The sequence below is a fragment of the Somniosus microcephalus genome, chromosome 4, assembly GCF_052327205.1.
Source record: "Somniosus microcephalus isolate GS21.2 chromosome 4, FLI_Smic_1.0, whole genome shotgun sequence".
Classification (NCBI taxonomy): Eukaryota; Metazoa; Chordata; class Chondrichthyes; order Squaliformes; family Somniosidae; genus Somniosus; species Somniosus microcephalus.
The window spans coordinates 52,287,107-52,431,285 of NC_140990.1; the positions used below are offsets into that span (position 1 = coordinate 52,287,107).

At 49.0% G+C, this 144,179-nt stretch overlaps 3 pseudogenes; 2 read left to right on the forward strand and 1 right to left on the reverse strand.

Moving 5' to 3' along the window:
• Positions 1-20,565: 20,565 nt before the first annotated feature.
• LOC147118873 (uncharacterized) lies at positions 20,566-23,558 on the reverse strand (annotated as a pseudogene).
• A 77-nt stretch (positions 23,559-23,635) lies between these two features.
• Positions 23,636-94,797, forward strand: LOC147118874 (uncharacterized; annotated as a pseudogene).
• A 430-nt stretch (positions 94,798-95,227) lies between these two features.
• On the forward strand, positions 95,228-102,636 carry LOC147118875 (uncharacterized; annotated as a pseudogene).
• The last annotated feature ends 41,543 nt before the right edge of the window (positions 102,637-144,179 follow it).

The following is a 144,179-nucleotide window of genomic DNA, read 5'->3' on the forward strand; positions in this document are numbered from 1 at the left end:
CCGTGCACCCAGCACCTCTACTGAAGAGCGATACAATGAGAGCCATCAAGCAACCAGGAACATCATTGAGCACACAATCGGTGTGCTCAAGCAATGGTTCCGCTGTCTGGATCGTTCCGGGGGAGCCCTACAGCACTCGCCTGAGTGAGTCTCCCATTTCGTTGTCGTGTGCTGCATGCTGCACAACCTGGCTATCCGCAGGACTCAGCCACTGCCAGCAGCAAACATTGGAGGACCACCAGAGGAGGAGGAGGAGGAGCACCAGGACGGGAGGGAGGCACAAAGTGCAAGGGCCGTCCGTCGGCGGCTTATTGCAAATCGGTTCTAGGCCCCCTCTCAGGGAATGGCTTGTGCCAATGAAAGAAGATGAATGTAGCCGCTCCGCAAGCCCTCAGCCGATCAAGGCAACAAATACTTCCAAAAGCAAACATGGACAGTGTGATTAAAGAGAATTTTTTACTCTGTTAACTCTGTGCCCTTCCCGCATGACAAACTAATTCAGAGAAACCCCCCCAAAAAAAACACAACAGTCTCGGCCTTTATATAAAAAACACAAACACCAGTCTCGGCCTTTATATAGAAAACAAATACACCAGTCTCCGCCTTTATATAAAAAACAAATACACCAGTCTCGGCCTTTATATAAAAAAAAACACCAGTCTCGGCCTTTATATAGAAAACAAATACACCAGCCTCGGCCTTTATATAAAAAACAAATACACCAGTCTCGGCCTTTATATAAAAAACAACATATTTGGCCACACCTTCTACTTTTTTCCCTGCGAGGGTGATCCGTCTCACTTCCGTGACTGCCCCCTACCCGCCCTGCAGCTCCTCCTCAATGGGACCCCAGTGGCTGGGGGAAGGCTGCAGAGGGTCAATTGGTGAGACGGCAGATGCCCTTGGGGGTCAGCCTGGACCAGCTCTGGGCCTGGAGGGCCCGGCTGCTGACTGCTCCAACTCTGCTTGGGCGGCAGCAGTCTGTCCGACGGGTGGTGGCAGCTGCAGTGGAGGAGTGACAGTGTTGGCTGCAGGAATGCTGCCAACCTGACAGAGCACAGGCACTCCCTGGTCGGCTGATTAACTGGCACTCGCACGGGCCAGCACTGCAGCATGCGCAGCAATCTGCTGAAGCACAGACTGCTGGGCTGCAGCAGCGTCGCGAGTGCCCCGGCAATGCCTGGCCGATCCAGCGAGGGTGGCAGCAGTTAGTGCCCATGTGGCCCTGGTCTGTGTCTGGATGACACCAGCCAGTGAATGCACGGCACAACTGAGCACTTGGCTGGAGGCTGCCTGTGCTGCTGCAAAGTCCTGCAGACTCCTAGCCGGTGCTGCCGCAAAGTCCTGCAGACTCCTTGCCAGTGCTGCACTGAATTCTTGCAGACTCCTGGCCTGTGCTGCCCTGAATTCCTGCACACTCCTTGCCAGTGACTCTATGGAGTCAGGCATCCTTGCCACTGCAGCCATGAGCTCAGTGTGCCTGCGCTCAGCCTGGGTGCCCATTTGCACAAGGAGCCGCACCTCCTCTGCGCTCACCGTAGCAGGACTGGAGGCCACACTCTCCCTCCAGGGAGAAGGCCGCCGAGCTTCCCCACCCCTCCCGCATTGCTGCAGCCCGCTGGGCCCCGGAGCTTCACTCTGCTCCGACCCTTCCCCCCTGCTCCCCTCCAGGGAAGACGTGTCTCCATCATTGCCATGGGCTGCCTCGGCTGAGGGTGTCCCTGATGGGCCGGCTTCCTCTTCCTCCTCCTCCATCTCTGACTCCGAGACAGTGCCTGCTTGAGGGGCCGCCTCCTCACCTGGCGAGTCACCATCTGAAAGCAGGGAGGCACAAGAGTTGCTTTAGAGTGAGGACAGGGCGGCAGCGAGGGAGGCATGAGTGCTGCTATGCACTGCATTGGTTCGATGGTGGCAAAGGATGCTGATGTGAGGCGGAAGTGGAAAGAGAGAGGTCAAAAAGGTGATGACCTTACCATTGGTGCCCAGAACAGGGTCGGCATCTCCAGTGGTGACGGGGCCAATCAGCCGGCCTGCCATGATCCACTCCACTCGCTCCTCTAGGTCGCTGAGCTGTTTCAGATCAGGACGGCCTCCCCCAGTCTGTCGCTGCTGTCTCCGGTTATGAGCCAGCTTGCCCTGCAAGAGAAAGGATGGCCTCTAAGTACAGTGTGAAGCCCTCATCTTGCCTGCACAGCCTCCCATGGTGGAATAGCCCTGACAGTGTGAGGCCCTCATCTTGCCTGCACAGCCTCCCATGGTGGAATAGCCCTGACAGTGTGAGGCCCTCATCTTGCCTGCACAGACTCCCATGGTGGAATAGCCCTGACAGTGTGAGGCCCTCATCTTGCCTGCACAGACTCCCATGGTGGAATAGCCCTGACTGTGTATAAACTCCTGAATGTCCAAGTGCTTTTCATGACAGTCCCATAGCTGCTGGATGAGGGCTGGGCTTTAGGGCTTTCAGGTCCCTTTGGCCATCAACTGAGGTGCACATGCAGGGATGAGGAGGATACTGGAAACGGTACTCACCCTGACAACCCGAGTGAGGTCGTTGAATTTTTTCCGGCATTGGAGAGGAGTCCTGGCACCCACGCTGTTGGAGGTGACCCTGTTGGCCACCTCCCTCCAGGCTCTCCGATATTCGGAGGGCAGCGGCCTCCTGCCACCTTCAGGGTACAGAACATGGCGCCTGCGCTCCACTGCGCCAACCAGCACCCTCAGGTCACCCTCGCCGAAGCACTGCGCTCTCTCCCTTGGCTTCTCCATTCTCCTGGGTGTGGAGCAGTTGAAATAGCACTGGCCAGGCCTTCCCTCAGGGCTGCAGTGAGCAGGGCATGGCAGCCAAACAATTCCACCCTCCCCCTTTAAGTGCTGACCGGCGCCTGACTGTCTGCCTTCAATCAGCAACTCGCCGCACCTGTGCTGCGCCCGCCCTTGGTGGTAGCACCCCAGCTCGCCGGCTTAGCGCCTTATGATACTCGTGCATCGCCTGCTTTAGCGCAGCTCCAACCTCTTGGGGCGATGCAACTGAATATCGGCAAAGGTGGCGCTAAGTTGCGCCGGGCGCAAAATTTAGCGAACGCCCGGCCGTAGCACCCCAAACGTGGCTTTACTGAATTTCTAGGCCTATGACTCTACTAAACGGAGTGGCTTGCTAAACAGGGTGGTAAGGGGAATTTGGTGAGAATGGGAATTGGATGCTGAGGGGGAAGGAGGTGCTCAGTAATTAAAACCACGGAGCAACAGTAAATAATAAATAATCACACCGGAGGACACAGAAAATGTGACATCATAATCAACACACAGCAGAGCAAATTAACATAAGTATATTGGTAAGGATATCGATATCCCTTTGTGTGTTTCGTCTCTTTAGTGGTTAGTGTTAAGCTTGACTTAGTAAGAATTTATTAATGCAAGTAAGTGTAAGTCAAAGGAAAACGAGGTAATTGATTAAATTCTAACTGCTTTTAAAGATGCTCATAACTGATAAATAGCGAAGTAATTAATCACAGTTCAAGAAATAAACTACAGATAACAAAAATGAATTAATTAATTCATTAATAAAGACCAGGCAGTGTGTGGGGATTGTAGTATAAGAACATAAGAACATAAGAAATAGGAGCAGGAGTAGGCCAATCGGCCCCTCGAGCCTGCTCCGCCATTCAATAAGATCGTGGCTGATCTGATCCTAACTGCCAATCCACTATCACTGAACCATCTCCTGAATCTAACAGAATTAGACACATGAAATAGGAGCAGGATCAGGCTACACGGCCCCTGGGCCCGCTCCGCTACCCACAGGGCCATGACCGATCCAAACCTAGACTCATGTCCAAATTCCTGCCCGCTCCCCATAACCCTTTATTCCCTTTACTTCTAGGAAACTGTCTATTTCTGTTTTAAATTTATGTAATGATGTAGCTCCTACAGCTTTTTGGGGCAGCATATTCCATGGACCTACCACCCTCTGAGTGAAGTAGTTCCTCCTCATCTCAGTTTTGAAAGAGCAGCCCCTTATTCTAAGACTATGCCCCCTAGTTCTAGTTTCACCCATCATCGGGAACATCCTCCCCGCATCCACCCGATCCAACCCCTTCACAATCTTATATGTTTCAATAAGATCGCCTCTCATTCTTCTGAACTGCAATGAGTAGAGTCCCAATCTACTCAACCTCTCCTCATATGTCCACCCCCTCATCCCCGGGATTAACCGAGTGAACCTTCTTTGTACTGACTCGAGAGCAAGTATGTCTTTTCTTAAGTATGGACACCAAAACTGTATGCAGTATTCCAGTTGCGGTCTCACCAATACCTTGTACAACTGAAGCAATACCTCCCTATTTTTATATTCTATCCCCCTAGCAATGAAAGCCAACATTCCATTGGCCTTCTTAATCACTTGCTGCACCTGCATACTAACCTTTTGAGTTTCGTGCACCAGGACCCCCAGATCCCTTTGTACTTCAGTACTTTCCAGTTTCTTGCCATTAAGATAATAACTTGCTCTACGATTTTTCCTGCCAAAGTGCATAACCTCACACTTTCCAGTATTGTATTCCATCTGCCAAATCTCTGCCCACTTACTTAGCCTGTCTATGTCCCCTTGCAGGTTTTTTATGTCCTCCTCACTCACGACTTTCCCTCCCATCTTAGTATCATCTGCAAACTTTGATATGTTACACTCGGTCTCCTCCTCCAAATCGTTAATATAGATTGTAAAGAGTTGGGGACCCAGCACTGACCCCTGTGGAACACCACAAGTTACTGATTGCCAGTCCGCGAATGAACCATTTATCCCAACTCTCTGCTTTCTGTTAGATAGCCAATCCTCTATCCATGCCAGAATATTACCCCCAATCCCGTGATTTTTTATCTTAAGCAATAATCTTTTGTGTGGCACCTTGTCAAATGCCTTTTGGAAGTCTAAATACACTACGTCCACTGGTTCCCCTTTATCCACCCTATATGTTACTTCCTCAAAGAACTCCAGCAAATTTGTCAAACATGACTTCCCCTTCATAAAACCATGCTGACTTTGTCCTATTAAATTATGATTATCCAAATGCCCTGTTACTGTCTCCTTAATAATGGACTCCAATATTTTACCTACCACAGATGTTAGGCTAACCGGTCTATAGTTTCCAGCCTTCTGTCTACTGCCCTTTTTAAATAAGGGCGTTACATTAGCAGTTTTCCAGTCTGCTGGGATCTTTGCTGATTCCAGGGAGTTTTGGAAAATTATTACCAATGCATCCACAATCCCTACCGCCACTTCCCTCAAGACCCTAGGATGTAAGCCATCAGGTCCAGGCGATTTATCCGCCTTGAGTCCCATTATTTTACCGAGTACCACTTCCTCAGTGATTTTGATCGTGTTTAGCTCCTCCCCCCCTATAGCCCCCTGTTTGTCCAGTGTTGGGATATTCTTAGTGTCTTCTACTGTAAAGACTGATACAAAATATTCATTCAGTGTTTTTGCCATCTCCATATTTCCCACCATTAATTTCCCGGTCTCATCCTCTAAGGGACCAACATTTACTTTAGCCACCCTTTATCTTTTTATATAACTATAAAAACTCTTACTATCTGTTTTTATATTTTTTGCTAATTTACTTTCATAATCTATCTTCCCTTTCTTAAAAAATCTTTTTGTTACTTTTTGCTGTCTTTTAAAGTTTTCCCAATCCTCTATCCTCCCACTAGATTTGGCTACCTTATATGCCCTTGTTTTTCATCAAATACTATCCTTAATTTCTTTACTTAGCCACGGATGGCTGTCTTTTCTTTTACACCCTTTTCTTCTCAGTGGAATATATTTTTTTTGGAAGTTATAAAATAACTCCTTAAATGTACACCACTGATCATGTATCGTCTTACCCTTTAATCTATTTTCCCAATCCACTCTACTCAATTCTGCTCTCATACCTTCATAGTCTCCTTTATTCAAGCTTAGCACGCTTGTTTGAGATCCAACCTTCTCACCCTCTAATTGAATATGGATTTCAACCATGTTATGGTCACTCATTCCAAGGGGATCCTTTACTAGGACATTTTTAATTAATCCTGTCTCGTTACACAGGACCAGATCTAAGGTTGCTTGCCCCCTGGTCGGTTCAGTTACATACTGCTCAAGAAACCTATCCCTAATACACTCAAGGAACTCATCCTCAAGGCAGCCCTGCCCAATTTGATTTGTCCAATTAATATGGTAGTTAAAATCCCCCATAATTATAGATGTTCCCTTATTACAAGCCTCAACTATTTCCTGATTGATACTCCGTCCAACAGAGTTGCAACTGTTCGGAGGCCTATCGACTACGCCCACTAATGTTTTTTTCCCCTTATTATTCCTTACCTCCACCCAAACTGTTTCATTATCCTGATCTTTTGACCCAATATCATTTCTCTGTATTACAGTGATTCCTTCCTTTATTAACATAGCCACCCCACCTCCCCTTCCTTCCTGCCTGTCCTTCCTGATCGTTAAATAACCTGTTATGTTTAATTCCCAGGCATTGTCACCCTGCAGCTATGTTTCTGTAATGGCCACAAGATCATACCCATATGTAGTTATTTGTGCCATTAACTCGTCTATTTTGTTACGAATGCTACGTGCATTCAGATAGAGAACTTTCAAATATGTTTTGTGACACTTAGTTCCTGCTTTTGCCCTTTTTATTACTTTACCTTTTACGCCATACCTTCTGCCCCTTCCTGACACACTCTGGTTTTTAATTTCCCCACTGCTACCTAAGTCTATGACCTTCTCTGTTGTCATTTTTATTATTTGCTCTCTAGGAACCTCCCCCCCACTAGTTAGTTTAAAGCCCTCTCTACAGCCCTAGTTATATGATCCGCCAGGACTCTAGTCCCAGCACTGGCCAAGTGAAGCCCGTCCCAACGGAACAGCTCCCTCCTGCCCCAGTACTGGTGCCAGTGTCCCAGGAAGCAAAACCCATTTCTCCCACACCAGTCTTTGAGCCACGCATTTAACTCTCTAATTTTATTTGTCCTAGCCAAATTTGCTCATGGCTCAGGTAATAATCCAGAGATTATTACCCTTGAGGTTCTGTTTTTTAATTTGACCCCTAGCTGCTCATACTCCTTTAACAGAACCGGCTTCCTAGTCCTATCTACGTCGTTTGTACCAACATGGACCACGACAATTGGATCCACCCCCTCCCACTGCAAGTTTCTTTCCAGCCCAGAGGAGATGTCCTTAACCCTGGCACCGGGAAGGCAACACAGCCTTCGGGACTCTCGCTCTCGGCTGCAGAGAACTCTAGCTATCCCCCTAATAATACTATCCCCTACCACTGCAACATTTCTATTTACTCCCCCCTCTTGAATGGCCCCCCATTCCACGGTGCTGTGGCCAGGTTGCTCATCCTCCCTGCAGTCCCTGCTCCTGTCCCCACAGGGAGTAAGAACCTCGAACCTGTTGGTCAAGAGCAAGGGCTGCAGCTCCTCCAGCTCTACCTCCTGGATCCCTGTACCTGCCTCACTCATAGTCACACCGTCCTGTCCCTGACCATGGGCTACATCTGAATTACTTAACTTCATAGGTGTGACCACCTCCTGATACACAGAGTCCAGGTACTTCTCCCCCTCCCTGATGTGTCGCAGTGTCTGAAGCTCAGACTCCAGCTCATCAACACGGAGCTGGAGTTCCTGTAGCAGCAGACACTTGTCACAGACGTAATCACCGTGAGCCTCATTGGGGTTCACCGGCTCCCACATCTTGCAACAGTAACACATCACCTGCTCCATTCTATTTCATTAATTAAATTTTTTATTGTTAGTTATGGACACCCTCTGCCCGATTTTAAATGCTAGTATCCCCTTTAATTAATTGGATTTAAATTAAATCAATCCCTCTAGTTACACCAGTTAAATGGTTTACCAACAGTCACTCTGCACCAGAAAGGCCTTGGTACACCACAGCAACCTTAAAAACTATAAACCACAGACTTAAAGTTTTAAAATGAGAGAAATGCTCCAACCAATCACCTACCTGTTTTGTGGTGACGTCACACTTTGAATACTTTTTATCTCTCTCCTTGCCTGAGATTGGAGATTGGTGAGGCCTACCTGAGCCTCTGGGGCCTCTTGTAGTCGCTCTGCCACGCTGCTCCGCCTCCACCCGCTGCCGATGCCGCACTGAGGCCTACCTGAGCCTCTGGGGCCTCTTGTAGTCACTCTGCCACGCTGCTCCGCCTCCACCCGCTGCCGATGCCGCAGAGGCCTACCTGAGCCTCTGGGGCCTCTTGTAGTCGCTCTGCCGCACTGCTCCGCCTCCACCCGCTGCCGATGCTGCACTGAGGCCTACCTGAGCCTCTGGGGTCTCTTGTAGTCGCTCTGCCGCGCTGCTCCGCCTCCACCCACTGCCGATGCCGCACGGATGTGGGAGTTTGTGAACAACGAGACTGTCCCAGACGGCCACATCTGCAGCAAATGTCTCTGCCTCATGACATTCCAGCTCTGAGTCAGTGAGCTGGAGTCTGAGCTAGAGACACTCTGACATGGTCCAGATTGGACCAGGAGAGCACCGAGGCGGCAGATAAAAGCAGGAGAGAGGCGAGGCCCGACCAGATCGGACCAGGAGAGCACCGAGGCGGCAGTACAAAAGGAGGAGCGAGGCGAGGCCCGACCAGATCGGACCAGGAGAGCACCGAGGTGGCAGTATAAAAGGCGGAGCGAGGTGAGGCCCGACCAGATCGGACCAGGAGAGCACCGAGGCGGCAGTATAAAAGGCGGAGCGAGGCGAGGCCCGACCAGATCGGACCAGGAGAGCACCGAGACGGCAGTGTAAAAGGAGGAGCGAGGCGAGGCCCGACCAGATCGGACCAGGAGAGCGCCGAGGCAGCAGTATAAAAGGCGGAGCGAGGCGAGGCCCGACCAGACCGGACCAGGAGAGCACCGAGGCCGGGTACAAAAGCAGGAGAGAGGCGAGGCCCGACCAGATCGGACCAGAAGAGCACCGAGGCGGCAGATAAAAGGAGGAGCAACGCGAGGCCCGACCAGATCGGACCAGGAGAGCACCGAGGCGGCAGTATAAAAGGAGGAGCGAGGCGAGGCCCGACCAACTGAGCAGCGGGAAGAGAGGTAAAAAGTAATCAGAGTGTGACGTCACCAGGGAGCAGGTAAGTGATTGGTTGGTGAGTATTTCTCTTTTTTAAACTTTAATTCTGTAGTTTATAGTTACTAAGGTCTTTTCTGGTGTAGCAGGGACTGTTGGTAAACCATACAAGCGCCTTAGAGTTATCTTTAATTGGTGATAGTGAATTAATTTAAATTAATTAAAGGGTAAGTCATGCCAGGAGAGCCCAGCCCCATTTTATGCTCCTCTTGCTCTATGTGGGAATTCAGGGACACTGCCGGTGTCCCGGATGACCACGTGTGCCAGAAATGCATCCAGCTGCAGCTACTAGCAGACCGCATTGCGGCGCTGGAGCTGCGGATGGATGGGCTTTGGAGCATTCACGATGCTGAGAGGGTCGTGGATAACACGTTTAGTGAGTTGGTCACACCGCAGGTAAGGGCTGCACAGGCAGCAGGGAAATGGGTGACCATCAGGCAGAGCAGTAGAGGCAGGCAGGGAGTGCAGGGAACCCCTGTGGCCATCCCCCTCTCAAACAGGTATACCGATTTGGATACTGTTGAGGGGGATGACTTACCAGAGGAAGGCAGCAGCAGCCAACTTCCTGGCACCAGGGGTGCTTCTGCTGCTCAGGAAGGGAGGAAAAAGAGTGGGAGAGCAATAGTGGTAGGGGATTCTATCGTAAGGGGTACAGATAGGCGTTTCTGTGGCCGTAGACGTGACTCCAGGATGGTTTGTTGCCTCCCTGGTGCCAGGGTCAAGGATGTCACTGAACGGCTGCAGGGCATTCTGAAGGGGGAGGGTGAACAGTCAGAGGTCGTGGTTCACATTGGGACCAATGACATGGGTAGGAAGAGGGATGAGGTCCTGCAGCAAGAATTTAGGGAGCTAGGTAGCAGATTAAAGAGCAGGACCTCAAAGGTTGTAATCTCTGGGTTACTCCCGGTGCCACGTGCTAGTGAGTATAGGAATAGGAGGATAGAGCAGATGAATGCGTGGCTAAAGTGTTGGTGCAGGAGGGAGGGCTTTAGTTTCCTGGATCACTGGGCCTGCTTCTGGGAAAGGTGGGACTTGTACAAGTCGGACGGGTTGCACCTGAACCAGAGCGGGACAAATATCCTTGCGGGGAGGTTTGCTAGCACTGTTCGGGGGGGGTTTAAACTAAAATGGCAGGGGGTTGGGAACCTGAGCAGGGAGACAGAGGAAAGGGAAACAGGGATAAAAGCAAAAGATAGGAAGGAGAAAAACAAAAGTGGCAGTCAGAGAAATCAACGGTTTAAATCAAACGTGGCCACAGTAAAAAATAACTCTAATAGGTCTAAGAGCGTTAAAAAAACAAGCCTGAAGGCTTTGTGTCTTAATGCGAGGAGCATTTGTAATAAGGTGGATGAATTGGCTGCGCAAATAGAGGTAAACGAATATGATTTGGTTGGGATTACGGAAACGTGGCTCAAGGATGGCCAAGACTGGGAACTCAACATCCAGGGGTATTCGATATTCAGGAAAGATAGGCAAAAAGGAAAGGGAGGTGAGGTAGCATTACTGGTTAAAGAAGGGATTAATACAATTGTAATGAAGGATGTTAGCTCTGATGATGTGGAATCTGTATGGGTAGAATTGAGAAATACTAAGGGGAAAAAAACATTAGTGGGAGTGGTATATAGACCTCCCAACGGTAAGGCGGAGGTTGGGGATGGCATTAAAAGGGAAATTAAAGAAGCGTGCAATAAGGGCACAGCAGTCATCATGGGTGATTTTAATCTACATATAGATTGGGCCAACCAAATCAGTAACAATACTGTGGAGGAGGAATTCCTGGAGTGTTTACGGGATGGTTTCCTGGACCAATATGTCGAGGAACCAACCAGAGATCAGGCCATCTTAGACTGGGTATTATGTAACGACAAAGGATTAATTAGCAAGCTTGTTGTACGAGGCCCCTTGGGTCTGAGCGATCATAATATGATCGAATTCTTCATTAAGATGGAGAATGAAGTAGTTGACTCAGAGACTAGGGTCCTCAATTTAAATAAAGGAAACTACGATGGTCTGAGGAGCGAGTTGGGTAGGATTGATTGGGGAATGGCACTCAAAGGGTTGACGGTGGATAGGCAATGGCAAACATTCAAAGACCGAATGGATGAGCTACAGAATTTGTTCATCCCAGTTTGGCATAAAAATAAAACAAAAAAGGTGACTCAACCGTGGCTAACAAGGGAAATTAGGGATAGCATAAGATCCAAGGAGACGACATATAAATTGGCCAGAAAAAGCAATAATCCTGAGGATTGGGAGCAGTTTAGGATTCAACAAAGGAGGACAAAGGGATTAATTAAGAAAGGGAAAATAGAATATGAGAGTAAGCTTGCAGGGAACATAAAAACTGACTGTAAAAGGTTTTCTAGATATGTGAAGAGAAAAAGATTGGTGAAGTCAAGCGTAGGTCGCTTACAGTCAGAATCAGGGGAATTTATAATGGGAAACAAAGAAATGGCAGACCAACTAAATTCATACTTTGGTTCTGTCTTCACAAAGGACGACACAAATAACCTCCCAGAGGTGCCGGGGAACATAGGGCCTGATGAAAGGGTGGAACTGAAAGAAATCAGTATTTGTAGGGAAATGGTGTTAGGAAAATTGATGGGACTAAAGGCCGATAAATCCCCAGGGCCTGATAATCTACATCCCAGGGTACTTAAGGAAGTGGCCCTGGAAATAATAGATGCATTGCTGGTCATCTTCCAGAACTTGATAGACTCTGGAACAGTACCCATGGATTGGAGGGTAGCTAATGTTACCCCACTATTCAAAAAAGGTGGTCGAGAAAAAGCGGGGAATTATAGACCGGTAAGCCTAACATCGGTAGTGGGGAAAATGCTAGAATCTATTATAAAAGATGTAATAGCAGAGCACTTGGTAAGCAGTGACAGGATCGGACAAAGTCAACATGGATTTACAAAAGGCAAATCATGCTTGACTAATCTACTGGAATTTTTTGAGGATGTAACTGGTAAAATAGATAAGGGAGAACCAGTGGATGTGGTGTATTTGGACTTTCAGAAGGCTTTCGATAAGGTCCCACATAAGAGATTAGCGTGCAAAATTAAGGCACATGGGATTGGGGGCAAGGTATTGACTTGGATAGAGAACTGTTTGGCGGACAGAAAGCAAAGAGTTGGAATAAACGGGTCGTTTTCCGAGTGGCAGGTAGTGACTAGTGGGGTACTGCAAGGATCGGTCCTAGGACCCCAGCTGTTCACAATATATATTAATGATCTGGACGAGGGAATTGGATGTAATATCTCCAAATTTGCAGACGACACAAAGCTGGGTGGGAGGGTAAGCTGTGAGGAGGATGTCGTGAAACTCCAGTACGATTTGGACAGATTGGGTGATTGGGCAGAAACATGGCAAATGCACTATAATGTGGATAAATGTGAGGTTATCCACTTTGGTGGCAAAAACAGGAAGGCAGATTATTATTTGAATGGCAATAGATTGGGAGAAGGGGAAGTGGAAAGAGACCTGGGTGTTCTTGCGCACCAGTCGCTGAAGGTAAGTATGCAGGTGCAGCAGGCGGTTAAGAAGGCAAATGGTATGTTGGCCTTCGTAGCAAGAGGGTTCGAGTACAGGAACAAGGATGTCTTGCTACAGTTGTACAGGGCCTTGGTGAGACCGCACCTTGAGTATTGTGTGCAGTTTTGGTCGCCTTACCTGAGGAAGGACGTTCGTGCCATGGAAGGAGTGCAGCGAAGATTCACCAGGCTGATACCTGGGATGGCAGGAATGACGTATGAGGAGAGATTGTGTCGATTGGGCTTATACTCACTGGAGTTTAGAAGATTGAGAGGGGATCTCATCGAAACTTATAAAATTCTGTCAGGCCTGGACAGACTAGATGCAGGAAGGATGTTCCCGATGGCTGGGGAGTCCAGAACCAGGGGTCATAGTCTAAGAATAAGGGGTAAGACATTTAGGACTGAAATGAGGAGGAATTTCTTCACCCAGAGAGTGGTGAACCTGTGGAATTCTCTGCCACAGAGGGGGTTGGAGGCCAGTTCATTAAATATATTCAAAAAAGAGTTGGATATATTTCTTAAGGCTAAAGGGATCAAGGGATATGGGGAGAAGCCAGGGACAGGGTACTGAATTTGGATGATCAGCCATGATCTCATTGAATGGTGGAGCAGGCTCGAAGGGCCAAATGGCCTACTCCTGCTCCTATCTTCTATGTTTCTATGTTTCTATGTTTCTATAAGGGAGGAGCAGGAATTACTGAATAATTTACTCGAGTACAGTCACACACCAGAAGAAAGCACAGGTGCAGGAACGGGAGAGTGTGACTTTCAGTCAGCTGAAAGGGGAATGTAGGAGAAGTAGTGAAGGAAGTCCTGCAGACACTGCTCCTGTCCAACAGGTACAAAGTACTCAATACCTGTGAGGATAAGGAGAAAGACCGGGAAGGAAAGCTAGAATGCTGCCCAAGGCACCGTGGAACAGGAGGCTGTCCAAGGGGTGGAGGAGCAGAGTGGAAACATTGTCGTATAGGGGATTCTATAATTAGAAGGATAGATAGTAGTCTTTACAGTCAGGATCGAGAGTCCCGAAGGGTGTGTTGCCTTTCTGGTGTCAGGGTAAGGGACATCACAAAATGGCTGGAAAAGAATCTGGAAAGGGAGCGGAAGGCTCCAGTTATTGTGCTCCATGTCAGAACCAATGACGTAGGAAAGATTAGGGAAGAGGTCCTTCTGAGGGAGTATCAGGAGTTAGGAGCCAACTCCTAGGTTAGGATCACATGGATAATAATCTCAGGATTATTACCCGAGCCATGTGCAAATTGGCATAGGTAGAAACAGATTAGGAAAGTCAACACGTGGCTAAAGGAGTGGTGTGGGAAAGAGGGGTTCCATTTCATGGGACAGTGGCAGTAGTACTGGAACAGGAGGGAGCTGTACCACCGGGACCCGAACTGGGCTGGGACCAAGGTCTGAGCGGAAAGGATAACCAGGGCTGTAAATAAGACTAATAACATGGGGGGAGACAACTGCTCGAAATTAAAGAAACGAAACAATAAAAGAATCAGGAAAAGAGTGTAAAGGACAAACTAAAGGAAGGAATAAGGAGAACACAAATGACCAGAGATCAGATGAAGTCAAACAGCACAAAGGTAAAATAACTACTAAAAACAAAGCGAGGAATAATAAATAAAAACAATTAAAATTGTTGGTCCAGCAATGCACCTGGTATTCAAAACAGAATGGATGACCTGGAGGTAACAATTTGTAGAGAGGATTCGGATACAGTTGGATGGCTGAATCATGGCTACATGGAGAATAGGATTGACAACTAAGTAATGCCAGATATAACACATTTAGGAAGGAGGGAGGGGAGGTGGAGTAGCTGTACTTGTTAAAGCTGTCAGAAATAAAAGATGCAACCAGCAGTAGGGTAGTTACAGAATCTCTATGGATTGAGTTAAAAGATAAGAAGGGATCTATCACCCTAATAGGGGTAAACTATAGACCACCACATAGTGGAAGGGAATTGGAGGAAGAAATATGTAGGCAAATCTATGAGGTGAGTACCAGGCATAGAATAATAATCATGGGAGATTTCAACCCCCAAATAAACTGACCACCATTTAAAACATATTCTGCTTTTCTATTTTTCCTACCAAAGTGGACAACTTCACACTTCTCCACATTATAGTCCATCTGCCATGTTCTTGTCTATATCCCTTTTGCAGCCTCTTTGCGTCCTCCTCACAGCTTACTTTCCCACCTGACATTGTATCATCAGTAAACGTGGATACATTACACTCGGGCCCCTCATCCAAGTCACTGATATAGATTGTGAATAGCTGAGGCCCAAGCACTGATTCTTGCGGTACCCCACTAGTTACAGCCTGCCAACACGAAAATGACTCGGTTATTCCTGCTCTCTGTTTTCTGTCCATTAACCAATCCTCAATCCATTCTAATATATTACCCCCAACCCCATGAGCCCTAACTTTGTGTAATAACCTTTTGTGTGGCACTTTATCGAATGCCTTTTGGAAATCCAAATACACTACATCCACTGGTTCCCCCTTATCTACCCTGCTGGTTACATCCTCAAAAAACTCTTCAATTTGTCAAATATGATTTCCCTTTCATAAATCCGTGTTGACTCTGCCCAATCATATTCTGATTTTCTAAGTGCCCTGTTACCGTGTCCCTAATAATAGATTCTAGCATTTTCCCTTACATTAATGATTTGGACTTGGGATTAACAAACTCAATTTGCAGATGGTACCAAACTAGGGGGTATAGCTAACACTGAGGAGGAATGCAACAAAATACAAGAAGATATTAAAAAACTTGCAGACTGGGCAGTTAAGTGGCAAATGAACTTTAACATCGATAAATGTGAGGTGATGCACTTTGGTTGGAAAAACAGAAAGATCACCGACACCTTAGAAAATAACAAACTGAATGGGATAAAAGAGCAAAGGGATTGAGGGATACAGGTGAACAAATCATTTAAAAGCCGCATCGCAGGTCAGAAAAGCAATTAACAATGTTAACAAAGCAGTGGGATTTATTTCTAGGTGTATAGAATTCAAAAGTAGTGAAGTTATGTTAAACTTGTATAGGACCTGGTCAGGCCACACTTCCCACAGGCGTACTGTGCACAGTTCTGGTCTCCATACTATAAAAAAGAGATCGAGGGACGGGAGAAAGTGCAAAATGATTTACAAGGATGGTACCAGAGTTGAAAGATTACAGCTATCGGGAAAGATTAAACACGTTGGGACTTCCTGAGAAAACTGAAGACTTAGAGGTGACCTGATAGAAGTCTTTAAAATGATGAATGGGTTGGACAGGGTAGATGTGGAAAGAATATTTCCACTTGTGGGAGAATCTAAAATTATGGGCCATAAATACAAGAGAGTTACTAATAAATCCAACAGGGAAAGAAGGTGAAATGTCTTTACTCAGAGAGTGGTTAGAATGTGGAACTCGCTGCCGCAGGAAGTGGTAAATAGCTCAGATGCTTTCAAAAAGAAACGAGACGAGTCCAGGAGAGGAAAGGGAATAGAAAGATATGCTGCAAGGCTGAGATGAGGCAGACAGAATGGGAGGAGACTCGTGTGGAGGATAAACAGCAGCACCAGAGACGAGTGGGGCCGAATGGCCTGTATCTGGGCTGTATATTCCATGTCATTCGATCATTAAAGTCAATGAAACTTCAACCCTGTGATTCCAGGCCCCAGACAGCTGGAGCCGCGCACGCTGGGATCGTCAGGAGCAACACTTGGATATACTCACAGCGCAGGCCCACCACTCCAACTATACACAGCTTCAGAAAATCAATACTCACAGCACAGACCCACCATTACAATTATACACAGCTTCAGAAAATCAATACACTCACAGCGCAGGGCCACCATTACAATTATACACAGCTTCAGAAAATCAATACACTCACAGCACAGACCCACCATTACAATTATACACAGCTTCAGAAAATCAATACTCAAAGCGCAGGCCCACCATTACAATTATACACAGCTTCAGAAAATCAATACACTCACAGTGCAGGCCCACCACTACAATTATACACAGCTTCAGAAAATAAACACACAGCGCAGGGCCAGCATTAAAATTATACACAGCTTCAGAAAATCAATACATTCACAGCGCAGGCCCACCATTACAATTATACACAGCTTCAGAAAATCAGTACACTCACAGTGCAGGCCCACCATTACAATTATACACAGCTTCAGAAAATCAATACACTCACAGTGCAGGCCCACCATTACAATTATACACAGCTTCAGAAAATCAATACACTCACAGCGCAGGCCCACCATTACAATTATACACAGCTTCAGAAAATCAGTACACTCACAGCGCAGGCCCACCATTACAATTATACACAGCTTCAGAAAATAAATACACTCACAGCGCAGGCCCACCATTACAATTATACACAGCTTCAGAAAATCAGTACACTCACAGCACAGGCCCACCATTACAATTATACACAGCTTCAGAAAATCAATACACTCACAGCACAGGCCCACCATTACAATTATACACAGCTTCAGAAAATCAGTACACTCACAGCGCAGGCCCACCATTACAATTATACACAGCTTCAGAAAATCAATACACTCACAGCACAGGCCCACCATTACAATTATACACAGCTTCAGAAAATCAATACACTCACAGCGCAGGCCCACCATTACAATTATACACAGCTTCAGAAAATCAGTACACTCACAGTGCAGGCCCACCATTACAATTATACACAGCTTCAGAAAATCAATACACTCACAGCGCAGGCCCACCATTACAATTATACACAGCTTCAGAAAATCAATACTGAACTGAAATAGTTTATTATTCAGTTCAACAAACTGAGTGGCTGATTAGCACAGGTTAGATACAGAGTAAAGCATCCTCTACACTGTCCCATCAAACACTCCCAGGGCAGGTACAGCGCAGGTTAGATACAGAGTAAAGCTCCCTCTACACTGTCCCATCAAACACGCCCAGAGCAGGAACAGCACCTCATCTTCCGATTAGGCACTCTGCAGCCTTCCGGTCTCAATATCGAGTTCAACAATTTCAGATCATAACCTCGGCCCCTATTTCATTTTTACTTATATTTTTCCACTCCTTTCCTCCCCCCCCCTTTCCTTTTGTTTCTCTCTCCTCACACCTGGCAGCTATCTTTTGCCCTGCCAGTACACTTTACACCTAATCCCAGCCTATTACCATCTCGTCTAGCTTCTAATCTCTTTTACTTCTTTTGGTTCTTTTATTCTTTTGTCCGATCGCAGCCCTGCCTTCGATCTAGTTCCTTTTCTCTCCAGTTTTGAAGAAGGGTCAAACCCGAAACGTCAACTCAAATTTCTCTCCACGGATGTTGCCTGACCTGCTGAGTTTTTCCAGCATTTTCTGTTGTTATTTCGGATTTCCAACATCTGCAGTATTTTGCTATCGTACAGGTACAGCATGGGTTGGATACAGAGTAAAGCACCCTCTACACTGTCACATCTAACACTCCCAGCATAGGTACAGCACGGGTTAGATACAGAGTAAAGCTCCCTCTACACTGTCCCATCAAACACTCCCAGGGCAGGTACAGCATGGGTTAGATACAGAGTAAAGCGCCCTCCACACTGTCCCATCAAAAACTCCCAGAGCAGGTACAGCACGGGTTGGATACAGAGTAAAGCTCCCTCTACACTGTCCCAGCAAACACTCCCAGGGCAGGTACAGCACGGGTTAGATACAGAGTAAAGCTTGATCCACAGGGTACCTCTCCTCCCCTGAAGGTGCTGACTCTGGCTGGGTTCAGTTCTACACTCACTGGTTCCCCTCCCTCTCCTCCCCTGAAGGTGCTGACTCTGGCTGGGTTCAGTTCTACACTCACTGGTTCCCCTCCCTCTCCTCTGCTGAAGGTGCTGACTGTGGCTGGGTTCAGTTCTACACTCACTGGTTCCCCTCCCTCTCCTCCCCTGAAGGTGCTGACTGGCTGGGTTCAGTTCTACACTCACTGGTTCCCCTCCCTCTCCTCCCCTGAAGGGGCTGACTCTGGCTGGGTTCTTTTTTTAAAATTCATTGATGGGATGCGGGCGTCGCTGGCTGGCTAGGCCTGCATTTAGTGCCCATCCCTAATTGCCCTTGAGAAGATGGTGGTGAGCCACCTTCTTGAACCGCTGCAGTCCATATGGTGTTGGTACACCCACAATGCTGTTAGGAAGGGAGTTCCAGGATTTTGGCCCAGCGACAGTGAAGGAACGGCGATACAGGTCCAAGTCAGGATGGTGTGTGGCTTGGAGGGGAACTTGTAGGTGGTGATGTTCCCATGCGTCTGCTGCCCTTGTCCTTCTAAGTGGTAGAGGTCGCGGGTTTGGAAGGTGCTGTTGAAGGAGCTTTGGCGAGTTGCTGCAGTGCATCTTGTAGATGGTACACACTGCAGCCACAGTGCGCCGGTGGTGGAGGGAGTGAATGTTGAAGGTGGTGGATGGAGTGCCAATCAAGCGGGCTGCTTTATCCTGAATGGTGTCGAGCTTCTTGAGTGTTGTTGGAGCTGCACTCATCCAGGCAAGTGGAGAGTATTCCATCACACTCCTGACTTGTGCCTTGTAGATGGTGGAAAGGCTTTGGGGAGTCAGGAGGTGAGACACTCGCCGCAGAATTCCCAGCCTCTGGCCTGCTCTTGTAGCCACAGTATTTATATGGCTGGTCCAGTTCAGTTTCTGATCAATAGTAACCCCCAGGATGTTGATAGTGGGGTATTCAGCGATGGTAATGCCACTGAATGTCAAGGGGAGATGGTTAGAGTCTCGCTTTTTGGAGATGGTCATTGCCTGGCACTTGTGTGGTGCGAATGTTACTTGCCACTTGTCAGCCCAAGTCTGAATGTTGTCCAGGTCTTGCTGCATATGGACACAGACTGCGTCAGTATCTGATGAGTCTCGAATGGTGCTGAACAGTGTGCAATCATCAGCAAACATCCCCACTTCTGACCTTATGATGGAGGGAAGGTCATTGATGAAACAGCTGAAGATGGTTGGGCCTAGGACACTGCCCTGAGGAACTCCTGCAGTGATGTCATGTGATTGAGATGAATGACCTCCAACAACCAGTTCTACATTCACTGGTTGCCCTCCCTCTCCTGCCCTGAAGGTGCTGACTCTGGCTGGGTTCAGGTCTACACTCACTGGTTCCCCTCCCTTTCCTCTCCTGAAGGTGCTGACTCTGGCTGTGTTCAGTTCTACAATCATTGGTTCCCCTCCCTCTCCTCCCCTGAAGGTGCTGACTCTGGATGTGTTCAGTTCTACACTCACTGGTTCCCCTCCCTCTCCTCCCCTGAAGGTGCTGACTCTGGCTGGGTTCAGTTCTACACTCACTGGTTCCCCTCCCCCTCCTCCCCTGAAGGTGCTGACTCTGGCTGGGTTCAGTTCTACAGTCACTGGTTGCCCTTCCTCTCCTCCCCTGAAGGTGCTGACTCTGGCTGGGTTCAGTTCTACACTCACTGGTTCCCCTCCCTCTCCTCCCCTGAAGGTGCTGACTCTGGCTGGGTTCAGTTCTACACTCACTGGTTCCCCTCCCTCTCCTCCCCTGAAGGTGCTGACTCTGGCTGGGTTCAGTTCTACACTCACTGGTTCCTCTCCCTCTCCTGAATATTCACTGTTTTAGATTCGGGCCTGGGGCCGTACTCAGTCTTTGTAAAGCCTGTGTCCTCCCTGGGTCCCAGGGCTCAGTGAAATGTAATAACCGATATGGGGCAAAGGCAGTTATGTGGAGTTCACTCACAGATCAGCCATGATCTCATTGAATGGTGGAACAGACTCAAGGGGCTAAATGACCTCCTCCTGTTCCTATAACTGACAGAATGATCATGGCTCTGTCCTGGATGTGATTAACAGCAGCAATAACAGCAGAATCCAACCCCTGCAGTCACTTGTGAACTTGCTGGTGTTTCAGCAGGTTGGATGACTGATTGAATCCCTTCCCACACACGGAGCAGGTGAATGGCCTCTCCCCAGTGTGAACTCGCTGGTGTGTCAGCAGTGTGGATAATCGAGTGAATCCCTTCCCACGCACGGAGCAGGTGAATGGCCTCTCCCCAGTGTGAACTCGCTGGTGTATCAGAAGCTCGGATGAACGAGTGAATCCCTTCCCACACATGGCACAGGTGAACCGTCTCTCTCCAGTGTGAACTCGCTGGTGTCTCAGCAGGTGGGATGGCCAAGTGAATCCCTTCCCACACTCAGAGCAGGAGAACGGCCTCTCCCCAGTGTGAACACGCTGGTGTGACAGCAGGTTGAATGACTGAGTGAATCCCTTCCCACATGTGTAGCAGGTGAATGGCCTCTCCCCAATGTGAATACGTTGGTGTGTCAGCAGTTTGTTTCTGTTTTTAAAACTCTTCTCACAGTCAGAACATTTAAAAGGCCCCTTATCTGTGTGAATACCCTGGTGTTTCAGCAGGCTGGATAAAGTAGTGAATCCCTTCCCACATTCAATGCAGGTGAACGGCCTCTCCCCCATGTGAACTCTCAGGTGTATCTGGAGGTTGGATGACTGAGTGAATCCCTTCCCACACACGGAGCAGGTGAACGGCCTCTCCCCGGTGTGACTGCGTCGATGAGTTTCCAGCTCAGACGGGTAATTGAATCCCTTCCCACAGTCCCCACATTTCCAGGGTTTCTCCGTGGTGCGGGTGTCATTGTGTCTCTCCAGGTTGGACGATCAGTTGAAGCCTCGTCCACACACAGAACACGTGTACGGTTTCGCCTCACTGTGAACGGTGCGATGTTTTTTCAGGCTGTGTAACTGGTTAAAGCTCTTTCCACAGTCAGTGCACTGGAACACTCTCACTCGGGTGTGTGTGTCTCGGTGCTTTTCCAGTCACACTGATGTTTGAAATCTTTTCCCACAGACAGAACAGGCAAACATTTCTCCTTCCACATTCAAAGGCTGATGATATTCAGGCCCTGATAAAGTGAGTGACTCAGTCAGATCTTGATGTGATGTCTGGTTTGAGCTTCCCACCTGCAAATCCTCCCATTCTAATATCCTGTAAAAGGAGTTTATATAGAATTATATAAATATACAGCACAGGCCATTCGGCCCAACTAGTCTGTGCTGTGTGTTCATACACCACACAAGCGTCCTCCCACTCCATCGACCTCATCTCAGCCTTTCAGCATATTCCGTTCTCTCATGTATGCATCTCGTTTCCTTTGAAAGCATCGAAGCTATTTGCTTCAACCACTTCCTGTATTAGTGATCCCACCACCAAACACATCTTCCCCTCATCTCCCCTTTCAGCATTTCGAAGGGACCGCTCACACTGCATCACCCTGGTCCACTCCGCTATCACCACAACACCCCTTCTCCTTCGCCTGGCACCTTCCCGTGCAAGTGCTGGATGTGGAACACCTGCCCTTTTACCCTTCCCATTGTCCAGGGCCCCAAACACCCCTTCCAGGTGAAACAGCGATTTACTTGTACTTCTTGGAATCTAGTATACTGTATTCACTGCTCACGATGTGGTCTCCTCTACATTGGGGAAACCAAACACAGATTGGGTGACTGCTTTGCGGAACACCTCCATTCAGTCCGTAAGGGTGACCCTGAGCTTCCGGTCACCTGTCACTTTAATTCTCCGCTCCACTCCCACTCTGACCTCTCCGTCCTCGGCCTCTTGCATTGTTCCAGTGAAGCTCAACGTGAGCTCGAGGAACAGCACCTCATCTTCCGATCAGGCACTTTACAGCCTTCCGGACTCAACATCGAGTTCAACAATTTCAGACTATAACCTCGGCCCCTATCATATTTTCTCTCTCTCACATGACAGCTGTTGACCATCCTGCCATTGCCATTTACACTTCATCTAGAGTCATCTTTTGTTTCTTAACTTGTCCCATTACCATCTCTTCTTGCTTTGCACCATCATCCCCTTTGTCTCTTAATCACTCCTGCCTTCCATCCTATCACAGACCTTCCCTTTTGTTCTTTCCTCGCACCCCCCCCCCTTTCCCTGCCCCTACACTTGCTTTAAAACCTGTTACATCTCCAACTTTTTTCCACTTCTGACGAAGGGTCATTGACCTGAAACGTTAACTCTGTTTCTCTCTCTACAGATGCTGCCTGACCTGCTGAGTATTTCCAGCATTTTCTGTTTTTATTCCTGTATTAGTGAGTTCCACATTCTAACCACTCTCTGAGTAAAGACATTTCTACTCATTTCCCTGTTGGATTTATTAGTAACTATCTTGTATTTATGGCCCCCTAGTTTTGGATTCTCTCCACATCTATCCTGTCCAAGCCATTTATAATTTTAAAGACCTCTATCAGGTCTCCTCTAAGTCTTCCCTTTTCTGAAGAAAAAATCCCCAACCTGTTCAATCTTTCCCGATAGCTGCACACTCTCAGTTTACAAAAGCCATCACTGTGAGTCCAGGATAGAAATTGAGAGTATTCTGTCTTCCTGGTTCCTGTCCTAAGGTGGCCGCGCATGCGCCCTGCTGTGACTTTAAACCCCTGGGTAACCCGGGCGAGTAACTGACCAATCAAACCCGCAGCTGGACACACACGTGACACACAATCCACCAATGGTTTTCACCCCCGGGGCACTTGGATCAGGTGCCCTGCTGCCTCCCCCACTCATTGTCCCTGCACCAAGATGGCCGCACAGTGAAGCTTCCCACTCTCCTTTACCAGGATGGCGGCCGTTAACCTGGGCCTATTACCGGGAAAAAGCCCCGCAGCAGCAATCGCGGGACCATTAGGTTATTAATCGGGGCTTGCGGCCTACTCCAGGTGTTTATGAAGCCTATCCGCCCACATGCCATGTTCATTACGCCCCCGAGCCCCGCCATCCATTACCCGCTGCCGATGCGACTCTCCAGCCTTTGTCCTTTTCCTCTACTCGCACTGCGCATGCTCCATCTCTGTCCGGTGCAGCGCCTGCGCACTGGGCTCCTGTAGTGTGGATAGGGCACATTCACCCTCGCGGGGAATGTTGGGTAAAAGCCTCGCCATTGAAAGACTCTATTAGCATATAGAAAATTATTATCTGTGATAGGTGTGAGATTGGAGCCGGAGGGCCAAGCCATAAAATTAGGAAGCAAATTATACAGAAACCCAAGTGCATGGGCCATCCGCTATAGTTCTGTCCTGGATGTGATTAACATCAGCAACAGTAGAATCCAACCCCTGCAGTCACTTGTGAACTCGCTGGTGTTTCAGCAGGTGGGTAAACGAGTGAATTTCTTCCCACACACATTTAAACATCCTTTCTTCAGCATTGTGTCTCAAATCCTTTGACCTTTTAACACTGGAGTGTTAATAGGTGGGAAAACTGAGTAAATTCCTTCCCACACTTGAAGTATCTAACCGATCTCTCTCTGGTGTGACTGTGCTGGCGTGTCAGTAACTGGGGTGACCGAGTGAATCCCTTTCCACACACACAGCTGCTGAACGGCCTCCCCCCTGTGTGAACATGCTATTGTGTCAGTAGGTGAGATGAGCAAGTGAATCTCTTTTTACACTCAGCTGGTGTGCAGCCTCTCCCTGGTGTGACTGAGTTTCCACCTCAGACGGGCAACTGAATCAGTTCCCACTGTCAACAACAACAACTTGCATTTATATAGCGCCTATAATGTAGAAAAAACGTCCCAAGGCCTTCGGAGTTATCCCCGGTATCCTGGCCAATATTTATCCCTGAATCAACATCACAAAAAAACAGATCATCTGGTCATTATCACATTGCTATTTGCGGGAGCTTGCTGTGCGCAATTTGGCTGCTGTGTTTCCTACATTACAACAGTGACTACACTTCAAAAGTACTTCATTGGCTGTAAAGCGCTTTGGGACATCCTGAGGTTGTGAAAGGTGCTATATAAATGCAAGCCTTTCTTCCTTTCACAGGAGCGTTAACAGTCCCCATATTAACACTGTAGATTCTCGGCACGTCTGTGCTTCTGTCTCGATTCTCCCAATCACTGCTATAATTTCCATGCAATAAACATGGAAATACATATATTTTGCCAATTTACTCAGTGGCTCTGATAAATGGTTCATTACATCGCGTAACACCCCTATGGTTGTAAAACAGCAGATCCTCTGGCCCAGGATGAGCCGTGCCTTGAGTGATCTGCTGGTGATACAATACAAACGGTCATTGTTTGTGTATTCCATGTTTGTTGCATCACACCAATTTATTTCAGTCAATTTTCTCACAGCTGATTGTCTCATAGGTAAACTTATTCCAACAATCTTAATAACTCGTGTTCCTTTTACCAAGGTGTTCACCGAGGAAGATGACTTCGCCAAAGTCACGGTAAATGAGGAGGTTGCTGGGATACTGGATGATATAAAAGTAGATATAGAGGAGGTACGAGAAAGGCTGGCAGTACTTAAAAGTGAATAACTCACCCGGTCCGGATGGGATGCATCCGAGGTTGCTGAGGTAAGTAAGGGTAGAAATTGCAGAGGTGCTAGCCACAATTTTCCAATCCTCCTTAGATACAGGGGTGATGCCAGAGGACTGGAGGATTGCAAATGCTGCACACTTGCAGTCGCTGAAGGTAAGCATGCAGGTGCAGCAGGCGGTTAAGAAGGCAAATGGTATGTTGGCCTTCGTAGCAAGAGGATTCAAGTACAGGAACAAGGATGTCTTGCTACAGTTGTACAGGGCCTTGGTGAGACCACACCTGGAGTATTGTGTGCAGTTTTGGTCGCCTTATCTGAGGAAGGATGTTCTTGCCATGGAGGGAGTGCAGCGAAGATTCACCAGACTGATACCTGGGATGGCAGGAATGAAGGATGAGGAGAGATTGGGTCGATTGGGCTTATACTCGCTGGAGTTTAGAAGAATGAGAGGGGATCTCATTGAAACTTATAAAATTCTAACAGGACTAGACAGACTAGATGCAGAAAGGATGTTCCCGATGGTCGGGGAGTCCAGAACCAGGGGTCACAGTCTAAGGATAAGGGGTAAGCCATTTAGGACAGAGATGAGGAGGAATTTCTTCACCCAGAGAGTGGTGAACCTGTGGAATTCTCTACCACAGAAGGCTGTTGAGGCCAATTCATTAAATATATTCAAGAAGGAGTTAGATATATTTCTTAAGGCTAAAGGGATCAAGGGATATGGGGAGCAGGCAGGGACAGGGTACTGAATTTGAATGATCAGCCATGATCTCATTAAATGGCGGAACAGGCTCGAGGGGCCGAATGGCCTACTCCTACTCCTGCTCCTATCTTCTATGTTTCTATGTTGCTATATTTGAAAAAGGGGAGAAGGATAAATCTGGCAATTACAGGGCAGTCAGTTTAACGTCGGTGGTGGGGAAGCTTTTAGAGACAATAATCCGGGAGAAAGTTAACAGCCACTTGGACAAGCATGGACTAATAAAGGAGAGCCAGCATGGATTTGTTAAGGGCAAGTCGTGTGTGACTAACTGGATTGAGTTTTTTGATGCGATAACAGTGCGGGTGGATGAGGGCGGAGCAAATGATGCTGTGTATATGAACTTTCAAAAGGCATTTGATAAAGTACCACATAATGGGCTTGTTAGCAAAACTGAAGCCCATGGGAGAAAAGGGGCAGTGACAGCATGGATACAAAGGTGGCTAAGGGATAGAGAACAGAGAGTTGTGGTGAATGGGTATTTTTCGAGGGAGGTATAGAGTGGTGTTCCCCAGGGGTTCAGTACTAGGACCACTGCTTTTGATAGACATTAATGACTTGGACTTGGGGGTACAGGGCACAATTTTGACATTTTTAGATGACACAAAACTTGGAACTGTAGTAAACAGTGAGGAAGATAGTAATAGATTTCAAGAGGACATAGACAGGCTGGTGGAATGGGTGGACACACGGCACATGAAATTCAACACAGTAAAGTGTGAGGTGATACATTTTGTTGGGAAGAATGAGGAGAGACCGTACACACAAAATGGACAATTTTAAAGGGGTGCAAGAACAGAGAGACCTGGGGGTGTTTGTGCACAAATCTTCGAAGGTGGCAGGACAGGTTAACAAGGCAGTTAATAAAGCATTTGGAATCCTGGGCTTTATAAATAGAGGCATTGAGTACAAAAGCCAGGAGGTTTATGCTAAACCTTTATAAAACACTAGTTCGGCCTCAGCTGGAGTATTGTGTCCAATTCTGGGCCCCACACTTTAGGAAGGATGTGACGGCTTTGGAGAGGGTGCAGAAGAGATTTACTGGAATGGTACCAGGGATGAGGGATTACAGTTACGTGCGGAGACTGGAGAAGTTGGGGTTGTTCTCCTTGAAGCAGAGAAGGTTAAGAGGAGATTTGATAGAGGTGTTTTAATAGAGTAAATAAGCAGAAACTGTTTTGAGTGGCAGAAGGGTCGGTAACCAGAGAACACAGGTTAAAGTTCTGACGAAGGGCCATCGACCTGAAACATTAACTCTGTTTCTCTCTCCACAGGTGCTGCCTGACCTGCTGAGTATTTCCAGCATTTTCTGTTTTTATTTCAGATTTCCAGCATCCGCAGTATTTTGCTTTTGTAACACAGATTAAACGATCAGAGGCGACTTGAGGAAACATTTTTTTTTACCCAGTGAGTTGTTGTGATCGGGACTGCACTGCCTGAAAGGGTGCTGGAGGCAGATTCAATAGTAACATTCGAAAGAGAATTGGATAAATACTTGATGGGAAAAACATTACAGGGCTGTGGGGAAAGAGCAGGGAATGGGATTAATTGGAGAGCTCTTTCAAAGAGCCGGGATCAGCACGATGCGCCGAATGGTCTCCTCCTGTGCTGTAACAGTCTATGAAATGGTGACTGGTCAGGGAGCATCTGTAAATGTACCGTTCCAGTAAATCTCTCCTGCACTCTGTCAAAGGCCTTCACATCCTTCCTAAAGAGTGGTGCCCAGAATTGTACACAATACTCCAGCTGAGGCCGAACAAATGTTCTATAAAGGTTTAGCCTAACTTCCTTGTTTTTGCCCTCTATCACTCTATTAATAAAGCCAAGGATCCCATACACTCTTTTAACAGCCTTCTCACGTTGTCCTGCTACCTTCAAAGATGTGTGTACATACACCCTCAGGTCTCTCTGTTCCTGCACTCTATTTAAAATTGTACCATCTACATAGAAACATAGAAACATAGAAGGCAGGAGCAGGAGTAGGCCATTCAGCCCCTCGAGCCTGCTCCACCATTTAATGAGATCATGGCTGATCATCCAAATTCAGTACCCTGTCCCTGCTTTCTCCCAATATCCCTTGATCCCTTTAACCTTAAGAAATATATCTAACACCTTCTTGAATATATTTAATGAATTGGCCTCAACTGCCTTCTGTGGTAGAGAATTCCACAGGTTCACCACTCTCTGGGTGAAGAAATTCCTCCTCATCTCTTTCCAAAATGGCTTACCCCTTATCCTTAGACTGTGACCCCTGGTTCTGGACTCCCCCACCATCGGGAACATCCTTTCTGCATTTAGTCTGTCTAGTCCTGTTAGAATTTTATAAGTTTCAATGAGATCCCCTCTCATTCCTCTGAACTCCAGTGAATATAAGCCCAATCGACCCAATCTCTCCTCATACGTCATTCCTGCCATCCCAGGTATCAGTCTGGTGAATCTTCGCTGCACTCCCTCCATGGCAAGAACATCCTTCCTCAGATAAGGCGACCAAAACTGCACACAATACTCAAGGTGTGGTCTCACCAAGGCCCTGTACAACTGCAGCAAGACATCCTTGCTCCTGTACTCGAATCCTCTCGCTATGAAGGCCAACATACCATTTGCCTTCTTAACCACCTGCTGCACCTGCATGCTTACCTTCAGCGACTGGTGCACAAGGACACCCAGGTCTCGTTGCACTTCCCCTTCTCCCAATCTATTGCTGTTCAGATAATAATCTGCATTTATCCACATTGGGGCAGAAATTTCTCCCCAAACGCGTGAGTACGGAAGGGGTACTCACGTGTCTGGCCGGAGGAAATGCCGGTTTTCAGCATGCACAGCGCATGCGCTGAAAACCGGCATTTCCTCTCCTCTAACCCAAGAGGTGAAGAGGCTAGCACGTGCGTTGTAGTGGGCAGTGCGTGCGTCTTGGATTTCCTCTGTTTTGGGGGATTTGCGCATGTCTAAAGGCCTCCGGTCTTTACGCTTGTAAAAAGCACACGTAAGTATTATATTTTTACAGGTAAGTGGTGTTTTAGTGTAATTTAGAATTTTTTTTCCCACAGGTTTATTATTTTAAAGAATCTACAATAAGGTAAGTTTAGTTTTAGACACTTTTTATTAAAAATTTATTTTAAAAAAATAAAAAATTATTGTTTAAATTATTTTTTAAAACTTATTTATACTTAATTTAATGATTGGGATGTTTTTTAATTTTTATTTAAAGTTTAAATAGTGTTTTGGGCCCCCGTAGTTTTCATGAGTTTGACAGTTCTTACTCTCAAACTCATGAATGAACCTTCCCCTCCCCTGATTGGTTGTACAGTGCTCACCTGATCCCAGCCAGCACATCGCACTAACTACGCCGCTGGATCAGGTAAGCACTGCGCGCTGACATCTGAACCGGGCCTGTGACAGGAAATGCAAGCAGGCCCGGGCTTCAGATGTCAGCGCGCAGGGTGAGTGCAGATCGGGGGCTTGCACGCGCGGCAAGCCCCCGACACCAAGTTCTGGGCCATTATACTGCATCTGCCATGCATCTGCCCAATCACCCAACCTGTCCAAATCATACTGGAGTTTCTCTGCATCCTCCTCACAGCACACACGCCCACCCAGCTTTGTGTCGTCTGCAAACTTGGAGATATTACATCTAGTTCCCTTGTCTAGATCATTAATATATATTGTGAATAGCTGGGGTCCTAGCACCGATCCCTGCATTACCCCACTAGTCACTGCCTGCCACTCGGAGAAAGAGATGTTTATTCCAACTCTTTGCTTCCTGTCTGCCAACCTGTTCTCTATCCAAGTCAGTACCTTACCCCCAATCCCATGTGCTTTAACTTTACACGCTAATCTGTTATGCGGGACCTTATCGAAAGACTTCTGAAAATCCAAATGCACCACATCCACTGGTTGTCCCTTATCTATTCTACCAGTTACATCCTCAAAAAATTCCAGTAGATTAGTCAAGCATGATTTACGTTTTGTAAATCCATGTTGACTTTGTCTGATCCTGTCACCAGCAATGCATTTATTATTTCTAGGGCCACTTCCTTAAGTACCCTAGGATTTAGATTATCAGGCCCTGGGGATTTATCGGCCTTCAATCCCATCAATTTCCCTAACACCATTTCCCTACAAATACTGATTTCATTCAGTTCCTCCCTCTCATTAGACCCTATGTTCCCCGATATCTCTGGGAGGTTATTTGTGTCCTTCTTTTTGAAGATAGGACCAAAGTATGTATTTAATTGGTCTGCCATTTCTTTGTTCCCCATTATAAATTCCCCTGATTCTGACTGCAAGGGACCTACGCTTGACTTCACCAATCTTCTTCTCTTCACATATCTATAGAAGCTTTTACATTCAGTTTTTATGTTCCCTACAAGCTTACTCTCATACTCTATTTTCCCCCTCTTTATTAATCCCTTTGTCTTCCTTTGCAGAATCCTAAACTGTTCCTAATCCTCAGGTTTGCTGCTTTTTCTGGCCAATTTATATGTCCTCTCCTTGGAACTTATGCTATCCCTAATTTCCCTTGTTAACCACGGTTGAGTCACCTTTTTTGTTTTATTTTTATGCCAAACAGGGATGAACAAATTCTGTAGTTAATCAATGCGATCTTTAAATGTTTGCCATTGCCTATCCACCATCAACCCTTTATGTAACATTCCCCAATCCATCCTACCCAACTTGCGCCTCATACCATTGTAGTTTCCTTTATTTAAATTCAGGACCCTAGTCTCTGAGTCAAATACTTCACTCTGCATCTTAATAAAGAATTCTATCATATTATGATCACTCTGCCCCAAGGGGCCTCACACAACAAGATTGCTAATTAATCCTTTCTCATTACATAATACCCAGTCTAAGATGGCCTGATCTCTAGTTGGTTCCTCGACATATTGGTCCAAGAAACCATCCCGTAAACACTCCAGGAATTCCTCCTCCACTGTATTGTTACTAATTTGGTTAGCCCAATCTATATGTAGATTAAAGTCACCCATGATAACTGATGTGCCCTTACTGCACACTTCTCTAATTTCCTGTTTAATGCCATCCACGACCTCAGCATTGTTTGGGGGTCTATATACAACTCCCATGAACGTTTTCTGCCCCTTGGTATTTCTCAGCTCTACCCATACAGATTCCACATCATCAGAGCTATTATCCTTCTTTACAATTGTGTTAATCCCCTCTTTAACCAGCAATGCTACCCCACCTCCTTTTCCTTTTTGCCTGTCTTTTCTGAATATTGAATACCACTGGATGTTGAGTTCCCAGCCTTGGTCACCCTGGAGCCATGTTTCCGTAATTCCAATCATATCATATCCGTTTACCTCTATTTGCACAGCTAATTCATCCACCTTATTACGAATGCTCCTCGCATTAAGACACAAAGCCTTCAGGCTTGTTTTTTTAACGCTCTTAGACCTTTTAGAATTATTATTTACTGTGGCCATGTTTGATTTAAACCCTTGATTTCTCTGACTGCCACTTTTGCTTTTCTCCTTCCTGTCTTTTGCTTCTATCCTTGTTTCCCTTTCCTCTGTCTCCCTGCTCAGGTTCCCAACACCCTGCCATTTTAATTTAAACCCTCCCCCAGAGCACGAGCAAACACTCCTCCTAGGACATCAGTCCCAGTTCTGCCCAGGTGCAAACCGTCCAGTTTGTACTGGTCCCACCTCCCCCAGAACCGGTTCCAATGTCCCAGGAATTTGAATCCCTCCCCCTTGCACCATTCCTCTAGCCACATATTCATCTGAAATATCCTTCTATTCCTACTCTGACTAGCATGTGGCACTGGTAGCAATCCTGAGATTACTACCTTTGAGATCCTATTTTTTAATTTACCTCCTAACTCCCTATATTCAGCTTTTAGGACCTCGTCCCGGTTTTTACCTATATCGTTGGTACCTATATGCACCATGACAACTGTTCACCCTCCCCTTCCAAAATGCTCTGCAGCTGCTCTGAGACATCCTTGACCCTTGCACCAGGGAGGCAACATACCCTCCTGGAGTCTCATTTGCGGCCGCAGAAACACCTATCTATTCCCCGTACAACAGAACCCCCTATTACTATAGCTCTCCAACTCTTTTTCCTCCTGTCCTGTGCAGCAGAACCACCCACGGTGCCAGGAAGTTGGCTGCTGCTGTCTTTCCCCGATAAGCCATCCCCCCCAACAATATCCAAAGCAGTATATCTGTTTGAGAGGGGGATGGCCACAGGGGACCCCTGCACTACCTGCCTGTGCCTACTACTCTGCCTGGCAGTCACCCATTCCCTTCCTGCCTGTGCAGCCTTTACCTGTGGTGTGACCAACTCCCTAAATGTGTTATCCACGACGTCCTCAGCATTGCGAATGCTCCAGTATGTATCCATTCGCAGCTCCAGTGCCACAATGTGGTCTGCCAGTAGCTGCAGCTGGATACACTTCCCGCACACATGGTCATCAGGGACACAGGAAGTGTCCTTGATTTCCCACATAGTGCAGGAGGAGCATATCATGCACCAAGCTGTACTGCCATGACTTACCCTTTAATTAATTCAAATTAAATTAATCAAATTAATCCCACCAATTACACTACAATTAAATGATATACTCAAGGGCCCTTGTTTAGGTGACAATAAGGTGGCAGATAGAGTATAATGTGAGGAAATGTGAGGTTATTCACTTTGATAGGAAGAATAGAGAAACAGAATATTTTTTAAATAATGAGAAACTATTAAATGTTGGTGTTCAGAGAGATTTAGTTGTCCTCGTACAGGAAACACAGAAAGTCATGAGGGGTCTCGACAGAGTAGATAGGGAGAAACTGTTCCCATTGGCCAGGGACCCGGGTTCAAATCTGGCCTCGGGCGACACTCTGTGTGGAGTTTGCACATTCTCCCTGTGTCTGCGTGGGTTTCCTCCGGGTGCTCCGGTTTCCTCCCACAGTCCAAAGATGTGCGGGTTAGGTTGATTTGGCTATGATAAATTGACCCTTAGTGTTAGGGGATTAAATACGTGGGGTTACGGGGATAGGGTGGGATATGTGTCGGTGCAGGCTCGATGGGCCGAAATAGCCTCTATCTGCACTGTGGGGATTCTGTGATTCTGTGATTCTGTGAAGGGTCGAGAACCAGAGGACACAGATTTAAGGTGATTGGCAAAAGAACCAAAGGCAACATGAGGAAAAACTTTTTTACGCAGCAACGGAAGTGGTGGAAGTGGAGAAACTCAATGTTTTCAAGGGGAGACTGGATAGGCACTTGAGGGAAATAAACTTGCAGAGCTATGGGGATAGAGCGGGGAATGGGACTGACTGGATTGCTCTACAGAGAGCTGGCATGGACTCGATGGGCTGAATGGCCTCCTTCTGTGCTGTTATGACTCCATGAGTGGTTAGGATCTGGAATGCACTGAATGAAAGGGTGGTGGAGGCAGATTCAATCATGGCTTTCAATCAGGAATTGGATAAGTACCTGAAAGAAAATATTTGCAGGGTTACGGGGAAAGGGCGGGGGAGTGGAACTAGCTGAGGTGTTCTTGCAGAGAGCTGGCATGGGCTCGATGGGCTGAATGGCCTCCTGTGCTGTAACCATTCTATGATTCTATAAAAGTTAGCATGCAGGTACAGCAAACAATTAGGACGGCAAATGGCATGTTGGCCATTATTGCAAGGGGGTTGGAGTATAAGAGTAAGGAAGTTTTATTACAATTGTACAGGGCTCTGGTGAGACCACACCTGGAGTACTGTGCACAGATTTGGTCTCCTTATCTGAGAAAGGACATACATGCCTTAGAGCTGGTGCAACGATTGTTCACTAGATTGATCTCTGGGATGTGAGGGCTGTCATATGAGGAGAGTTTGAGTAGATTGGGCTTATACTCTCTGGAGTTTAGAAGAATGAGAGGTGATCTCATTGAAATATATAATATGCTGAGGGGGATTGACAGGGTAGATGCTGAGAGGTTGTTTCCCCTCGCTGGAGAGTCTAGAACTAGGGGGCATAGTCTCAGAATAAGGGGTCGGCCATTTAAGACTGAGATGAGGAGAAATTTCTTCACTCAGAGGGTTGTGAATCTTTGTAATTCTCGATACCATAGGGCAGTGAATGCTGAGTCGTTGAGTATATTCACAGCTGAGACAGATAGATTTTTGGACTCTAGGGGAATCAAGGGTTATGAGGTTCGGGCGAGAAAGTGAAATTGAGGTTGATGATCAACCGTGATCTTATTAAATGGGGAGTGTGGTGAAATAAGTCTTATAAGTATATACCTTATTCTACCTGTGTATAGTTTCCTATTGTAACCCTGCTGTTTTCTTGGTTGGCCAGGAATGCTGATGTACTGTATACCACTCTGCTGTGCGATTGATTGTCCTGATCTGTTCCTTCACCCCTGGCTCCGCCTCCTAGTTCACTTCTGAGAAGCTGGTCAGAAGGCTAACATGTGTGTTCTGTTCTGTCCAGTTCTAAGTTATTAAAAGCCAACTGTTTGAGTTATAACTACCAGTCTCTGTAGCTATTTAAGGTATATCAATTTTAATAGCTTATTACTTCCAGGGATGGACAGACTCCTGAAGCCGGAGCGTCTAGACAGTGATCCACATTCGGCGGACGCATCGAAGAAATTCGCACATTGGCTCCGGTGTTTTGAACATTTCATTGCATCGCTCGATGATGGGGCCAACAAACTGGGCCTACTGACTAACCTAGTAAGTCATTGGACTTACTCGCTAATCGAGGACGCTTCTACATACGAGGATGCACTCACGACTCTCAAGGCCCAATACCTGAAGCCTGTTAACGAGGTGTATGCCAGGCATCTCTTGGCTACCCGCAGGCAACTACCGGAGGAATCGCTGGCTGATTTTCTACAGAATCTAAAGGCCCTGGCGAAGGACTGCAACTACAAGGCCGTGACGGCCATTTTGTAGCAGGAAGAAGCGGTTCGCAATTCATTTATATCGGGCCTTCGATCGAATTACATTAGGCAGAGGTTGCTTGAAAGGGACACTCTGGATCTAAAGACGGCCGTGGCTACAGCTCGATCACTAGATGTGGCGTAGAAGAACTCCGAGACCTATGCGTCAGGCCATGCGGCCCTCTCAGCCTCGTGCGCGCCGAGTGAGGAGGCGCCATCCTCTCCGCCTGGGCCTCGGACCAGCCCTACACCACGGGAGTCTCCACCCAGCCTCACCACTGCAGCGATGTCCCGCGGACCAAGATGCTACTTCTGTGGCCACCTCAAGCACCCCAGACACCGATGTCCTGCGAGAGACGCCACATGTTTCAAGTGCAAGAAATGGGGACATTTCAGCAAGGTATGTAAGGGGAATCCCATACCTGATACAGTCTCCGCGGCCCTACACGTGGTCCCAGAATTTGATACCGTCTCAGCGGCCGCCTACGGATCTACGATAGCCTCAGTCACGGTTGACCAGTCCAGACCGCATCCACTATCAAAGTCTATGATGGACGTTAAGGTAAACGGACACCCGACGAAGTGTTTAATCAATTGCGGGAGTACTGAGAGTTTTATTCACCCTAGCCTCATCAAACCGTACTCACTAAAAGTGTACCCTACCCGGAGCAAAGTCGCGATGGCATCTAAGTCCCTCACTTCGGAGGTAAGCGGTTTCTGTAAAGTAACACTGACTGTTAAGGGCACAGAGTATAAAGATTTTAAACTCCTTGTGTCGCCGCAGCTCTGCGTGAAACTAATTCTAGGCCTAGATTTCCAGTGCCACCACGAGAGCGTCACACTTGCATATGGCGGGTCCCAGCCCCCGCTCACAGTTTGCGGCCTCTCCACTTTAAAGATAAGCCCGCCATCTCTGTTTGCGAACCTCGCCCCAAACTGTAGACCTATCGCGACCAAAAGTCGACGGTACAGTTCGGAAGATAAAAAATTTATAAAAGAAGAAGTAGGAAGGCTACAGCGGGAGGGTATCATCGAAAATAGTAATAGCCCGTGGTGTGCTCAGGTAGTGGTGGTTAAAACTAACGAAAAGAAACGGCTCGTGGTCGACTACAGCCAGACCATCAACATATATACGCAACTAAATGCTTATCCCTTGCCTCGCATCTCCGAGATGGTGAACCAGATTGCCCAGTATCGTGTGTTTTCCACTATTGACTTAAAGTCTGCCTATCACCAGCTCCCCATAAAAGTAGACGACCGTCCTTATACGGCTTTTGAAGCAAATGGGCGCCTGTACCAATTCCTTAGGGTGCCCTTTGGGGTCACGAATGGAGTTTCCGTTTTCCAACGGGAAATGGACCGTATGGTAGATGAGAATGCATTGGAGGCAACATTTCCGTACCTGGACAATGTTACTATCTGTGGACACGACCAACACGAGCATGACCGGAATCTCGCTAAATTTCTAGAGACTGCCCAAAAGCTAAACCTGACCTATAACGAGCACAAATGTACTTTCAACACTACTCGTCTGTGTATTCTCGGCTGTGTGGTAGAGAATGGGGTAATCGGGCCAGGCCCTGAATGATTACGCCCGCTTAAAGAACTACCACTGCCACATAACCCTAAGGCCTTAAGAAGGTGTCTGGGATTCTTCTCTTATTATGCTCAGTGGGTGGCCAACTATTCGGACAAAGCCCGAGCCCTTATCAAGTCGACGTCCTTCCCTCTATCAGTAGAAGCGCAGGAGGCATTCACCAACATCAAACGGGACATTGAAAAGGCCGTGGTATGTGCTGTAGATGAGAGGATACCCTTCCAGGTAGAGAGCGATGCTTCTGATTTCGCGTTGGCTGCAACCCTCAACCAGGCCGGGAGACCGGTAGCCTTCTTTTCCCGTACACTACAGGGTCCTGAAGTCAGGCATTCTTCCATTGAGAAGGAAGCACAAGCAATTATCGAGGCGGTCAGACGCTGGAGACATTATCTCGCTGGCAAACGTTTCACACTCCTCACTGACCAGCGGTCTGTGGCCTTCATGTTTAACACGAAGCAGAGAGGCAAGATAAAAAATGACAAGATCCTAAGATGGCGGATAGAACTGTCCACTTACGACTACGATATTATGTACAGGCCAGGAGCACTCAATGAGCCACCTGATGCCTTATCAAGAGGGGTATGTGCCAGCCTTAGTACTGACAAGCTCCAAAGTCTCCACGATGCACTCTGCCACCCAGGAATCACCCGATTGAATCACTTCATCAAGTCTCGCAACTTACCCTACTCCATTGAGGAGGTCCGAACGATGACCAGAGCCTGCTACGTTTGTGCGGAATGCAAACCCCGCTTCTACAGGCCCGAACAAGCTCACCTCATCAAGGCAACTCGACCATTCGAGCGCCTAAGCCTTGATTTCAAAGGTCCTCTCCCATCGGTTGATCGTAATGTCTATTTCCTCAACGTTATAGACGAATACTCTCGTTTCCCCTTTGCCATTCCCTGCCCGGACATGACCAGTGCTACGGTAATCAAAAGCCTCTGCAACTTATTCAGTCTGTTCGGTATGCCCAACTATATCCATAGCGACAGAGGGACGTCGTTTATGAGTGATGAGTTACGCCAGTTCTTACTATCAAAAGGGATTGCTACTAGTAGAACCACTAGCTACAACCCCCGGGGCAATGGGCAGGTTGAGAGGGAGAATGCGACAGTGTGGAAGGCAGTCGTTCTGTCTTTAAAATCGAAAGGCCTACCGACCTCTCGCTGGCAGGAAGTTCTCCCCGATGTACTGCATTCCATAAGGTCTCTGCTGTGCACCGCAACAAATGCTACTCCTCATGAGAGGATGTTCGGTTTCCCCAGGAAATCTTCCTCAGGTATTTCACTACCCAGGTGGTTGATGTCCCCGGGCACTGTACTGCTACGAAAACATGTGAGAGGTCATAAGACTGATCCCCTAGTGGAGGAAGTACAGCTCCTCCACGCCAATCCTCAGTACGCATATATTAAATACCCTGATGGACGTGAGGATACTGTTTCAATAAAGGACCTGGCTCCGGCAGGAGAAGAGAGAGAGAGCGATGCTGCAAGCGAAGATGCGGGTGTGGAGCACCGTGATGCGCCGCCTGTGGGGGTGGGATGCCCGGAGGTACAAGACATACAAAACGTCGTTTTGGAAAACCCAGCAGACGCCGGGACGGCGGAGGAACCTGAGCAAGTCCCCCAAGAGGTTCCTCGGCCGACGCTACGTCGCTCACTACGAACTGTAAAACCCCCGGTCAGACTTAACTTATAGGAGGGGTGAATGTGGTGAAATAAGTCTTATAAGTATATACCTTATTCTACCTGTGTATAGTTTCCTATTGTAATCTATTGTAACCCTGCTGTTTTCTTGGTTGGCCAGGAATGCTGATGTACTGTATACCACTCTGCTGTGCGATTGATTGTCCTGATCTGTTACTTCGCCCCTGGCTCTGCCTCCTAGTTCACTTCTGAGAAGCTGGTCAGAAGGCTAACATGTGTGTTCTGTTCTGTCCAGTTCTAAGCTATTAAAAGCCAACTGTTTGAGTTATAACTACCAGTCTCTGTAGCTATTTAAGGTATATCAGGGAGCAGGCTTGAAGGGCTATATATCCTACTCCTGCTCCTAATTCTTACGTTCTATGACCTCATGGCCCAGCATACCCCTCACTCCGCTATCATCATCAAACCAGAGGACTAACCCTGATTCAAAGAGGAGTGCAGAAGTGCATGCTGGGAACAGCACCAGGTGTACCTGAAAAGAGAAACCAACTTGGTGAAGATATAAGACAGGACTACATGCATGCTAAACAGAGGAAGCAGCATGCCAAGCAATCCCACAATCAGAGCATCAGATCAAAGCTCTGCAGTCCTGCCACATCTAGTCACGAATGGTAGTGGACAAGTAAGCAACTAACAGGAGGAGGAGGCTCCATGAACATCCCCATCCTCAATGATGGCGGAGACCATCATATAAGTGCAAAAGGCAAGGCCGAATCATTTGTAACAATCTTCAGTCAGAAGTGTCGAGTGGATGATCCTTCTCTACCTGCTCATGAGTCAACAACAACAACTTGCATTTATATAGCGCCTTTACTGCAGTAAAATGTTCCCAGCCTCTTCACAAGAATGTTATCAGACAAAATATGGCACCAAACCACGTAAGGAGATATTAGGACAGGCAAAAATCTTGGTCAAAGAGATCGTTTTTAAGAATCATCTTCAAGAAGGAGAGAGGCAGGTAGGTTTTCTGAATCCCAGACCTGCGGCCTCGGCAGCTGAAGGCACGGCCACCAATAGTGGAGCAATAAAAATCGGGGATGCTCAAGAGGCCAGAATTAGAGGAGCACAGATAATTTGGAGGGTTGTAGGGCTGGAGGAGGTTTCAGAGATGGGGAGGAGCAAGGCCATGGAGGGAATTGAAAACAAGGATGAATGTTTTAAATTTGAGGTGTTGCCGGATAGGGAGCCAGTGCAGGTCGGTGAGCACAGGGGTGATGGGTGAACGAGACTTGGTGTGAGTCAGGAGAGGGGCAGCAGAGTTCTGGAGGAGCTGAAGCTTACGGAGGGCAAAAGATGGGAGGCTGACTGGGAGAGCATTGGTATAGTCGAGTCTGGAGGCAACAAAGGCAGGGATGAGGGTTTTAGCAGCAGATGGGTGGAGGCAGAGGCGGAGTTAGGTAATGTTACAGAGCTGGAAGGAGGAGGCGTTGGTAACAGAGAGAATATGTGGTCGGAAGCTCAGCTCAGGGTCAAATGGGATGTCGAGGTTGTGAACAGTCTGGTTCAGTCTCAGACAGTCGGCAGGAAAGGGATGGAGGTGGTCACTCGGGAATGAGAGAGTGGCGGGGGCCTCGTAGGCCCGAGCATTAATCCACCCCCCGGGGAAAGGGTTCCCTCGGCCCGAGCATTAATCCACTTCCTGGGTAAGGGCTCCCTCGGCCCGAGCATTAATCCACCGCCCCCGGGGAAAAGGCTCCCTAGGCCTGAGCATTAATCCACCCCCTGGGTAAGGGCTCCCTCGGCCCGAGCATTAATCCACTTCCTGGGTAAGGGCTCCCTAGGCCCTAGCATTAATCCACTTCCTGGGTAAGGGCTCCCTCGGCCCGAGCATTAATCCACTTCCTGGGTAAGGGCTCCCTAGGCCCTAGCATTAATCCACTTCCTGGGTAAGGGTTCCCTAGGCCCGAGCATTAACCCACTTCCTGGGTAAGGGTTCCCTAGGCCCGAGCATTAACCCACTTCCTGGGTAAGGGTTCCCTAGGCCCGAGCATTAACCCACCCACTGGGTAATGATCCTGTAGCCCCGAGCATTAATCCACCGCCCCCGGGGAAAGGCTCCCTCCGCCCAAGCATTAACCCACTTCCTGGGTAAGGATCATGTAGTCCTGAGCATTAACCCACCCCTGGATAAGTGTCTTGGAGGCCCGAGCATTAATCCACCGCCCCCGGGGAAAGGGCTCCCTCGGCCGAAGCATTAACCCACCCCTGGATAAGAGTCTTGGGGGCCCGAGCATTAATCCACCCCCCCCGGGGAAGGGCTCTCTCGGCCCGAGCATTAATCCACTTCCTGGGTAAGGATCCTGTAGCCCTGAGCATTAATCCATCCCTGGGGGAAGGCCCCATAGGCCCCAGCATTAATCCACACCCTTAAATCCTACCCTCTGAATTCTGGTTTGTAGCCGCCTTTCCATCCATTCTGTTACCTGACCGTTGACCCCACACAGCCTGACCTTGGTCATCTTGTAGACCGTACATACTGCAGACACAGTGCACCAGTGGTGGAGGGGATAGATATTGTGGCAGATGCGCTGATGAAGTGGATTTCTCTATCCCGTGTGTTTTGGTGGATCGCTCGTGGTGTTTTTCACCTCTTTCCGCCTTGAAAAAAATTGCTGCCAGCTTATTAAAGCCATTAACAGCTTCTTATGTAGGACACAAAAAATGGTGCCTCGAAAGTTTCCCTCTAAATAACAGGACTGCACTGAACTTAGAAAACACAGTTAGTAAATATTTAGCAATTAAAGCAGACTGGGCGGGGCCTGAGGTTCGAGTTAATAACTGAAAAGTGGCGGCCAGCGTACATCACACGATGATGGAGGGCCCGGACATGTGGGTTTCTGTATAATTTATTCATTGATTTTGTTTATTGCCTCTCCGGCCCCAATCTCGATGGAATGATTTTAAAAAGGTTCGCTCACCAATTGGGGCTTTCAATGGCACGGTAGTTCCCCAGAGAGAAAAGAATGTTCCCATGAAACTAGAATTGTCTGTTCTGAAATTCTATCCTGTACTTATAGTGATGACTTTTGTAAACTTTTACAGGTATTTGAAGGCAGGAATTGCGGTCAGGAAACTCAAACCAAACATCACGTCAAGATCTGACAGAGTCACTCCATTCATCAGGACCTGAATATCATCGGCCTGTGAATGTGAAAGGAGAAATGTTTGTCTGTTCTGTCTGTTGGAAAAAATTTCAAACATCAGTGTGACTGGAAAAGCACCGAAACACACACCCGAGTGAGAGTGTTCCAGTGCACTGACTGTGGAAAGAGCATTAACCAGTTACACAGCCAGAAAAAAAGCATTGCACCATTCACAGCGGGGAGAAACCGTACACGTGTTGTGTGTGGATGAGGCATCAACTGATCATCCAACCTGGAGAGACACAAGGATACCTGCACCACGGAGAAACCATGGAAATGTGGGGACTGTGGGAAGGGATTCAGTTCCCCGTCCCAGCTGAAAACTCATCAACGCAGTCACACTGGGGAGGGACTGTTCACCTGCTCCGTGTGTGGGAAGGGATTCACTTGGCCATGCCACCTGATAAGACACCAGAGAGTTCACACTGATGAGAAACCTTTTAAATGCTCTGTCTGTGAGAACAACTTTAAAAGCTCAGAGGGACTGATTAGACACCAGCAAGTTCACACTGAAGTGAGACTATTCAGTTGCTCTCACTGCGAAAAGAGATTCAAGCACTCATTCAATCTCACTGAACACCAGTGTGTTCACACTGACGAGAGGCCTTTTCAATGCTCTGTCTGTGGGAACAGCTTTAAAAGCGCTGGTGAGCTGAGTAAACACCAGCGAGTTCACACTGGCGAGAGACATTTTAACTGCACTGACTGTGGAAACAGCTTTAAACGTGCTGCAGATCTGATTAGACACCAGCGAGTTCACACTGATGAGAGGCCTTTTAAATGCTTGGACTGTGGGAGCAGATTTAAATGCTCTGAGGGTCTGATTAATCACCAGCGAGTTCACACTGACGAGAGACCTTTTCAATGCTCTGACTGTGGGAACAGATTTAAAAGTGCTGCAGAGCTGATTAAACACCAGTGTGTTCACACTGATGAGAGACCGTTTCAATGCTCTGAATGTGGGAACAGCTTTAAACGCTCGACAGAGCTGGTGAGACACCAGCGAGTTCACTCTGGGGAGAGACCTTTGAAATGCTAGGACTGTGGGAAAAGCTTTAAACGCTCTGTGAGTCTGATTAAACACCAGCGAGTTCACACTGATGAGAGACCGTTTCAATGCTCTGAATGTGGGAACAGCTTTAAACGCTCGACAGAGCTGGTGAGACACCAGCGAGTTCACTCTGGGGAGAGACCTTTGAAATGCTAGGACTGTGGGAAAAGCTTTAAACGCTCTGTGAGTCTGATTAAACACCAGCGAGTTCACACTGATGAGAGACCGTTTAGTTGCTCTCACTGCGGGAAGAGGTTCAGGCGCTCATCCAGCCTTATGGCTCACCAGTGTGTTCACACGAGGGGTAGGCCATTCATCTGCTCCGTGTGTGCGAAGGAATTCACTCAGTCATCCAACCTGCTGGCACACCAGCGAGTTCACGTGTGACAGCAGGGGTTGGATTCTGCTGTTTTTTCTGCTGTTAATCACATCCAGGACTGAACCATGTTCACGCTGCTGGTGTTAATAACCCTTCTAACTGGGGTGGAATTTAATATTAAAAGAAAAGAAAGACTTACATTTATAAAGCACCTTTCACGATCACCGGATGTCCCAAAGCGCTTTGTAGCCAATGAAATACTTTTTTTTTTAAATGTAGTTACTGTTGTAATGTAGGAAATGTGACAGCCAATTTCGGCACAGCAAGCTCCCACAAACAGCAATGTGATAATGACCAGATAATCTGTTTTAGTGATGTTGATTCTGGATATATGCCAAATAAATCAGCTTTGTTTTAAACAGTGTGTCAATTCCTTGTTTTTTTCCATGATAAGAGGAGACTAATGGATTTCCTGCTACCAATTGTTCAATTTTTGGGCCTTTTCTCCAGTCTTACTCTAGAATTTTTAAGTTCCCATAAATTTGGTTACGATCATGGACAAGTCCCAGCTCCCCATATCTTTCAGGGAGCTTCTCCTAGCCTTGGTAGCCTAACTGTAAGATCCTGACCCGAATCACTAAAGTAATCCCTAACCCCAACCCCTGACTGTATCTCCCTAACCACAGTCCTCACGTCTCTCACTGATTCCTAAAGTGCCCGCTCGCAATAGTGATTGTGATGTCATCGTGGTGCAGTGGACAACGGCCATGTTATTTTTTAATATATAACTTACCAAGGCTTCTTCGGCAGCACCTCCCAAACCCGCGACCTCTTCCACCTAGAAGGACAAGGACAGCAAGTGCATGGGAACACCATCCCCTCCAAGTCACACACCATCCTGACTTGGAAGTATATCGCTGTTCCTTCATCGGAGCTGGGTCAAAATCCTGGAACTCCCTCCCTAACAGCACTGTGGGAGCACCTTCACCACATGGACTGCAGCGGTTCAAGAAGGAGGCTCACCACCACCTTCTCAAGGGCAACTAGGGATGGGCAATAAATGCTGGTCTTGCCAGCGACGCCCACATCCCATGAAATAATTTTTTTTATGTTTTCCTCACCTCACTTCCTGGTCCAAATGCGCCTCTTCTGTTCCTCAGCCGCTCCATTCACCCAAGACCCATCATATTATTTAGAGGCTGCTGATACGTAAAAAAGAATCAATTATCAGGAATGTTTTATAGCAAAATACTGCAGGTGTTGGAAATTCAAAATAACAACAGAAAATGCTGGAAAAACTCAGCAGGTCAGGCAACATCCGTGGAGAGAAATTTTAAGTTGACGTTTCGGGTCGAACCCTTCTTCAAAACTGGAAAGAAAAGAAATTAGATCGAAGGCAGGGCTGCGATCGGACAAAAGAAGTGAAAGAAACAAAAGAGCTAGACGAGATGGTAATAGGCTGAGATTAGGTGTAAAGTGTACTGGCAGGGCAAGAGATAGCTGCCAGGTGTGAGAGAGAAACAAAAGGAAAGGGGGGGGTGAAAGGAGTGGAAAAATTACAAGAAAAAATGAGTAATAGGGGCCGAGGTTATAATCTGAAATTGTTGAACTCGATATTGAGTCCGGAAGGCTGCAGAGTGCCTAATCGGAAGATGAGGTGCTGTTCCTCGAGTTTACATTGAGCTTCCATGGAACAATACAAGAGGCCAAGGATGGTGAGGTCCGAGTGGGAATGGAGCGGTGAATTAAAATGACAGGCGACCGGAAGCTCAGGGTCACCCTTAGGGACTGAACGGAGGTGTTCCGCAAAGCGGTCACCCAATCTGCGTTTGGTCTCCCCAATGTAGAGGAGATCGCATCGTGAGCAGCGAATACAGTATACTAGAATGCGAAAAGTACAAGTAACCACTGTCCAGGGCCCCAAACACCCCTTCCAGGTGAAACAGCGATTTACTTGTACTTCTCGCAATCTGGTATACTGTATTCGTTGCTCACGATGCGGTCTCCTCTACATTGGGGAGACCAAACACAGATTGGGTGACCGCTTTGCGGAACACCTCCGTTCAGTCCGTAAGGGTGACCCCGAGCTTCCTGTCGCCTGTCATTTTAATTCACCGCTCCATTCCCACTCGGACCTCACCGTCCTTGGCCTCTTGTATTGTTCCACGGAAGCTCACCGTAAACTCGAGGAACAGCACCTCATCTTCCGATTAGGCACTCTGCAGCCTTCCGGACTCAATATCGAGTTCAACAATTTCAGATTATAACCTCGGCCCCTATAACACATTTTTTCTTATAATTTTTCCACTCCTTTTGCCCCCCCCTTTCCTTTTGTTTCTCTCTCACACCTGGCAGCTATCTCTTGCCCTGCCAGTACACTTTACACCTAATCTCAGCCTATTACCATCTCGTCTAGCTCTTTTGTTTCTTTCACTTCTTTTGTCCGATCGCAGCCCTGCCTTCGATCTAATTTCTTTTCTTTCCAGTTTTGAAGAAGGGTTCGACCCGAAACATCAACTCAAATTTCTCTCCACGGATGTTGCCTGACCTGCTGAGTTTTTCCAGCATTTTCTGTTGTTAATCAGGAATGTCTTCACATCCTCAATGGCGGCAGTGGGTACCCAGAATGCCGCGCGGTTGGGAATACGCCCTGAGTGACGGGGGCCCGGTGCGCAGGCGCAGTAGTGCCGGGTTCCTGGGCCGCCTGGAGGAAGATGGCGGTCGGGACAGAGCGGACGCGGTAGGAGAGGGCGGGCGGACGCGGTGGGAGAATAAACCACAAGGCCGGCTTTATAATAAAGGGGCTGCGGCCTTAGAGCCGAATAACAGCCCCCGGGGTCGGGGTTCATCCAGCTGCGGGGCGGCGGCTGTGAGGCTTTCTCCCGCGGACAGAAGGAGGAAGTGGAGCCGCGGGTGGGCTGGGAAGCTTCATAAACACCCGGTGTAGGCCTCAGGCTCTGAATAAGAGCCCACAGGCCCCGGGTTTACCCCGCGGGGACAGGCCCGGCCGCCAGGGTCAGCGGGGTCACGGGCCGCCATCTTGGGCAGGGCGGGGTCACTGGCCGCCATCTTGGGCAGGGCAGGATTTATTTTATTTGTTTCTGGGATGTGGGCGTCACTGGCAAGGCCGGCATTTATTGCCCATCACTAGTTGTCGTGGAGACGGTGGTGGTGAGCCGCCTGCTTGAACCGCTGCAGTCCGTGTGGTGAAGGTCGTAGCGGTTTGTTACAACTGAGTGACTTGTTGGGCCATTTCAGAGGGCAGTTAAGAGTCAACCACATTGCTGTGGGTCTGGAGTCACCAATAGGCCAGACCGGGTAAGGACGGCAGATTTCCTTCCCGAAAGGACATTAGTGAACCAGATGGGTTTTTACGACAATCCGATAGTTTCATAGTCACCATTACTGATATTACCTTTTTGTTCCAGATTTATTGAATTAACTGAATTTAAATTCCCCAGCTGCCATGGTGGGATTTGAACTCCCGTCTCTGGATCATTTAACCAGGCCTCTGGATTACTAGTCCAGTGACATTATCACTCTGCTATTGTCCCCATATGCGCATGTTTGTGGAATTTGCTGCCCCAGAAAGCTGTGGAAGCTACATCATTAAATAAATTTAAAACAGAAACAGATAGTTTCCTAGAAGTAAAGGGAATTAAGGGTTACGGGGCGCGGGCAGGAAATTGGACATGAGTCTAGGTTCGGAATGGTCATGGCCCTGTGGGTAGTGGAGTGGGCCCAGGGGCCGTGTAGCCTGGTTCTGCTCCTACCGTGTCCTAATTCTGTGTTAGATTTCAGGAGATGGTTTTATTCCTGTTCCTGGCTGGGGTGGAGATCGCCTTTACAGAAGGTAAGTACTGTAGAAAATATAGGGACAGAGTGATCTCCTGGAAGAATTTCGATCGCCTAGATGGGTCGGAGAGGAATTTCCCAGATTTTTTTCTCCCAAATTGGCCATTGCGTCTTTATCTGGTTTTTCGCCTCTCCCGGGAGATCACATGGGTTCGGGTGGATGCAGAGTGATAGAAGATTTGAGGTTAGGATCAGATCAGCCATGATCTTATTGAATGGAGCAGGCTCGAGGGGCCGATTGGCCTACTCCTGCTCCTATTTCTTATGTTCTTATGTGTGGCCATTTTGGTGCAGGAACAGAGAGTGGGCGGGGCTTCAGGGTCCCAGTGACCAGGAGAGACAATCATTGACTCATTGATTTTATTCTCACTCTGCACACAGCGGGTGTAGAACTGAGCTCAACCAGAGCAGAGGGAGGGGGAAAACTGGGAATGGAGGAAAGAAATATTGGAGATGGTGCGATGGGTTTGGATTTCAGCACAGGGAGGAGGGAGAGTGTGTGGGATGGGGATTTACAGCTTTGGGGTTAAAATGTGTTATTTTGGTCATATTTCTAGATTTGCCATTTTCTGCCCACTGGGCAATCACAGTGCACTGACCAACACCTTCACTTGTCAGAATAGGGCAGGTGGAACCGAGCCAGAGGCAGCTCTGGGACTTCATCTTCTGAGCATTGGGTTGGGAAACAAGAATTCCATTGTTTATTGGGCCCTGGGCGAGCACTGCCCTCCCTCCCACAATTTTAATATTTTGATGCATCTGTCTATTTATATACTAGGAATGTTTTAATTGCTTTCACAGCAAAATGCATTTATTATTAAACCTTCACAGAAGGCAACTGTGGTAACAATTGAATAAAACTCAGAGAGTTGTCAGGATCTGGCACGCTCTTCCTGAAAAGGTCATGAGCTGATTGTATCAATGATTTTAAAAGGGAGTTGGGCGGGTACTTGAGGATGAGGATCTTACAGGGTTACGGACAGCAAGCAGGGATGTGGGACTAAGCACGACTGCTCATTCTAAGAGCCAGCACAGGCACGATGGGCCGAATGGCCTCCTTGGTGCTGTACGTTTCAATGATTCTATGAAAACTAACAGAACCAAACAAAGAAATGATCTTCCTTGGTTATTGATCATTTCACTAAATTTCAAGAGTACTCTATAAACCAACAACAATTTACATTTATAAAGAGCTTTTAAAACATTTACAGCAGCGTAATAAGACAATAATCGACACACATACATTGTTTGTGGTCCAGTGCACTGACACAAAGTTCCTTCACAACGGTAACAATTTTATTGCGGTTGCTGTGAAGGCTGCGCTCACTCTGCTCGTACACCTGGTCTCCAAAGGAGGCAAAACAGGACTAATGCTGCCGAGCTCAGCTCTTTTTGATCAGAAAACATCAACTGTTTAGCCTCGCCAGGAAATGCACCAAAGAGGCAGCAGTGCTCATTGGCTGCCCAGGAAAGTCCTGTTTAGATTAAACCCCTTCACCCAGAGAGTGCTGAGAATGTGGAACTTGCAGCCACAGGGAGTAGTTGAGGCGAAGAGCATGGATGTATTTAAGGGGAAGCTGGATAAACACATGGGAGAAAGGAATAGAAGGAGATGCTGATAGGGTGAGATGGAGAGAGATGGGAGGAGGCTCGTGTGGAGCATAAACACCGCACGGACCAGTTGGGCCGAATGGCCTGTTTCTGTGCTGTACAATCTGTGTAATTCTATGTAATAAGAGAGGAAAGAATGTTCCATAGAAACTAGAATTATCTGTTCTGCATTTTAATCCTGAACTTACAGTGATGCCTTTTGTAAACTGCTTTTACAGGGAATATCATCAGCCTTTGAATGTGGAAGGAGAAATGTTTGCCTGTATTGTCTGTGGGAAAAAATTTCAAAGATCAGTGTGACTGGAAAAGCACCGAGACACACACATCCGAGTGAGAGTGTTCCAGTGCACTGACTGTGGAAAGAGCTTTAACCAGTTACACAGTCTGAAAAAACATCGCACCATTCACAGTGAGGAGAAACCGTGCACGTGTTCTGTGTGTGGACGAGGCTTCAACCGATCGTCCAACCTGGAAAGACACAAGGACACCTGCACCATGGAGAAACCATGGGAATGTGGGGACTGTGGGAAGGGATTCAGCTCCCCATCCCAGCTGGAAACTCATCGACGCAGTCACACCGGGGAGAGGCCGTTCACCTGCTCCGAGTGTGGGAAGGGATTCAGTCAGTCATCCCACCTTCTGACACACCAGCGAGTTCACACAGAGGAGAGACCATTCAGTTGCTCTCACTGTGGGAAGAGGTTCAGGCAGTCATCTCACCTCATTGCACACCAGCGCACTCACACTGGTGAGAGGCCGTTCACCTGCCCTGTGTGTGGGAACGGATTCACTAATTCATCCACCCTGCTGTTACACCAGCACATTCACACTGCAGAGAGGCCATTTACCTGCCCTGTGTGTGAGAAGGGATTCAGTAATTCCTCAGACCTTCTGAGACACCGGCGCATTCACACTGGGGAGATGCCATTCACCTGCTCCGTGTGTGGGAAGGGATTCTCTCATTCATCCAACCTGCTGACACACCAGCGAGTTCACACTGGGGAGAGGCCGTTCACCTGCTCCGTGTGTGGGAAGGGATTCAATCAGTCATCCAACCTGCGGACACACCAGCGAGTTCACACTGGGGAGATGCCATTCACCTGCTCCGTGTGTGGGAAGGGATTCTCTCATTCATCCCACCTGCTGAGACACCAGCGAGTTCACACTGGGGAGAGGCCATTCACCTGCTCCGTGTGTGGGAAGGGATTCACTTGGTCATCCAACCTGCTGAGACACCAGCGAGTTCACAAGTGACTGCAGAGGTTGGATTTTGCTGTTACTGCTGCTGTTAATCACATCCAGGACTGAACCTTGTTCATTCTGACAGTTGGGGTTTGTTTCTGCTGATGTTAGTAACCCCTATAACTGGGCTGCAGTTTAATATTCTGGATATATAGCTGTTTGAGTTGTCGGGGCTGCAGTGTTCGTTTAAGAACCGCTGTCTGAACTTTCCCCTTAATTTCTGATGAGAGTCCCTGAATTATTTTAAAATAAAATTATGAACTTTTACTTCAATCCTAAATTGATATTTGGTACAAAATCTACAATTCAGTGTCTGAAAGGTTCCACTGATTAACATCTCCAATTAGAAAGTGCTGATTTATCCTTGCTGACAATTCTTACTGACTTGCACATTACACACAGTGGCACCTCCATTATCCACCAGAAAGAAGGGGAATGGGAATTGGTGGAGAATCGAGAGTCCCCAAATGTTGCCCCTCCCGTCTGGTACAGCAATCCCCTCGGCACGGGAATGGAGACAAGTCCAGTTATAGTAACAGGATGAGTTAAAGGTATTTACTCAGACGGGCGGAAGGTGGGAAGTGGTGTTCCATGGGGATCGGTGCTGGGACCACTGTTGTTCACCATTTACATGAATGATTTGGACTTGAGAATCAGAAGTACAATTTCAAAATTTGCAGATGACACTAAATTGGGGGATGTAGTTAATACTGAGGAAGACTGCAATAACATCCTTGTAGAATTATTCAGTTGTGTTCAGTAAATAGCAGCATCTTTTAATTTGCTTTGACTGATCACATCACTATATAGTTATGTGAAAAACAGAAATCATTAACAGCTCCCAATTTCAGAATTGTCAGATTCAAACTCAACTTCTTCCAAGTACAATCTAACATTTCAAAAATTGTAATGGATGTAGGCGAGCTATTAGGACTGTTGTCTAACACAATCCAAACACAGTGACACACAGACAGATGGGCAGGTGTAGCTTCACAGCGAATCCTTTCAAGCCTCACTAAAAAGTGGCAGACTGGCAATCCATTGTTCACTAATGGAGTTGTGATCTTTGTAAATTAAGAAAGGAAATGCATGGAAATGTGTCAGAGTTGATTAACAAAGTGGGGCATCATCTCCCTTTGATTTCTATTTCTGACACCAGGCAACAGAAAAAGGTCATTACAACACGACATAAACAGACTCTTCAGGTGTGAGACATCAGACTTCAGAACAACACGTCTGCCAGCTCTGGCCACAAACCTCAGTACAGTCAACCTTTCAGCAGCTGCAGCCCTGATTAAATAACTAGTAGTTTAACATGTCTAGTAGAGCTTTTGTATCAAAATAGAAGGAATGTATTTGTGACACACACACAATTAATAATTACATCACAATGTGATTGTGAGGATCGATTATCGCCTCTTGATACCTTCCATGCCCACCGGTCAAGGAAGGTATCAAGTGAACCGGTGGACACCGCCTGCTCCCTCTCCAGGGCCACCCGGGCAGGGACAAGACCATGGGAGAGAGGCAGGCAACCAGAGTGACCCCCCCATGGGCCCCGCCCATCCTGGGCCTACAAATTGCTGTTTTCGCCAGGCCTAAGAGCAGGTCCAGGAGAAGATCCTCCGACTTACCCACCCCCCTCCACACCGGGCGGCCAAAGATTAGGAGCGTGGGGCTAAAGTGTAACCAAGAGTTGAGGAGCAGCCCCTTCAGGTAACTATACAGGGGCTGCAACCTCTCACACTGAATATATACACGGCCCATGGACTCCTCTAGGCCACAGAAACCACATCTGGCCTTGGAGTCCGGAAAGGAGCTTAAAAACTGCACACGACAGCTCCTTGTGACAGTCTCCACCCCAGATCCCCAATGGTGCAGGGAAGGACCCCTGCGTAGAGAGCCCTCCACTGGGGAACCTCGCCTCCGCCGGACAGCAAGATGACCCACCAGTCTGATTGAGATTGGGCAATAAACTAAATTAATAAATAAATGATACAGAAACCCGAGTCCCCGGGTCCTCAGCCCTGGTGTGAAGTACGCTGGCCACCAATTTTCCGTTACTAACTCGCACCTCAGGCCCTGCCCAGTGTGGTTTAATTACTAAATGTTTTCTAACTCGGGTTCAGGCCTGTCATTCTGAGGGAAACAAGGCCTCATTTATTGGTGTGTCCCCCCCGAGTGGCTGTTAATGGCTTTAATAAACTGGCAGCAAGATTTTTTAAAGGTGGAAAGAGGTGAAAAACGCCACCAGCGATGCCTCAAAACTCACGGACAGAGAAATCCACTTCATCAGCGCCCCTGCCACAGGACTCAATATCCACCCCCTCCACCACTGGTGCACTGTGCAGTATGTACGGTGTCTGCAGTATGTACGGTCTGCAAGATGACCACAGTCAGGCCTTGTGGAGTCAAAGGTCAGGCAGCAGAATGGATGGAAAGATCGCAACAAACTTCCCTTAACTCCAACCCTCTGATTTCTGTTTTGTAACCATCTTTCCATCCATTCTGCTGCCTGGTCCTTCACTCCACACGGCCTGACCTGGGTCAGCTTGTCAATCTTACAAACTGTTTATGGATAGCAAGCTGGTTACAAAACAGGTAACAGAGAGTAGGGGTTGGGAGTAGCTACTCAGACTGTCAAAAGGTGGGAAGTGGTGTTCCACAGGGATTGGTGCTGGGACCACTGTTGTTCACCATTTACAGAAACGTTTTGGACTCGGGAATTGAAAGTACAATTTCAAAATTTGTCGATGACACCAAATTGGGAGGTAGAGTTAATACTGAGGAAGACAAAATGCAAGAAGATATTAATAAATTTCAGAATGGGCGTGTAATTGGCAAATGAATTTCACGATAGATCAGTGTGAGGTGGTGTGTTTTGGTGGGAAGAATAAGGAGGCCACACACTACTTGGACAACAAGGGGGAGAAATTGGGTTGCTTTGCGCCTCCTGTGATATTCAGCGGGAGGTTAGCGGCGGCGGTAGCCGGTAGCGCCCCGTGACACTGCACCGCCGGCAATGACGTCATCGCCATGCGCAGCACCCCGGCTGCAACCTTGGATTGCGACCCCTGAACTATCGCCGGACGATATGTCCGACAGGGTCAGGGGTCGTTCCTGCAGCCGCAGTGCCGCCACTTAAAGGGTAGGTGTTGGGCGGCAACTTTTTATTTTGGCCGACTCCCAGCACCTGCCCCCTTCCCCTTCTTCGGGGTGTCAGCCGCGATCGCTCAGCCCGACGCTCCTCTTGATCCGACACCTCGCTCCCCGGTGGTCCAGCAGGGCCCTGGTGTGCGCAGTGCTAGGCCCCTCCCCTTTAATCAGGGAGGGAGGTCTGCTATGACACAGTGCTATGTGCCGATGGGCGTGGCGCTGTTACATGAAGCGCCGTGAAATTCACTGGTAGCGCCTCAAGAGGGAGGGGAGCGCTTCCAGTAGCACCCCGCCTCCTGCCTAGGGCGCTACCACTGAATTTAATGCACAGGGGCACTAACTTTTTCGGGGCGCCAAAATTAGCCCCGGCGACGTTAGCGACCCAAAGGGGGGGCCACTGAATTTTCCCCTAAGAGTCCACATGGGCTGGAGGAGCAGAGGGATCCAGGGATACAGATACACAAATCACTAAAAGTAGCGACACACGTTAATAAGGCCATTAAAGAAAAAGCACTGGGGTACATTCCTAAAGGAGCCTTCTGTTCCATGCCTAGGAGCTCTGAACCATGGCAGAGAGCGGCTGGGACATGTTTCTCACACGCCTCGAGATTAACCCACACGGGGACTTTGCTGTCGGTGAAGAGAGACGAGAAAGACCAAAGTGTCGTTTGCCCCTCTCAGTGTGGCCCTGAAGGACTGTGTCCAGGCTGAAGTTCTGTTCCCACCGTACGATCCCCAGATTGTCCTTTCTGAGATCCAGCCAGGTGATGCTAAACACACAGGTGGGAAAGACAAAAATCTACAACAATGTGTTTAAAACAAAGCTGGTTTATTTGACATATATCGAGGATATAAAACTCCAGCCCAGTTACAAGAGTTATCAACATCAGCAGAAACAAACCCCAACTGTCAGAATGAACATGGTCCAGTCCTGGATGTGATTAACAGCAGCAATAACAACAGAATCCAACCCATGCAGTCACTTGTGAACTCACTGGTGTCTCAGCAGGCTGGATGAATGAGTGAATCCCTTCCCACACTCAGAGCAGGTGAACTGTCTCTCCCCAGTGTGAACTCGCTGGTGTCTCAGCCAATGCTTTTTGCTTTTAAATCTCTTCTCACAGTCAGAACATTTAAAAGCTCTCTTATCAGTGTGAACAAGTTGGTGTTCCTGCAGGTCGGATGAATTAGTGAATCCCTTCCCACACTCAGAGCAGGTGAACGGCCTCTCCCTGGTGTGAACTCGCTGGTGTCTCAGCAGGTGAGATGAATTAGTAAATCACTTCCCACACTCAGAGCAGGTGAACGGCCTCTCCCCAGTGTGAATGTGCTGGTGTCTCAGTAGGTGAGATGAATTAGTGAATCCCTTCCCACACTCAGAGCAGGTGAACGGCCTCTCCCCAGTGTGACTGCGCTTGTGTGTCGATAGGCCAGAGGATTGGCTGAAGCCTCGTCCACACACAGAACACGTGTATGGTTTTGAGCTCAATGAATCTGGTCATTTGTGGAGCCGGCACTAGAAAAAAGTGACCATGAAAGCTGCCGGATTGTCATAAAAACCCAACTGGTTCACTAATGTCCCTCAGGGAAGGGAATCCCCCACCTGGTCTGGGCCTTCACACGACTCTGGCCTCTATGGGAGGAGAGAGAGAGGTGGGAGTGGGAGGGGTCGAAGGAGATGGACTTTATACATCTGCAACTTGACCAGAACTTTGACAGAACCTCCAAAACCCGAGACCTCCACCACCTAGAAGGACAAGGGCAGCTGTTGCATGGGAGCACCATCACCTCCAAGTTACTCTCCAAGTCACACACCATCCTGACTTAGACATATTCATCGTTGCTGGGTCAAAATCCTGGAATTCCTTACCTAACAACATTGTGGGAGTACCTTCACCACACGGACTGCAGCAGTTCAAGAAGGCGACTCACCACCACCTTCTCAACGGGACACTGGGGATTGGCCATATTTGCTGCTCTTGCGAGCGGCGCCCACATCCCAAGAATGAATTAAAGCAAACCTGTAGATGTAAACTGGATTAAAAGCCTGTACAGAAATACTTGTTCCTAAAACAATACTCTTTTACATTGTAGGGACAGTGTCTGTTTAACAACCTAATCTCCCCTAGAATCCCCACCTCCCTTGACAGTCTTACATTGGAAATTGTTGGGTCCTCCTGGGCTCAGAAGTACTGGGGGTTAAACCCAGCAGCTTCTCCTCCATCTCCACTCCAGCTCAAACTGATGCAACAAAAAGACCTACACAGGCGGCCAGGGACCTACCTTCCGTCAGCCTGCAATAAAACTCTTCCTGACAGCCGCTGACTAATGGCGGCCGCAGCACCCACAATTCCCAGTGCCCCAGAAACCGCTCTATCCAACGCACTGATTTCCCCGCTGAGAGTGCGCATGCTCCCCGGGGCCGCGGGCCATTCTGGGAGCCTGGCTCCTGTCCTTTTCCCAAGTCGAACTTGGTGGAACTGGCTGAAGAAACCGGGAAGTGGTGGCTCGGATGGGGGAGGCGCTGCACCCTGGGTTTCCTGGTGCCGAGTCCTGGCCGCATGTCCGCCGGGCCCGGCTGCTCTGATTCTGATTGAGGTTTTTGATGAGGTAACAGAGAGGGTTGATGAGGGCAATGTGGTTAACGTGGTGTACCTGGATTTCCAAAAGGCATTCGACAAGGGCCACATAATAGACTTGCCAGTAAAGTTGAAGCCCACGGAATAAAAGGGACAGTGGCAGCATGGATACAAAATTAGCTAAGTGACAGAAAACAGAGAGTAGTGGTGAATGGTTGTTTTTTGGACTGGAGGAAGGTACACAGTGGTGTTCCCCAGGGGTCGGTACTAGGATCACTGCTTTACTTGATATATATTAATGACTTAGACTTGGGTGAACAGAGCAAAATTTCAAAATATGCAGATGACACAAAACTTGGAAGTATAGTGAACAGTGGGGAGGATAGTGATAGACTTCAAGAGGACATAGACAGGCTGGTGGAATGGGCAGACACATGGCAGATTAAATTTAACGCAGAAAAGTGTGAAGTGATACATTTTGGTAGGAAGAACGAGGAGAGGCAATATAAACTAAAGGGTACAATCCTAAAGTGGGTGCATGAACAGAGAGGCCTGGGGGTATGTGTGCACAAATTGTTGAAGGTGGCAGGGCAGGTTGAGAAAGCGGTTAAAAAAGCATACGGGATCCTGGGCTTTATAAATAGAGGCATAGAGTCCAAAAGCAAGGAAGTTATGATGAACCTTTATAAAACAGTGGTTCGGCCTCAACTGGAGTATTGTGTCCAATTCTGGGCACCGCACTTTATGAAGGATGACAAGACCTTAGAGATGGTGTAGAATAGATTTACAAGAATGATTGCAGGAATAAGGGATGAGGGACTTCAGTTACGTGGATAGACTGGAGAAGCTGGGGTGGTTCACCTTAGAGCAGAGACGGTTGAGAGGAGATTTAAGAGCGTGTTCAAAATCATGAGGGTTCTGGACAGAGTAGATAGAGAGAAACTGTTCCCATTGGCGGAAGGGTCGAGAACCAGAGGACACAGATTTAAGGTGATTAGCAGAAGAACCAAAGGCGACATGAGGAAAAACTTTTTTAAGCAGCGAGTGGTTAGGATCTGGAATGCACTGCCTGAAAGGGTGGTGGAGGCAGATTCAATCACGGCTTTCAAAAGGGAATTGGATAAGTACCTGAAGTAAAGACATTTGCAGGGTTACGGGGAAAGGGTGGGGAGTGGGACTAGCTGAAGTGGTCTTGCAGAGAGCCGGCACGGGCTCGAAGGGCCAAATGGCCTCCTTCTGTGCTGTAACCATTTTATGATTCTATAAAATATTAGAAAGTTTGTGCCACAGAAGCACGAGGTTTATCTGCTTTTATTGATGAATTAAAAAAGTCTCTATTAAAACCTGAGCCAGTGTGTTGTGAGACAAAGAGCCTTGTGTCCAATAAGGGGAATAAAGGCCCACAGCCTCCTCTGGCGCCGGGCCCTGAACAAGGGACTGGAGAAACTCGCTGCCCTGCGGATCAGACAATCAGCCGGCGCTAGTCCCGCCCCTCGGGCTCCCCGATTGGTTGGAGGACCCGCCGCCGGCTCGCTCCTCCAGCCCCGCCCCGCTCGCTCCCTATTGGTCGGAAGCTCACGTCAATCAGGCCGCGGGCCCGGGTCACGTGTCCTCGAGGAGATCACATGCACCATCCAACTGACGCCGCTCAGTCCGGGGCCTCGCGGACCCTCAGGTTTTTCTATTTCTCTTTATTCTCTCCCAATCCACCCCTCCCCCCAACCCCGCGCGATTCTCCACCCAATCGGAACGGAGAAAACTCACTTTGCGTCACCGATCACGACTCTGGAAATGACACCAAGGCCTTTCCCCGGAATGCCCTGCGCCGACTCCGTCCGACAGGGTCCGAGTACGCAGGCACAGCTCCGAGTGGGGGAGGGGGTTGGTCTCCTCTGGGCATGCGCGGTTGTTACCCTTGGTGACCGGGAGTGGTTGCTGTGCCAGACTTGGCACAAACCGCCGTCCCGTGTGCGCATGCGCGGACTCTCGACTGTCAATCAACCATCAGCCAGAAGAGGTCGCTGGTGAGACCAGTGAAGAAAGAAAGACTTGCATTTATATAGCGCCTTTCACCACCGCCGGACATCCCAAAGTGCTTTACAGCCAATGAAGTACTTTTGAAGTGTAGTCACTGTTGTCATGCAGGAAACGTGGCAGTCAATTAGCGCACAGCAAGGTCCCACAAACAGCAATCTGATAATGACCAGATAGTCTTATCTTTTTGTTATGTTAATTGAGGGATAAACATTGGCTAGGACACCGGGGAGAACTCCCCTGCTCTTTCCCACATTACAACAGTGACTACACTCCAAAAGTACTTCATTGGCTGTAAAGCACTTCAAGACGTCTGCTGGTCATGAAAGGCACTATATAAATGCAAGTCTTTCTTTCTCAAAATAGTGTCATGGGATCTTTTACATCCACCTGAGAGAGCAGACGGGGCCTCAGTTTAACGTCTCATCCGAAAGATGGCACCTCCGACAGTGTCGCACTCGCTCAGCACTGCACTGGAGGGTCAGCCTAGATTTTTGTGCTCAAGTCTCTGGGCTGGGACTTGAACCCACAACTTTCTGACTCAGAGGCGAGAGTGCTACCAACTGAGTCACTGGCTGACACTAAAGAACAAGCAGTTCTGACGACAGGTCATCGACCTGAAACGTTAACTCTGTTTCTGTCTCCATAGATGCTGCCTGACCTGCTGAGTATTTCCAGCATTTTCTGTTTTTATTAAGGAAACGAGGGAGTGATTGCTGACAGGAAGAATGTTGGGTCGTCCTGTGCATGCGCACCTCCCTGGCGGCTGAGGCGAAACACCGACTCGCCCCCACCTGAGCCACGCACGCATACCAGATGTTGCGGCTCCGCATGTGCGCCCGATGTTCCAACCGCGGGGTTTTGTGCGCTGAGCATGCGCATTGCGGACCGATTGGGACAGGCGATTGTGGAGGAGGAGGGAGAGCGCGGGGGCCATGAGCACATGCGCGGGACTCAGAGTCAACAGAGCGCTTTCTGGAGCGCGGGGGCTTGTGGGTATTACAGCCGCCATTACTGCTGATCCTTTCAACCAACCTGTGCAGAAGCAGGAGCCTGAAAATCAGCTTCAATGCCCCTAGGCTCGGAAAGGGGAAAATTAAACAACAGTTTGCCTCTGATCCTTTTCTGAACTCAATTTATGGGGTTATAGAAGTGGAGCAGTTACAGACGGGAAGCTCAGACGAAACATCACATCAAGATCTGACAGAGTCGCTCGATTCATCCGGACCTGAATATCATCGGCCTTTGCACATGGAAGGAGAAAGCAGCGATCGCAGTGATGACAAACCGCACACGTGTTCGGTGTGTGGACGTGGATTCATCCAATTGCCTGACCTGGTGAGACACATGCACCATCACACTGGGGAGAAACCGGGTAAAGGATTCAGTTCCCCGTCTGCATTGGAAGTTCAACGGCGCAGTCGCACCAGGGACAGTCTGTTCACCTGCTCTGTGTGTGGAAAGGGATTTGTTCATCCCACCTGCAAACACACCAGCGAGTTCACACTGACGAGAGACCATTTCAGTGTTCTGACTGCGGGAAGAGCTTTAAAAGCTTCGGGGAGCTGAAGCGACACCAGCGAGTTCACACTGGGGGAGAGGCAGTTCACCTGCTCCAAGTATGGGAATGGATTCACTCAGTCATCCAACCTGCAGAGACATCAGCGCCTCCACACTGGGGAGAGGATATTCATCTGCCCCGAATGTGGGAAGGGATTCACTGTTTCATCCACCCTGCAGACACACCAGCGAGTTCACACTGATGAGAGATCCTTTAAATGTTCTGACTGTGGGAAAAGCTTTAAAAGCTCCGGGCGTTAAAGTCGCCAAGGAGGATCAGCTTGTTGCCCGTTGGGACTCGGGTCAGGGATTGTTCGAGGCTGGAGTAGAATTCCTCTTTGGTCTCGTCTGTGGCTTCCAGTGTTGGGGCGTATGCACTGATGACCGTGGCACACTGGTTCTGGGCTAGGGTGTCAGTGTTGGGGTGTACGCACTGATGACTGTAGCACACTGGTTCTGGGCTAGGGTGTCAGTGTTGGGGTGTACGCACTGATGACCGTAGCACACTGGTTCTGGGCTAGGGTGTCAGTATTGGGGCGTACGCACTGATGACCGTAGCACACTGGTTGTGGGCTAGGGTGTCAGTGTTGGGGTGTATGCACTGATGACTGTAGCACACTGGTTCTGGGCTAGGGTGTCAGTGTTGGGGTGTACGCACTGATGACCGTAGCACACTGGTTCTGGGCTAGGGTGTCAGTGTTGGGGTGTACGCACTGATGACCGTAGCACACTGGTTCTGGGCTAGGGTGTCAGTATTGGGGCGTACGCACTGATGACCGAAGCACACTGGTTCCGGGCTAGGGTGTCAGTGTTGGGGCGTACGCACTGATGACCGAAGCACACTGGTTCCGGGCTAGGGTGTCAGTGTTGGGGTGTACGCACTGATGACCGAAGCACACTGGTTCCGGGCTAGGGTGTCAGTGTTGGGGTGTACGCACTGATGACCGAAGCACACTGGTTCCGGGCTAGGGTGTCAGTGTTGGGGTGTACGCACTGATGAATGAAGCACACACTGGTTCCGGGCTAGGGTGTCAGTGTTGGGGTGTACGCACTGATGACTGTAGCACACTGGTTCTGGGCTAGGGTGTCAGTGTTGGGGTGTACACACTGATGACCGAAGCACACTGGTTCCGGGCTAGGGTGTCAGTGTTGGGGTGTACGCTCTGATGACCGTAGTACACTGGTTCTGGACTAGGGTGTCAGTGTTTGGGTGTACACACTGATGACCATAGCACACTGGTTCCGGGCTAGGGTGTCAGTGTTGGGGTGTACGCACTGATGACCGTAGCACACTGGTTCCGGGCTAGGGTGTCAGTGTTGGGGTGTACGCACTGATGACCGAAGCACACTGGTTCCGGGCTAGGGTGTCAGTGTTGGGGTGTACGCACTGATGACCATAGCACACTGGTTCCGGGCTAGGGTGTCAGTGTTGGGGTGTACGCACTGATGACCGAAGCACACTGGTTCCGGGCTAGGGTGTCAGTGTTGGGGTGTACGCACTGATGACTGTAGCACACTGGTTCCGGGCTAGGGTGTCAGTGTTGGGGTGTACGCACTGATGACTGTAGCACACTGGCTCCGGGCTAGGGTGTCAGTGTTGGGGTGTATGCACTGATGACCGAAGCACACTGGTTCCGGGCTAGTGTGTCAGTGTTGGGGTGTACACACTGATGACCGAAGCACACTGGTTCCGGGCTAGGGTGTCAGTGTTGGGGTGTACGCACTGATGACCGAAGCACACTGGTTCCGGGCTAGGGTGTCAGTGTTGGGGTATACACACTGATGACTGAAGCACACTGGTTCCGGGCGAGGGTGTCAGTGTTGGGGTGTACGCACTGATGACTGTAGCACACTGGTTCTGGGCTAGGGTGTCAGTGTTGGGGTGTACACACTGATGACCGTAGCACACTGGTTCCGGGCTAGGGTGTCAGTGTTGGGGTGTACACACTGATGACTGAAGCACACTGGTTCCGGGCTAGGGTGTCAGTGTTGGGGTGTACGCACTGATGACCGTAGCACACTTGTTCCGGGCTAGGGTGTCAGTGTTGGGGCGTACGCACTGATGATTGAAGCACACTGGTTCCGGGCTAGGGTGTCAGTGTTGGGGTGTACACACTGATGACCGAAGCACACTGGTTCTGGGCTAGGGTGTCAGTGTTGGGGTGTACGCACTGATGACCGAAGCACACTGGTTCTGGGCTAGGGTGTCAGTGTTGGGGCGTACGCACTGATGACCGTAGCACACTGGCTCTGGGCTAGGGTGTCAGTGTTGGGGTGTACGCACTGATGACCGAAGCACACTTGTTCCGGGCTAGGGTGTCAGTGTTGGGGTGTACGCACTGATGACCGTAGCACACTGGTTCTGGGCTAGGGTGTCAGTGTTGGGGCGTACGCACTGATGACCGTAGCACACTGGTTCCGGGCTAGGGTGTCAGTGTTGGGGCGTATGCACTTATGACCGAAGCACACTGGTTCTGGGCTAGGGTGTCAGTGTTGGGGCGTACGCACTGATGACCGAAGCACACTGGTTCTGGGCTAGGGTGTCAGTGTTGGGGTGTACGCACCGATGACCGAAGCACACTGGTTCCGGGCTAGGGTGTCAGTGTTGGGGTGTACACACTGATGACCGAAGCACACTGGTTCCGGGCTAGGGTGTCAGTGTTGGGGTGTACGCACTGATGACCGAAGCACACTGGTTCTGGGCTAGGGTGTCAGTGTTGGGGCGTACGCACTGATGACCGAAGCACACTGGTTCTGGGCTAGGGTGTCAGTGTTGGGGCGTACGCACTGATGACCGTAGCACACTGGCTCTGGGCTAGGGTGTCAGTGTTGGGGTGTACGCACTGATGACCGAAGCACACTTGTTCCGGGCTAGGGTGTCAGTGTTGGGGTGTACACACTGATGACCGTAGCACACTGGTTCTGGGCTAGGGTGTCAGTGTTGGGGCGTACGCACTGATGACCGTAGCACACTGGTTCCGGGCTAGGGTGTCAGTGTTGGGGCGTATGCACTTATGACCGAAGCACACTGGTTCTGGGCTAGGGTGTCAGTGTTGGGGCGTACGCACTGATGACCGTAGCACACTGGTTCTGGGCTAGGGTGTCAGTGTTGGGGCGTACGCACTGATGACCGTAGCACACTGGTTCCGGGCTAGGGTGTCAGTGTTGAGGTGTACGCACTGATGACCGAAGCACACTTGTTCCGGGCTAGGGTGTCAGTGTTGGGGTGTACACACTGATGACCGAAGCACACTGGTTCCGGGCTAGGGTGTCAGTGTTGGGGTGTACACACTGATGACTGAAGCACACTGGTTCCGGGCTAGGGTGTCAGTGTTGGGGTGTACGCACTGATGACCGTAGCACACTTGTTCCGGGCTAGGGTGTCAGTGTTGGGGCGTACGCACTGATGATTGAAGCACACTGGTTCCGGGCTAGGGTGTCAGTGTTGGGGTGTACACACTGATGACCGAAGCACACTGGTTCTGGGCTAGGGTGTCAGTGTTGGGGTGTACGCACTGATGACCGAAGCACACTGGTTCTGGGCTAGGGTGTCAGTGTTGGGGCGTACGCACTGATGACCGTAGCACACTGGCTCTGGGCTAGGGTGTCAGTGTTGGGGTGTACGCACTGATGACCGAAGCACACTTGTTCCGGGCTAGGGTGTCAGTGTTGGGGTGTACGCACTGATGACCGTAGCACACTGGTTCTGGGCTAGGGTGTCAGTGTTGGGGCGTACGCACTGATGACCGTAGCACACTGGTTCCGGGCTAGGGTGTCAGTGTTGGGGCGTATGCACTTATGACCGAAGCACACTGGTTCTGGGCTAGGGTGTCAGTGTTGGGGCGTACGCACTGATGACCGAAGCACACTGGTTCTGGGCTAGGGTGTCAGTGTTGGGGTGTACGCACCGATGACCGAAGCACACTGGTTCCGGGCTAGGGTGTCAGTGTTGGGGTGTACACACTGATGACCGAAGCACACTGGTTCCGGGCTAGGGTGTCAGTGTTGGGGTGTACGCACTGATGACCGAAGCACACTGGTTCTGGGCTAGGGTGTCAGTGTTGGGGCGTACGCACTGATGACCGAAGCACACTGGTTCTGGGCTAGGGTGTCAGTGTTGGGGCGTACGCACTGATGACCGTAGCACACTGGCTCTGGGCTAGGGTGTCAGTGTTGGGGTGTACGCACTGATGACCGAAGCACACTTGTTCCGGGCTAGGGTGTCAGTGTTGGGGTGTACACACTGATGTCCGTAGCACACTGGTTCTGGGCTAGGGTGTCAGTGTTGGGGCGTACGCACTGATGACCGTAGCACACTGGTTCCGGGCTAGGGTGTCAGTGTTGGGGCGTATGCACTTATGACCGAAGCACACTGGTTCTGGGCTAGGGTGTCAGTGTTGGGGCGTACGCACTGATGACCGTAGCACACTGGTTCTGGGCTAGGGTGTCAGTGTTGGGGCGTACGCACTGATGACCGTAGCACACTGGTTCCGGGCTAGGGTGTCAGTGTTGAGGTGTACGCACTGATGACCGAAGCACACTTGTTCCGGGCTAGGGTGTCAGTGTTGGGGTGTACGCACTGATGACCGATGCACACTGGTTCCGGGCTAGGGTGTCAGTGTTGGGGTGTACGCACTGATGACCGAAGCACACTGGTTCCGGGCTAGGGTGTCAGTGTTGGGGTGTACGCACTGATGACTGAAGCACACTGGTTCTGGGCTAGGGTGTCAGTGTTGGGGTGTACGCACTGATGACCGAAGCACACTGGTCCCGGGCTAGGGTGTCAGTGTTGGGGTGTACGCACTGATGACCGCGGCGCACTGGTTCCGGGCTAGGGTGTCAGTGTTGGGGTGTACGCACTGATGACCGTAGCACACTGGTTCCGGGCTAGGGTGTCAGTGTTGTGGTGTGCGCACTGATGACCGTAGCACACTTGTTCCGGGCTAGGGTGTCAGTGTTGGGGTGTACGCACTGATGACCGTAGCACACTGGTTCCGGGCTAGGGTGTCAGTGTTGGGGTGTACGCACTGATGACCGAAGCACACTGGTTCCGGGCTAGGCTGTCAGTGTTGGGGTGTACGCACTGATGACCGAAGCACACTGGTTCCGGGCTAGGGTGTCAGTGTTGGGGTGTACACACTGATGACCGAAGCACACTGGTTCCGGGCTATGGTGTCAGTGTTGGGGTGTACGCACTGATGACCATAGCACACTGGTTCCGGGCTAGGGTGTCAGTGTTGGGGTGTACGCACTGATGACCGAAGCACACTGGTTCCGGGCTAGGGTGTCAGTGTTGGGGTGTACGCACTGATGACCATAGCACACTGGTTCCGGTCTAGGGTGTCAGTGTTGGGGTGTACACACTGATGACCGAAGCACACTGGTTCCGGGCTAGGGTGTCAGTGTTGGGGTGTACGCACTGATGACTGTAGCACACTGGTTCCGGGCTAGGGTGTCAGTGTTGGGGTGTACGCACTGATGACTGTAGCACACTGGCTCCGGGCTAGGGTGTCAGTGTTGGGGTGTATGCACTGATGACCGAAGCACACTGGTTCCGGGCTAGTGTGTCAGTGTTGGGGTGTACACACTGATGACTGAAGCACACTGGTTCCGGGCGAGGGTGTCAGTGTTGGGGTGTACGCACTGATGACTGTAGCACACTGGTTCTGGGCTAGGGTGTCAGTGTTGGGGTGTACACACTGATGACCGAAGCACACTGGTTCCGGGCTAGGGTGTCAGTGTTGGGGTGTACGCACTGATGACCGAAGCACACTGGTTCCGGGCTAGGGTGTCAGTGTTGGGGTGTACGCACTGATGACCGTAGCACACTTGTTCCGGGCTAGGGTGTCAGTGTTGGGGTGTACGCACTGATGACCGTAGCACACTGGTTCCGGGCTAGGGTGTCAGTGTTGGGGCGTACGCACTGATGACCGAAGCACACTGGTTCCGGGCTAGGGTGTCAGTGTTGGGGTGTACGCACTGATGACCGAAGCACACTGGTTCCGGGCTAGGGTGTCAGTGTTGGGGTGTACGCACTGATGACTGAATCACACTGGTTCCGGGCTAGGGTGTCAGTGTTGGGGCGTACGCACTGATGACCGAAGCACACTGGTTCCGGGCTAGGGTGTCAGTGTTGGGGTGTACGCACTGATGACTGAATCACACTGGTTCCGGGCTCGGGTGTCAGTGTTGGGGTGTACACACTGATGACCGAAGCACACTGGTTCCGGGCTAGGGTGTCAGTGTTGGGGTGTACGCACTGATGACTGAAGCACACTGGTTCCGGGCTAGGGTGTCAGTGTTGGGGTGTACACACTGATGACCGAAGCACACTGGTTCTGGGCTAGGGTGTCAGTGTTGGGGTGTACGCACTGATGACCGAAGCACACTGGTTCTGGGCTAGGGTGTCAGTGTTGGGGCGTACGCACTGATGACCGTAGCACACTGGCTCTGGGCTAGGGTGTCAGTGTTGGGGTGTACGCACTGATGACCGAAGCACACTGGTTCTGGGCTAGGGTGTCAGTGTTGGGGTGTACGCACTGATGACCGAAGCACACTGGCTCTGGGCTAGGGTGTCAGTGTTGGGGTGTACGCACTGATGACCGAAGCACACTTGTTCCGGGCTAGGGTGTCAGTGTTGGGGTGTACGCACTGATGACCGTAGCACACTGGTTCTGGGCTAGGGTGTCAGTGTTGGGGCGTACGCACTGATGACCGAAGCACACTTGTTCTGGGCTAGGGTGTCAGTGTTGGGGTGTACGCACTGATGACCGAAGCACACTTGTTCCGGGCTAGGGTGTCAGTGTTGGGGTGTACGCACTGATGACCGTAGCACACTGGTTCTGGGTTAGGGTGTCAGTGTTGGGGTGTACGCACTGATGACCGAAGCACACTTGTTCCGGGCTAGGGTGTCAGTGTTGGGGTGTACGCACTGATGACCGAAGCACACTTGTTCCGGGCTAGGGTGTCAGTGTTGGGGTGTACCCACTGATGACCGTAGCACACTGGTTCCGGGCTAGGGTGTCAGTGTTGGGGTGTACGCACTGATGACCGAAGCACACTTGTTCCGGGCTAGGGTGTCAGTGTTGGGGTGTACGCACTGATGACCGAAGCACACTGGTTCCGGGCTAGGGTGTCAGTGTTGGGGTGTACACACTGATGACCGAAGCACACTGGTTCCGGGCTAGGGTGTCAGTGTACGGGTGTACGCACTGATGACCGAAGCACACTGGTTCCGGGCTAGGGTGTCAGTGTTGGGGTGTACGCACTGATGACCGAAGCACACTGGTTCCGGGCTAGGGTGTCAGTGTTGGGGTGTACGCACTGATGACCGAAGCACACTTGTTCCGGGCTAGGGTGTCAGTGTTGGGGTGTACGCACTGATGACCGAAGCACACTGGTTCCGGGCTAGGGTGTCAGTGTTGGGGTGTACACACTGATGACCGAAGCACACTGGTTCCGGGCTAGGGTGTCAGTGTTGGGGCGTATGCACTTATGACCGAAGCACACTGGTTCTGGGCTAGGGTGTCAGTGTTGGGGCGTACGCACTGATGACCGAAGCACACTGGTTCTGGGCTAGGGTGTCAGTGTTGGGGTGTACGCACCGATGACCGAAGCACACTGGTTCCGGGCTAGGGTGTCAGTGTTGGGGTGTACGCACTGATGACTGAAGCACACTGGTTCTGGGCTAGGGTGTCAGTGTTGGGGTGTACGCACTGATGACCGCGGCGCACTGGTTCCGGGCTAGGGTGTCAGTGTTGGGGTGTACACACTGATGACCGTAGCACACTGGTTCCGGGCTAGGGTGTCAGTGTTGGGGTGTACGCACTGATGACCGTAGCACACTGGTTCCGGGCTAGGGTGTCAGTGTTGGGGTGTACACACTGATGACCGAAGCACACTGGTTCCGGGCTAGGGTGTCAGTGTTGGGGTGTACGCACTGATGACCGTAGCACACTGGTTCCGGGCTAGGGTGTCAGTGTTGGGGTGTACGCACTGATGACCGAAGCACACTGGTTCTGGGCTAGGGTGTCAGTGTTGGGGTGTACGCACTGATGACCGTAGCACACTGGTTCCGGGCTAGGGTGTCAGTGTTGTGGTGTGCGCACTGATGACCGTAGCACACTTGTTCCGGGCTAGGGTGTCAGTGTTGGGGTGTACGCACTGATGACCGTAGCACACTGGTTCCGGGCTAGGGTGTCAGTGTTGGGGTGTACGCACTGATGACCGAAGCACACTGGTTCCGGGCTAGGGTGTCAGTGTTGTGGTGTGCGCACTGATGACCGTAGCACACTTGTTCCGGGCTAGGGTGTCAGTGTTGGGGTGTACGCACTGATGACCGTAGCACACTGGTTCCGGGCTAGGGTGTCAGTGTTGGGGTGTACGCACTGATGACCGTAGCACACTGGTTCCGGGCTAGGGTGTCAGTGTTGGGGTGTACGCACTGATGACCGAAGCACACTGGTTCCGGGCTAGGGTGTCAGTGTTGGGGTGTACACACTGATGACCGAAGCACACTGGTTCCGGGCTAGGGTGTCAGTGTTGGGGTGTACGCACTGATGACCGAAGCACACTGGTTCCGGGCTAGGGTGTCAGTGTTGGGGTGTACGCACTGATGACCGAAGCACACTGGTTCCGGGCTAGGGTGTCAGTGTTGGGGTGTACGCACTGATGACCGTAGCACACTGGTTCCGGGCTAGGGTGTCAGTGTTGGGGTGTACGCACTGATGACCGAAGCACACTGGTTCCGGGCTAGGGTGTCAGTGTTGGGGTGTACGCACTGATGACCGAAGCACACTGGTTCCGGGCTAGGGTGTCAGTGTTGGGGTGTACGCACTGATGACCGTAGCACACTGGTTCCGGGCTAGGGTGTCAGTGTTGGGGTGTACACACTGATGACCGTAGCACACTGGTTCCGGGCTAGGGTGTCACTGTTGGGGTGTACGCACTGATGACCGAAGCACACAGGTTCCGGGCTAGGGTGTCAGTGTTGGGGTGTATGCACTGATGACCGAAGCACACTGGTTCAGGGCTAGGGGGTCAGTGTTGGGGTGTACGCACTGATGACTGAAGCACACTGGTTCAGGGCTAGGGGGTCAGTGTTGGGGTGTACGCACTGATGACCGAAGCACACTGTTTCCGGGCTAGGGTGTCAGTGTTGGGGTGTACGCACTGATGACCGAAGCACACTGGTTCCGGGCTAGGGTGTCAGTGTTGGGGTGTACGCACTGATGACCGGAGCACACTGTTTCCGGGCTAGGGTGTCAGTGTTGGGGTGTACGCACTGATGACCGAAGCACACTGGTTCCGGGCTAGGGTGTCAGTGTTGGGGTGTACACACTGATGACCGAAGCACACTGGTTCCGGGCTAGGGTGTCAGTGTTGGGGTGTACGCACTGATGACCGAAGCACACTGGTTCTGGGCTAGGGTGTCAATGTTGGGGTGTACGCACTGATGACCAAAGCACACTGGTTCTGGGCTAGGGTGTCAGTGTTGGGGTGTACGCACTGATGACCGAAGCACACTGTTTCCGGGCTAGGGTGTCAGTGTTGGGGTGTACGCACTGATGACCGTAGCACACTGGTTCCGGGCTAGGGTGTCAGTGTTGGGGCGTACGCACTGATGACCGAAGCACACTGGTTCTGGGCTAGGGTGAGCTGAAGAGCCGTGAGGCGCACATTTATACCGCTAGGAGAGTCTCTGAGACGCCCAACTAATTCATTTTTTATGGCTAAGCCTACCCCATGGAGGCGGCGTTCTTCTTCAGGTTTACCTTTCCAGAAGAAGGTGTAGCCACCACCTAGCTCCTTGAGCTGGCCTTCCCCTGCCCGCCAGGTCTCACTTAGGGCGGCGATGTCAATGTCGAAACATCTGAGCTCCCGGGCAACGATGGCAGTACGGTGTTCCGGTCTGTCACTGTTGGGGTTGTCCATGAGGCTCCTGACATTCCAGGTCCCGAACTTCATTTTAAAGGGTGGGAGATGCCTGTGCGTGAATTCTTTTAACGTGTGGTGGCCGTTGCACACCAGCTACCACACGGGGAGGTGTGATCGGCAGAGAGAGGGTGTAGGGAAAGCCAACTCCAACAGTACCCTCCTCCTGTCAAAATGCTCAGAACATGGCCTTGTCATAACCAACACCTTGCTCCATCAGATAGACAAGTACAAGGCTTCATGGCAGCACCCTCGCTCCAAGCACTGGCATCTGCTGGATAACGTCATCATCAGAGTGAGGGACCGCAAGGATGTCCGCATCACCTGCGCCATGACAGGAGCTGATGACTGCTGGACAGACCACCGCCTAATCTGTTCTGTCATCTCCATCAACGTAGCCCCAAAACAGTGGCGGCAATAGAAACAATGCCGCAGGAAAATCAATGCTGGAGCACTGAAAGACCCTGCCAAGAAAGCCCTATTCAGCCTGCGCCTCACAAACAACCTGATGACTCCCAGTGATGCAGAAACACAGGCCTAGAAATTCAGTTGGCTGCGCCAGCCGTTAGCGCCTTAGGAGGAGTAGATCTCGAGCGCTAGGCGCTTAGCGCCCGGGCGCAGCGCGATCTGCGCCTCGCCCAAACTTCAGTAGACATTTAGCGCCGGCGCAAAGTCATTGCGCGCGCTCATCTGCGCGCGCAGATCATGATGTCATTTCATCGTGCAGCGCCCTTTGTGCGCCCCGAACCGGAACTTCACTCGTGCCGCCCCATTGTGCGCCTGGCGGCCCGAACGACTGTGAAGTGGAACGGTACACAGCCGAGGCGGGCCGCGGGGAGCGCAAATTAAAGGGCCCTCCTGCAGTAGAAAAGGCAGCCATTTTGCAACACTCCTTCTTTGGGAGGAGGAGGAGGAGGAGGAGGAGGAGGAGGAGGAACAACAACAAAGTGATGGAGAGAAGCCCTCCCCAAAAACACAAATACACTAGTCTCGGCCTGTCAAAAAAACAAATCCACCCTCCCCCTTTAAGAGCTCACCGGAGCCAGAGTGTCTGCCGGCAATCAGCAGCTCGCCGCACCTGCCCTGCACCCAACTTCCGGTGTTAGCGCCCCGGGCTGCCGGCTTAGTGCCTAATGATAGTCGTGCATCGCCTGTTTTAGCGCAGCAGCAACCTCTTAGGGCGATGCAACTGAATATCGGCGAAGTGGCCTCGACTTTGTGCCGGGCGCAAACTTTAGCGGCCGCCCGACTTTACCGCCCCAAAAGTGGCTATACTGAATTTCTAGGCCACAGAGTGCCCACAGTGCCTGGTCTCCACTCAAGGCCTCCATAATCAGCACCTGTGAAGAGACGCTCGGTCACTCGACCAGGAAACACCAAGACTGGTTTGACGAGAATGACCAGGAGATCCAGGAGCTAATAAGCTGCAAGCGCAAGGCATTTCTGATCTGGAAACAGCAACAGAACTCGAGAGCAAGAAAGCTGCTCTACAGATGCCTGAAGGCTGAGGTCCAACAAAAAACTTGTGACCTAAAGATCAGGTGGTGGGTGGAGAAAGTGCAGGAGATCCAGCAGCTAGCCGACAACCATGACATGCGTGGATTCTTTAGCGCAGTCAGGATCATCTACGGCCCAAGCACCCAAGGCCCTACCCCACTGCTGGCCAAGAATGGAGAGGTACTCATCAAGGAGAGAGAGGCAGTCAGTGCCCGCTGGAAGGAGCACTTCAAAAATCTCCTTAACCGTGACTGTCTTCAATGTGAGTGTCCTCAAATCCATCCCGCAGCGTGCTACCCACCACCTTCTCAGTACAACCCCAGTCCGGCATGAGGTTGAAAAGGCCATCCGACAACTGAAGAACAACAAGGCCTCAGGAGCAGATGGGATCCCCACCGATGCACTAAAGCATGGCAGAGAAACACTACTGGTGCAAATTCATGAACTCATTTCTCTTATCTTGAAGGAGGAGAGCATGCCAGGGGATCTCAGAGATGCCGTAATTGTGACCATCTTCAAGAAAGGTGACAAGTCCGATTGCGGTAATTGCAGAGGAGTTTCCCTGCTGTCTGCCACAGGAAAAGTCATCGTAAGAATCCTCCTCAATCGCCTTCTCCCAGTGGCCGAAGAGCTCCTCCCAGAGTCGCAATGCGGATTCCGCCCACTAAGGGGCACAATGGACATGATCTTCACCGCACATCAATTACAAGAGAAATGCAGGGAACAGCACCAGCCACTGTACATAGCCTTCTTTGACCTCACAAAGGCCTTCGACACTGTCAACCATGAGGGATTATGGAGTGTCCTCAAATTCATCTGCCCTCAAAACTTTGTCACCATCCTCCGCCTGATCCTGACCAACGGTTCCACCACAGACCCAATTCACGTACGAACCGGGGTCAAGAAAGGCTGTGTCATCGCACCAATGCTCTTCTCGATCTTCCTTGCTGCAATGCTCCATCTCACCCTCAGTAAGCTCCCCACTGGAGTGGAGCTAATCTACAGAACAAACGGGGAACCTCCATCACCTCCAGTCCAGATCCAAAGCCATCCCATCCTCTGTCGTCGAATTACAGTATGCAGACGACGCTTGCGTCTGCACTCACTCGGAGGTCGAACTCCAAACCATCGTCAACACCTTCACCGAAGCATATGAGTGCATGGGCCTTACACTAAACATCCGTAAGACAAAGGTCCTCTACCAACCTGCCCCCGCTGCACAGTGCTACCCCCCAGTTCTACACTGACTGGTTCCCCTCTCTCTCCTCCCCTGAAGGTGCTGACTCTGGCTGGGTTCAGTTCTACACTCACTGGTTCCTCTCCCTCTCCTCTCCTGAAGGTGCTGACTCTGGCTGGGTTCAGTTCTACACTCACTGGTTCCTCTCCCTCTCCTCTCCTGACGGTGCTGACTCTGGCTGGATTCAGTTCTACACTCACTGGTTCCCCTCTCTCTCCTCCCCTGAAGGTGCTGACTCTGGCTGGGTTCAGTTCTACACTCACTGGTGTGGAGCTAATCTACAGAACAAACGGGGAACCTCCATCGCCTCCAGTCCAGATCCAAAGTCATCCCATCCTCTGTCGTCGAATTACAGTATGCAGACGACGCTTGCGTCTGCACTCACTCGGAGGTCGAACTCCAAACCATCGTCAACACCTTCACCGAAGCATATGAGTGCATGGGCCTTACACTAAACATCCGTAAGACAAAGGTCCTCTACCAACCTGCCCCCGCCGCACAGTGCTGCCCCCCAATTATCAAATCCACGACAAGGCCTTGGACAACGTGGACCATTTTCCATACCTCGGGAGCCTACTGTCAACAAGGGCAGACGTCGATGACGAAGTCCAACACTGCCTTCAGTGTGCCAGAGCAGCCTTCGGTCGCCTGAGGAAGAGAGTGTTTGAAGACCAGGACCTCAAACCCGGCACTGAGCTCATGGTCTACAGGGCAGCAGTGATACCCGCCCTGCTTTATGCCTCAGAGACATGGATCATGTACAGCAGGCACCGCAAAGCACTAGAGAGGTACCAGCAATGCTGCCTCCGCAAGATCCTGCAAATCTATTGGCAGGATAGGCGCACCAACGTCAGTGTTCTCGCTCAGGCCAACATCCCCAGCATCGAAGCTTTGACCACGCTCGATCAGCTCCGATGGACGGGTCACATCGTCCACATGCCCGCTACGAGACTCCCAAAACAAGCACTCTACTCGGAGCTCCGACATGGCAAGAGAGTCCCAGGTGGGCAGAGGAAACGCTTCAAGGACACCCTCAAAGCCTCGTTGAAAAAGTGCAACATCCCCACCGACACCTGGGAATCCCTGGCCCAAGACCACACAAAGTGGAGGAGAAGCATCCGTGAAGCCGCCGAACACCTCGAGTCTGTTCGCCAGGAGCAAGCGGAAGCCAAGCACAGGCAGCGCAAGGAGTGCACATCAACCCAAGCACCCCACCCACCCGTCCCTTCAACCACCGTCTGCCCCACCTGTGACAGAGACTGTGGTCCCACATTGGACTCATCAGTCGCCTGTGAACTCATTTTCACTGTGGAAGCAAGTCATCCTCGGTTCCGAGGGATTGTCTAAGAAGAAGAAGAAAAGCTCCGGGGAGTTGAAGTGACACCAACACCTACACACTGGGGAGAGGCAATTCACCTGCTCCGTGTGTGGGAAGGGATTCGCTCGGTCCTCCAACCCGCTGTCACATCAGCGAGTTCACACTGGAGAGAGCACATTCACCTGCTCCGTGTGTGGGAAGGGATTCACTGTGTCATCCACCCTCCTGTCACACCAGCTTGTTCACACTGACGAGAGACCCTTTAAATGTTCTGACTGTGGGAAGAGCTTTAAAAGCTCGAAGAGCCTTAAGAGACACCAGCGTCTTCACACTGATCATAGAATCTAACAGCACAGAAGGAGGTGATTCGGCCCATCGTGTCTGTGCCGGCTCTTTGAAAGGGCTGTCCAATTTAGTCCCAAACCCCAGCTTTATCCCCAGAACTCTGCAAACTAGTCCTCTTCAAGTACATGTCCAATTACTGTTTGAAAGTTCCTGTGGAACCTGATTCCAGCATCCTTTCAGATGGTGCGGTCCAGATCTTAACAACCCTCTGTGTGAAAACAATTCTCCTCATTCCTCTCTAGTTCTTTTAGCAACTATTTTAAATCTGTGACCTTTGGTTACCGACCCACTTACCAGAGTGAACAGTTTCTCCCTACTTGTTCGATCAAAACCCCTCATCATTTTGAACACCTCTATTAGGTCTCCTCTTAACCTTCTCTGCTCTAAGGGGAACAATCCCAGCTTCTCCAATCTCTCCACATAACTGAAGTCCCTCATCCCTGGTACCATCCTGGTCAACCTCCTCTGTACCCTCTCCAAGGCCTTGACATCCTTCTTAAAGTGTGGTGCCCAGAACTGTACACAAGACTCCAGCTGAGGCCAAAACCCTGCAGCTGTACAAAACCCTGGTTAGACCACACCTGGAGCACTGTGAGCAGTTCTGGGCACCACACCTTAGGAAGGATATATTGGCCTTGGAGGGAGTGCAGCGTAGGTTTACCAGAATGATACCCGGACTCCAAGGGTTAAGTTACGGGGAGAGATTACACAAATTAGGGTTGTATTCCCTGGAATTTAGAAGGTTAAGGTGTGATCTGATCGAAGTTTTCAGGATATTAAGGGGAACAGATAGGGGAGATAGAGAGAAACTATTTCCGCTGGTTGGGGATTCTAGGACTGGGGGCATAGTCTAAAAATTAGAGCCAGACCTTTCAGGAGTGAAATTAGGAAACACTTCTACACACAAAGGGTGGTAGAAGTTTGGAACTCTCTTCTGCAAACGGCAATTGATGCGAGATCAATTGTTAATTTTAAATCTGAGATTGAAAGGTTTTTGTTAACCAAAGGTATTAAGGGATATGGGCCAAAGGCGGGTGTATGGAGTTAGGTCACAGATCAGCCATGATCTCATTGAATGGCGGAACAGGCTCGAGGGGCTGAATGGCCTCCTCCTGTCCTATGTTCCTAACTAGTGATTTGTGAAGGTTTAGTGTAACTTCCTTGTTTTTGTATTCAATGGCCCTATTTACAAAGCCAAGTATCCCATACGTTTTCTGAACCGCCTCACCAACTTGCCGTGGCACTTTCAAAGATTTGTGAATATGGATCCCCAGGTCCCGCTGCTCTTGCACCCCCTCAAAATAGTCCCATTTAGATTATACGGCCTCTCCCTGTTGTTTCTCCCAAAGTGCATCACTTCACACTTATCCTCATTTAATTTCATCTGCCTTGTGTCTGCTCATTTCACAGTCTGTCTCTGTCCTCCTGAAGTCTGCTACTACTATGCTCACTATTTACTACGTTGCCAAGTTTTGTATCATCCATAAACTTCAAACTTGTACACCTATACCCAAGTCCAGGTCCGTTATATATAACAAGAAAAGCAATGGTCCTAATCCCGACCCCTGGGGGAACCCACTGCATACTTCCCTCCAGTCAGAAAAACATCCCTCAGCACTGCTCACTGTCTCCTCTCCCTTAGCCAATTATACCCAAATTACCATCAGCCCTTTAATTCCCTGTGCTTCTATTTTCCGAGTAAGGCTCTTATGTGGTACTTTATCAAAAGCCTTTTGAAAGTCCATATAAAAAACATCTGCTGCACTACCTTCATCAACCGTCTGTTACTTCATCAAAGAACTCAATCAGTTTAGTCAGACATGATTTACCTTTAACAAATCCATACTGGCTGCCCCTTATTAACCCATGCTTCTCCAAGTGAGAATTAATTTTGTCCTTGACAATGGTCTCTAGTCATTCACCCATCACTGACATTAGACTGATTAGCCTGTAGTTACCAGGTTTATCCCTCTCACCTTTTTTGAACAGTGTGTAACATTTGCAATCCTCCAGTCTTCTGGCACCACTCCCATATATCTGAGGGAGATTGAAAGATTGTTGTCAGAGCTTCTGCTATCTCCACCCTAGCTTCCCTCAGCAATCTAGGATGCATCCCATCTGGGCCGAGTGACTTGTTAACTTTGAGTGATGACAACCCATTTAGCACCTCCTTTCTATCCATTTTTATCCAATTTCTCTACTCCCCCCTCCTCTACTGCGACATTAACTTCATCATCCTCTTTTGTGAAGACAGATGCTAAGTACTCATTCAGTACCTCAGCCATGCCCTCTGCCTCCGTATGATGAGCTCCTATTTGGTCCCTAATCGACCCCACCATTCCTTTAACTATCCTTTTACTTTTCATACGTTTATAAAAGATTTTTGGGTTCCCTTTTACGTTACCCACTAATCGTTTCTTGTATTCTATCCCTTGTGGCTCAGTGGGTAGCACACTCGCCTCTGAGTCAGAAGGTTGTGGGTTCTAGTCAGAGTCAGCACCTTCAGGGGAGGAGAGAGAGGTGAACCAGTGAGTGTAGAACTGAACCCAGCTAGAGTCAGCATCTTCAGGGGAGGCGAGGGAGAGGAACCAGTGAGTGTAGAACTGAACCCAGCCAGAGTCAGTACCTTCAGGGGAGGAGAGAGAGAGGGGAAGCAGTGAGTATTGAACTGAACCCAGCCATAGACAGCACCTTCAGAGGAGGAGAGGGAGGGGAACCAGTGAGAGTAGAACTGAACCCAGCCAGAGTCAGCACCTTCAGGGGAGGAGAGAGAGGGGAACCAGTGAGTGTAGAACTGTGTTAAGTATGTGTATTGTATTGAACAATTAACACAAAGACTTAAACGTATAACTCAAACAGGTCTTTACTGGTTGGAGGTAGGGACTGCACGTAGGTCTTTACTTCATGCCCACAGGCGGGAACTGAGGGGAGATCAGTACCCACAGTACTATTTATACCCCTATGGCCAGGAGTGGTACTGCGTATCACTACGCCCTACAAGTAGTGCAGTCCTGTCCATAGGTTCAAAGTAGCACACATATTACATACACAACATTCCTCCCTTCTTAGCTTTACAGTCATCTCCCCATTTAACATAACGTAATAACATATATACATATATAACTTCAGGTTTACATAACAGAATAACATAGATACATAGATAACTTCATGTCAAAACAGATCACAGATTCAGTCTCTGCGGAAAACAGTTCACAGATTCAATCTCTGTGGTGTAGTCGGTTCACGTTGCTGGAGTGACTCATTCAATAGTCCTTCCATGGATTTAACAGTTTGAACTTCCGAACTGAATTGGCTCCGTTCGGAGGGACCACGTGTGTGATCTGGTAGAGGTAATAATGGTTCAGATGGGTCATCTTCTGTTTCGACTTTTCCTTTTCTGCTTCTTGGAGACTCTCTGGGCTCCATTGTCAGCTGCCACAGCTTCCAGCTGCATGCGCAGTTCCTCCTTCTCTTCCTCCTGTTTCCGTCGTAGAGCCAGCTTCTCCCAATGTTCCGTAGACTTTTGGTGCTCCTCCATGATTTCTGCACTTTGGGAGTCGAAGTTACAAGCTGGGCAGGACAGGACATCGTAATATTCGGTGTCGTCCACCAGGTCATGGTAATATTCGGTGTCGTCCTGAGCTAGACCAGTGAGAGGGTCATCTATTTCCTCCATACCCAGCTGGACGTTAGCCAGCTCTTGTTCCAAATCCAGACATCTTTCCTGAAGAGACTTCTTCATGTGTACCTCTGCATCCAGCTTTTTCTGGGCTTTCAGCAAGTCGTTTACTAGTGACCTCATTTGTGATTTTAATACTTCAACTTCCTTTGGAGATTGATTGATCGGACTATGCAATCCCTCTACTGGAGCAGCTGTTTCAGCGGTCTGTTGTTCTACATTGACGTGAGTCAGCGTACTTTTGGCATCCAATGGCTGCTCTGTTGCAGTCGTTTCAGTCTGTGTCGTCACATCAGCCATCTCAATGACTTTTGAGAGCTCCGAACCCTTTTCCTTTGAAGATCGCAGCTCGTGTTCAAGTTTTTCCCATTTCAGAGTCTTGTCCCTCAGCATATGAAGGAGTTGGCTGACCGTTAACTCTTCTGACACCAGATTATGGCACGCACCTTCAGAACCTGAATCAGCTTTGATTCGTTCGGCCTCCTCGCGCAGATGGTTGGTGTGCTCCTGCTCCATTTTCTCCATCAGTTGCTTCTGTTGACTTTCCAGATTCTCCCACTCTGTAACAAAGAACTTTTTTATTTCATTCATCTCTTGCTCAAAACGGTGAATCATTTGTTCTAATTGCTGTTGTAGTTTGAAATGGAGTTGAGTTCAAGCCCAGTGTCCCTCAAAAATGTGCATATCAGTAGACTTGACAGACTCAGAATTCTCTGTTAAACTATGTTGTTGTTGCTCAGTGGAATTCTGTGCTGAAACTTTGTCTTTTGCACATGGGTTGGTTTTACCATCATCAGTTCTAGAGTCTGGGCTGATTATCTGCACCGAGTTCTCACTCTTTATGGCTTTTAGCGAATGCCAGTCCATATTTATGTTTCTAAACCACTCCCGGCCTAGTAGTGGTGGACCTCCCTCCGGTAGCACATATAAGTCCATTATTTGACTTCCTTCGCCCTTGTTGGCCACTGCAACCTTTATTGTCCCGATGGGGTACACTCTCTGCCCCGTGTAGGTTGTCAATATAATCTCCGTATCCTGTAGGGGAATATGTTGGAATAACCTTCTGTAATCTTTCTTATTCATGACCGACAATGCCGATCCAGTGTCCAATTCCATTTTTACTTGGACTCCTTCTATCTGAAGAGTAACCCAAATTGTCTGGAGGTCTGCACCCTTACCAACGTTGAGTACCCTTAAGCTAGCCAGTTCAATACTGCTTGCGTCTGAATCGGACTCCTGTTCGGCCACCTTGTGTACCTTTGCGTATTTCCCTTGCGGTGACTTCTTGTTGCTGGTCTTCTTCGCTGACCTGCAGACTCTAGCTATATGTCCAAGCCTACCACAAGTTCTACATTCTTGGTTTTTAAACCAACACTGGTTCTGATCATGCGTTGTCTTTCCACAACGATAACATTTGCCAGAACTCACACCCAATTTGTGTGCACTGAGCTCCGGTGACCGTAGCTGCATTACTGCCGTGCCTCTCGCTGCGGCTTCGTGTGCTGCTGCCATAGTGACCGCCTTCTCAAGCGTCAGCTCATTCTCCTCGAGCAGTCGCTTTTGTGTATCCTGTTGAAATAAACCACACACAAATTTGTCTCGTAGTGCATCTGTCAGTCCCGTTCCAAACTGGCAATATTTCGCTAATTTACGCAATTCCAGCAAATATTCAGCATTGCTTTCATGCTGTAGCTGCCTTCTGTCATAAAATTTAAATCGTTCCGCTAGCATCAGCGGCGTGGGGTTTAGATGATCTTTCAGGACAGTAACAATCTCATCGAACGTCTTATCCGCCGGTTCATCTGGTGATAACAGGTGTTTCAATTGCCCGTATGTCTTCGCACCCATTAAATTTAATAATGTTAGAGCTTTATCTTGGTCACGAATTTTATTGGCCTTACAATAATTTTTTACTCTTTCAACATATATGGCCCAATCTTCGAGGTCACTATCAAAGGTGCTAATATTCCCGTGTTTAGGCATTGTAGATTTGCAATTTCTCAGATTTTATTTTCTTTACTTGTTATCAAAGATGGCGGCTTCCCGCTCTTGCCGTCGTCCTCCGCCCACAAAATGGCGGTTTTCCCGCGCTTGGCGGTCTTCACCCGTCCCCCGACGCCGTCTCCCTTCAGCCCCCGAGTGCGGCCCTTATCTTCGCCGCGATCGCCCGAGTGCGGTCCTTATCAGCGGATGCGATCGCTGGATCGCGAAGTGGCTCCCGACCGAAGCGGCTCTCGGCCCTTATCTTCTGTGCGATCGATAGCCCGCGCTGTGCACCGCGGCTCTCACACCTTGAGCTTCTGCAGCCGCCGCGCCTTTCAGTCCGAGTGCGGCCCTTATCTTTGGTCCCGATCGCTGGCCCGCGCTGCGCCTCGCACTTGAAGCGGCTCCCGGCCTCTGGCTCACCCGCTCGCGCGGCTCTTGCTCGCTCCCTCCCGGGCTCTGGCTTACCCGCTCGCGCGTTTCACCGCGGCTCTTAAAAGGGATTGCGATCGCCCTTATCTCCCGATCGGTGGCCCTGTCTTTGCAGCCAACGCTGCTTGGCTTACCCACGAGGTTATGGAGGCTTCAGGGTCCTAATGCCTGTCGCTTCCAGTCGCTGGAAGCTGTCAGGATTTCTGCTGCCCTTCAGTTTTGAGTGGGGTGTTGAGGATTGAAACCTCTCTTCAACGTCCTGTCTTTGGACGAAGCCGCCGTGGAATAACTGCCGCAGGGTTCGAACCGACTCGTCGCCAGTGTTAAGTATGTGTATTGTATTGAACAATTAACACAAAGACTTAAACGTATAACTCAAACAGGTCTTTACTGGTTGGAGGTAGGGACTGCACGTAGGTCTTTACTTCATGCCCACAGGCGGGAACTGAGGGGAGATCAGTACCCACAGTACTATTTATACCCCTATGGCCAGGAGTGGTACTGCGTATCACTACGCCCTACAAGTAGTGCAGTCCTGTCCATAGGTTCAAAGTAGCACACATATTACATACACAACAAACTGAACCCAGCCAGAGTCAGCATCTTCAGGGGAGGAGAGAGAGGGAAACCAGTGAGTGTAGAACTGAATCCAGCCAGAGTCAGCACCGTCAGGAGAGGAGAGGGAGAGGAACCAGTGAGTGTAGAACTGAACCCAGCCAGAGTCAGCACCTTCAGGGGAGGAGAGGGAGGGGAACCAGTGAGTGTCGAACTGAACCCAGCCAGAGTCAGCACCTTCAGGGGAGGAGAGGGAGGGGAACCAGTGAGTGTAGAACTGCACCCAGCCCGAGTCAGCACCTTCAGAGGAGGAGAGGGAGGGGAACCAGTGAGAGTAGAACTGAACCCAGCCGGAGTCAGCACCTTCAGGGGAGGAGAGAGAGGGGAACCAGTGAGTGTAGAACTGAACCCAGCCAGAGTCAGCACCTTCAGGAGAGGAGAGGGAGGGGAACCAGTGAGTGTAGAACTGAACCCAGCCAGAGTCCACACCTTCACTGGAGGAGAGGGAGAGGAAATAGTGAGTGTAGAAGTGAACCCAGCCAGAGTCAGCACCTTCAGGAGAGGAGAGGGAGAGGAACCAGTGAGTGTAGAACTGAACCCAGCCAGAGTCAGCACCTTCAGGGGAGGAGAGGGAGGAGAACCAGTGAGAGTAGAACTGAACCTAGCCAGAGTCAGCATCTTCAGTGGAGGCGAGGGAGAGGAACCAGTGAGTGTAGAACTGAACCCAGCCAGAGTCAGCACCTTCAGGGGAGGAGAGGGAGGGGAACCAGTGAGTGTAGAACTGAACCCAGCCAGAGTCAGCACCTTCAGGGGAGGAGAGGGAGAGGAACCAGTGAGTGTAGAACTGAACCCAGCCAGAGTCAGCACCTTCAGGGGAGGAGAGGGAGCGGGGCCAGTGAGTGTAGAACTGAACCCAGCCAGAGTCAGCACCTTCAGGGGAGGAGAGGGAGAGGAACCAGTGAGTGTAGAACTGAACCCAGCCAGAGTCTGCACCTTCAGGGGAGGAGAAACGTCGACTGAAAAGAAAAATGTTGGAGATGGTGCGATGGGTTTGAATTTCAGCACAGGGAGGAGGGAGAGTGTGTGGGACGGGGATTTACAGCTTTGGGGGAACAAGAGAGGAAAGAATGTTCCATACAAAGTAAAATTTTCTGTTCTGAATTTCTTTCCTGTACTTAAAGTGATGACTTTTGTAAACTCCTTTCACAGGGTGTTAGACAGGGAGGATTTGCAGATGGGAAACTCATACCAAACATCACGTCAAGGTCTGACAGAGATCTGACACTCAAAACATCAGGATCTGAATATCATCGGCCTTTGAATGTGGATGAGAAATGTTTTAACCAGTTACACAGCCTGACAAAACATCGCACCATTCACAGTGGAGAGAAACCGTACACGTGTTCTGTGTGTGGACGAGTCTTCAACCGATCGTCCAGCCTGGAGAGACACAAGGACACCCTCACCATGGAGAAACCGTGGAAATGTGGGGACTGTGGGAAGGGATTCAACTACCCATCCCTGCTGGAAACTCATCGACGCAGTCACACCGGGGAGAGGCCGTTCACCTGCTCCTTTATGTGGGAAGGGATTCACTCATTCATCCAACCTCCTGACACACCAGCGAGTTCACACTGATAAGAGACCGTTTAAATGTTCTGACTGTGAGAAGACCTTTAAAAGCAGCAATGATCTGCTGACACACCAACGTACTCACACTGTGGAGAGGCCATTCACCTTGTTCACCCCACCTTCTGACACACCAACTTGTTCACTCTAATAAGACACCGTTTAAATTTCTGACTGTGAGAAGAGCTTTAAAAGCAACCAACATCTGCAGACACACCAGCGTGTTCACACTGGGGAGAGACCATTCACCTGCTCCCTCTGTGGGAAGGGATTCACTCAGTCATCCAGCCTACTGTCCCACCAACGAGTTCATACTGGGGAGAGGCCATTCACCTGCATTGAATGTGGGAAGGGATTTAATACTTTATCAAACCGCCTGATGCACCAGCGAGTTCACACTGAGGAGAGACCTTTTAAATGTTCTGACTGAGAAGAGCTATAAAAGCACAAAGGATCTGCTGACACACCAACACCTACACATTGGGGAGAGGCCGTTCACTTGCTCCGTCTGTGGGAAGGGATTCACTTGTTCATCCCACCTTCTGACACACCAACTTGTTCACACTGACAAGAGACCTTTTAAATGTTCTGACTGTGAGAAGAGTTTTTAAAGCAAACAGCACCTGCTGAGACACCAGCGAGTTCACACCAGGGAGAGGCCATTCACCTGCTCCATGTGTGGGAAGGGATTCATTCAGTCATCCCACCTATTGACACATCAGCGAGTTCACAAGTGACTGCAGGGGTTGGATTCTGCTGTTATTGCTGCTGTTAATCACATCCAGGACTGAACCATGTTCATTCTGATAGTTGGAGTTTGTTTCTGCTGATGTTAATAACTCCTACAACTGGGCTAGAGTTTATTATTCTGGATATTGGTCAAATAAATCAGCTTTGTTTTACACACATTGTTGTAGATTTTTTTCTTTCCCACCTGAGTGTTTAGCATCACCTGGCTGGAGCTCAGAAAGGACAATCTGGGGGAGGATCGTACGGCGGGAACAGAACTTCAGCCTGGACACAGTCCTTCAGGGCCACACTGAAAGATGCTGTTTATGATCACTGGGGAAAAGGAAGGGGCCGTTAGAGAGACTCAACACGGCTTCCGGAAAACAAGGTCACGTCTACAAACTAGCTGGAGTTTTGTGGAAAAAAAAGAAGGCTGAGGTGTGACCTAATAGAGGTCTTTAAAATTATGAAAGGTTTTGATTGAGTGGATACAAAGACTGTTTCCACTTGTGGGGAAGAGCATAACTAGAGGCCATCAATATAAGATCGTCACTAAGAAATCCAATAGGGAATTCAGAAGAAACTTCTTCACCCAAAGAGTGGTGAGAATGTGGGACTCGCTACCGCAGGGAGTGGATGAAGTGAACAGTATCGATGCATTTAAGGAGAGGCTGGACAAGCAGATGAGGGAGAAGGGAATAGAGGGTTATGCTGATAGATTTAGATGAGGAAAGATGGGAGGAGGCTCGTGTGGAGCATAAACGCCAGCATGGACTGGCTGGGCTGAATGGCCTGTTTCTGGTGAATCTGCACCCCCTCCAAGGCCAGTCTCTCCTTCCTGAGGATCAGTGCCCAGTACTGAACACAGTTCTCCAGATGGGCTCTGACCCAGGCTCTGTACAACTGAAGCATCATTTCCCCCCCTTTGTATTCCAGCCCCTCGAGATAAAGGACAACATTCCATTACTGTAGTGTATGTAACTGTTCTACCTTTAAGAGAACTATTTTAGGTGTGGCACTACTTTATCTTGGCTGCTGTATACTGTAATACCGACGGTGACCACACCGGTATATAAGTGCTGTGGCAGAACTTATTGGGCAGATTCGCCCTGACCTTCGAATAGTAAAGTCCTGTTTAAGTTACTCTTGTAGTCTGTGTATTACTTCGCTATACAACCCACAGACTTTACAGTGGCGACGAGTTCGATCTTACCCTGCAGCATCAATACTTCTGAAGAATTAAACGAGTGTCGAGAAGAGGCACCCGCCCTCGTCGTTTTGCTGAGAGAAAACTCGAGTCTGCAGACCAAGAAAGGAGGAAGATTTCAAACACGAAGTCTTCCATCAGCAACAGGCACGGATTGTCCCTTCTGCCACGGTGGGGAGTGAGCCGATCAACACGAGAAGCAAGTCGGCCACGGTGACTGTGAGTAAAGGGAAAATAGAAACAAATAAATGGAGGATAAGGGCGGTGCACTCGACCACGGTTGAGGTGGAAAGGAGCCGGACAGAAGTCGGGCCCAGAGGCGCTGAGACTGGGGTAGCGTGGAGCAGAAGCCGCGGTACAAGCGGGCGAGGGACCGTCGTGAGACGGCTAGACCGCGACGATGAAAAAGGCCGGACAACTACCGCGACCACGAGGCGCTGCGACCGGGATCGTAAGGCGCGGGAAGATATATAAATAAATAAGCCACGGAGAACTCAGCCGCAGCCGGGGAGGAAAGCACCGGACTGCGAGTAGCTGGGAGGCGCGATCGAGGTGACTGGGAAGAGTCCAGAGGAACAGAATTCGGACTCAGACCCCAACAGCAAGGCACTGGGTAGTCTGAGGATTCATAATGTGAGTAAAGAAGCTGACCGACAAACTATCTGGATCACACTACAGATTGCAAAAGTCCAAGTGAAGATGGAAGTGGACACCGGATCGGCGTTGACGGTCATGAATAAGCATGATTACAAAAAGTTATTCAAACATATTCCCCTACGGGATACGGAGATAGTATTGCAGACATACACGGGGCACAAAGTATACCCCATCGGGAAGATAGAAGTCAAGGTGAGATACAAAGACAAAGATCACCAAAGGATGGACTTGTATGTGCTGCCCGAGGGAGGTCCACCACTTCTGGGACGGGAGTGGATCAGGAAAATAAAGATAGACTGGCATTCGCTAAACACAATGACGGTAGATACCGGGAAGGAAGAGGTCAAACCTGAACGGTTGTCCAGAATATTGGACGAAGCTAAAGAGGTATTCCAGCAAGGACTGGGAACACTGAGAGGAATTAAAGCAAAAATCAAGATTGCAGAACATGCAAGCCCAAAATTTTTCAAAGCCAGATCGGTACCTTACGCGATACGACCGGCTGTGGAGGCAGAACTGGAAGAGCTTGAACGTTCAGGGGTACTGTCTAAGGTGGACTGGAGTGAGTGGGCCACGCCCATTGTTCCCGTCATGAAGTCTTCATCAAGTAACAAGCCAGGGGGACTGGGGAAGGTCCGCATCTGCGGAGATTTCAAGATCACAGTTAATCCGGTGCTTCACACGGTACAATACCCGCTTCCGTGGATTGAGGATATCTTTGCTTCATTGTCTGGCGGGCAACACTTCACCAAGATAGACCTGGCACAGGCATACTTACAAATGGAAGTCGAGGAAGAGTCGCGCCAGTATCTCACAATCAACACGCACAGAGGCTTGTATCGTTATAATAGACTGGTTTTTGGAGTAGCTTCGGCTCCAGCAATTTGGCAGAGGGCAATGGAGCAGGTCTTACAAGGTGTTCCAAGCACACAGTGTTACTTGGACGATATTCTGATTACGGGAGAAGACGAGGAGGAACACCTCACAAATTTGAAACTGGTGCTCACCAGGTTGAAGGAATATGGCCTTCGAGTTAATCGCCAGAAATGTGAGTTCTTCCAGAAACAGATCTCGTACTGCGGTCATGTCATTGACCAGGAGGGGCTGCACAAGTCGCCTGACAAGATAGAAGCTGTCGTGAAGGCCCCCGCTCCGGAAAACGTTTCACAGTTGAGATCGTTTCTGGGGTTGATTAATTATTATCACAAGTTTCTGCCAAATTTATCCACTGTGCTACATCCGCTGAATGCTCTGTTATGGAAAGAAGTGCCATGGAAGTGGAGCGAGGACTGTAAAAAGGCCTTTCACAGAAGCAAGGCGTTGATTACCTCTGAGGAAGTGTTGGCTCATTTCAACCCAACGTTACCTCTTCGTCTAGCTTGTGATGCTTCTCCTTATGGAATTGGAGCAGTACTTTCACACAAGTTACCAAATGGCTCGGAAAGGCCAGTCGCATTTGCGTCCCGATTGTTGACCTCCGCGGAGAAAAATTACGCTCAGATAGACAGGGAGGCCCTCAGCCTTGTGTGGGGAGTAAAGAAATTCAATCATTACCTGCAGGGCAAGAAGTTCACGTTACTGACAGACCACCAGCCGTTGGTGTCCATATTCAACCCTAACAAGGCCGTTTCCACTATGACAGCGCAAAGGTTACAGAGGTGGTCCGTGTTACTTGGGGCACACCAATATGACATTAAATACAAAAGCTCCAAACAGCATGGAAATGCTGATGGGTTATCGCGCCTACCGTTGCCGGTAGTAGAAGAGGTGGCTACAATGGACCCGGTAGAGATGTTCCACTCATCCATAGTAGAATGTCTACCAGTAACCAATTCGATGATCGAGAATGAAACAAGAAATGACCCGACTCTCTCACGGGTCTACGATCTAACAGTGGAGGGATGGCCAGCACATGGCGAACCAACACTGCCAGCATTTTCGCAACGGAAAGAACAGCTGTCAGTGTGCCGAGGAACCTTGATGTGTGGATCGAGAGTGGTGATTCCACCCAAACTTCAGCATAAGGTCCTAAAGGAACTTCACGAGGGGCATCTGGGTGGAGTGAAAATGAAGAACCTAGCAAGAGCGTTTGTGTGGTGGCCAGGTATTGATGGAGACATCGAGGAAATAACCAAGAGTTGTCTAGGATGCCAGAAGGTCCAAAACGCGCCACCACAAGCTCCTCTGCATCCATGGGAGTGGCCCTCATCTCCTTGGCAAAGGGTACACATCGACTTTGCTGGTCCATTCATGGACTCAATGTTTCTAATAGCGGTGGATGCACACTCCAAGTGGCCGGAGGTAATAAAGATGTCCTCCACCACCACGGAAAAAACCATCACAGTATTAAGGACCATGTTAGCCAGGAATGGGCTGCCGGAACAGGTCTGTTCTGATAATGGACCACAATTTGTGTCCGAAGAATTCAGGAAATTCTTAAAAAGCAATGGGGTCAAGCACTACATGTCAGCCCCATACCATCCCGCCACCAATGGCTTAGCTGAAAGGTTTGTCCAGACCTTCAAGAAGGCCATAAAGGCCATGGGTAATGAGAACATCAACTTACAACATAAGGTAGATAACTTCTTGTTGACGTACAGGAATGCAACACATGCGGTCACAAATCAAACTCCCGCCATGATGTTTTCCAATAGACGTCTAAGATGCCGGCTGGATTTGATTAAGTCAAACGTCAGAAGGGACGTAGAGAACCGCCAATTCCAGGGCATGAATGAAAGGCCAACTAGATCTTTTCAGACAGGTCAACAAGTTTTGGCCCGGGACTACCATACCGAGAAATGGCAGCCTGGAACTATTGTAAAAAGGCTAGGGCCGCTGCTGTATACAGTGGACATTGGTGACAGCATCATAAGGCGTCATGTTGACCAGATCATAGGGTCATCCACAAAGAGCCAACCTACTCCACAACCTTACATGGCTAATGTCGAAACAGAGATACCCAGAGCCCCTACCTCCGATCTGGTAATACTGGAAGCAGATGATCCTGACACGGTCCTTCAAGCTGAATCGGCCTTGCCGGAAGAACCTACTACACCGCCGAAAACTACTACGCCACCAAGGCGTTATCCGGACAGAGTCAGGAGACCTCCAGAGAGACTGAATCTGTGAACTGTTTCACATAATTTGTATATATGTTCTAATGATATGGTTAATGGGAAATAAGTATGTTGTAAGCTAAAAAGGGAGGATTGTAGTGTATGTAACTGTTCTACCTTTAAGAGAACTATTGTATGTAACCGTTTACCTTTAAGAGAACTATTTTAGGTGTGGCACTACTTTATCTTGGCTGCTGTATACTGTAATACCGACGGTGGCCACACCGGTATATAAGTGCTGTGGCAGAACTTATTGGGCAGATTCGCCCTGACCTTCGAATAGTAAAGTCCTGTTTAAGTTACTCTTGTAGTCTGTGTATTACTTCGCTATACAACCCACAGACTTTACAATTACCATTGTCATTACTTTCTGTATCTGTGCACTGGCTTTTAGTGATTTGTGTACATCGACACCCAAATCCCTTTGCTCCTCCACAGTTCCCAGTCTCTCACTTTAAGAAAATTCTCGGATTTATCTTTCTTGCATCCCAAGTGGGCGACCTCACATTTCCCCACATTGAGCTCCATCTGCCACAGTGTTGCCCACTCACCTAATCTGTCTGTGTCCCTTTGTAACTTCCTGCTCCCATCTACACATCTTACTGTGCCTCCTAATTTAACATCATCTGGAAACTTGAATATAAAACTCTCTCTTCCTTCATCGCAGCCAATGGTGTATATGGTGAAAAGCTGAGGCTCCAGTACTGAACCCCAGGGATCACCACTTGTCACATCCTGTCAATCAGAGTACATTCCCTTTATCCCTACTCTCTGTCTCCTATCTCCCAACTAATTCCCAACCCATGTCACAAGGTGATTTTCAATTTTATATTTTCTAATAACCTTTGTGCTGAACCTTATTAAATGCCTTCTGGAAATCCATTTAGACAACATCCATAGACACTCCCATGTCTACTTTATTAGACACCTCAAAAATTCTACTAGGTTAGTCAGACATGACCTACTCTTCACAAATCCACGTTGACTTCCTTTGATCAGCTCGTACTTGTTCAAGTGCTCAATCATTTTGTCTGATAGATTCCAGTAACTTCCCCACAACTGACATTAAACTGACAGGTCTGTATTTTCCTGGTTTTTCCCTCCTTCCTTTCCTAATGGAGTGACGTTATCAGTTTTCATATCCACAGGCACAATTTCAGAGTCTAGTGAGCTTTTGGAAATTACCTCTAGACTTCACCATGACAACACACCCCTGACAACCTCCCATTTTCTCCCCTCCGTAAACTTGAGGTCATATAATTGGCAAATGAAATTCAACACAGATAAATGTGAGCTATTACATTTTGGTAAGAAAAAAAGGGCAGTCACTTATTACTTGGAAAATAAGAATCTAAGTGGGATAGAGGAGCAAAGGGATCTCGGAGTACAAATACACAAATCACTAAAAGTAGCAACACAAGGCCATAAAACAAGCAAACCAAGCACTAGGGTTTATTTCTAGAGGGATTGAATTGAAAAGTAGGGAAGTTATGCTAAGCCTGTATCGAACCTTGGTTAGACCACACTTGGAGTACTGCGTACAGTTCTGGTCGCCATATTATAAAAAGGATATAGAGGCACTGGAGAGCGTGCAGAGAAGATTTACAAGGGTGATACCAGAAATGCGAGGGTGGATGAAAGGGCTGGGACTCTTTTCTCTTGAAAAGAGAAGGCTGAGGGGTGACCAAATAGAGGTCTTTAAAAATATGAAAGGTTTCGATAGAGTAGACACAGAGTCATAGAGTCATATGGCACAGAAGGAGGTCATTCGGCCCATCGAGTCCATGCCGGCTCTCTGTAGAGCAATCCAGTCAGTCCCATTCCCCCGCTCTATCCCCGTAGCCCTGCAAGTTTATTTCCCTCAAGTGCCTATCCAGTCTCCCCTTGAAAACATCGAGTGTCTCTGCTTCTACCACTTCCGTCGGCAGCAAGTTCCAGGTTATCGCCAGTGGCTGCGTAAAAAAGATTTTCCTCACATCCCCCCTGTGTCTGTTGCCCAAAACCTTAACATAGAAACATCGAAGATAGGAGCTGGAGTAGGCCATTCGGCCCCTCGAGCCTGCTCCGCCATTCAATGCTATCATGGCTGATCATCCAAATTCAGTACCCGGTCCCTGCTTTCTCCCCATACCCCTTGATCCCTTTAGCCTTAAGAAATATATCCAACTCCTTCTTGAATATATTTAATGAATTGGCCTCTACAGCCTTCTGTGGTAGAGAATTCCACAGGTTCATCATTCTCTGGGTGAAGAAATTCCTCCTCATTTCTGTCCTAAATGGCCTACACCTTATCCTTAGACTGTGACCCCTGGTTCTGGACTCCCCGACCATCGGGAACATCCTTCCTGCATCTAGTCTGTCCAGTCCTTTCAGAATTTTATAAGTTTCAATGAGATCCCCTCTCATTCTTCTAAACTCCAGCGAGTACAAGCCCAATTGACCCAATCTCTCCTCATACATCATTCCTGCCATCCCAGGTATCAGCCTGGTGAATCTTCGCTGAACCCCTTCCATGGCAAGAACATCCTTCCTCAGATAAGGCGACCAAAACTGCACACAATACTCAAGATGTGGTCTCACCAAAGCCCTGTACAACTGCAGCAAGACATCCTTGTTCCTGTACTCAAACCCTCTCGCTACGAAGGCCAACATACCATTTGCCTTCTTAACCACCTGCTACACCTGCATGCTTACCTTCAGCGACTGGTGCACAAGGACACCCAGGTCTCGCTGCACTTCCCCTTCTCCCAATCTATTGCCATTCAGATAATAATCTGCCTTCCTGTTTTTGCCACCAAAGTGGATAACCTCACATTTGTTGTGTATGTACCTTTAAGAGAAGAACTGATTCTATACTGCAGTACCGGCAGTGACCACCCCTGTCTATAAAGCCATAGCAGGCTTCTGTATTTCAGTCTTAAGTTACCCTCTGTTCAAGAATCAAAAGAGTACCCTCTGTTCAAGTAAATACCTGTTTTATTGTTCTCCTGCAGTCTGAGTATTATTGATCCTCGAACACTACACTGGCGACGGGCAGGTTTGAACTCACCTGCAGTACTGCATCACCTCACGGGGATCTTTTCCCTGAAGAGAAGCTTCTTGGAGGTCGAAGTCAGAACGGCGGGCGTCGACCGCGGGCAACTGCCCAGGGATCCATCGGAGAGTTGCAGGGGAGGCTGTGGAGAGCTGGGCCTGGCTCCCCAGTCGAGGTGTTCCAGCAAGTCATGCTGGTAGCAGGTAGTGCGCTGACCCTTCCGGACTGCGGCGGGCTCGGGCTCGATCGAGCGGCTCTGCAAAGCAGCCGTGCAGCGTCGTTGGGAGGAAGAGAGAGAGAGAGGGTGGCGCGCACAGGTCGCGGTCGGTGCCCAAGAACAGGGCAGCGTGGAGAGGATAGAACGCGGGGAAGGAAAAGTGAGATGCGCCGAAGCTGTGGGTCGCCGCCATTACCCTTTAGAATGCTAGGAGCAGAGTGGCAGCAAGGGGAAGAAGGAAAAGCGCGGGAGGCGCCATTTTATTCCATTGGGGAAGAAGGAAAAGCGCGGGAGGCGCCATTTTATTCCATTGGGGAAGAAGAAAAAGCACGGGAGGCGCCATTTTAAATCACTCAAGATGCCGAAGAGTGGCAGTATCACTGCTTTCGACAACGAGGTAGAAGACTGGACCACGTATGTGGAAAGAATTGAAGTGTACTGCAAGGCAAATGAGGTGGCCGATGGAAAGAAGGCGTCGGTATTATTAAATTTGATGGGCGCGAGAACGTACGGCCTATTGCAGAATTTAATTACCCCAGCTAAACCAATGGAGAAAAGTTTTGAAGCGATTGTTAATATCTTACAGGAACACCTAAACCCTACACCGCTGCTGATAGCAGAAAGATTCAAGTTCCATAAAAGAAACCAGCACAAAGATGAGAACAATGCTGACTATCTTACGGAACTACGCAAGTTATCGAAGCACTGCCAGTTCGGAGCAGCACTGGCAGACACCTTACGGGATAAGTTTGTCTGCGGGCTCCAGAGTGAAGGAACCCAGAAACGACTACTTTCAGAAAAGGACCTGATGCTAGAACAGGCTTTCAGCGTGGCAGTATCCTACGAAGCAGCAGCACGGGGAGCTGCGGAAATACAACAGAAACCATAGGAATACAGCGCTAACGAAATGGCATATGGAGCAGAAAAGTGCTATCGCTGCGGCAGAACAACCCATGATCAGAAGGACTGCTGGGTTAAGGACAAAGTATGCAGGCAATGTGGGAAAATGGGACACATAGCAAGAGTCTGCAGGTCGGGAAAGAAAACCAACACTACAAGAACTACTTAGGAAAAGTACAAGAAAGTAAAGAAATTGACAGACAGTAGTTTGGAAGATCAGGAGAATGATAAGGACTCCGGGAGCAGGAGACTAAGTTGTCTAAAGTTACACAACGTGATCACAAAGGAGGATCACCGAATCATTTGGGTCACCCTCATGATAGCAGGGTCCCCAGTAAAGATGGAATTGGACACAGGATCAGCCCTAACTGTCATGAATTGACAAGACTATGAGCGGCTATTCTCACACATACACTTGAAGGACACGTCCATTGTATTGAAGACATACAAAGGGCAAAAAGTCTACCCCAGAGGAAAAATAAGGGTGCCAGTTGAATACAACGGCAAGGAAACACAGAAACTGTATCTATATATACTACCAGATGGAGGACCACCATTATTGGGACATGAATGGATCCGAAAAATACAATTGGATTGGCATTCCATTCAGGCGCTAACTGTGACTGATAAAAAGGATGATGACGTCACACCTGGACGACTGTCAAAAATTCTAACTGACGCGAAAGAGGTGTTCCAACAAGGACTTGGGGCTCTAAAAGGAGAACAGCTGTCAGTGTGCCGGGGGACCTTGATGTGTGGATCCCGAGTGGTAATTCCACCCAAGTTGAGAGATAGAGTGCTCAATGAGCTTCATGAGGGTCATCTGGGAGGGGTAAAAATGAAGAGCCTAGCCAGGGCGTTTGTGTGGTGGCCGGGAATCGATAAAGAAATCGAGGATATGACCAAGAGATGCACAGGATGCCAGAAGGTCCAAAACGCTCCACCACAGGACCCGCTACATCCATGGGAGTGGCCCTCATCTCCATGGCAATGGGTACACATTGATTTTGCTGGTCCATTTATGGACTCAATGTTCCTAATCGCTGTGGACGCCCATTCGAAATGGCCAGAGGCCATCAAAATATCCTCCACCACCACAGAGAAAACTATTGCAGTCCTACGGACCATCTTCGCCAGGAATGGCTTGCCAGAACAGATTTGCTCCGACAATGGGCCACAATTTGTGTCAGAGGATTTCCGGAGGTTTCTGAGGATAAAATGGGGTGAAGCATTACACATCTGCCCCATATCATCCAGCAACAAATGGATTGGCTGAGAGGTTTGTTCAGACCTTTAAAAAGGCCATAAAGGCAATGCATAATGACGACATACCACTACAACACAAGGTGGATAATTTCTTGTTTGCTTACCGGAATGCGACACATGCAGTCACCAACCAAGCTCCAGCCATAATGTTCTTCAACCGAAGGCTAAGATGTCGCCTGGATTTGCTCAAACCAAACATAAGACGAGATGTTGAGGATAAGCAATTCCAGCACATAAATGAGAAGCCAACCAGGAGCTTCAAGATAGGGCAACCAGTCTTGGCCCGCGACTACCAAACAGAAAAATGGCAGCCAGGAACGATATGCACACAGCAGGGACCACTAATGTACACAGTGGACATTGGCGAGAGCATCATGAGACACCATGCTGACCAGATTCTAGAGTCACAGGAACAAGCCAAACCCATACCACGAGCAGGTGCACCTGGTAATCAACCCGAAGTACAGATTGCGTCTACCTCAGAAGCAGTGGTATTGGAAGCTGACGAACCAACCAATGACAATGAGCCAGAATCAACTCCGCCGCAAGAACAGGATACTCGAGAAAGGCACTATCCAGTCAGGATCAGGAAGCCTCCTCAAAGACTGAACTTACAAATGATTATTTCAGTTGATGTATATAGTACAGAGAAAATTGTAGTTGTAATTAGTTATTATTTAGTTGTTAAATGAATGTTATGTACTGTTTATCTAAAAGGGGAGGAATTGTTGTGTATGTACCTTTAAGAGAAGAACTGATTCTATACTGCAGTACCGGCAGTGACCACCCCTGCATATAAAGCCATAGCAGGCTTCTGTATTTCAGTCTTAAGTTACCCTCTGTTCAAGTAAATACCTGTTTTATTGTTCTCCTGCAGCCTGAGTATTATTGATCCTCGGACACTACAACATTTAGCCACGTTATATTGCATCTGCCATGCTTCTGCCCAATCACCCAACCTGTCCAAATCATTCTGTGTCCCCTAGTCCTTGAACCATCAACTAGTGGGAACAACCTTTCCTCGTCTAGTCTATCCAAACCCATCATAATCTTGTACACCTCTATCAAATCTCCCCTCAATCTCCTTTGCTCTAATGAAAATAAATCCAGCTTCTCCAACCTGTCCTTGTAGCTAAGATCCCCCATCCCCGGAACCATTCTGGTAAATCTCCTCTGCACCCTCTCAAAGGGCCTTCACATCCTTCCTAAAGTGTGGTGACCAGAACTGGACGCAATACTCCAGTTGTGGCCTAACCAGCGCTGTATAAAGATTTAGCATAACTTCTCTACTTTTGTACTCAATACCTCTATTTATGAAGCCCAAGATCCCATATGCTTTGTTAACCACTTTCTCAATATGTCCTGCCACCTTCAGGGACCTATGCACATTAACTCCCAGGTCCCCCTGTCACTGCACACTCTTTAAAACTGTGCCATTAAGTGTATATTACCTCTCCCTGTTCCTTCTGCATAAATGCATCACCTCACACTTCTCTGTATTAAATTCCATCTGCCACTTGTCTGCCCACTCTGCTAGCCTTTCTATGTCCTGTTGCAGTCAATTGATGTCATCATCACTGTTTGCCACACCCCAAGTTTGGTGTCATCGGCAAATTTAGAAATTCTACTCTGTATTCCAATATCCAGGTCATTTATATATCAAAAAAAGCAGTGGCCCCAGCACTGACCCTTGAGGAACACCACTGTCTACCATCCTCCTGTCTGAAAAACAGCCATTTACCACAACTCTGTTTTCTGTCCTTAAGCCAATTCCTTATCCAAGCTGCCACTGACCCACCTATTCCATGAGCCTCAATTTCGTTAATCAGCCTTCTAAGTGGTACTTTGTCAAACGCCTTCCGAAAATCCATGTAGACAACATCCATTGCATTCCCTTCATCAATCCTCTCTGTTACTTCATCAAAACATTTAATTAGATTAGTCAAACAAGATCTTCCTTTTACAGATCCGTGTTGGCTCTCCTTAATTAGCTTAAACCTCTCCAAGTGCCCGTTAATTTTTTCCTTGATTATTGTTTCTAAAATTTTACACACCACTGATGTTAAACTGACCGGCCTGTAGTTACTGGGAGTGTCCTTATACCCTTTCTTGAACAATGGTGTCACATTTGCCACTTTCCAATCCTCAGGCACCTCCCCGCATCTAGGGAAGATTGAAAAATTATGGCAAGCCCTTCTGCTATCTCCTCCCCCAATTCACTTAGCAACCTGGGATGCAAGCCATCTGGACCAGGCGACTTGTCCACTCTAAGCATACCCAGCCTTTCTAGTACATCCCGTTTATCAATTTTCACCCCTGCCATTCCTTCTACCTTTTCTACTTCTACTGATATTTTGTCAGTATCCATCTCCTTAGTAAACACCGATACAAAGTACTCATTGAGTATTCTAGCCTTGCCCTGCGTCTCTAAGCATATATCACCTTCTTTGTCTCTAATAGGCCCCACCCCGCCTCTTATGACCCGCTTGCTGTTTACATGCCGGTAGAAGATTTTTGGGTTCCCTTTAATGTTAACCGCCATTCTACTCTCATTCTCTCTTTGCCAATCTGATTTTCATCTTCACTTTCCCTCTCAACTTATTGTATTTAGTTTAAACTCCTTCACCCAGAGAGTGCTGAGAATGTGGAACTTGCTGCCACAGGGAATAGTTGAGGCGAAGAGCAGGGATGCATTTAAAGGAAAGCTGGTTAAACACATGGGAGAAAGAAATAGAAGGAGATGCTGATAGGGTGAGATGAAGAGAGATGGGAGGAGACTCGTGTGGAGCATAAACACCGCATGGACCAGTTGGGCCGAATGGCCTGTTTCTGTGCTGTACAATCTGTGTAATTCTATGTAATAAGAGAGGAAAGAATGTTCCACAGAAACAGGAATTATCTGTTCTGAACTTTTATCCTGAACTTAGTGATGTCTTTTGTAAACTGCTTTTACAGGGAATATCATCGGCCTTTGAATGTGGAAGGAGAAATGTTTGTCTGTTCTGTCTGTGGGAAAAGATTTCAAACATCAGTGTGACTGGAAAAGCACCGACTCACACACCCGAGTGAGAGTGTTCCAGTGCACTGACTGTGGAAAGAGCTTTAACCAGTTACACAACCTGAAAAAACATCACACCGTTCACAGCGGGGAGAAACCGTACACGTGTTCTGTGTGTGGACGAGGCTTCAACTGATCATCCAACCTACAGAGACACAAGGACACCCGCACCACGGAGAAACCGTGGAAATGTGGGGACTGTGGGAAGGGATTCAAGTACCCATCCCAGCTGGAAACTCATCAACGCAGTCACACCGGGGAGAGGCCGTTCACCTGCTCCGAGTGTGGTAAGAGATTCACTCAGTCATCCAGTCTGCTGACACACCAAAGTACTCACACCGGGGAGAGGCCGTTCACCTGCTCCGTGTGTGGGAAAGGATTCAATTTTTTGTCCCACCTATTGCGACACCAGCGAGTTCACACTGATGAGAGGCCTTTTAACTGTTCTGATTGTGGGAACTGCTTTAAAAGCTCCGAGGACCTGGTTAAACATCAGTTTGTTCACACTGAGAGACGGTTCAGTTGTTCTCACTGCGGGAAGGTGTTCAGACAATCACACAACCTCATTGAACACCAATGCAGTCACACTGGGGAGAGGCCGTTCACCTGCACAATCTGTGGGAAGGGATTCACTCAGTCATCCACCCTTCTGACCCACCAGCGAGTTCACACTGGGGAGAGGCCGTTCACCTGCACCGTCTGTGGGAAGGGATTTACTTCTTTAACCACCCTCACTGCACACCAAATTGTTCACACTGATGAGAGACCTTTTAAATATTCTGAATGTGAGAAGATCTTTAAAATCACAAGACTTCAACTGAGACACCAGTGAGTTCACAGTGGGGAGAGGCCGTTCACATGTCATGTGTGCGGGAAGGGATTCACTCAGTCATCCAGGCTTTTGACACACCGACGCACTCACACTGGGGAGAGGCTGTTCACCTGCTCCATGTGTGGGAAGGGATTCACTTATTCATCCCACCTCACTGAACACCAACTTGTTCACACTGATAACAGACCTTTTAAATGTTCAGACTGTGAGAAGAGCTTTAAAAGCACAAAGGATTTGCTGACACATTGACGCACTCACACTGGGGAGAGGCCGTTCACCTGCTCCATGTGTGGGAAGAGATTCACAAAATCATCCCACCTGCTGACACACCAGCTTGTTAACACTGGGGAGAGGCTGTTCATTTGCTCTCACTGTGGGAAGAAGTTCAGGCACTCATCCAACCTCATTGAACACCAGCGAGTTCACACTGGGGAGAGATCGTTCACCTGCACAGTGTGTGGGAAGGGATTCACTCAGTCATCCCACCTGGTGACACACCAGCGAGTTCACAAGTGACTGCAGGGGTTGAATTCTCCTGTTAATCACATCCAGGACTGAATCATGTTCATTCTGACAGTTGGGGTTTCTTTCTGCTGATGTTAATAAACTCTATAACTGGGCTGGAGTTTAATATTCTGGATATATAGCTGATTGTGTTCTCGGGGCTGCAGTGTCCCTTTAAGAACCACTGTCTGTGATCTTTTCCCTTAATTCAGGAATTCCCATCAGAAATGAGTTCACAATAAAATTATGGGGGGAGAAATTCGGTATCGCCCCGTTTGGGGCGCTAGAATTGGCGGTGCGCAAAGTTTAGCGCCAGGCGCAATTTACCGCCACCTCGAGCGATATTGGGCTGCAGCGCCCCTAAAGGTGATTGCGGCACTAAATCAGGCGCTGCACGGGACTCTTAAGGCACTAAGCCGGTGGCGCAACTGAATTTCTCGTCGGTCGGGCGCAGCGCAGGTGCTGTCAATGATCGATTTCCACGAGACACGCTGGCGCCGGCCAGCTCTTAAAGCGGCGGGCCAATAACCCTCAGCAGCCACACTCTGCGCCTTCTAGGCCTCAAAATCGGCAGCCTGCAACCTGCTGTCTCCAAACTGCCAAATCATGGAGAGGGTGAGGCAGGGAGCGGAGAGATTTACCGATGGGGCATTGGATGCTTTGGTGGAGGCGGTGGAGGCAGTGGAGCGCCGGCGAGATGTCCTTTGCCCCGACAATGGCAGGAGGCCTCAACAGAGCGATTACCGCAGACCATGGAGGGAGGTGTCGCAAAGAGTGACCTCCAGCAGCATAGTGCCCAGGACTCCTGTGCAATGCAGGCAAAAGTTCAACGACCTCACTCGGGTCGTTAGGGTGAGTGCCTTTTTCACAATCATCTTCATCCCTCCATCTGCACCTGACTTTATGGCCAGAGGGTGCTCGAAGCCCCAATGGCCATCTGCCAGCCAGCACCCATGGCCCTTTCTGGAAACACACACGCACATTCAGCTCAGCTCATCATGTAAGGGCTATTCTACCATGGGGTGCATGTAATGTCAGCTCAGCTCATCATGTAAGGGCTATTCTACCATGGGGTGCATGTAATGTCAGCTCAGCTCATCATGTAAGGGCTATTCTACCATGGGGTGCATGTAATGTCAGCTCAGCTCATCATGTAAGGGCTATTTTACCATGGGGTGCATGTAATGTCAGCTCAGGGCAGCATGCTTCATCACTTCCCATCCTTTCTCCTGCAGGCCAAGCTGGCAAGGAACCGGAGGGAACAGCTTCATACCGGTGGAGGCCGGCCTCGCGTGCAGACCCTGACGGAACTGGAGGAGCGAGTCCATCAGATTCTTGGACACCGGATAAGTGGTCCTATCGCCTCTGGAGCTGCCGGCTCCATTGTGCACAGCGATGGTAAGGTCATCACCTTTTGGAGCTCTCTTCTTCCACTTGTTCCCCCCACCAGCATGCTTTTTCAGTCTGGACCCATGTCAGAGCATCCCTTGCTACCACCCTGTCCTTTCACTAAAGCCACTCTTCAACCTCCCTGCTGTCAGATGCAGCATCACCAGCTCGAGAGCCGGGCCCTGAAGCTGCCACTACCACTGACTCCGGAGGCAATGACCAGGAGGAAGCCGAACCATCCCTACCACCCTCAGGCGAGCCAGCCCATCTGCAGACTGGGGAGACTACTTCCCTGGAGGGGAGCGGGGGGGGAAGGCTCTGAGGAGGAACCAGCTCCAGGACCCAGTGGGCTGCAGCAACGCAAGGGGGGTAGAAAAGCTCGGGGGCCGTCTCCCCGGAGGGCGAGTCAGGCCGCGAGTACTGCTGCACAGAGCGCAGAAGAGGTGCGTGCCCTCGCAGAAATGAGCACCCAGGCTCGGCTCAGGCACACTGAGCTCATGGCTGCAGTGGCAAGGATGCCTGAATCCATCGAGACACTGGCAAGGAGTGTCCAAGACTTCGGCGCAGCACAGGCAAGGAGTGTGCAAGACTTCGGCGCAGCACAGGCAAGGAGTGCGCAGGACTTCAGGGCAGCAATGGAAAGGACTGTCCAGGGCTTCACCGAAGCACTGCAAAGGAGTGCGCAGGACTTCGGGACAGCATTGGAAAGGACTGTCCAGGGCTTTACCGAAGCACTGGCACCTGCCACACAAGTCCTGAGTGCTGCCACGCAGTCACTCGCTGGTCTCATGCAGACGCAGATTGAGGCCACGCGAGCACTGACTGCTGCCACCCTCGCTGGATCAGGCAGGATTACCCGGGGCCCTTGCAGCACCACAGCAGGCCAGCAATCTGTGGACCAGCTGATTGCTGCGCATGCTGCGGTGCTGCCCCATCAGAGTGCCAGTGTGTTGGCCGACCAGGGAGCTGCTGTCCGCTCTCAGGATGACAGCATTCCTGATGCCACCACTGGCACGTCTCCACCACAGCTGCTACCACCTGCAGGACACACTGCTTCGACCCATGCAGAGTTGGAGCAGTCAGCAGCTGGGCCTTCCAGGCCCAGAGGTCGTCCAGGCCATCCCTCAGGGGCATCTGTGCTTTCGGACAGTCAGCAGGCCTCCCCCAGCCTTGCTGCAGCCACTGGGGTCCCTTTGCGGAGGAGCTGCAGGGAGGGAAGGGGCAAATCTTGGAAGAGAAGCAGATCGCCATCAAGGGGGAAAGAGTAGAAGGTGCAGCTGAAACTTCTTATTGTTGAAATCAAGGCCGAGGATGCAGGTCTGATTGTGAGTGATGTTTTGGACAGCCTCCCGGGGGTGCGAGTCACTTATGTTTTAGTGTGTCAGTTTTGCTTTCTGTTGCCATTGCTTTTTAATGTTGGAAGGAAGCACATTTTGTTAAATAAACAACTTTCTTTATTTACAATGGCCATGTCAGCTATTTACATGCATTTTGCCCTTCACAGGTTTTGGGGTATCAGAACGGCTCCATTCCTGTTAGTGGAATGGCAGCAAGCATTCCCTGAGAGGGGCCTAGAAGCAACTTCTGATCAGCCTCTGACGGACGGCCCTTCCAGTTTGTGCCTCCCTCCCATCTTGCTCCTCCTCCTCCTCCTCCTCCTCCTCTGCTGGTGCTTCAATGTCTGGTGGCATTGGCTGGGCACGGAGGATAGCGAGGTTATGCAGCATGCAACATACAACCACGAAGTGGGAGACTCGCTCAGGTGAGTACTGCAGGGCTCCTCCAGAATGGTCCAGACAGTGGAACCGCTGCTTCAGCACGCCGATTGTGTGCTCAATTATGTTTCTCGTCGCCTGATGGCTCGCATTGTAGCGTTCTTCAGCAGGGGTGCTGGGCGAACGGAGCGGGGCCATCAGCCACGGGCACAGAGGATAGTCCTTGTCCCCAAGAAGCCAGCCTCCTGGGTGAGCCGGGGCCTCGAAAAGGTCTGCCACAGAATTCTGGCGCAGGATGAAGGCGTCGCGGCTGCTGCCTGGAAACTGGGCATTCACCGCGAGGATCAGCTGTCGGTGGTCACAGACCAGTTGAACATTCAAGGAATGGAACCCCTTGCAGCTTCGGAAGTCCTCCGCATTCTCTAGAGGTGCCCGCAGAGCCACATGCGTGCAGTCAATGACGCCCTGCACCATGGGGAAGTCTGCTATTGCTGCGAAGCCCTCTGCGCGCTCCCGCTGCTTGTCTGGGGTCAATGGGAACGAGATGTACTGGCACCTCCTTTTAAACAGGGCATCAGTCACTTGACGGATGCAGCAATGCACCGCGAACTGCGAGATGTTGGCTATGTCCCCAGTTGCGGCCTGAAAGGAGCCGCTTGCGTAGAAGTTTAGGGCAGCAGTCATCTTCACAGCCACCGACGGAGATGTCCTGCACCTTATCTGAGGCTGCAGATCTGGCTGAAGCAGGTGGCACAGCTCAGTCACCACCTCCTTTCTAAAACGCAGCCTTCTGATACACTGCTCCTCCGACATGTTCATGTAGGAAAACTGCTGTCGGAAAACCCTGGCAGCGTAAGGTCTGGTGTGGCGACGTCTGTTTGCCCTCCTCCGTCTGGCCATGCCTGCCCCTCTCTCCCTGCGTCTCTGTGCCCTTTCCAGATGATTGAGCAGCAGGACGTTCGGCTCCAAAGCAGCCCCCATAATAAGAGTGCACAGAAAGTTTTCCCATTGGAAATGCTCACCAGCAGCAAGGTGATGGTCAGAAGGCTGAAGGTCTTCTGCCAGCGCTGGCTCAGTGGTGAAATGGCTCTCAGAGTGCACCTCAGCAACTCTCTGTAGCTCGCGAAGAAGCTGTGCTCCAAAAATGGCTGCCGCTTTTAAACCACAGCAGTCCCCTTTAAATAACGCCCCCCAGCCCGGCAGCGACTGGGGAACATTCCAGGTAAGCTGTCCTTATTAGCGCCAGGCAGAACGGAGGGGGGCGCTACTGAATTTCTGGTCCGGGGCACCCAAAAGGCGTTGCACACTCAAATGATGTCATGATCTGCCTGCGCCCGTGAGCGGGCGCTAACATTTAGCGCCGGCGCTAAATGTCTGCTCAATATGGGAAGAGGCGCAGGTTTCGCTGTGCCCGGGCGCTAGTTGGTTAGCGCCCCACTTCTCGGCCTCTTTAGGTGCTAATCGGTGGTGCTACCAACCGAATTTCTCCCCATGAACTTTTACTTCAATCCTAAGTTAATCTTTAGTACAAAATTTACAATTTATTGTCCGAAAGTTTCCACTGATTGACAGCTCCAATTAGAAAGTGCTGATTAATCCTTGCTGACAATTCTTACTGACTTGCACATTACACACAGTGGCACCTCCATTATCCACCAGAAAGAAGGGGAATGGGAATTGGTGGAGAATTGAGAGTCACCAAATGTTGCCCCTCCCATCTGATACAGCAATCCCCTCGGCACGGGAATGGAGACAAGTCCAATCCAAATAACGGGCTGAGTTTAATCTTTCTGGGCCTGTGGGGTTGGTTTATATCAGACAGGAGGAGATTGGTGTAAGTGATTGTGGGGTTGGTTTATATCAGACAGGACGAGATTGGAGTCAGTGACTGTGGGGTTGGTTTATATCAGACAGGAGGAGATTGGTGTCAGTGACTGTGGGGTTGGTTTATATCAGACAGGAGGAGATTGGTGTCAGTGACTGGGGCTGGTTTATATCAGACAGGAAGAGATTGGTGTCAGTGACTGTGGGGTTAGTTTATAACAGACAGGAGAAGATTGGTGTCAGTGACTGTGGGGCTGGTTTATATCAGACAGGAGGAGATTGGTGTCAGTGACTGGGGTTGGTTTATATCAGACAGGAGATTTGTGCCAGTGACTGTGGGGCTGGTTTATATCAGACAGGAGGAGATTGGTGTCAGTGACTGGGGTTGGTTTATATCAGACAGGAGGAGATTGGTGTCAGTGACTGGGGCTGGTTTATATCAGACAGGAGGAGATTGGTGTCAGTGACTGGGGCAGGTTTATATCAGACAGGAGGAGATTGGTGTCAGTGACTGTGGGGTTGGTTTATATCAGACAGGAGGAGATTGGTGTTAGTGACTGGGATTGGTTTATATCAGACAGGAGGTGATTGGTGTCAGTGTCTGTAGGATTGGTTTATATCAGAGAGGAGGAGATTGGTGTCAATGTCTGTGGGGTTGGTTTATATCAGACAGGAGGAGATTGGTGTCAGTGACTGGGCTGGTTTATATCAGACAGGAGGAGATTGGTGTCAGTGACTGTGGGGTTGGTTTATATTAGACAGGATGAGATTGATGTCAGTGACTGTGAGGTTGGTTTATAGCAGACAGGAGATTAGTGTAAATGCAGTGATGACTCTTGCAAGGTTTTGCTCTGTGAAAATTCTGCTGGATTGTCAGGAATGTGAGTAATGGGGATCTCCTGTGTAAATAATTACAGAATCTCAGTGAGTTCACACTGGGGAGAGGCCGTTCACCTGCTCCATGTGTGAGAAGGGATTTAATTGTCCATCCAACTTGCTGACACACCAGCAAGTTCAGATGTGACTGCAGGGGTAGGATTCTGCTCTTAATCACATCCAGGACTGTACCATGTTCATTCTGACAGTTGGGGTTTGTTTCTGCTGATGTTAATAACCCCTATAACTGGGCTGGAGTTTAATATTCTGGATATATAGCTGATTGAGTTGTCGGGGCTGCAGTGTTCGTTTAAGAATCGCTGTCTGATCTTTCCCCTTAATTTCTGATGAGAGTCCCTGAATTATTTTACAATAAAATTATGAACTTTTACTTCAATTCTAAATTGATCTTTGGTACAAAATCTACAATTCAGTGTCTGAAAGGTTCCACTGATTAACATCTCCAATTAGAAAGTGCTGATTAATCCTCGCTGACAATTCTTACTGACTTGCACATTACACACAGTGGCACCTCCATAATCCACCAGAAAGAAGGGGAATGGGAATTGGAGAATCGAGAGTCCCCAAATGTTGCCCCTCCCATCTGGTACAGCAATCCCCTCGGCACGGGAATGGAGACAAGTCCAGTTATAGTGACGGGATGAGTTAAAGGTATTTACTCAGACGGGCGGAAGGTGGGAAGTGGTGTTCCACGGGAATTGGTGCTGGGACCACTGTTGTTCACCATTTACATGAATGATTTGGACTTGGGAATCAGAAGTACAATTTCAAAATTTGCAGATGACACTAAATTGGGGGGTGTAGTTAATACTGAGGAAGACTGCGATAACATCCTTGTAGAATTACTCAGTTGTGTTCAGTAAATAGTAGTGTCATCTTTTAATTTGCTTTGACTGATCGCATCACTATATAGTTATTTAAAAAAAAATCATTAACAGCTCCCAATTTCAGAATTGTCAGATTCAAACTCAACGTCTTCCAAGTACAATCTAACATTTCAAAAATTGTAATGGATGTAGGCGAGCTATTAGGACTGTTGTCTAACACAATCTCCTTCTTAGGCAGTCCCTCGGAACCAAGGATGACTTGCTTCCACATTAAAAATGAGTTCTCAGGTGACTGATGAGTCCAATGCGGGACCTACAGTCTCTGTCACAGGTGGGGCAGACGGTGGTTGAAGGGGCAGGTGGGTGGGGTGCTTGGGTTGACGTGCGCTCCTTGCGCTGCCTGCGCTTGGCTTCCGCTTGCTCCCGGTGAAGAGACTCAAGGTGTTCGGCGCCTTCCCGGATGCTTCTTCTTCACTTTGTGCGGTCTTGGGCCAGGGATTCCCAGGTGTCGATGGGGGATGTTACACTTTTTCAAGAAGGCTTTGAGGGTGTCCTTGAAGCATTTCCTCTGCCCACCTGGGGCTCTCTTGCCATGCCGGAGCTCCGAGTAGAGCGCTTGTTTTAGGAGTCTCGTATCGGGCATGTGGACAATGTGACCCATCCATCGGAGCTGATTGAGCGTGGTCAAAGCTTCGATGCTGGGGATGTTGGCCTGAGCAAGAACATTGACGTTGGTGCGCCTACCCTGCCAATGGATTTGCAGGATCTTGCGGAGGCAGTGTTGGTGGTACCTATCCAGTGCTTTGAGGTGCCTGCTGTACATGGTCCATGTCTCTGAGGCATACAGCAGGGCGGGTATCACTGCTGCCCTGTAGACCATGAGCTTAGTGCCGTGTTTGAGGTCCTGGTCTTAAAACACTCTCTTCCTCAGGCGACCGAAGGCTGCACTGGCACACTGAAGGCGGTATTGGACTTCGCCGTTGACATCTGCCCTTGTTGACAGTAGGCTCCCGAGGTATGGAAAGTGGTCCACATTTTCCAAGGCCTTGTTGTGGATTTTGATAATCGGGGGGCAGTACTGTGTGGTGGGGGCAGGTTGGTAGAGGACCTTTGTCTTACAGATGTTTAGTGTAAGGCCCATGCTCTTGTATGCTTCGGTGAAGGTGTTGACAATGGTTTGGAGTTTGATCTCTGAGTGAGCGCAGACGCAAGCATCATTTACAAACTGTAATTCGACGACAGAGGATGGGGCGACCTTGGATCTGGACTGGAGGCAACGGAGGTTGAACAGTTTCTCGTTTGTTCTGTAAATTAGCTCCACTCCAGCGGGGAGCTTATGGTGCAATGACACAGCCTTGCTTGTCGCCGCTTCATACGTGAATTGGGTCTGTGGTGGAACCGTTGGTCAGGATCTTGGCTTGCATGACGTCGTGAAGCAGGCGGAGGATGATGACAAACTTTTGAGGGCAGCCGAATTTGAGGAGGACACTCCATAATCCCTCACGGTTGACAGTGTCGAAGGCCTTTGTGAGATCAAAGGCGGCCATGTACAGTGGTTGGTGCTGTTCCCTGCATTTCTCTTGTACTTGACGTGCGGTGAAGATCATGTCCATTGTGCCCCTTAGTGGGTGGAATCCACATTGCGACTCTGGGAGCAGCTCTTCGGCCACTGGGAGAAGGCAATTGAGGAGGATTCTTGCGATGACTTTCCCTGTGGCAGACAGCAGGGAAACTCCTCTGTAATTACCGCAATCAGACTTGTCACCTTTCTTGAAGATGGTCACTCTTCCATAATTCTATAGACTCTGGAACAGTTCCCATGGATTGGAGGGTAGCTACTGTTACCCTACCATTCAAAAAAGGTGGTAGAGAGAAAACAGGGAATTATAGACCGGTATGCCTGACATCGGTAGTGGGGAAAATGCTAGAGTCCATTATAAAAGATGTAATAGCAGACCACTTGGAAAACAGTGACAGGATTGGACAAAGTCAACATGGATTTACAAAAGGTAAATCGTGCTTGACTAATCTACTGGAATATTTTGAGGATGTAACTTGTAGAATAGATAAGGGAGAAACAGTGGATGTGGTGTATTTGGACTTTCAGAAGGCTTTCGATAAGGTTCCACATAAGAGATTAGCGTGTAAAGTTAAAGCACATGGGATTGGGGGCAAGGTACTGACTTGGATAGAGAACTGGTTGGCAGACAGGCAGCAAAGAGTTGGAATAAACGGGTCTTTTTCCGAGTGGCAGGCAGTGACTAGTGGGGTACCGCAGGGATCGGTGCTAGGACCCCAGCTATTCACAATATATATTAATGACCTAGACGAGGGAACTAGATGTAATATCTCCAAGTTTGCAGACGACACAAAGCTGGGTGGGCGTGTGTGCTGTGAGGAGGATGCCGAGAAACTCCAGTATGATTTGGACAGGTTGGGTGATTGGGCAGATGCATGGCAGATGCAGTATAATGTGGATAAGTGCGAGATTATCCACTTTGGTGGGATAAACAGGAAGGCAGATTATTATCTGAACACTAATAGATTGGGAGAAGGGGAAGTGCAACGAGACCTGGGTGTCCTTGTGCACCAGTCGCAGAAGGTAAGCATGCAGGTGCAGCAGGCGGTTAAGAAGGCAAATGGTATGTTGGCCTTCGTAGAGAGAGGGTTCGAGTACAGGAACAAGGATGTCTTGCTGCAGTTGTACAGGGCCTTGGTGAGCCCACATCTTGAGTATTGTGTGCAGTTTTGGTCGCCCTATTTGAGGAAGGATGTTCTTGCCATGGAGGGAGTGCAGCGAAGATTCACCAGGCTGATACCTGGGATGGCAGGAATGACGTATGAGGAGAGGTTGGGTCGATTGGGCTTATACTCGCTGGAGTATAGAAGAATGAGAGGGAATCTCATTGAAACTTACAAAATTCTAACAGGACTAGATAGATTAGATGCAGGAAGGATGTTCCTGAAGATCGGGGAATCCAGAACCCGGGGTCATAGTCTAAGTATAAGGGGTAAGCCATTTAGGACAGAGATGAGGAGGAATTTCTTCACCCAGAGAGTGGTGAACCTGTGGAATTCTCTACCACAGAAGGCAGTTGAGGCCAATTCATTAAATATATTCAAGAAGGAGTTAGATATATTTCTTAAGGCTAAAGGGATCAAGGGATATGGGGAGAAGGCAGGGACAGGGTACTGAGTTTGGATGATCAGGCATGATCGCATTGAATGGTGGAGCAGGCTCGAGGGGCCGAATGGCCTACTCCTGCTCCTATCTTCAATGTTTCTATCTTTCCCGTGGAAGCGCAGGAGTTGCAACACCTGCCCTTTTACCTCCCCCCTTCCCACTGTCCAGGGCCCCAAACACCCCTTCCAGGTGAAACAGCAATTTACTTGTACTTGCAATCTAGTATACTGTATTCGCTGCTCACGATGCGGTCTCCTCTACATTGGGGAGACCAAACTCAGATTGGGTGACCGCTTTGCGGGGCACCTCAGTCCGTAAGGATGACTCCGAGCTCCCGGTGGACTGTCACTTTAATTCTCCGCTGCATTCCCACTCTGACCTCACCGTCCTCGGCCTCCTGCATTGTTCCATGGAAGCTCAGCGTAAGCTCGAGGAACAGCACCTCATCTTTCGATTAGGCACTCTGCAGCCTTCTGGACTCAGCATAGAGTTCAACAATTTCAGATCATAACCTCGGCCCCTATCACATATATATTTTTTCTTCTCTTTTTTATCCACACTTGTTGTTTTTTCTTCCCTCCCTTTAGCTGTCCTTCATTCTGCCAGCGCAATTCACACCCCATCTAGAGCCATCCTTTATTCCTTAACCTGCCCCATTTCCACCTCCCCTTGCCTTGAATATCTCTTAATGTCTATCAATGTGTCTCAATCTCTCCTGCTTTCTATCCTATCACCGACCTTCCCTTCTGTTCTTTCATCCCCTCCCCCTTTCTCCAGCCTCCAAACTTGCTTTCCATTTCCTGCTTTTTTTCCAGTTGTGACGAAAGGTCATCGACCTGAAACGTTAACTCGGTTTCTCTCTCCACCGATGCTGCCTGACCTGCTGAGTTTTCCAGCGTTTCCTGTTGTTATATTGTAACAGGATGAATTCAGTTTACAGGAGAATAGAGACAAATATCACCCAGAATTGAGTGAGGCAAAAGTAGCCATTGGAGAAGCTCAGAGATCTTTGGAAATGAAGATGCTGCACAATTGTGGAAATAATAGTAAAAGCTTTTCCAGCTATGTCAGGAGTCAGAAGACATAGTTACACAGAGTTACATAGAATTACAGAGTCTACAACACAGGAACAGGCCATTCGGCCCAACTGGTCAATGCCGGTGTTTCTGCTCCACACGAGTCTCCTCCCACCACTCTTCATCTAACCCTATTAGCATATCCTTCTATTCCTTTCTCCCTCATGGGCTTATCTACCTTCCCCATGAATGTATCTGTGCTATTCGCCTCAACTACTCCTTGTGGTAGCACGTTCCACATTCTGACCTCTCTTTGGGTAAAGAAGTTTCTCCTGAATTCCCCATTGGATTTATTAGAGACTGTGTTATATTTATGACTTAACAACAGAAAATGCTGGAAACACTCAGCAGGCCAGGCAGCATCCGTGGAGAGAGAAACAGAGTTAACGTTTCAGGTCTGGGACCCTTCCTCAGAACTGGAGAAGGCGAGAGATGTAACAGATATTAAGCAGGTGCAGAGACAGTGGGCGGGGGAGATTAGGAGGGGAGGAAGGAATTGAAAGAACTGTGCTTATGTAAGAGGCAAGAAAGATTGGCAAAATAATACAGCATGAAAAATGGGGACAGGGATTATTATCTGAAATTGTTGAACTCGATGTTGAGTCCGGCAGGCTGTAAAGTGCCTAATCGAAAGATGAGGTGCTGTTCCTTGAGTTTACGTTGAGCTTCATTGGAACAATGTAATAGCCCGAGGACAGAGAGATCAGAGTGGGAGTGAAGCGGTGAATTAAAGTGACAGGCGACCGGAAACTCAGGGTCACCCTTACGGACTGAACGGAGGTGTTCCGCAAAGCGGTCGCCCAATCTGCGTTTGGTCTCCCCAATGTAGAGGAGACCACATCGTGAGCAGCGAATACAGTATATTAAATTGCAAGAAGTACAAGTAAATCGCTGTTTCACCTGGAAGGGTGTTTGGGGCCCTGGACAGTGGGAAGGGAGGAGGTAAAAGGGCAGGTGTTGCATCTCCTGTGCTTGCACGGGAAGGTGCCAGGTGAAGGGGAAGGGCTGTTGGGGGGTGATTGAGGAGTGGACCAGGGTGTCGCAGAGGGAGTGGTCCCTTCGGAATGCTGAAAGGGGAGGTGAGGGGAAGACGTGTTTGGTGGTGGGATCACCTTGGAGGTGACGGAAATGGCGGAGGATAATCCATTGAATGTGGAGGCTGGTGGGGTGAAAGGTGAGGACATAAGCACAGTATGTTCTTTCAATTACTTCCTCCCCTCCTAACCCCGCCCCCCTGTCTCTGCACCTGCTTAATATCTGTTACATCTCCAGCTTTTTTCAGTTCTGATGAAGGGTCCCAGACCTGAAACGTTAACTCTGTTTCTCTCTCCACGGATGTTGCCTGGCCTGCTGAGTATTTCCAGCATTTTCTGTTGTTATTTCTGTTAGATCCGTGGTTCAGTGGATAAAGAATTACACGGATGCTGTACATAACAAACAACAGGTCTTTACTGGAGGAGGGTCATCTCTAGACTGGGGTACAGAGGCATGCGCACAGCTTATATACCGGTGTGGTTACTGCCGGTACTACAGTATACAGGAGCTGTAAAAAGTAGTTCTGACTTAAAGCACATACACTACAATTCCTCCCTTTTTCGATTAATAATACCCCCTTAATATTCAAATAACAATTACATTTTTACATGTACATTCAATAACAAAAAGTCCATTTATAGATTCAGTCTTTGGGGCGGCTTCCTGACCCTTTCGGGATAGCGCCTTTCCAGAGGTTCTTGTTCTTGGTGCAGAGGCGATTCTGACCCCTTTTCATTGGGTAGTTCATCGGGTTCCACTGCTACTGGGTCTGAAGTAGATGCTACCGGTATGTCGGGTTCATCCCCAGGTACTCGAGACATGGGGTTGACGCCTTCCTGTGACGTGGCATCTCACAATGTTCTCCCCGACATCCACTGTGTACATTAATGGCCCCTGCCTTGTACATATCATTCCGGGTTGCCACTTCTCTGTTCGATAGTCACGGGCCAAGACTGGTTGCCCTACATTGAAGCTCCTTGTCGGCTTCTCGTTGATGTGCTGGAATTGTTTGTCCTCAACATTTCTTCGCACATTTGGTCTGAGCAAGTCCAGACGAGATCTCAACCTTCGGTTAAAGAACATCATGGCCAGGGTCTGGTTGGTAACTGCATGTGTCGCGTTTCGGTAGGCTAATAAGAAATTGTCCATCTTATGCTGTAGTGGAATTTCCTCATCGCACATGGCCTTTATCGCCTTCTTAAAGGTTTGTACGAACCTCTCAGCCAATCCATTGGTGGCTGGATGATATGGGGCGGATGTGTAATGCCTTACCCCATTCCTTTTCATGAATTTTTGGAACTCGTCGGACACAAACTGTGGTCCATTATCAGAGCAGATCTGCTCTGGCAAACCGTTTCTGGCAAATATGGTCCGTAGGACTGCAATCATTTTCTCTGTAGTGGTTGAAGACACCTTTATCACCTCAGGCCACTTTGAATGAGCATCCACTGCTATTAAGAACATTGAGTCCATGAATGGACCAGCGAAATCAATGTGCACCCGTTGCCATGGAGAGGAGGGCCACTCCCATGGGTGTAGAGGGGCATGTGGTGGTGCATTTTGGACCTTCTGGCATCCTAAGCAGCTCTTAGTTAGGTCTTCGATTTGTTGATCGATTCCCGGCCACCACACATAAGCCCTAGCAAGGCTTTTCATTTTCATTCCCCCCAGACGACCTTCATGTAGCTCCTTTAGCACTCTCTCCCTTAACTTGGGTGGAATCACCACTCTGGATCCACACATCACTGTCCCCTGGCATACTGACAGCTGTTCTCTTCTGGATGAGAATGCTGGCAACAGTGAGTCGCCATGTGTTGGCCATCCCCTCACCGTCAATTCATGTACCCGTGACAGCGTCGGATCATTGCGGGTCTCCTTCTCTATATCCGCGTTTGTTACTGGCAATCGTTCAATTATCGACGAATAAAATATCTCGATAGGGTCCACTGCTGGTGCTTCCTCCACCGTAGGCAGTGGCAGGCGCGATAGCCCATCAGCGTTCCCATGCTGTTTCATGCCTTTATATTCTATTTCATATTGATTCGCCCCTAGAAACAGGGACCATCTTTGTAACCGCTGTGCAGTCATTACTGGCACGCCCTTCTTAGGATTAAAGATGGAGACAAGTGGTTGGTGGTCAGTCAGCAAGGTGAACTTCTGCCCATGCAGATAATGGTTGAATTTTTTTACTCCCCATACTAGGCTGAGGGCCTCCCTGTCAATCTGGGCATAGTTGCGCTCGGCTGAGGTTAGTGACCGAGACGCAAAGGCCACTGGCCTCTCCAACCCGTCTGGGAATTTGTGCGACAGCACCGCTCCAATGCCGTAGGGTGATGCATCACATGCCAAACGAATTGGTAGTGCTGGGTTGAAATGGGCCAACACCTCTTTTGATGTGATCAATTCTTTACACTTCTGGAAAGCTCATTTACGTTCGTCATCCCACTCCCATGGTACCCCTGTTTGCAGTAGGGTGTTCAGCGGGTGTAGTACTGTCGACAAATTTGGTAAGAACTTGTGGTAATAGTTTACCAGCCCGAGGAACGACCTCAGTTGTGACACATTTTCCGGTGCTGGAGCCTTGACTACTGCCTCAATCTTGTCAGGGGACTTATGTAACCCCTCTTCATTGATGACGTGGCCACAATACGAGATCTGTTTCTGGAAAAACTCACACTTGTGGCGATTAGCTCGTAGCCCATATTCCTTTAATCTGGCAAGCACCTTCTCCAAGTTAGCGAGGTGATCACCGTCATTTTCGCCCGTGACCAAGATGTCATCCAAATAACACTGGGTCCCTGGAATCCCTTGCAGGACCTGATCCATCGCCCTTTGCCAGATAGCCGGAGCTGAGGCTACTCCAAACACCAGCCGGTTGTATTGATAGAGACCTTTATGGGCGTTGATCATAAGGTAATGTTTCAAAGCTTCTTCTACCTCCATTTGCAAGTACGCCTGGGCTAGATCAATTTTGGTGAAGCGTTTACCACCAGGTAGCGAGGCGAAAATATCCTCAATTTGTGGAAGCGGATATTGCACCGTGTGTAGGACTGGGTTCACTGTCACCTTAAAATCCCCACAGATGCGGACCTTCTTTTGTTCCCCAGGTGTATTACTCAATGACCTCTTCATTACAGGGACGATGGGTGTAGCCCACTCGCTCCAGTCCACTTTGGACAGTACTCCTGAACGTTCCAACCCTTCCAGCTCTGCTTCAACCGCTGGTCTGATCGCATAAGGCACTGGTCTGGCCTTCAGAAACTTTGGGCTTGCATTATCCTCTATTTTAATTGTTGCTGTTATTCCTTTTAGTGTTCCTAGTCCCTCCTGGAACACTTCTTTTGCGTCAGTTAGCATTTTTGACAGTCATCCAGGTGTGACGTCGTCATCCTTTTTGGCCTCCACCTTCAGTGCCTGTATGGAATGCCAATCTAAATGTATCTTCCGGATCCACTCACATCCTAGCAGTGGTGGTCCTCCATTTGGCAATACATATATATCCATTTTAGGTATTTCCTGACCTTTATATGTCACTTTCACCCTTATTTTTCCTTTGGGGTAGACTTTTTGCCCCGTATACGTCTTCAAGACAATCTCTGTAGCTTTCAAGGGTATGTGTGAAAATAGCCGCTTGTAGTCTCTTTGATTTATGACTGTTAGAGCTGACCCTGTGTCCAATTCCATTTCCACTTGGACTCCGTCTATCTTGAGTGTAACCCAGATAGTCTGGTGATCCTCCATTTTGGTTACATTATGTAGTTTCAGACAACCCAGCTCCTTGCTTCCTGAGTCTGTGTCACTTTTCTGTTCGTCTGAACCACTGTCCATCACCTGGTGTACCTTTTTGTACTTCTCCTGTGGAGATTTCTTACTGTTGGTTTTCTTCCCAGACCTGCAGACTCTTGCTATGTGTCCTGCTTTCCCACACTGTCTGCACACTTGGCCCTTGAACCAACAATCTTTCTGGTCATGTGTTGTTCTGCCGCAGCGATAGCACTTCCCTGTTCCATAGGTCATTTCGTTGGTGCCGTATTCTTGCGGTCTCTGTTGTATATCTGCAGCGCCCCTTGCAGCTGCTTTGTGTGATACTGCCATATTGAAAGCTTTGTCCAGCGTAAGGTCCTTTTCTGATAGAAGCCGTTTCTGGGTTCCTTCACTTTGTAGCCCACACACAAACTTGTCCCTCAACGTGTCTGCTTGTCCCGCTCCAAACTGGCAGTATTTCGATAGCTTGCGCAGTTCCGTTAGGTACTCAGCATTGCTTTCATCTTTGTGTTGGTTCCTTTTATGGAACTTAAATCGTTCTGCTATCAGCAGCAGTATGGGGTTTAAGTGGTCCTGTAGGATTTCTACTATGCTTTCAAAATTCTTGTTTACCGGCTTCTCTGGGGTTATTAGATTTCGCAGTAAGCCATAAGTTTTTGCACCCATGGAATTTAACAGAACCAGTGCTTTATTAGCATCTGGCACTTCATTCGCCCTGCAGTACACCTCAATACATTCCACATATGTCGCCCAATCTTCGACTTCATTGTCGAACGTAGAGATACTGCCACTCTTCGGCATCCTTGGTTGTGCGTTAACTATCCCCAATGGCGCCTCCCGCGCTTCCCCTTCTTCTCCGCTGGCACAAAATGGCGTCTCCCACGCTTTCCTTCCTTCCCGCGCTCGCCCGTCTTCTCCGCTGCGACTTCAGAAAATGGCGTCTCCCGCGCTCTTCCTTCTTCTCCGCGGCTCAATGGCGCCTCCCGCGTTCTCCCTGCTTCTCCGCGGCTCAATGGCACCTCCCGCGCTCTCCCTGCTTCTCTGCGGCTCAATGGCGTCTCCCCTTGCTTCGCCCCGCGGACCCTGATCAGCCCGTGATCCCTGGCTGTGCTCTGCGCATTCTTCTCTTGATATTTGTCGACGCCGCTCAGTCTAGAACCCGACTGTTTCTTACCCTCTCTCTCCCCGGTTTGCAGTATTTTTCCTCGACGCCGCTCAGTGATCAATCCCCGGCTGCACCCTGCTCTCTTCACCCTCTTTCTTACCCCGTCGACGCTGCCCGGCTCTCTCTCTCTGCCGTCGGTCGGCTCCAGCCGCCGCTGCTCGGGAAGGGTCTGCTCTGGGCCTGTCATCGGTCTCTTACTGCTCGTTGTGGCTGGGGAACCAAGCCCGGCTCTCCACAGCCTCCGCAGCGAAGTTGGATCTCTGCCTGACTGCTGGGCGGTTGCTCGCGGTCGACGCCCGTGTTCCTGGACTCGACTGTTTTTTTTGTTTATTTTTTTGTTTAATGTTGCAGGTAGATTCGCATCGACACTCGTCGCCACTGTTAGATCCGTGGTTCAGTGGATAAAGAATTACACGGATGCTGTACATAACAAACAACAGGTCTTTACTGGAGGAGGGTCATCTCTAGACTGGGGTACAGAGGCATGCGCACAGCTTATATACCGGTGTGGTCACTGCCGGTACTACAGTATACAGGAGCTGTAAAAAGTAGTTCTGACTTAAAGCACATACACTACAATTTCAGATTTCCAGCATCCGCAGTATTTTGCTATTATATTTATATTTATGACCTGTAGTTTTGAACACCCCACAAGTGGAAACATTTTCTCTAAGTCCACCCTCTATAACCTTTTCATAATCTTAAAGACCTTTATCAGACCTTCTCTTTATTCTAGAGAAAGGAGCCCCAGACTGTTCGGCCTTTCCAGATTAATTATATCCTCTCAGTTCTGGGATCATCCTTGCAAATCTTTTTCCACCCTCTCCAGTGCCTCTATATCCTTTTTATAATATGGTGACCAGAACTGTTCACTGTACACCAAGTGTGGTCTAACCAAGGTTCGATACAAGTTTAACATAACTTTTCTGCTTTTCAATTCCATCCCTCTAGAAATGATCCCCAGTCCATTGTTTGCTCCTGTTATGGCCTCATTAACCTGCGTCGCTACTTTTAGTGATTTGTGTATCTGGACCCCGAGATCCCTTTGCTCCTCTACCCCATTTAGATTCTTATTTTCTAAATAGTATGTGGCCTCCTTATTCTTCCTACTAAAACACACAACCTCACATGGATCTACATTGAAATTCATTTGCCAATTACACTCCCATTCTGCAAGTTTGTTAATGTCTTCTTGAATTTTGTCGCAGTCTTCCTCAGTATTAACTCTACCTCACAATTTGTTGTCATCGACAAAGTTTGAAATTGTACTTCTGATTCCCGAGTCCAAATCGTTTCTGTAAATGGTGAACAACAGTGGTCCCAGTAACGGTCCCTGTGGAACTTCCCACCTTTTCCCAGTCTCAGTAGCTACTCCTAACCCCTACTCTCTGTTTCCTGTTTTGTGACCAGCTTGCTATCCATAACAGTTTGTAAGATCTAGAAGATGACCCAGCTCAGGCCGTGTGGAGTGAAGGGCCAGGCAGCAGAATGGATGGAAGGATGGCGAAAAAACAGAAATCAGAGGGTTGGAGTTCAGGGAAGTTTGTAGCGACCTTTGTGTGTGTCACAAATAGATTTTGTTCTATTTTGCATAGAACTACAAAAGCTCTACTCGACATGTTAAACTACTAGTTATTTAATCAGGGCTGCAGCTGCTGAAAGGTTGACTGTACTGAGGTTTGTGGCCAGAGCTGGCAGACGTGTTGTTCTGAAGTCTGATGTCTCACACCTGAAGAGTCTGTTTATGTCGTGTTGTAATGACCTTTTTCTGTTGCCTGGTGTCAGAAATAGAAATCAAAGGGAGATGATGCCCCACTCTGTTAATCAACTCTTTGACACATTTCCATGCATTTCCTTTCTTAATTTACAAAGATCACAACTCCATTAGTGAATAATGGATTGCCAGTCTGCCACTTTCTAGTGAGGTTTGAAAGGATTCGCTGTGAAGCGACACCTGCCCATCTGTTTGTGTGTCACTGTGTTTGGATTATGTTAGACAACAGTTCTAATATCTCGCTTACATACATTACAATTTTTGAAATGTTAGATTGTACTTGGAAGAAGTTGAGTTTGAATCTGACAATTCTGAAATTGACTGCTTTTAATGATTTCTGTTTTTCACATAACTATATAGTGATGTGATCAGTCAAAGCAAATTAAAAGATGCTGCTATTTACTGAACACAACTGAATAATTCTACAAGGATGTTATCGCAGTCTTCCTCAGTATTAACTACATCCCCCAATTTAGTGTCATCTGCAAATTTTGATATTGTACTTCTGATTCCCAAGTCCGAATCATTCATGTAAATGGTGAACAACAGTGGTCCCAGCACCGATCCCCGTGGAACACCACTTCCCACCTTCCACCCGTCTGAGTAAATACCTTTAACTCAACCCGTCACTATAACTGGACTTGTCTCCATTCCCGTGCCGAGGGTATTGCTGTACCAGACGGGAGGGGCAACATTTGGGGACTCTCGATTCTCCACCAATTCCCATTCCCCTTCTTTCTGGTGGATAATGGAGGTGCCACTGTGTGTAATGTGCAAGTCAGTAAGAATTGTCAGCAAGGATTAATCAGCACTTTCTAATTGGAGATGTTAATCAGTGGAACGTTTCAGACACTGAATTGTAGATTTTGTGCCAAAGATCAACTTAGGATTGAAGTAAAAGTTCATAATTTTATTGTAAAATAATTTCTGATGAGAGTCCCTGAATTAAGGGGAAAGATCACAGACAGCGGTTCTTAAAGGGACACTGAAGCCCCGAGAATACAATTGGCTATATATCCAGAATATTAAACTCCAGCCCAGTTATAGGGTTATTAACATCAGCAGAATCATAGAAATTTACAGCACAGAAGGTCATCATTTCAGCCCATCGTGTCCGCGATGGCCGACAAAGAGCTCTCCAGCCTAATCCCACTTTCCAGCTCTTGGTCCGTAGCCCCGTAGGTTACGGCACTTCAAGTGTACATCCAAGCACTTTTTAAATGTGGTGAGGGTTTCTGCCTCTACCACCCTTACAGGCAGTGAGTTCCAGACCCCCACCACCCTCTGGGTGAAGAAATTTCCCCTCAGATCCCCTCTAAACCTACTACCAATTACTTTAAATCTATGCCCCCTTGTTGTTGACCCCTCTGCTAAGGGAAATAGGATCTTCCTGTCCACTCTTTCTCAAGGGGCCAAATGACCTACTCCTGTGATGTGCCTCAATAATTCCGAGACTCGATGTTAGCGAAACAAAACAAGGCTTTTATTAACTTAGAAAGTAACACATAAGAGAGAGAGGTATCTTCCTTCTGGAGACTGAGGCCAGACTGAGCTAGCTTACAAAAGGGGCCAGGTATGGGCGGAGCCCTACACACACAGCACATTCCAGCACATTCCAATAAACAATACAATGAGGACTGGGGGAAGGGAAATGACACTGAAACCGACCACAGTCACAGGCAGTGATGAATGGAATATTTCATCACATTCACCCCTTCTATAGATTTAGTCTGTTCGGGGGTTTGATAGTCCCCTGCGACCGACGTGGCTGTTGTGGTGCCGCGGGTGTCGGCTGGGTGTCCCCGGTAGTCTCCTGGGTCTCTGCCGGGGGTGCCACCAGGGTTGTTGAAGGGGTAGTTGGTCGATGTTCTTCCGGGGGTGATGAAAGAGTAGTGGGTGGGTAAGAGTTGCTGTGATCGTTGTTGCTGCTATTGCCGTGGTTGTTGTCGATGCCGGCTGGGGCGACGTCTTTTATGGACACGCTGTCCTCCCTTCCGTCGGCGTGCCGGACATATGCGTATTGGGGGTTGGCGTGGAGTAGGTGTACTGGCTCCACGAGAGGGTCCGTCTTGTGGCCCCTCACATGCCTTCGCACGAGTACCGGACCTGGGGTGGAGAGCCATGACGGCATGGATACGCCTGAGGTGGATTTCCGGGGAAAGACAAACATTCGTTCATGAGGCGTGGCATTAGTGGCCGTACACAATAGCGACCGTATCGAATGGAGCACATCCGAGAGGACTTCCTGCCAGCGGGAGATAGGGAGGCCCTTGGTCCTTAGAGCTAGAGTGACTGCTTTCCATACTGTCCCGTTCTCTCGCTCCACTTGGCCGTTACCCCGGGGGTTGTAGCTGGTGGTACGGCTCGTGGCGATCCCCTTGGACAGCATGTACTGGCGTAGCTCTTCACTCATGAAGGACGCCCCCCTATCCGTATGGATGTAGCTCGGCATACCGAACAGGCAGAACAGGCTGTTGAGGCATTTAATGATCGTGGCGCTGGTCATGTCTGGGCAGGGGAAGGCGAATGGGAACCGGGAGTATTCGTCCACAATGTTCAGGAAATAAACATTTCGGTCGACGGACGGGAGGGGGCCCTTGAAATCTAAGCTGAGCCGCTCAAAGGGCCGTGTAGCTTTGATTAAGTGGGCTCTATCTGGGCGGTAGAACCGAGGCTTGCACTCAGCGCAAGTGCGGCAGTTCCTGGTCAGAGACCGAACTTCCTCAATCGAGTAGGGTAAGTTACGGGACTTTATGAAGTGGAACAGCCGCGTGACCCCTGGGTGGCAGAGGTCGTTGTGGAGGGTCTGTAGCCGATCCCCGGTGGCGCTGGCACACATCCCTCGTGAGAGGGCGTCAGGGGATTCGTTAAGGGCCCCTGGCCGGTAAATGATGTCGTACTCGAAGGTGGAGAGCTCGATCCGCCACCTAAGAATCTTATCATTTTTAATCTTCCCCCTCTGTTTATTATTGAACATAAACGCTACCGACCGCTGGTCGGTAAGTAGGGTGAAGCGTTTGCCGGCTAGGTAGTGGCGCCAGTGGCGCACTGCCTCCACGATGGCTTGGGCCTCCTTTTCCACGGAGGAGTGTCTGATCTCGGGCCCTTGGAGGGTCCTCGAGAAGAAAGCTACGGGCCACCCCGCCTGGTTGAGGGTGGCCGCCAAGGCAAAGTCAGACGCATCACTTTCCACTTGAAATGGAGTGTTCTCGTCCACTGCCTGTAGCGTGGCCCGCTCAATATCCTGCTTAATGCTTTTGAAGGCGGCGTGGGCCTCAGCACAGAGCGGAAAAGAGGATGCTTTCAAGAGGGGGCGGGCTTTGTCGGAGTAGTTGGGGACCCATTGGGAATAATAAGAAAATAACCCCAGGCACCTTTTCAGGGCTTTGGGAGTGTTGGGCAGGGGCAGCTCCCGTAGGGGGCGCAATCGGTCGGGGTCTGGTCCGATTTCCCCATTCTCCACCACGCTGCCTAGTATGCAGAGGCGCATGGTGTTGAAAGCACACTTGTCCTCGTTGTAGGTGAGATTGAGTTTTTGTGCGGTTTCCAGGAACCTCTCGAGGTTCGAGTCGTGATCCTGCTGATTGTGGCCGCAGATGGTGACGTTGTCGAGGTAGGGGAAGGTTGCCTGCAAGTGGTGGTCATCGACCATGCGGTCCATCTCCCTCTGAAAAACCGAGACCCCATTCGTCACCCCAAAGGGGACTCTGAGGAATTGGTAGAGGCGTCCGTTCGCCTCGAAGGCGGTGTACGGGCGGTCCTCTGGTCTGATAGGGAGCTGGTGGTACGCTGACTTGAGGTCGATGGTGGAGAACGCCCGGTATTGGGCGATTTGGTTCACCATTTCTGATATGCGGGGTAGCGGGTAGGCGTCTAGTTGGGTGTACCTGTTGATCGTTTGACTATAGTCGATCACCATCCGTTTCTTCTCGCTACCCCTTACCACTACCACTTGGGCGCGCCACGGGCTGTTGCTGCGTTCAATAATGCGCTCTTTCAGGAGCCTGTCTACCTCGGTCGCGATAAACCGCCTGTCCTCCCAGCTGTACCTCCTGCTTTTGGTCGCTATTGGCCGGCAGTTAGGGGTAAGGTTCGCGAATAGCGAAGGCGGCTTTACCTTCAGGGTAGCCAGACCGCACACTGTGAGGGGCGGCTGGGACCCACCGTACTTGAGCGTGATGCTTTGGTGGTTGCACTGGAAATCCAGGCCCAAGATCACGCTCGCACATAGGTTCTTCATGATTAATACTTTAAAATTATCGTATACAGTTCTGTTAACGCCCAATTGTACCGTGCAGTAACCCAGAATGGTCGATGTCTGGGTTTTATCAGCCATAGAGATGGTACCCTGAGCAGGGACCACCTTTAGGGAGAGTTGCTGTGCCAGTTCAGGGTGGATAAAACTCTCCGTGCTTCCACTGTCAATTAAACATTTAACCCGGCACCCGTTTACCTCGATGTCCACCATTGATTTGGATAGCGGGTGCGGCCTGGTCTGGTCCACTGTGACCGATGCCACTGTAGGGCCCTGATCGATACAAGATGGCGTCCACGCTGTCTGCTCATAAGATGGCGGACCCCACGAGGTCGGGCAAGATGGCGTCCAAGATGGCCGCTCCCACGGCGCACACGCGGCGGTGGCGGGTTTTCCGGTGGTTGGTTTTCCGGCGGGGTTCCCTCTGCACACTTTCCCAAAGTGCCCCTTCTTACCGCACTTAAAGCAGGTGGTGCCTTTCGCCGGGCACAGGTTTCTGGTGTGTTTTGGCTGCCCGCAGAAGTAGCAGTTGGGTCCCTGACGCGTCGCGGCTGTCGTAGAGCTTCTGGGGGGAGAGCGGGGCCCCGCCGGTGTCGGGCTGCCGGGCGGGGAAGATGCCTTCCAAGATGGCGGCGCCCTCGGTGCACACGTGGCGGCGTGGACGGCGCGGGCTGAAGAGTAGGCGTCCGAGTTTCTCTGGGCCACATCCAGGGATCGCGCGGTGTCCGCAGCCTGTTTCAGGTCCAACCCCGTTTTTTACAGCAGTCTTTGCCGGATGTAAGTGGAGCTGAGGCCTGTGATAAAGGCATCGCGAACAAGCTCGTCAGTGTACACTGCGGCTTTTACATCTCGGCACTTGCAGTCTTTGCCAAGCATTTTCAGGGTGCTTAGGAACTCCTCCACCGATTCCCCAGGTCGCTGTGCGCGAGTAGCGAGCAGATGCCTAGCATACACCTCATTCATAGGCTGCTGGTAATGCGCCTTTAAGATGTCGCAGGCGGCCAGGTACGTATCGGCGTCTTGGATGAGGGGGTAAACCCGGTGGCTTACCCAATTCCGCAGAATTCCGAGTCTCATCCTTGCAGCATCCGTAGCGTCTTTGACGGCTGCGGAATTGTCCAGGAAGAATTCCATACACTCAAACCAGTGTCCGAAGCGTGCTGATGCGTCCGGAGCATGTTGATCCAAATCCAAACGTTCGGGTTTCAGGAGTTGATCCATAGTGTTGAAAAATAAGTTAATAAAATTGATGTGCCTCAATAATTCCGAGACTCGATGTTAGCGAAACAAAACAAGGCTTTTATTAACTTAGAAAGTAACACGTAAGAGAGAGAGGTATCTTCCTTCTGGAGACTGAGGCCAGACTGAGCTAGCTTACAAAAGGGGCCAGGTATGGGCGGAGCCCTACAAGCACATTCCAATAAACAATACAATAAGGACTGGGGGAAGGGAAATGACACTGAAACCGACCACAGTCACAGGCAGTGATGAATGGAATATTTCATCACATCCTGCTCCTACGTCTTATGTCTTATGTCCTTATTCTAGGCCCCTCATATTTTTATACACCTCAATAAGGTATCCCCTCAGCCTCCACTGTTCCAAAGAAAACAAACCCAGCCGATCCAATCTTTCCTCACAGCTAAAATTCTCCAGTCCAGGCAACATCCTCATAAATCTCCTCTACCCTCTCTAGTGCAACCGCATCATTCTTAAGAACATAAGAACATAAGAAATAGGAGCAGGAGTAGGCCAATCGGCCCCTCGAGCCTGCTCCGCCATTCAATAAGATCATGGCTGATCTGATCCTAACCGCCAATCTACTATCACAGAACCATCTCCTGAATCTAACAGAATTAGACACACGAAATAGGAGCAGGATCAGGCTACACGGCCCCTGGGCCCGCTCCGCTACCCACAGGGCCATGTCCGATCCGAACCTAGACTCATGTCCAAATTCCTGCCAGCTCCCCGTAACCCTTAATTCCCTTTACTTCTAGGAAACTGTCTATTTCTGTTTTAAATTTATGTAATGATGTAGCTTCTACAGCTTTTTGGGGCAGCATATTCCATGGACCTACCACCCTCTGAGTGAAGTAGTTTCTCCTCATCTCAATTTTGAAAGAGCAGCCCCTTATTCTAAGACTATGCCCCCTAGTTCTAGTTTCACCCATCATCGGGAACATCCTCACCGCATCCACCTGATCCAACCCCTTCACAATCTTATATGTTTCAATAAGATCACTTCTCATTCTTCTGAACTCTAATGAGTAGAGTCCCAATCTACTCAACCTCTCCTCATATGTCCATCCCCTCATCCCCGGGATTAACTGAGTGAACCTTCTTTGTACTGACTCGAGAGCAAGTATGTCCTTTCTTAAGTATGGACACCAAAACTGTATGCAGTATTCCAGGTGCGGTCTCACCAATACCTTGTACTACTGAAGCAATACCTCCCTATTTTTATATTCTATCCCCCTAGCAATGAAAGCCAACATTCCATTGGCCTTCTTAATCACTTGCTGCACCTGCATACTAACCTTTTGAGTTTCGTGCACCAGGACCCCCAGGTCCCTTTGTACTTCAGTACTTTCCAGTTTCTTGCCATTAAGATAATAACTTACTCTACGATTTTTCCTGCCAAAGTGCATAACCTCACACTTTCCAGTATTGTATCCCATCTGCCAAATTTCTGCCCACTTACTTAGCCTGTCTATGTCCCCTTGCAGGTTTTTTATGTCCTCCTCACTCACTACTTTCCCCCCCATCTTAGTATCATCTGCAAACTTTGATATGTTACACTCGGTCCCCTCCTCCAAATCGTTAATATAGATTGTAAAGAGTTGGGGACCCAGCACTGACCCCTGCGGAACACCACTAGTTACTGATTGCCAGTCTGAGAATGAAACATTTATCCCAACTCTCTGCCTTCTGTTAGATAGCCAACCCTCTATCCATGCCAGAATATTACCCCCAATCCCGTGATTTTTTATCTTAAGCAATAATCTTTTGTGTGGCACCTTGTCAAATGCCTTTTGGAAGTCTAAATACACTACATCCACTGGTTCCCCTTTATCCACCCTATATGTTACTTCCTCAAAGATCTCCAGCAAATTTGTCAAACATGACTTCCCCTTCATAAAACCATGCTGACTTTGTCCTATTAAATTATGATTATCCAAATGTCCTGTTACTGTCTCCTTAATAATGGACTCCAAAATTTTACCTACCACAGAGGTTAGGCTAACCGGTCTATAGTTTCCAGACTTCTGTCTACTGCCCTTTTTAAATAAGGGTGTTACATTAGCAGTTTTCCAGTCTGCTGGGACCTTTGCTGAGTCCAGGGAGTTTTGGAAAATTATTACCAATGCATACACAATCCCTACCGCCACTTCCCTCAAGATCCTAGGATGTAAGCCATCAGGTCCAGGTGATTTATCCGCCTTGAGTCCCATTATTTTACCGAGTACCACTTCCTTAGTGATTTTGATCATGTTTAGCTCCTCCCCCCCCTATAGCCCCCTGTTTGTCCAGTGTTGGGATATTCTTAGTGTCCTCTACTGTAAAGACTGATACAAAATATTCATTCAGTGTTTTTGCCATCTCCATATTTCCCACCATTAATTTCCCAGTCTCATCCTCTAAGGGACCAACATTTACTTTAGCCACCCTTTTCCTTTTTATATAACGATAAAAACTCTTACTATCTGTTTTTATATTTTTTGCTAATTTACTTTCATAATCTATCTTCCCTTTCTTAATCGATCTTTTTGTTATTTTTTGCTGTCTTTTAAAGTTTTCCCAATCCTCTATCCTCCCACTAGATTTGGCTACCTTATATGCCCTTGTTTTTAGTCGAATACTATCCTTAATTTCTTTACATAGCCATGGATGGCTGTCTTTTCTTTTACACCCTTTTCTTCTCAGTGGAATATATTTTTTTTGGAAGTTGTAAAATATCTCCTTAAATGTACACCACTGATCATGTATCGTCTTACACTTTAATCTATTTTCCCAATCCACTCTACTCAATTCCGCTCTCATACCTTCATAGTCTCCTTTATTCAAGCTTAGCACGCTTGTTTGAGATCCAACCTTCTCACCCTCTAATTGAATATGGAATTCAACCAGGTTATGGTCACTCATTCCAAGGGGATCCTTTACGAGGACATTTTTAATTAATCCTGTCTCGTTACACAGGACCAGATCTAAGGTTGCTTGCCCCCTGGTCAGTTCAGTTACATACTGCTCAAGAAACCCATCCCTAATACACTCAATGAACTCATCCTCAAGGCAGCCCTGCCCAATTTGATTTGTCCAATTAATATGATAGTTAAAATCCCCCATAATTATAGATGTTCCCTTATTACAAGCCTCAACTATTTCCTGATTGATACTCCATCCAACAGAGTTGCAACTGTTCGGAGGCCTATAGACTACGCCCACTAGTGTTTTTTCCCCTTATTATTCCTTATCTCCACCCAAACTGTTTCATTATCCTGATCTTTTGACCCAATATCATTCCTCTGTATTACAGTGATTCCTTCCTTTATTAACATAGCCACCCCACCTCCCCTTCCTTCCTGCCTGTCCTTCCTGATCGTTAAATAACCTGGTATGTTTAACTCCCAGGCATTGTCACCCTGTAGCCATGTTTCTGTAATGGCCACAAAATCATACCCATATGTAGTTATTTGTGCCATTAACTCGTCTATTTTGTTACGAATGCTACGTGCATTCAGATAGAGAACTTTCAAATATGTTTTGTGACACTTAGTTCCTGCTTTTGCCCTTTTTATTACTTTACCTTTTACTCCATACCTTCTGCCCCTTCCTGACATGCTCTGGTTTTTAATTTCCCCACTGCTACCTAAGTCTATGACCTTCTCTGTTGTCATTTTTATTATTTGCTCTCTAGGAACCTTCCCCCCACTAATTAGTTTAAAGCCCTCTCTACAGCTCTAGTTATATGATCCGCCAGGAGTCCAGTCCCAGCACTGGCCAAGTGAAGCCCGTCCCAACGGAACAGCTCCCTCCTGCCCCAGTACTGGTGCCAGTGTCCCAGGAAGCAAAACCCATTTCTCCCACACCAGTCTTTGAGCCACGCATTTAACTCTCTAATTTTATTTGTCCTAGCCAAATTCGCTCGTGGCTCAGGTAATAATCCAGAGATTATTACCCTTGAGGTTCTGTTTTTTAATTTGACCCCTAGCTGCTCATACTCCTTTAACAGTACCGGCTTCCTAGTCCTATCTACGTCATTTGTACCAACATGGACCACGACAACTGGATCCACCCCCTCCCACTGCAAGTTTCTTTCCAGCCCAGAGGAGATGTCCTTAAACCTGGCACCGGGTAGGCAACACAGCCTTCAGGACTCTCGCTCTCGGCTGCAGAGAACTCTATCTATCCCCCTAATAATACTATCCCCTACCACTACAACATTTCTATTTACTCCCCCCTCTTGAATGGCCCCCCGTTCCACGGTGCTGTGGCCAGGTTGCTCATCCTCCCTCCAGTCCCTGCTCCTGTCCCCACAGGGAGTAAGAACCTTGAACCTGTTGGTCAAGAGCAAGGGCTGCGGCTCCTCCAGCTCTACCTCCTGGATCCCCGTACCTGCCTCACTCGTAGTCACACCGTCCTGTCCCTGACCATGGGCTACATCTGAATTACTTAACTTCATAGGTGTGACCACTTCCTGATACACAGAGTCCAGGTACTTCTCCCCCTCCCTGATGTGTCGCAGTGTCTGAAGCTCAGACTCCAGCTCATCAACATGGAGCTGGAGTTCCTGTAGCAGCAGACACTTGTCACAGACGTAATCACCGTGAGCCTCAATGGGGTTCACCGGCTCCCACATCTCGCAACAGTAGCACATCACCTGCTCCATTCTATGTAATTAATTAAATGTTTTATTTTTAGTTATGGACACCCTCTGCCCGATTTTAGATGCTAGTATCCCCTTTAATTAATTGGATTTAAATTAAATCAATCCCTCTAGTTACACCAGTTAAATGGTTTACCAACAGTCACTCTGCACCAGAAAGGCCTTATTAACTACAACTCACAGAGTTAAAGTTTGAAAAGAGCACCTAACACCCGACTTACCCTAACTCACATTCACCCAAACTCACAGCACTCTCTGCTGACCTCGCACTCAGTGCTTGCTCGCACTAGCAATGGTCTTTTTATACTCTTTGTTTGTTTACAGCCAAATGAGTCACCCCTGCTGATTGGTTAGAAAACTGGTTTCCACTGCCTGCTGTGCCAATTTACTCCTACTGCAGTGCAACCTTGTTTTACTCTTCTTAAACCAACAGAATCCCAAATACTTAACTTTTCCCCTTTACTTAAACTGCTTAAGTAATCTTATCAAGAATGATTTAAAGAGAAATAACAATTAAAGAACTCTCACACTTACCCAAACTCACAGCACTCTTGTAATGTGGTGACCAGAACTTCACGCAGTATGCTAGAGCTGTGGCCTAATTAGTGTTTTATACAGGTCAAGCATAACCTCCCTGCTCTTGTATTCTGTGCCTCGGCTCATAAAGGCAAGAATCAGAAACAAACCCCAACTGTCAGAATGAACATGGTTCAGTCCTGGATGTGATTAACAGCAGCAATAACAGCAGAATCCAACCCCTGCAGTCACTTGTGAACTCGCTGGTGCCTCAGTAGGTTCGATGATCGATTAAATCCCTTCTCACACACAGAGCAGGTGAATGGCCTCTCCCCAGTGTGAATTCGCTGATGTGTCAGAAGCTCGGATGAACGAGTGAATCCCTTCCCACTCACGGAGCAGGTGAATGGCCTCTCCCCGGTGTGAACTTGCCGGTCTGTCAGCAGGTGGGATAAGTGAATGAATCCCTTCCCACACACTAAGCAAGTGAAGGGCCTCTCCCCAGTGTGAACTCGCTAGTGTAGAATGAGTTTGGCTGACTGCTTAAACCTCTTCCCACAGTGAGTGCAGCTGAATGGTCTCTCGTCAGTGTGAACTCGCTGACGTGTCTGGAGAATGGATGAGTGAGTGAATCCCTTCCCACATGCGGAGCAGGTGAATGGCCTTTCCCCGTGTGACTGCGTTCATGATTTTTCAGCTCAGATGGGTAATTAAATCCCTTTCCACACACAGAGCAGGTGAACGGCCTCTCCCCGTGTGACTGTGTCGATGAGTTTCCAGCTCAGATGGGTAATTGAATCCCTTCCCACAGTCCCCACATTTCCACGGTTTCTCCATGGTGCGGGTGTCCTTGTGTCTCTCCAGGTCGGACGATCAGTTGAAGCCTCGTCCACACACAGAACACGTGTACGGTTTCTCCTCACTGTGAACGGTGCGATGTTTTTTCAGGCTGTGTAACTGGTTAAAGCTCTTTCCACAGTCAGTGCACTGGAACACTCTCACTCGGGTGTGTGTGTCTCGGTGCTTTTCCAGTCACACTAATGTTTGAAATCTTTTCCCACAGACAGAACAGACAAACATTTCTCCTTCCACAGTCAAAGGCCGATGATATTCAGGTCCTGATGAATGGAGTGACTCTGTCAGATCTTGATGTGATGTTTGGTTTGAGTTTGCAGTGTGTAAATGCTGCCCTTCTCACAGCCTGTAAAAGGAGTTTACAAAAGCCATCACTGTGAGTCCAGGATAGAAATTGACAAGATTCTCTCCTCCTGGTTCCTGGCCAAGGGGGCCGCGCATGCGCCCTGCTGCCCCCTGCGCCTCTCAAGATGGCGGCCATTACCCCGGGCCTGTCACCGGGAGAAAGCCCCGCAGTTGCCGCCCTGCTCGGGGCAAAAGCCCGGACCGGAGGCTCTTGTTCGGGGACTGGGTCCCACCCCTGGTGTGTGTGAAGTGGATAATGTTGAGTGTTTTAATAATGGGGCCAGGAGCCGCACTCGGGTGTGAGCAGCCCGCGTCCCCCCGGGGTTAATGAACCCGCTCCCTCAGCTTTCTCACCTGATGTGTCAGTGGCTGCTGCCAAGGTCCGCGCATGCTCAGCTCACCTTCTGTTGTTCAGGTTTAAAGGTCAAGCCCCGCCCCTCACACACTCCGATTGGTTGGAGGACCCGCCACCCGCTCGGTCCTCCAGCCCCGCCCCACTCTTCCTATTGGTCCGGAGCTCCCGTCAATCATCCCGAGTGCGCCCCTTTATAGAAACATAGAAGATAGGAGCAGGAGTAGGCCATTCGTCCCCTCGAGCCTGCTCCGCTATTCAATGAGATCATGGCTGATCATCCAAATTCAGTACCTTGTCCCTGCTTTCTCCCCATATGCCTTGATCCCTTTAGCCTTAAGAAATATATCCAACTCCTTCTTCAATATATTTAATGAATTGGCCTCTACTGCCTTATGTGGTAGAGAATTCCACAGGTTCACCACTCTCCGGGTGAAGAAGTTCCTCCTCATTTCTGTCCTAAATGGCTTACCCTTTATCCTTAGACTGTGACCCCTGGTTCTGGACTCCCCGCCCATCGGGAACACCCTTCCTGCATCTAGTCTGTCTAGTCCTGTCCGAATTTTATAAGTTTCAATGAGATCCCCTCTCATTCTTCTAAACGTTAGCGAGTACAAGCCCAATCAACCCAATCTCTCCTCATACGTCATTCCTGCCCTCCCAGGTTTCAGCCTGGTGAATCTTCACTGAACTCCCTCCATGGCAAGAACATCCTTCCTCAGATAAGGTGACCAAAACTGCACACAATACTCAAGATGTGGTCTCACCAAAGCCCTGTACAACTGCAGCAAGACATCCTTGTTCCTGTACTCGAACCCTCTCGCTACGAAGGCCAACATACCATTTGCCTTCTTAACCACCTGCTGCACCTGCATGCTTACCTTCAGCGACTGGTGCACAAGGACACCCAGGTCTCGTTGCACTTCCCCTTCTCCCAATCTATTGCCATTCAGATAATAATCTGCCTTCCTGTTTTTGCCACCAAAGTGGATAACCTCACATTTATCCATGTTATATTGCATCTGCCATGCTTCTCCCCAATCACCCAACCTGTCCAAATCATACTGGAGTTTCTCGGCATCCTCCTCACAGCACACACGTCCACCCAGCTTTGTGTCATCTGCAAATTTGGAAATATTACATCTAGTTCCCGCGTCTAGATCATTAATATATATTGTGAATAGCTGGGGTCCAAGGACTGATCCCTGCGGTGCCCCACTAGTCACTGCCTGCCACTTGGAAAAAGACCCGTTTATTCCAACTCTTTGCTGCCTGTCTGCCAACCAGTTTTCTATCCAAGTCAATACCTGGCCCCCAATCCCATGTGCTTTAAATTTACATGCTAACCTCTTATGCGGGACCTTATCGAAAGCCTTCTGAAAGTCCAAATATACCACATCCACTGGTTCTCCATTATCTATTTTACCAGTTACATCCTCAGAAAATTTCAGTAGATTAGTCAAGCACGATTTACCATTTGTAAATCCATGTTGACTTTGTCCGATCCTGTCACTGTTTTCCAAGTGCTCTGCTATTACATCCTTTATAATGGACTCTAGCACTTTCCCCACTACCGATGTCAGGCTTACCGGTCTGTAATTCCCCATTTTCTCCCTACCACCTTTTTTGAATAGTGGGGTAACATTAGCTACCCTCCAATCCATGGGTACTGTTCCAGATTCCATCAAATGTTGGAAGATGATCACCAATGCATGTACTATTTCTAGGGCCACTTCCTTAAGTACCCTAGGATGTAGATTATCAGGCCCTGGGGATTTATTGTCCTTCAGTCCCATCAATTTCCTTAACACCATTTCCTTACAAATACTGATTTCTTTCAGTTCCTCCACTTCATCAGACCCTATGTCCCCCGACATCTCTGGGAGGTTATTTGTGTCCTCCTTTGTGAAGACAGAACCAAAATATGTATTTAATTGGTCTGCCATTTCTTTGTTCCCCATTATAAATTCCCCTGATTCTGACTGCAAGGGACCTACGTTTGACTTCACCAATCTTTTTCTCTTCACATATCTATAAAAGCTTTTACAGTCTGTCTTTATGTTCCTTGCAAGCTTACTCTCATATTCTATTTTCCCCTTCTTAATTAATCCCTTTGTCCTCCTTTGTTGAATCTAAACTGCTCCCAATCCTCAGGTTTACTGCTTTTTCTGGCCAATTTATATGTCCTCTCCTTGGATCTTATGCTATCCCTAATTTCCCTTGTTAGCCACGGTTGAGTCATCTTTTTTGTTTTATTTTTATGCCAAACTGGGATGAACAATTTCTGTAGTTCATCCATGCAGTCTTTGAATGCTTGCCATTGCCTATCCACCGTAAACCCTTTGAGTGACATTCCCCAATCAACCCTACCCAATTATTAAAACACTCAACATCATCCGCCCACCGCTTCCCGGTTTCTCCCGATTCGCTCAGCAAAGGGGCCCTGCGCCAAACTCCAGGACAGACAGGAAGTCAGGGAGCGTCTGGAAATGGAGGAGAAATGGTGACTGGTCAGGGAGCATCTGTAAATAAAGGTGAAATTATTCATTATTTTGGGGCTTGGTTTGTGTGAATAAATATATCACTAATTTGTATTAGACTCTTCTCTGTGCCCCAACTCCTGTAAATACTGGCTGGAAAGGGGCTGGACTCTCAGGAGGCTCCACACCGCTGGCTGCCCATGTGAAAGTGATCTCCCATCAGATTAATGTGCATCTGCTGTGTGTGTGTTTAACAAAGTGCCCAAAGCAATTCAAAAGGTGGGGAACCAGTGAGTGTAGAACTGAATCCATTTAGATTCAGCACCTTCAGGGGAGGAGAGGGAGGGGAACCAGTGAGTGTAGAACTTAACCCAGCCAGAGTCAGCACCTTCAGGGGAGGAGAGGGAGGGGAACCAGTGAGTGTAGAACTGAACCCAGCCAGAGTCAGCACCTTCAGAGGAGGAGAGGGGAACCAGTGAGTGTAGAACTGAACCCAGCCAGAGTCAACACTTTCAGGGGAGGAGAGGGAGAGGAACCAGTGAGTGTAGAACTGAACCCAGCCAGAGTCAACACTTTCAGGGGAGGAGAGGGAGAGGAGCCAGTGAGTGTAGAACTGAACCCAGCCAGAGTCAGCACCTTCAGGAGAGGGAGGGGGACCAGTGAGTGTAGAACTGAACCCAGCCAGAGTCAGCACCTTCAGGAGAGGAGAGGGAGGGGATCCAGTGAGTGCAGAACTGAACCCAGCCAGAGTCAGCACCTTCAGGGGAGGAGAGGGAGGGGAACCAGTGAGTGTAGAACCGAACCCAGCCAGAGTCAGCACCTTCAGGGGAGGAGAGGGAGAGGAACCAGTGAGTGTAGAACTGAACCCAGCCAGAGTCAGCACCTTCAGGGGAGGAGAGGGAGCGGAACCAGTGAGTGTAGAACTGAACCCAGCCAGAGTCAGCACCTTCAGGGGAGGAGAGGGAGAGGAACCAGTGAGTGTAGAACTGAACCCAGTCAGGGTCAGCACCTTCAGGGGTGGAGAGGGAGGAGAACCAGTGAATGTAGAACTGAACCCAGCCAGAGTCAGCACCTTCAGGGGAGGAGAGCGAGGGGAACCAGTGAGTGTAGAACTGCACCCAGCCAGAGTCAGCACCTTCGGGGGAGGAGAGGGAGGGGAACCAGTGAGTGTAGAACTGCACCCAGCCAGAGTCAGCACCTTCGGGGGAGGAGAGGGAGGGGAACCAGTGAGTGTAGAACTGAACCCAGCCAGAGTGAGCACCTTTAGGGGAGGGAGAGAAGTTGACTGAAAGGAAAGAAATGTTGGAGATGGTGCGATGGGTTTGAATTTCAGCACAGGGAGGAGGGAGAGTGTGTGGGATGGGGATTTACAGCTTTGGGGGAACAAGAGAGGAAAGAATGTTCCATAGCAACTAGAATTGTCTGTTCTGAATTTCTATCCTATACTTACAGTGATCACTTTTGTAAACTCCTTTTACAGGGTATTAGAAGGGGAGGATTTAAAGACGGGAAACTCAAACCAATCATCAGGTCAAAATCTGACAGAGTCACTGGATTCATCAGGACCTGAATATCATCGGCCTTTGAATGTGGAAGGAGAAATATTTGCCAGTTCTGTCTGTGGGAAAAGATTTCAAACATCAGTGTGACTGGAAAGGCACCGAGACACACACACCCAAGTGAGAGTGTTCCAGTGCACTGACTGTGGAAAGAGCTTTAACCAGTTACACAGCCTGAAAAAACATCGCACCGTTCACAGCGGGGAGAAACCGTATACGTGTTCTGTGTGGACGAGGCTTCAACTGATCATCCAACCTGGAGAGACACAAGGACACCTGCACCACGGAGAAACTGTGGAAATGTGGAGACTGTGGGAAGGGATTCAATTACCCGTCCCAGCTGGAAACTCATCGGCGCAGTCACACTGGGGAGAGGCCGTTCACCTGCTCCGTATGTGAGAAGGGCTTCACTAATTCATCTCACCTGCTGAGATACCAGCGAGTTCATACTGATGAGAGACCTTTTAAATGCTCCAACTGTGCGAACTGTTTTAAAAGCTCTGAGGAACTCATTCAAACCATCGAGTTCACACTGACGATAAGCCATTCAGTTGCTCTCACTGTGGAAAGAGATTCAAGCTGTCATCCAATCTCATTGTACACCAGTGCACTCACACTGGGGAGAGGCCATTCACTTGCTGTATATGTGGGAAGAGATTCACTAAATCATACAACCTGCTGACACACTAGAGAGTTCACACTGGGGAGAGACCGTTCACCTGCTCCATGTGTGGGAAGGGATTCACTCAGTCATCCCACTTGCTGACACACCAGCGAGTTCACATGTGACTGCAGGGGTTGGATTCTGCTGTTTTTGCTGCTGTTAATCACATCCAGGACTGAACCATATTTATTCTGACAGCTGGGGTTTGTTTCTGCTGATGTTAGTAACCCTACAACTGGGCTGGAGTTTAATATTCTGGATATATAACTGATTGTGTTCTCTGGGCTGCAGTGTCCCTTTAAGAACCGCTGTCTGTGATCTTTCCCCTTAATTCAGGGACTCTCATCAGAAATTTGTTTACAGTAAAATTAGACATTTTACTTCAACCCTTTAATAATCTTTGGTACAATTCAGTTTTTGAAAAGTTCCGCTGATTAACATCTCCAATTAGAAACTGCTGATTAATCCTTGCTGACAATTCTTACTGACTTGCACATTACACACAGTGGCACCTCCATTATCCACCAGAAAGAAGTTGATTGGGAATTGGCGGAGAATCGAGAGTCCCCAAATGTTGCCCCTCCCGTCTGGTACAGCAATCCCCTCAGCACGGGAATGGAGACAAGTCCAATCCAAGTAACAGGCTGAGTAGCATCAGCCCTTTGAATGTGGAAGGAGGAATGTTTGTCTGTTCTGTCTGTGGGAAAAGATTTCAAACATCAGTGTGACTGGAAAAGCACCGAGACACACCCAAGTGAGAGTGTTCCAGTGCACTGACTGTGGAAAGAGCTTTAACCAGTTACACAGCCTGAAAAAACATTGCACCATTCACAGTGGGGAGAAACTGTACACGTGTTCTGTGTGTGGACGAGGCTTCAACTGATCATCCAACCTGGAGAGACACAAGGACACCCGCACCATGGAGAAACCGTGGAAATGTTGGGTCTGCGGGAAGGGATTCAATTACCCATATGAGCTGGAAATTCATCGATGCACTCACACAGGGGAGATCCCGTTTACCTGCTTTGTGTGTGGGAAGGGGTTCAATGTTTCATCCCACCTGCTGAGACACCAGCGAGTTCACAAGTGACTGCAGGGGTTGGATTCTGCTGTTATTGCTGCTGTTAATTGTAGTGTATGTACCTTTAAGAGAGAACTACTTTTACAGCTCCTGTATACTGTAGTACCGGCAGTGACCACACCTGTATATAAGCCTTGAGCATGCCTCTGTACTGTCAGTCTTTAGACTACCCTCCTCCAGTAAACACCTGTTGATTGTTAATTTACAGCCTCCGTCTAGTTATTGGAAAACATCATACTTTAAGAATCACGGATTCAACAGTGGCGATGAGGTTGATTTGAATCTACCTGCAACTCTGCATTTCCCTTCAAGGATTCGCTCCGGGAGGGCAGTGGAAGAAAGTCGAGGCCAGAAGCACGGGCGTCGACCATGAGCAACCGCCCAGTCATCCGGCGGAGAGTGAACATCGCAGGGGAGGCTGTTGAGAGCCGGGCTTGGTTCCCCAGCCATGACGATCCAGCAACAGACTGGCAACAGGTACAGCGCAGACCCTTCCGGGACAGCGGCGGCTGGAGCCGACCAACGGCAGAGAAAAAGCCGAGCAGCATCGACGGGGTAAGAGAGAAGGTGAAGCGCACAGGGCGCAGCCGGGGGTTGAAAACCGAGCGGCGTTGAGGAAAAACAAAACAGAGAGAGGGAAAAGCAGCAGCCGGGTTCAGGACCGAGCGGCGGAAACGGGAAAGGCACACAGGAGAACGCGCAGAGCACAGCCAGGGCTCAAGGGCTGAACAGCGTCCACGGGGAGAAGAAGGGAGAGTGCGGGAGATGCCACTGAGCCGCGGAGAAGAAGGGAGAGCGTGGGAGACACCACTTTTAGAAGCCACAGTGGAGAAGAAGGGCGAGCGCGGGAAGAAAGGAAAGCGTGGGAGACGCCATTTTGTGCCAGCGGAGAAGAAGGGAGAGCGTGGGCGATGCCATTTTTGACAGTTAAATCACACCCAGGGATGCCGAAGAGTGGCAGTATCTCTGCGTTCGACAATAAAGTCGAAGAGTGGGCGACATATGTGGAATGCATTGAGGTGTACTGCAGGGCAAATGAAGTGCCAGATGCTAGGAAAGTACTGGTTTTGTTAAATTCCATGGGTGCAAAAACTTATGGCTTACTGCGAAACCTAATAACCCCAGAGAAGCCCGTGGATAAGAATTTCGAAAGCATAGTAGAAATCCTACAGGACCACTTAAACCCCACACCGCTGCTGATAGCAGAAAGATTTAAGTTCCACAAAAGGAACCAGCATAAAGACGAAAGTAATGCTGAGTACTTAACGGAACTGCGCAAACTATCGAAATACAGCCGGTTTGGAGTGGGACTAGCAGATACGTTAAGGGACATGTTTGTGTGTGTGCTTCAAAGTGAAGGAACCCAGAAACGGCTTCTATCAGAAAAGGATCTTACGCTGGACAAGGCTTTCAGCCTGGCAGTATCGCACAAAGCAGCTGCAAGGGGCGCTGCAGAGATACAACGGAGACCGCAAGAATATGGCACCAATGAAATGTCATATGGAGCAGGGAAGTGTTATCGCTGCGGCAGAACAACATATGACCAGAAGGATTGTTGGTTCAAGGACCAAGTGTGCAGACAGTGTGGAAAAGCAGGACACAAAGCAAGAGTCTGCAGGTCAGGGAAGAAAACCAACAGCAAGAAATCTCCACAGGAGAAGTACAAAAAGGTACATAAGGTGATGGTCAGTAGTTCAGATGAACAGAAAAGTGATACAGACTCCAGAAGCAAGGAGCTGGGTTGTCTGAAACTACATAAGGTAACCAAAATGGAGGATCACCAGACTATCTGGGTCACACTCAAGATAGACGGAGTCCAAGTGAAAATGGAATTGGACACAGGATCAGCCCTAACAGTCATAAACCAAAGGGACTACAAGCGGCTATTTTCACATATACCCTTGAAAGCTACAGAGATTGTTTTGAAGACGTACATGGGGCAAAAAGTCTACCCCAAAGGAAAAATAAGGGTGAAAGTGATATACAAAGGCCAGGAAATACCTAAAATGGACCTATATGTATTGCCAGATGGAGGACCACCACTACTAGGACGGAATGGATCCGGAAGATACAATTAGATTGGCATTCCATACAGGCACTGAAGGTTGAGGCCAAAAAGGATGACGATGTCACACCTGGACGACTGTCAAAAATGCTAACTGATGCGAAAGAAGTGATCCAGGAGGGACTCGGAACACTAAAATGCATAACAGCAACGATTAAAATAGAGGAAAATGCAAGCCCAAAGTTTCTTAAGGCCAGACCGGTGCCTTATGCGATCCGACCAGCTATCGAAGCAGAGCTGGAAGGGTTGGAACGTTTTGGAGTACTGTCCAAAGTAGACTGGAGCGAGTGGGCTACACCCATCGTTCCTGTAATGAAGAGGTCGTTGAATAATACGCCTGGGGAACCAAAGAAGGTCCACATCTGTGAGGATTTTAAGGTGACAGTGAACCCAGTCCTTCACATGGTACAATATCCGCTTCCACGGATTGAGGATATATTCGCCTCACTATCTGGAGGTAAACGCTTCACTAAAATTGATCTAGCCCAGGCGTACTTGCAAATGGAGGTAGAAGAAGCCTCGAAGCAATACCTCATGATCAATACTCATAAAGGCCTCTATCAATACAACTGGCTGGTGTTCGGGGTAGCATCGGCTCCGGCTATTTGGCAAAGGGCGATGGATCAAGTCCTGCAAGGGATTCCAGGGACCCAGTGTTATTTGGACGACATCCTGGTCATGGGGAAAATGACAGTGCTCACCTCGCCAACCTGGAGAAGGTGCTCACTAGATTAAAGGAATATGGGCTACGAGCTAATCGCCACAAGTGCGAGTTTTTCCAGAAGCAGATCTCGTATTGTGGCCACGTTATTGATGAAGAGGGGTTACATAAGTCCCCATAAAAGATTGAGGCAGTCGTCAAGGCTCCAGCACCGGAAAATGTGTCACAACTGAGGTCGTTCCTCGGGCTGGTGAACTATTACCATAAGTTCTTACCAAATTTGTCTACAGTATTACACCCACTGAACACCCTACTGCAAACGGGGGTACCGTGGAACTGGAATGACGAATGTAAATGAGCTTTCCAGAAGTGCAAAGAATTGATCACATCAAAAGAGGTGTTGGCCCATTTCAACCCAGCACTACCAATTCGTTTGGCATGTGATGCATCACCCTATGGTATTGGAGTGGTGCTGTCGCACAAATTCCCAGACGGGTTGGAGAGGCAGTAGCCTTTGCGTCTCGGTCACTAACCTCAGCCGAGCGCAACTACGCCCAGATTGACAGGGAGGCCCTCAGCCTAGTATGGGGTGTAAAAAAATTCAACCACTATCTGCATGGGCAGAAGTTCACCTTGCTGACTGACCACCAACCACTTGTCTCCATCTTTAATCCAAAGAAGGGCGTTCCGGTGATGACTGCACAACGGTTACAAAGATGGTCCCTTTTTCTAGGGGCGAACCAATATGAAATAGAATATAAAGGCACGAAACAGCATGGAAACGCTGATGGGCTATCACACCTGCCACTGCCTACTGCGGAGGAAGCACCAGCAGTGGACCCTATCGAGATATTTTATTCGTCAATAATTGAACGATTGCCAGTAACTAACGCGGATATGGAGAAGGAGACCCGCAATGATCCGACACTGTCTCGGGTATATGATTTGACGGTGAGGGGATGGCCAACACATGGCGACTCACTGTTGCCAGCATTCTCATCCAGAAGAGACAGCTGTCAGTATGCCAGGGGACAGTGATGTGTGGATCCCGAGTGGTAATTCCACCCAAGTTAAGGGAGAGAGTGCTAAATGAGCTTCACGAAGGTCATCTGGGAGGGGTGAAAATGAAAAGCCTTGCTAGGGCTTATGTGTGGTGGCCGGGGATCGATTAACAAATCGAGGACCTAACCAAGAGCTGCTCAGGATGCCAGAAGGTCCAAAATGCACCACCACATGCCCCTCTACACCCATGGGAGTGGCCCTCCTCTCCATGGCAACAGGTGCATATTGATTTTGTTGGTCCATTCATGGACTCAATGCTCTTAATAGCAGTGGATGCTCACTCAAAATGGCCTGAGGTGATAAAAATGTCCTCAACTACTACAGAGAAAACGATTGCAGTCCTACGGACCATATTTGCCAGGAACGGCTTGCCAGAGCAGATTTGCTCTGATAATGGACCACAGTTTTTGTCCGAAGAGTTTCGGAAATTTATGAGAAGGAATGGGGTAAGGCATTACACATCCGCCCCGTATCATCCAGCCACAAATGGATTGGCTGAGAGGTTCGTACAAACCTTTAAAAAGGCGATAAAGGCCATGTGCGATGATGAAATTCCACTATAGCATAAGGTGGACAATTTCCTGTTAGCCTACAGAAATGCGACACATGCAGTTACCAACCACACCCCGGCCATGATGTTCTTTAACCGAAGGTTGAGATCTCGTCTGGATTTGCTCAGACCAAATGTGTGTTGAGGACAAACAATTCCAGCACATCAATGAGAAGCCGACAAGGAGCTTCAATGTAGGACAACCAGTCTTGGCCCGTGACTACCGAACAGAGAAATGGCAACCCGGAACGATATGCACACGGCAGGGGCCATTAATGTACACAGTGGATGTCGGGGAGAACATTGTGAGATGCCACATCGACCAGATCTTAGCGTCACAGGAACGAGTCAATCCCATGTCTCGTGTCCCTGGGGATGAACCCGACATACTGGTAGCATCTACCTCAGAAACAGTAGCAGTGGAAACTGATGAACTAACCGACGAAAGGGGGCCAGAATCGCCTCCGCACCATGAACAAGAACATCAGGAAAGGCGCTATCCAGAAAGGACCAGGAAGCCGCCCCAAAGACTGAATCTATAAATGGACTATTTCTGTTTAATGTGCATGTTAAAGTGTTAATTGTTATTTGAATATTATGGGTACTGCTAATCTAAAAGGGGAGGAATTGTAGTGTATGTACCTTTACGAGAGAACTACTTTTACAGCTCCTATATACTGTAGTACCGGCAGTGACCACACCTGTATATAAGCCTTGAGCATGCCTCTGCACTGCCAGTCTTGAGACTACCCTACTCCAGTAAACACCTGTTGATTGTTAAGTTACAGCCTCCGTGTAGTTATTGGAAAACATCATACTTTAAGAATCACGGATCCAACATTAATCACATCCAGGACTGAGCCACGTTCATTCGGACAGTTGGGATTTGTTTCAGCTGATGTTAATAACCCCTATAACTGGGCTGGAGTTTAATCTGTATCAATCAATGTCAAATAAATGAGCTTTGTTTCACACACACGCAGTGTGTCGAGTCCTTGATATCTCGACAATAAGACAAGCTGATTGAGGACTTGTTACAAACTGAGTGGAATCCATCTGTGAACTGAGATCCCACAACTTGTTAAAAGATGGATCTACAAGATGTCCAAGTCTGACAGGACAGAAAATTCTATTATATCACAGGGTCCACTTCAACCCTCCAGGGCAGTGAGCCCCTGTAACATTGGATTTTAACCTATGGGAAATATTCTGATAATCTGTTACTGTCACGGGGCAAAGCAGCCTTGTTACTTTAACATCAACTTAATCAGACTCAATGGACAATCCGATCTCCAAAGGGAAACGTCTCCTTAAAGCTGACGGTGTCGGCAGTTCTGCAGCTCATTTCTCAGTGTGAGCGTGTCAGAATGAACAGCTTTAACAACAGCCGATGTTTCACAAAGGGAGACCTCACCAGACCAAAGGCCATTGGTGGAGTTTAATGGGCTGTTTGTGTCACTGGGCTACAGGAGGCCATTTTTAACCGAAGGAAAACTGGTCACAGCAAACAGCGAGTTTAACAGACTGTCCCTGGTCCACTCGAACCCCCACCTTCTCTCTCTCTCTCACTATTTATGGGCACTGTTGCAGTTATTGCTCCTCTGACCTTTCCTCTCTTGTCCCTCCTACACCCCTAATACACGGCCCGACACAATCTCCCTCCCCCTACATCCTCACTGTGCTGGAATCCACACCAGTCTCCCCATCTGCTCCTTGTTCTCTCCCTGGATCCTAAAACTACTGAACTCACTCTTCCCCTCCTGAAGTCTACAGGCTCTAAAACATTTACCCAGCGAGTTATTATGATCTGAAATGCACTGCCTGAAAGGGTGGAGGAAGCAGATTCAAGAGTAACTTTCAAAATGGAATTGGATAAATATTTCAAGGGAAAACATTTACCGGGATATGGAGAAAGAGCAAGGGAGTGGGACTAATTGGATAGCTCTCCCAAAGAGCTGGCACAAGCATGATGGGCCGAATGGCCGCCTTTTGTGCTGTATCATTCTCTGATTCTCTGATAACTAAAGTCTCTCATCCGTGGTATAACCTCAGTGAATTTATTCTGCAGCCTCTCTGTGGCCCCGACATCCTTCCCAGTGTAAGATTCCCAAAACTTATTCTAACTGCAGCCGAACCGATGGTTTTGTTTTCTACGCCCCATTTATAAAAAACCTCGGGTAACATTTTTAAACCACTTTATAATCTTATCCTCCAACTTTTAAAGATTTGTGTATCTGATCTTTCTGTAGATTTTGCGCCTGCGCTCACTCGGAGGTCGAACTCCAAACCATCGTTAACACCTTCACCAAAGCATACGAGAGCATGGGCCTTACACTAAACATCCGTAAGACAAAAGTCCTCTACCAATCTTCCCCCGCCACACAGTACTGCCCCCCGATTATCAAAATCCATGACAAGGCCTTGGACAACGTGGACCACTTTCCATACCTCAGGAGCCTACTGTCAGCAAGGGCAGATGTCGATGACAAAGTCCAACACCGCCTTCAGTGTGCCAGTGCAGCCTTTGGGCGCCTGAGGAAGAGAGTGTTTGAAGACCAGGACCTCAAACCCGGCACCAAGCTCATGGTCTACAGAGCAGTAGTAATACCCGCCCTCCTGTATGCCTCAGAGACATGGGCCATGTACAACCGGCACCTCAAAGCACTGGAGAGGTACCACCAACGCTGCCTCCGCAAGATCCTGCAAATCCATTGGCAAGATAGGCGCACCAATGCCAGTGTTCTCGTTCAGGCCAACATCCCTAGAATATATCCTCTGGTTCTTGACCGTTCCACCAATGGGAACAGTTTCTCTCTATCTACTCTGTCTGGACCCCTCATGATTTTGAACACATCTATCAGATCTCCTCCCAACCTTCTCTGCTCAAAGGAGAACAACCCCAGCTTCTCCAGTCTATCCACGTAACTGAAATCCCTCATCCCTGGAACCATTCTTGTAAATCTTTTCTGCACCATCTCTGAGGCTTTCACATCCTTCCTAAAGTGCGGGGCCCAGAATTGGACACAATACTCCAGTTGAGGCTGAACCAGTGTTTTACGAAGGTTCATCATAACTTCTCTGCTTTTGGACTCTGTGCCTTCCTTGCTTTTGTTGCCTCTTGTTGCTGGCTCCAGGCACTGGAGCGGTTCCTGTGTGTTCAGCTCTCCGCTGCAGTCAGTACCTGGGCCGGGCTCAGCACTTTACCCAGCACATCTCTGTCCACATTGTCATACTTGACACGGAGGGGCTGCGCAGGCTTCTCGTCCACCTCGGTCAGGGCGAGAGGTCCCGACCACTCGTGAGCTACACTGTAGAAAGTTGAGATACCAAAAATAGTGGGGAACCAAGGGGCTAATGAGAGTGAGAAACTTAAAGTAATTAATATCAGTCACGAAAATGTACTTGAGAAAGTAATGGGACTAAAAGCCGACAAATCCCCTGGACCTGACGGCCTACATCCGAGGGTTCTAAAAGAGGTGGCTGCAGAGATAGTGGATGCATTGGTCGTGATCTTCCAAAATTCACCAGATTCTGGAAAGGTCCTCGTGGAATGGAAGGTGGAGTGGATACAGAGAGAATTATTCCACTTGTGGGGAAGAGCATAACCAGAGGCCATCAATATAAGATAGACACCAAGAAATCCAATAGGGAATTCAGAAGAAACTTCTTTACCCAGAGAGTGGTGAGAATGTGGAACTCGCTACCACAGGGAGTGGTTGAAGCGAATAGTATCGATGCATTTAAGGGGAGGCTGGACAAGCAGATGAGGGAGAAGGGAATAGAGGGTTATGCTGATAGATTTAGATGAGGAAAGACGGGAGGAGGCTCGTGTGGAGCATAAAAGTCGGCATGGACTGGTTGGGCCGAATGGCCTGTTTCTGTGCCGTATATCCTGTGTAATCCTGTGTAAATCTAACAATCTAAGTTTTGCAATTTTCAATTCACTATTCCCTGTAAACCGATTGTCTCACAACACACTGGCTCAGATTTTAACAAAGAGCCTTGTGTCCAATAAGGGGGTTAAAGGCCACTGACCAGTCACCATTTCTCCTCCATTTACAGACGCTCCCTGACCAATCACCATTTCTCCTCCATTTACACACGCTCCCTGACCAATCACCATTTCTCCTCCATTTACAGACACTCCCTGACCAGTCACCATTTCTCCTCCATTTACAGACGCTCCCTGACCAGTCACCATTTCTCCTCCATTTACACACGCTCCCTGACCAGTCACCATTTCTCCTCCATTTACAGACGCTCCCTGACCAGTCACCATTTCTCCTCCATTTACAGACGCTCCCTGACTCACTTCCTGTCTGTCCCGGAGTTTGGCGCTTTGTTGAGATTCGGGCCGGAGTGAAACGTGAACCCGCGGGTGGGGGCGGATAATGTTCACTGCTCTTATAATCGGGCCTGGGGCCGCACTCGGGGTGTGTGAAACCCGCGCCCCCCCGGGGTTTATTTTTTCATTTTAACATTCAAGTACAATAGTACTTATACAACTCATCAATTACACAATAATTACAATTAAAAGGATACAGCTTCAAAACAGCTTCATGGTCAACAATATAAATACAATAATAAATTTTACAGGTAATAATGTTTACAGTATAAACTGCCACTATTTAATAAACCAAGAAAAGAAAGAACCCGTATATGCCAGTCCTACTGGCAACGCTCAATCATTCGGTCATTCATTCCTCCGTTTGTTTATTCGTCCACTCAAGCGTAAATTCCATTGTGCATGTCTGCGTGCGTGCGTCATTTATCTACCTCCGTGCATGCGAGCGTTCGTTCATCCATCCAGACAGGCCTCACGCTCACCCAATAGGATGCCCACTTTCATCCTGGGGAGCGAGGGCCCTTCATTCGGTCGAACATAAGTTCCATTGTGTGTGCGTGTGTGCGTGCGTATTATTTGTGTCCGCATGCGTGCGTTCACTAGAGCGTTCGTTCATTCGATCGTTCGTACATTAAGGAAGGCTTTAACACTAAATAACACCACAATATACAAAGTCCCACAACCATATCAGAAATCAATTAAAACTTCAAGTAAACTACTTTTAACCAGAAACCCGAAACTTCAAAACAAGTAAATACCAGTTCTACGCCAGTCCTAGTGGCACTCTAATAACTCCTCGTTTTCACTTGATGTTATCTAACCATATAATGTCATGATCCTTGTCCACAGTCTTCAACCTTTCCACAGAAAAGAAGCCGACCACTTTCTCAAATCCCGTAAAAGTAGAAAATTTCCTTCTTCTTGCTGTTATCACTCACAGGACCCAGCCATCAAGACGTTCATTATTCCTCGCCGATATTACTTTGTTTTGCCTTTTATTTTCCTTTTTCACTTTTATTCCGTTCTCTTTTCCCATCTTATGGCCGCTCAAGCGCCATACTATAGATGGGAACAGTCTGTCTTTCCTCCACCAAAATGGCGGCGCACAAACCCGCCCCCGTCACCAAGAAAAAGCCTCACAGCTGCCACCAAATGGAGCACAGTCGGGGCCGCTGGAACTCAATCGGGCCGGAGACCAGTCTTCAACTTTAGAAACCGTGCAGCATGCTCACCCACAGCATTTCCCGACTCCGCTTCGGGCGACCAGCTGCTCCGCCCTAGGCCCCCCGCCTGGGGTCCTCCGTGCTGGGCCTCCCGCCTAGGACACTCTCCTCTGGGTCTTCCACCCTGGGCCTTCTGCACTAGGCCCTCCGCACTGGCATTCCCCGTGAGCAGCCGGGGTGTGGAGCAACCCGTTCACACAGCACCGAGCCGAGCTGAGCTGCTGAGAATCTCGCAGCCTCCCCCGGGGTTCATGAATCCGCTCCCTGAGCTCAGGGTGTGAGCGGCCCGCCTCCCCCCGGGGTTCATGAACCCGCTCCCTGAGCTCGGGATGTGAACAGCCCGCGTCCCCCTGGGGTTCATTAACCCGCTCCCTGAGCTCTCTCACCTGATGTGTCAGCGGCTGCTGCCAAGGTCCGCGCACGCTCAGCTCACACTGCCTGGGTGATTGACGGGAGCTCCGGACCAATAGGAAGAGTAGGACGGGGCTGGAGGATCGAATGGGCAGCGGGTCCTCCAACCAATCGGGGAGCCAGAGGGGCGGGACTAGCGCTGGCTGATTGTCTGATCCGCAGGGCAGCGAGTTTCTCCAGTCCCTTGTTCAGGGCCCGGGGAGGCTGTGGGCCTTTATTCCCCTTATTGGACACAAGGCTCTTTGTCTCACAACAGGATAGACTTTTAAAATTCATGAATAAAAGCAGATAAACTTCGTGGAACAAAATTTTTAATATTTGGGAGTAAAAATACTGTTATTTTCCTTTGTGGAATTTGTTAGTTTCAGACAATAACAACAACTTGTATTTATATAACATCTTTAATGTAGTAAAATGTCCCAACGCGCTTCACGTTATAAAACAAAATTTGACACCGGGTACAAACCAAGCATATTCCCATAAAGAGGAAAGATGGGGCGTCCAAAGCTCGAGCTCCCGATGACAAAGGATGT